This window comes from Scyliorhinus canicula, chromosome 12 (assembly GCF_902713615.1).
Source record: "Scyliorhinus canicula chromosome 12, sScyCan1.1, whole genome shotgun sequence".
Taxonomy (NCBI): Eukaryota; Metazoa; Chordata; class Chondrichthyes; order Carcharhiniformes; family Scyliorhinidae; genus Scyliorhinus; species Scyliorhinus canicula.
In genome coordinates, this window is record NC_052157.1 from 84,146,773 (window position 1) to 84,290,951 (window position 144,179).

The following is a 144,179-nucleotide window of genomic DNA, read 5'->3' on the forward strand; positions in this document are numbered from 1 at the left end:
TAACATTTTTGTCCCTTCCATTTGTAAAGAGAAAGCGTCCGACATTTTGCCTTCATTTTTTACCAGACAGAAGATTAGTTTATAGGTCAAGTTGCGGGCCTTGCAGGTTTACGCTTAGATGCTATTAATTCATGCTTAAATCTAATTTTTTCTGAACATTGTAACTGCTCCCAAATCGTGCGGCTTGGTAAATTTCTTGCATTTTTGTTTTCATCTTTCCTCTTTGGATTCCATGCTCGCAGTGTTCACATTTGCTGCCTATGTTTGGATCACTTACTTGTTCATATGCCGCCAGAAATATATTAGCAATTTTAACCTTACAGGCAATAGCTCCTTATATAATCGCCATTGCCTACCTATTGTTATAGTATTAAACGGATTTAGCCAATCAGCAATACATGACTGACACGCCCTAGTACAGTATGTAATCTTCTTTCTGTCGAAACAGAAAATTCGTTTCCGATGACACAGCGAAAACGCCGCCATGACACATAGGTCAGGAACAGAAACTGTCATCGGAGGCCTGGCTGCATTCGATGCTGGCCGCTAGCAAGCACATTCAAGTGAACGCATTAATACGTTACCACTTTATGGTTGTTATGATTACCACTCACGTTTGCACAAAAGAACACGTCCAAACTGTGAAGATGCAATGAACATCACCCGACACAGCTCATCAACTTTGCACAGGACGAAGAAAAGAGAAAATAAGCCATCTGTTCAATCCTGAAAACTGCTGTTTCACCCAAGTGCATCCGATTGAAGAACAGGCTGTTACATATGAGTATCGTGTCAGCTATAATTAAAGATTGGGAAAGGCAGATCTTGGTTTCCTTAGATAAGAATACGTTGAGTTGGGATATGATTGAGGTGAACACAATGATGAACAATGCAGATAGGGTAAAATAATCTGAACGTTTCCACTTGGTATTGAGTCCACAACCAAGATGTGTAGGTTCCTGATGAGGTGCAGGAGTTTTTGGGTGAATGCGACAGAACACCTTTTCAACCATGAGTGTTTGTGGAACTCGCTGTCAAATGGTGGTACATGAAATGACCGTCACTACATTTCAGAAGCATTTCGATGGGCACGTGAAACGCCACAGCATATAGACTATGGACTAAGTTAGATTATCATAGAATTTACAGTGCAGAAGGAGGCCATTCGGCCCATCGAGTCTGCAGCGGATCTTGGAAAGAGCACTCCACCCAAGGTCAACACCTTCACCCTATCCCCATAACCCAGTAACCCCACCCAACACTAAGGGCAATTTTGGACACTAAGGGCAATTTATCATGGCCAATCCACCTAACCTGCATATTTTTGGAATGTGGGAGGAAAGCCGAACACCCGGAGGAATCCCACGCAACATGGGTAGGATGTGCAGACTCCGCACAGACAGTGACCCACGCCGGAATCGAACTTCGGACCCTGCAGCTGTGAAGCAATTGTGCTATCCAGATCGCTACCGTGCTGCCCTTAAGAACAAATTATTCTACATTCCATCATTCTACCATAATCCATCGATCTATCCAATAGCCGTTTGACTGCCACCAATGTTTCCGACTCAACTACTTCCACAAGCAGTGCATTCCATGCACCCACTACTCTCTCGGTAAAGGACCTACCTCTGACATCCCCCCTGTATCTTCGACCATTCACCTTAAATTTATTTCCCCTTGTAATGGTTTGTTGCACTCGGGAAAAAGTCTCTGATTGTCTACTCTATCAGTTCCCCTGATCATCTTATACACCTCTATCAAGTCGCCCCTCATACTTCTCCGTTCTAATGAGAAAAGGCAAAGCACACTCAACCTATCTTCGCAAGACCTACTCTCCGTTCCAGGCAACATCCTGGTAAATCTCATTTGCACCTTTTCCAAAGCTTCCACATGCTTACTCAAATGAGTCGGCCAGAACTGCACACAGTACTCCACATGTGGCCTTACCAAGGTTTTGTACAGCTGCATCATCACCTCACGGCTCTTAAATGCAAACCCTCTGCTAAGGAACGCTAGCACACCACAAACCGTCTTACAGATGTATCCACTTCAGTGGCAACTTTCACAGATCTATGAACCTAGACACCATGTTCTCTCTGCTCCTCCACATTGCGACGAACCCTACTGCTAAACCTGTATTCCGTATTCATATTTGTCCTTCCGAAATGGACAAGCTCACACTTTGTCCTAATTGAAGTCATTGATGAAAATCACAAACAGCAGAGGACCCAGAACTAATCCCTGTGGTACGCCACTCGTAACTCGGCTCCAGGCTGAATATTTGCCATCCACCACAGCTTGGGAAGGTGGAACTTCTATTGGTTAGCCAGTGCGTTATCCAACTGGCCAAATTTCCCGCTATCCCATGCCTCCTTACTGTCTGCATACGCCTACCATGGGGAACCTTATCAAATGTCTTACTAAAATCCATGTACATTACATCCACTTCTTTAACTTAATTCACATGCTTGGTCATATCCTCAAAGAATTCAATAAGACTTGGAAGGCAAGATCTACCGCGCACAAATCCGTGCTGACTATCCCTAATCAAGCAGTGTCTTTCCAGATGTTCAGAATACCTATCACTCAGTACCCTTTCCATTACTTTGCCTACCACCGAATTAAGACTAACTGGCCTGTAATTCCCAGGGTTATCCCTATTCTCTTTTTTGAACAGGGGTACGACATTCGACACTCTCCAATCCCGTGGTACCAACCCTATTGACAGTGAGGCCGAAAAGTTAATTGCCAACGGCTCTACAATTTCATGTCTTACTTCGCATAGAATCCTTGGATGTATCCCGTCTGGCCCGGGGGTTTTGTCTATCTTCAAGCTTTTCAAAATGCCCAACACATCTTCCTTACTAACAAGTATCTCCTCGAGCTTACCATTCTGTTTCACACAGTCCTCTCCAACAATATGCCCCTCTCATTTGTAAATACTGAAGAAAAGTACTCGTTCAAGACCTCTCCTATCTCTTCAGACTCAATGAAATGAAAATGAAAAAATGAAAATTGCTTATTGTCATGAGTAGGCTTCAATGAAGTTACTGTGAAAAGCCCCTAGTCGCCACATTCCGGCGCCTGTCCGGGGAGGCTGGTACGGGAATCGAACCGTGCTGCTGGCCTGCTTGGTCTGCTTTAAAAGCCAGCGATTTAGCCAAGTGAGCTAAACCAGCCTCTTAATACACAATCTCCCGCTACTGTCCCTGATCGGACCTACCCTCTCTCTAGTCATTCTCATATTTCTCATATATGTATAAAAGGCCTTGGGGTTTTCCTTGATCATACCCGCCAATGATATTTCATGCCCTCCCTTAGCTCTCCTAATCCTTTTCTTCAGTTCCCTCCTGGCTATAATGTATCCCTCAAGCGCCCTGTCTGAACCTTGTTTCTTCAGCCTTTCATAACTCTCTTTCTTCCTCTTATCAAGACATTCAACCTCTCTTGTCAACCATGGGTCCCTCACTCGACCATCTCTTCCCTGTCTGACAGGGACAGACATATCAAGGACACGTCGTACCTGTTCCTTGAACAAGTTCCATATTTCAGTTTTGTCCTTCACTGAGAGCCTATGTTCCCAACTTATGCACTTCAATTCTTTTCAACAGCATCGTCTTTCCCTTCCCCCAATTGCAAACTTTGCCCTGTTTCACGCACCGATCCATCTGTATTAAGAAAGTGAAAGTCACAGAATTGTTGTCACTATCTCCAAAATGCTCTCCCACTAACAAGTCTATCAGGTGCCTTGGATCATTACCAAGTACAAAATCCAATATTGCCTCCCCTCTGGTCGGACAATCTGCATACTGTGTGAGAAAAACTTCCCGGACACACTGCACAAACACCACCCCCTTCAAACTATTTGATCGAAAGAGTTTCCACTCAATGTTTGGGAATTTAAGGCTACCGATTACTAATACCCTGTGACTTCTGCACCTTTACAAAATCTGTTTCCCAATCTGTTTCTCCAAATCGCTGCTGCTATTGGGGGCCTATATAAAACTCCCAACAAGGTGACTGCTCCTTTCCTATTTCTGACTTCAGCCCATTCTACCTCAGTAGGCAGATCGTCCTCGAACTGCCTTTCTGCAGCTCTTATACTACCTCTAATTAACAATGCCACACCCCATCCCTTTGACCACCCTCCGTAATCGCATTGAAACATCTATAACCAGGGACCTCCAACAACCATTTCTGCCCCTCTTCCATCCAAGTTCCCGTGATGGCCACCACATCGTAGTCCCAAGAACCGACCCATGCCTTAAGTTCACCCACCTTATTCTTGATGCTTCTTGCGTTGAAGTATACGCAGTTCAACCCATCTCCGCCCCTGCAAGTACTTTCCTTTTTCGGTGCTCCATTCCCCACTGCCTCACTACACGCTTTGACGTCCTGATCATCGGCTACCTTAATTGCTGGACTGCAAATCCGGTACACATTCCCCAGTCAAATTAGTATAAACCGTCCCGAAGAGTAGTAGAAAACCTCCATCCCAGGATATTGGTGCCCCTCTGGTTCAGATGCAACACGTCTTGCTTGTACAGATTCCACCTTCCCAAGAGTGCGCTCTAATTGGCCTAATACATGAAGCCCTCCCTCCTACACCATTCCTGCAGCGACGTGTTGAACTGCACATTCTACCTATTCCTAGCCTCGCTATCACGTGATACCGGCAACAAACCAGAGATGACAACTCTGTCTGCCCTGGCTTTAAAATTCCAGCCTAACTCGCTAAACTCGTTTCTTACCTCCACACCCCTTTTCCTACCTCCGTCGTTGGTACCAATGTGCACCACGACTTCTGGCTGCTGACACTCACCCTTGAGGATCCTGAAGACACAATCCGACACATCCCTGGCCCTGGCACCCAGGAGGCAACATACCTTCCAGCAATCTTGCTCGCGTCCACAGAATCTCCTCTCTATTCCCCTAACCATTGAATCTCCTAATGCTATTACTTCTCTATTCTTCCCCCTTCCCTTCTGAGGCCCAGGGCCAGTTCAGTGCCAGTGACCTGGACACTAGGGAATTCCCCCGGTAGGTCATCCCCCCAACAGCATCCAAAACTAGATACTTGTTTTGAAGGGGAACGGCCACGAGGGATCTCTGCACTGTCTGACTGTTTGTTTTCTTTCCCCTGACTGTAACACAGCTACTCTTGTCATGTGCCTAGGGTGTGGTTACGTCCCTGTAACTCTTCACTATAAAGCCCTCTGCCTCACGGATGATCCTAACTTTCATACATCTCCAGCTCCCGTTCCCTAACATGGTCTATGAGGAGCTGGAGTTGGATGCACTTCCCGCAGGTACAGTCGCCGGTACACCAGTGGTATCCCTCATCACCGCAAACCTAACAGAGGATCATGCAACTGCCGTAGCCTCCATCCCCACTTACCTTCCAGAATATAGCTGCCCAGTGGACCAACTGGAACTCCGCCGTCCGACCCCTCTCACAGTCAGCTGCACTCTCTGTAAACCCCTGGCTCCCTTCTGGCTCTTTCCGGAAATGAAATGAAAGGAGCACCTTGCTCCCTCCTCAACTAGCTCCCTCAGTCACCAAACTTTCACTACAGCACTCAAATGCACCAAATTCAGCACTCAGTGCAAACAGTGTCTGCACTGTGGCTGGATCACATTTCTACTGTGACTCTCGCCTCTGAAAACTCGCCGAATCCAATTAACTTATGAACAAGCTCCAGCTGCAAGTACCTACATCTTGAATCTTTGTTTAAAGCTGATTGAAAATTAAACTTCCTCTAAACCAAAGAGCAACTTTTAAGTGAATTAACAAAATAAACGAAAGACTAGACTTCAGATAAAAATAAACCCTCAGTCACCAAACTCTCACTGTCGCACTCAAATGCACCAAATCCAACACTCAGTGCAAACAAATTCTGCACTGTAGCTGGAACACATTTATATTGTGACTCTGATCTCTGAAAACTGGCCTCATCAAATTAACTAATTAACAAGTTCCAGCTGCAAGTACCTACATGTAGAACATTTGTTTAAAGCTAATTGATAATTCATATTCTTCGAAACCAAAAAGCAATTTTTAAGTAAATTAACCAAAGAAAAGAAAGACTAGACTTCGGATAAAAATGAATCTTATACTCCCTCAGTAACCAAACTCTCTCTGTAGCACTCAAATGTGCCAAATTCAGCACTCAGTGCAAACAAGAGGTTCTGCAAGTTGGCGATGGAACAGAGGGGTTTATCAAGGTGTTTCATGGGCGGGACAGAAGTGATCGATCAAAGGACCACTTTCCGTGCTGCACAAAGCTATGCGTCTTTGATGACCAAAATAGGATCTTACTGGAATATTGCACTAAACCAGTAATGTTGCTCTGAATGTATGGTGCTCTGATAGAAACAGTCTTGCCTATTCTCATTACTTCAATAAATTATCAGCTCCAACCTATCGTATTCCCCTTTGCATACACTGAAATGAATTAAAATAATTTCGCAACTATGTTTTCAGAACACAATGGAGTCACTGTTTGAAAACTGTACGTGTGTCAGCAAGCAAAGTGGCCATGCATCGTCTTGGATTACGCATCTTTTGCAACATTTCGGAAGTTGATGATTCGCATTTGCAATTCTTGGGCTTTTGCTTGATTCAGAATAGACCTGATGTGATGTTCATTGATACACAGGCACTGAGAGATAATTCAAAAATCCTTTTTTAAAAAAGTGCCATTGACCGCTGCAAATGGCAAGCTACATTTTTCCAAACAGAATGCCACAATTAGAGAAGTATTGTTTAATTTATTGTGTGCAACTTCGGACAATTGTTTTCAGCGTTAAAAGGTTCGAGGTTCTCCAGTCATCTACTGAAGTCAGGAATAAATCGAGCGTTCCCAACTGCTGAGTAGCCGGCAATTTCGAGGAGTCGAGTGATATTGTAATGCAGAAGAGTCACAACTGAAATATTATTTTTAAAAGTAAGTACGTATTCGATAGAACAGATGACAAGTAGCTCTTTAGATACGCAAACTTTTCGCACCCTGTAGTTTGTTCAACGCGACATTAGGCAGCTAGGCAGTCTTGCCAAGCGTCATTTGCTTTCGGGCCGATTAGCAGACCCTATCTGAGGAGTGTTTGGCCCTCCTGAACCAGACGGTGAATTGAACATAAGTATGCTTTACTGGGCCTCTAACGCTCTCCTGATAGGTGGAGATTTCTGGGACTGTACTACAGCCCGAAGAAAAAGTGTCATCGGCCGGTTAAACTGATGAAGAGGTTTGTTCCGACCAGAATCGAAGGAAAAATGGTCGAAGGACAGTAGGTGCTGCAGACCCCTGACAGGCAGTATTGAATAGGCAATGAAGGAACCAAATCACAAGGAGATGAGTGTGTGTGGCGGGGGATGGGGCTGGGGGTGGTAGGATGGGGTGCATATTGGTGCACAAACACTTGATTGAGCCTTGATCAATATCACCATATCTCATGAGAGAGTTTCAATGCTCTGACAAGTATCCTATTGTCGGTGCCATTTCGATGTTGGCAAATATGTGTCCAGTGGGAAACTTTGAATGTCAGAAGTTCCATTTTCAATTAGATACATTTAGAGTTCGACTGGAACACACTCGCCGCCCTTGAAATACAAGTTAATTCCTGACAGACAGGTAGTTAAAGAGTCATTCAGATAAAGAAGCTTGCCCTTGCTTCTCCACCGTGGGACCATCTCTTAACAGCCCAGAAAGCCGATAGCCCCCGCCTCACGCACGCTCATTACTACGCAGATGTTGCACGCACAGCTCGGTACAGATATTAAAGTGTGTTAACTGTGAATAGAGCGAGTGCTTCTGCACACCATATTTAGGAAATATATGTAAAACTTAGTCGAAGGGCGTCAATGTAACAGGAACATGAAAGATCTGTTCGAATTATTGGTCCATCATTTGAGACTACAGAAACGATTCTTGATTTCTGATTTCAATCTTGCAGTATTTCTCAGATGGCCGGCTAGTATATTAAGCCAAGTCGGAATGCTGAATGGAATTATGTTCTGTTGTTTGGGCACTTCCGTCAAAGGACCATCTTCTTTTTATTAATTCGATTGCCTGTTTATTTGTTTCGGGTTTTTTTCTCTTTGCAATACGCTTCACTAAGAAACAGGTTCGCATGGTCAATTCCACTGGGAAATGCACCAACTTCGGTCTCTCGTGTTTAGCTGCAATAATGAATGAGATTAACAACAGGCGTGATCCTGCAAATAACAAATAACCTACTGCTTTGCATTTATGAAGGCACATTCACATCCTCGAGAAGATGTAGCATGTGGGCTGGAATGACACAGGGCTAAATCGCTGGCTCTTGAAGCAGACCAAGACTTCACGGTTCAATTCCCGTCGTAGACTTCCCGACAAGACGCCGGAATGTGACTACCCGGAGCTTTTCACAGTAACTTCATTTGACGCCCACTTGTAACAATAAGCGATTTTCATTTCATTTCATATTGCCATTCCACCTGAAACCAAACAGAATTACGTGATAAAGATGAATAAAATAAGACAAATATTGTGCTGTATTATTTTCCTTAATTGTTTTGTTTCGCGGACCGTCATCCACCCGCGGCAACTTAAACAAATGCTCTTGGATACATATCCTCTAATCGGATGATCAAAATATGAAAATATATAGCAAATCTCATTGAATTTCAGGGCATCCGCAAACTACGTCCAAATAATGTCCATTAACGTGAAAAGCAAAGACATGCTTAAAATACCTGTCTCTGCAGCGAGGCATTTATTCACTGTAATTCAGTCACAACATAAACAAATCCGTCAGCAAACTGAGATTTACAAAATATGGCCACAAATACTGTTCTACATTATTTGCTCGTTTTTTCCCGACAGTTTTAGCCTTTGATGATATAATGCAACTGCTGGGTATGGTCCGTTGGTATTATTTGCATTCAAATTAAAATATGTCACGTCGAAGGCCCTATTACTACACGATTTCAATTGGACAAAGTCATCACAAAATTAGTTACCTATGTCCTTAATGAATTCTTCCTTATCTGTGCAGTGCAGATTCGTGAGAATGTATTTAACAGATATAATTTCAAATCACACGTTCAGAGGTGAAATGAAATGCTCAGGAGGATAATTAAAAGCGATATTTGAGAGTCACAACACGCCGGCTCATCAGTGAACATACGGATAGTTTTATCCATTGAATATCGGTATGGAGAACCTTCCGCGGTCTTTGTGATGATACATTAAGAAACAAAACATACTGAAGCATTATTGACATATCACTGTGCCTGATTTCAGTAACCAGAAATGCCGCGAAGAGGAGACCCACATACTCAATGCCAGTTGATGTCTGCATTCACATATAACACCTTTGGAGTATGCTAACGGTTTTATCAGTCGTTGGCTAAATTCAGTGTCGTTGAAGGTTGTTAAAACAGCGTGCGTAACATAGGAGAGATGAAGAGGCAGTGGCGTGAGGTTTCAGTGATTGTACTATCAATCCCGTCAACAAAGGTAATGCAAAAGCTTTATTAGGGAAATTACATTGGTGGGGAAAAGAAAATAAAGCACGTAAATGTAGATGAAAACCAACATAAATTGTGTGACGGAGCAGATAATATTCAAAAGTCACGGGCAATGGAAAGCTGACAATTTTCGCATTCATACACGATCACTTTTTTATTCACACACCCTCACTTCTCTGCATTCATAATACTTTCACTTGGTTCTGTTCACATTATCGTTTTCAGTCGCTGAAATGGATTAAATGCCATGAATTCCATAGCATTCGAGCACCTCTATGTGTCAGTTGATACGAGAAATTCGCTCGCTGGGGTGTCAACACACATTTAACTGATATTTTGCCTTTAACTGGATTACCTTTCTCGCAATCTTTAAGTTTTTTTTCTGTCGAAAATATGTAACGGAATTAGAAATGTATTGGCAATAATTTATGCCCATTATTCCTGGTGTAAATCTGCGGAGTACAATCTTTGGGGCCATTTGCAGTTACTCACATTCAAATTAATTAAAGAGTTAACAGCTGTTACCTTCCTTTGAAGCATGTCGGGGATTCAACAAATAATTGAACGATCTTCCGTCAGCTCGGAGATTATAGACGACCAATGAGGCACTGTCCAGCACATTCTAATGATTTACTGTGCTCGATCTGCTGACCGATCTTTATCTTTCCTATAACTGACATTATGCATAAGTATGTTTCATCGATATTAAATTACACGTGTTAAGGTAACATTTATGTTCGTTTAAATGCATTGGAACACTTTACCTGGCGTTGCCTATGTTTGACTACAGATGCAAAGCACTTCAATTCTGTGGAATTGCTTGAGAAGGACACTGCGCTCACATAGCTACTTAAGTTCCCTTCTTGAATTGTCTGCCTCAACTATATACCTGCGAACATTTATAAGTGATTCTTTACGACGTCCCTCGCCACGGGAACGCATTGTCTCCAAAGCTCCGGTCAAAAGATTTTTTTCCAAACATCCTCAGATTCGGTGAATTTACGATTGGTGCAAATTCTCGCAAAAATATCTAATTGTCCGAGCGAGCGAGCTGGGTTTGCTTGAGTTTCCTGTCGCTCAGTCCAGCAAGGCTGGTAAAGCTATTCTACGCCAATTGGTCCACTTAACGAGGCCTCACGGGCGTCTCACCTTAAATTCCGGCTCGCCAGCTGATTCGCCAGCACTGCCCTCGCCAGACGCCTCCTTGCAACCCCCCCCCCCCGCCCCCACGTCTTACGAGGTCGAGCACCATTAAAGTTGTACTTGCATGGTCAAACGCAGCCATCTCGATACGATGGCGCCGAGCAGACCAGGACCAGAAGTCGGGGATACTGACTTGGAGAAGCTCGCAGATGCGTTGGTGGACAAGACGGATGTCCTGTTCCCAAGGGCTCATGTAGGCTCAGTCATAAGGTAGCCAGATGTGCCCGGGGCGAGGTGGCAGCAGCAGTCAGCTCGGGGAATGTGACCAGGGGCATTGGCCTCCCGTATCAGAAGAAGGTCAACGACCGACATCGGGCATCTGAGTAAGTAGTCAAGAACGCCGCCTCGCCACCCCCTCCCCCACCGGGTGTGTATCCACTCTACCAAACCCCCACGCGACTCCAACCCTCCCTTCATCGCCTTCATCCCTCCCCACAGCTAGCCCTTCAAACATCCCTCCACCTCAACACTCACTTCACGCACACACCCAAACGTATGACTAACGATGCCCTCTCTATGTCACCTCTGCAAAAGCTCTCCCATGTTCGACGGGGGGGGGGGGGGGCACGCTGCCGGTGAGGTTTCTGACTACAGAATCCTCACCCGCATGGAGTTGGCGGACGGCACAGAGGGGAGGAAGCACCGGGCTCCACCCGGAGGACATGATAAATGTGAGCACGGATTGCATTACTTGTTGACCTATTCCTGCCACTGATCAGATGTGCATTCTCCTGCAGGTGCTCCCCCAGAAGGAGCTGGGCTATGCCGGGCGGCATCCGCTGATGTCTCCCATGTAACCGCTTGGAGGACGGATCCAAGGATGCGGCCGTTACAGTCGTATCACAGCTGTCACCCCACCGTCCACCAGCGTAGATAGACGCACCTCTTTGGACAAATTCGTTGACAGTCTTCTGTGGCACAACACTGGTGATGATGCATATCTGCTGAAGGCAGGAATGCTGTGAAAATCCAGCAGTCAAAAGGCTACTGGATCATTGGAGCCAGCCGGGTTCCAGCCTGTGGCAGACCCTCTGGAGCAGGGTTACGCAACGCTGATGGAGACGATCGGGAGCGACAAATACAGTCATAGGGAGATCTCATCGACACTCTAGCAGGTCCATGACCGACTGGAGGAAACCCTGACGTAACGGGCGCAGGATATGGCACTGTTAATAAATTACACTGAGGCCACAACTTTTGTGGTGGCGATCGAAGTCTGAAGCCTGTTTCACTTCGTGGGTGGCATTAATAAAGGTGTCCAAGGTATCACTCAGTCGGTGTACGCCATGGCCGGGGACCTCGACTGAATGACCTCCTCGCTGGGGATGTCATCTCCCACCATTCTGACGTTGATGAGATTCTGTGGGTGATGTTCCACACTCAGATGGGAATGGCCGAGGCGCTGTGGAGCTTGTCGCAGAGGCAAATGGGCATTGCCGAGGCACTACCCTGTTCCAGTCACTGAAGTACACTGCTGAGTGGGTCGACATCAGCGTAGACATACAGGGGAACCGCCAGGGCTGGCAGAGGCAGGTGACACATGGTCGGCAGGGAATCAAACCAGTTGTGCCTCTGTGCCAAGTTGGACCCCAGGCCCCTGTCTGCATCCAGAGCAAGGAGGGGAAAATGGGTGCCAACACGAACCCGTCCCATAGGCCTACGCCGGTGGCCAGCAGCTCCATCGAATTCCACCAGTCTGATGAAGCCGCTTCTCTGGGTCAGAACAAAGGACATGGTGGCACGGCTGTGGGTGTGCCGGCAATAGGTGAGAAGGCACCCTCCGGCACAAGAGCCCCAAGAAGATGCCCGCCAGGTGCAACAAATGCGACGGGACGAATGAGCAGGTTGCCTGCCTCTACTTCTGATGTCATGCTGAGACGACACCGAGACGTGCTGGTGGGAATTCGCAGTGTTGGGTCCGTATGGTTGCGATGATAGATGGTTGCGATGATAGGCCCGGCCACGCCCTCGGTGACAGGCGAGAATAGCCCCCTGTGGTTTCAGTACAATCAAAGCAGCTTACTGTACAGCAGCCTCCGGCCTTGCCTTAGGTTGTTCGCCATTATCGTCGTCCAGCCACCGCTGGTCCGGCGAGTCATCATCCTCCTCATCTTCGCACAAATCCTCCTCCTGGGAGCTGGCCAATGGTTCCTCGTCACCAACCTACAGTTCGTCGCCCCGCTGATGTACCAGGTTGTGGGGGACACAGCAGATCACAACATTGCGGTCGGTGTGCAGCAAGACAACACCAGAGCGGTCGAGGCGTCGGAACCGCATCTTGAGGGGACCAATGCACTGCTCAGTGCAGTGAGAGCCCGAAGTGTTGCATTGGTCTCGATATACCGGGTCTCCAATTCGATCCTCAGTCTCCCTAATGGCATCATTACACAGATCCTCAGCGGATACATCTTATTCCCCCACAGTCAGCCCCCTATCTTTGGGTGCGGCTGGAAGAGGCCAGGTAATACCTCCTGCCCCATGATGTTGCTTAATGCAGCATACTAAGGGATGTATTCACAAAAGTGAGTGTGGCCAGAATTCGCCGTTCTGCGGGGTTACGTTTTCATGCTTGCAGGCCAACTCGGCTGATAAAGAAATGAGCAAATCAGATTCAGGAGCTGACCACTGTTGCCACAACTGTATGTCCTTTACCGTAATCATGGAGATTGATTTGAGCAAACAGTATGGGAAGATATTTAATTGAGCGAGGACAAATTATATTGTTATTATACAGGAGCTGAGGAGCATACATTGGAAACATCTGTTCTGGGGGAAATGCACAATGGTGATATGGTTGTTGTTTATGGAGCATTTGCTGCAAGTTCTAATAGTCTTGTCCCACAGAGACAAGGAGACAATGGTAAGGTGAAGGAACTTTGGATGACAAGAGAAATTGAGCTTCTCGTCAAGAGGAAGAAGGAAGCTTATGGTAGGTTGAGGAAGCAAGGACCATGAACGGCTCTAGAGGGTTGCAAGATCGCCCGCAAGGAACTCACAAATGGTCTATGGTGAGCTTCATTGAGCATAACAAGTGCTGGCGGAAAAGTTTATGGAAAACCCCAAGGCGTTCTACACTTATGTGGGAAATAACAGGACGGTCAGAGTGTGAGTAGGGTCGATTAGGCATGATGGAGGGAACATGTGCCTCGATTTTGAGGAGGTATGGGCGGTCCGAAATGACTATTATGTATCAGTATTCACGACAGAGAGACCTTTTTGCTCATGAGCACAACGTGACCCAGGTTAATAGACTCGAAAAGGTTGATATTAAGAAGGAGTATGTGCTGGACATTTTGAAAAGCATGAGGACAGATAAGTCCTCTGGGCCATACGGCATATACCTTTGGTTGCTCCGGAAAGCAAGGGAGGGAATTGCAACGCCATTGACGATGATCTTTGTGTCCTCATTCTCCACTGGATTATTGCGAGCGAGGCGAATGTTATTCTCCTGTTCAAGACCGGAAATTGGAAAATCCCTGGGAATTATAGACCAGTATGTCTTACGTCTGTGACAAGCAACATAATGGAAAAGATTCTGACAGATGGGATGGATGAATATTCAGGAAAACATAGTTGGATCAAAGGTAGCATGGTTTTGTGAGGGGGAGGTCATACCTCACAAGCCTCATTCAATTATTTGAGGATCTGACGAGACACGTTGATTGAGGTCGTGCAGTGCATATGGTGTATATGGATTGCAGTAAGGCATTTCATAAGGCTCCACATGGTAGGCTCATTCAGAACGTCGAGGGGCCTCGTATACAGGGAAATGTGACTGGCTGGACACAGAATTAGCTCGCTGAAAAGTGGTAGTGGAAGTTAAATATTCCACCTCGGTGTCGGTGACCAGTGGTGTCCCGCAGAAATCTGTTTTGCACCTTTGCTCCTTGTGTTTTTTATAAATGACTTGTATGAGGAAGTCGAAGGGTGGGTTAGTAAATAAGACACGAAGGTTGGTGGAAATGTAGACAGTGTCGAGAGCTGTTGCAGTTTACAACAGGACATTGATAGCATGCCGAGCTGGGCTGAGAAGTGGTAGACAGAGCTCCACCTAGATTAATGTGAACTGTTTACTTTTGGAAGATCGATTTGAATGCTTAATACATGTTGAAAGGCGGGATTCTTGGAAGTGTGGAGGAGCAGAGCCATCTTGGGTTCCACGTGCATAGTCACTCAATGTACCCATTTCGGTTGATAGGGTTGTTAAGAAGGCGTATGGTGTGTTGACATTCGTTAAAAGGTGGATTGAGTTTAAGAGCCGCAGGGTTTTGCAGCAGCTTTTTATTACCCAGGTTAGACGTCACTTCGAATATTGTGTCCAGTTGTGGTCGCCTCATTATAGACAGGATGTGCAGAGGATGCAGAGGTGGTTCACCAGGACGCCCCCATGGCTGGAGGACATGTCTTATGAAGAAAGGTTGAGAGAGCAAGGATCTTTCTCACTTGTGCGAAGAAGGGTGAGACGTGGCATGATAGAAGTCTGCAAGGTGATGCAATGCATGGATAGAGTGGATAGCCAGAGACTTTTATCCATGGCGACAATGGCTGCAACGAGGGGACATAATTTTAAGGTGATTGGAGCAAGGTATAAGGGAGATGTCTGAGGAAGGTTCTGTATACATGTTAGAACATAGAGCATAGAACATTACAGCACAGTACGGGCCCTTCGGCCCTCGATGTTGCGCCGACCCGTGAAACCATCTGAAGCCAATCTGACCTACACTATTACATTTTCATCCATATGTCTATCCAGTGACCACTTAAATGCCCTTAAATTTGGGGAGTCTACTACTGTTGCAGGCAGGGCGTTCCACACCCCTACTACTCTCTGAGTAAAGAAACTGTCTCTGACATCTATCCTATATCTACCACCAATCAACTTAAAGCTATGTCCCCTCGTGTTGGTCATCACCATTCGAGGAAAAAGACTCTCACTGTCTACCCTATCTAACCCTCTGACTATCTTATATGTCTCTATAAAGTCAACTCACAGCCTTCTCCTCTCTAACGAAAACAAACTAAAGTCCCTAAGACTTTCCTCGTAAGACATTCCCTCCATACCAGGCAGCATCTTAGAAAATCTCCTCTGAACCCTTTGCAAAGCTTCCTCATCCTTCCTATAATGTGGTGACCAGAACTGCACGCAGTACTCCAGGGGTGGCCGCACCAGAGTATTCTACAGCTGCAGCATGACCTTGTGGCTCCAAAACTCAATCCCCCTACTGATAAAGGTTAGCACACCATATGCCTTCTTAACAGCCCTATTAACCTGGGTGGCAACGTTCAGGGATTCATGTACCTGGATGCCGAGATCTCTCTGTTTATCTACACTACCAAGAATCTTGCCATTAGCCCAGTATTCTGCATTCCTGTTTCTCCTTTCAAAGTGAACCACCTCACACTTTTCCGTATTAAACTCCATCTGCCACCTATCTGTCCAACTCTGCAGCTTATCTATGTCCCCCTTTAACCTATAACATCCTTCAGAACTATCCACAACTCCACCGACCTTCGTGTCATCTGCAAATTTACAAACCCATCATTCTATACCCTCTTCCAGGTCATTTATAAAAAATGACAAACAGCAGTGGCCCCAAAACAGATCCTTGCGGTACACCACTAGTAACTGAACTCCAAGATGAACATTTGGGATCAACCAAAACCCTCTCTCTTCTTTAAGCTAGCCAATTACTGATCCACGCCGATAAATCACTTTCAATCCCATACTTCCGTATTTTCTGCAATAGCCTACCATGGGGAACCTTATGAAACGCCTTATGAAATACATATACACAAAATCAACTGCTTTACCCTTTTCCACATATTTGGTCACCTTCTCAAAAAACTCAATAAGGTTTGTGAGGCATGACCGACCCTTCGCAAAACCGTGTTGCGTATCGGTAATCAACTTGTTCTCTTCAAGATGATTATCGATCCTATCTCTTATAGCCCTTTCCAACGTTTTACCCACAGCCGAAGTAAGGCTCACAGGTCTATAATTACCAGGGTTGTCTCTACTCCCCTTCTTGAACAAGGGGACAACATTTGCTATCCTCCAGTCTTCCGGCACTATTCCTGTCGACAAAGACGACATAAAGATGAAGGACAAAGGCTCTGCAATCTCTTCCCTGGCTTCCCAGAGAATGCTAGGATAAATCCCATCTGGCCCAGGGGACTTAGCTATTTTTACACTTTCCAAAATTGCTAACACGTCCTCCTTATGAACCTCAATCCCATCTAGCCTGGTCGACTGAACCTGAGTATTCTCCTCGACACCATTGTCTTTCTCCAGTGTAAACACTGTCGAAAAATATCCATTTAACGCTTCCCCTAGCTCCCCTGATTCCACACACAACTTTCCACTGCTATCCTTGGTTGGCCCTAATGTTACTCTAGTCATTATTTTGTTCCTGATATACCTATAGAAAGCTTTAGGGTTTTCCTTGATCCTATCCACCAACGACTTTTCGTGTCCTCCCCTCGCTCTTCATAACTCTCTCTTTAGGTCCTTCCTGGCTAACTTGTAACTCAAAAGTGCCCGAACTGAGCCTTCATGTCTCATTCTAACATAAGCCTTCTTCTTCCTCTTGACAATTGCTTCAACTTCCTCAGTAAATCACGGTTCCCTTGCTCGACAACTTCCTCCCTGCCTGGAAGGTGCATGCTTATCAAGGACACGCAGTAGCTGTTCCTTGAAAAAGCTCCACATTTCGATTGTACCCATCCCCTGCAGTTTCCTTCCCCATCCTATACATTCTAAATCTTGACGAATGGCATCATAATTGCCTTTCCCCCAGCTATAATTCTTGCCTTGCGGTATATACCTATCCCTGCCCATTGCTAAATTAACATAACCGAATTGTGATCGCTATCACCAAAGTGCTCACCTACATCTAAATCTAACACCTGGCCGGGTTCATTAACCAGTACCAAATCCAATGTGGCCTCGTCCCTTGTTGGCCTGTCTACATACTGTGTGAGAAAACCCTCCTGCACACATTTCACAAAAACTGACCCTTCTATAGTACTCGAACTATAGTATTTCCAGTCAATATTTGGAAAGTTAAAGTCCCCCATAACAACTACCCTGTTACTCTCGCTCCTGTCGAGAATCATCTTTGCAATCCTTTCCTCTACATCTCTGGAACTAATCTGAGGTCTATAGACAACTCCCAACAGGGTGACCTCTCCTGTCCGGTTCCTAACCTCGGCCCATACTACCTCAGTAGACGGGTCCTCAATCGTCCTTTCTACCGCCGTAATACCTTCCTTGATTAACAATGCCACACCCTCCCCCCCCCCCCCCCCCCTTTAACAATCTTCTCTGTTCTTACAGAAGCATCTAAATCCTGGAACATGCAACAACCATTTCTGTCCCTGCTCTACCCATGTCTCCGAAATCGACACAACATCGAGGTCCCAGGAACCAACCCATGCTGCAAGCTCACCCACCTTATTCCGGATGCTCCTGGCATTGAAGTAGACACACTTCAAACCAGTGTCTTGCTTGCCAGTGCCCTCTTTCGAACTTTTAACATTATCCCTGACCTCACTACTCTCGACATCCTGTACACTGGGACTGCAATTTACGTTCCCATATCCCTGCTGAATTAGTTTAACCCCCCCCCCCCCCCCGAAGAGCAGTAGAAAATCCCCCCCCCCCCTGGATATTGGTACCCCTCTGGTTCAGGTGACGGCCATTCTTTTTGTAGAGGTCCCACCTACCCCGGAATGAGCCCCAATTATCCAGGAAACCAAAACCCTCCCTCCTGCACCATCCCTGTAGCCACGTGTTCAGCTCCTCTCTCTCCTTATTTCTCACTTCGCTAGAACGTGGCACGGGTAACAACAAAGAGATAACAACTCTGTTTGTTCTAGCTCTCAGCTTCCACACTACCTCCCTGAATTTCTGTCTCAAATCCCCATCTCTCTTCCTACCTATGTCGTTGGTACCTACGTGGACCACGACTTGGGGCTGCTCCCCCTCCCCCTTAAGGATCCCAAAAACACGATCAGAGACATCACGAACCCTGGCACCTGGGAGTCAACTCACCAAACGTGAGTCTCTTTCGTTCCCACAGAACCTCCTGTCTGTTCCTCTAACTATGGAGTATCCAATGACATGTGCTCTGTTCCTCTTCTCCCTTCCCTTCTGAGCAGCAGGGACCGACTCTGTGCCAGAGACCTGTGTCCCATTGCTTACCCCTGGTAAGTCGTCCCCCGCAACAGTATCCAAAACGGTATACTTGTTATAGTGGGGAACGGGTCCCTGCACTGCCTGCCGGTTCCCTCTCTCTCCCCTGACGGTAACCCATCTACCTTCTTCTTTTACCTGAGGTGTGACTTCCTCCCTATAACCCCTCTCAATAACCCCCTCCGCCTCCCGAATGATCCGAAGTTCATCCAGCTCCAGCTCCAGGTCCCTAACGCGGTTCTCGAGGAGCTGGAGTTGGGTACACTTCCCGCAGGTGTAGTCAGCAGGGAGACTCGAGGTGACACTTTCCTCCCACGTTCTGCAGGAGGAACATTGAACTGCCCTAGCCTCCATTCCCACTGAAAACTTCCCAACTTCTGAAAACCAAAAACTAAAAAACTTTTTAAAAACTTGTTAGTTTAGACAATGTATACATACTATGAATAGCAAATGTTCCGGCATTGATGCAGGCGAAATATAACTTGTCACAGACCTCTAATCAAAAAAGCACCCTTACATTGCTACTCTGTGCCTTCCATGACGTAGACAGTTCTGAATCCATCTTACCAGCTCACCTCTGATCCCGTGTGACTTCCCCGTTTGTACCCGTCTGCCATGAGGCACCTTGTCAAAGGCCTTTCTAAGTCCATGTAGACAATATCCACGCCCTAACTGCATCATTCGTCTTTATGACGTCTTCGAAAAACTCTAAGTAAGTGAGGCCTGACCTCCCCTTGAAAAAACCGCTATGTCTCCCGCCAATACGTCCACTTGCTTCCAAATCGGAGTAGATCCTGTATCGAAGAATTTTCTCGAAGTAATTTCACTCCCACTGACGTAAGTCTCACAGGCCTGTAGTTCCGTAGATTATCCTTGCTATCCATCCTACGCAAAGGAACAAGATTGGCTATTCTTCAGACCTCCGGGACATCACCTGCATAGAGTGAGGGCCTCAGCAATTACCTTGCTTTCCTCATTCAGTATTCTGGGGTAGATCCCGTCACACCTGGTGACTTCTGCACCTTAAGATTTATCATGAGGTCCAACACATTTTCTTTTTTTATCTCAATGTGATGCGGGCTATGTACACATCCTTCCAGACTCAACATTCACTAATTAATTATCTTTGGTGAAAACTGATGCAAAGTATTCGTTTTGTTCCTCGCCAATTCTCTCTGGCTCCACACATATATTCCCTCCCCTGTCCTTCAGTGGTCAACCCTTTTGCTGACTACCCCGTTGCTTTTATGTACGTGTAGAATTCCTTGGAGTCTTCCTTAACCCTGTATTCGAATTACTTCTCGTGACCCCCTTTAGTGCTCCTGACTCCTTGCTGATGTTCTTTCCTAGTGTCATAGAACATAGAACAGTACAGCACAGAACAGGCCCTTCGGCCCTCGATGTTGTGCCGAGCAATGATCACCCTACTCAAACCCACGTATCCACCCTATACCCGTAACCCAACAACCCCCCCTTAACCTTACTTTTTAGGACACTACGGGCAATTTAGCATGGCCAATCCACCTAACCCGCACATCTTTGGACTGTGGGAGGAAACCGGAGCACCCGGAGGAAACCCACGCACACACGGGGAGGACGTGCAGACTCCACACAGACAGTGACCCAGCCGGGAATCGAACCTGGGACCCTGGAGCTGTGAAGCATTAATGTCCTTATATTCTATACAGGCTTCGGCTGTTCCCAGCCTTCTCTCCCTGACAAATGCCTTTTTTGACGAAGCCTACAATAACTCTCGTTCTCCAATGTTCATGAAAGTTTCCATATGTATCACACTTCCTGACAGTAGAGTGCCGTCCCTGAATTTATTTCCACTGACATTAGAATGCCTCCCACATGGTTGATGTTGATTTACACTGAAACATCCGCCCCCAATCTAGGTTTTGCAGTTCCCATCTAATATTGGTATAATTAATCATCCCACAAATTAGCACATTCACCCCAGGACGACTCTAATCCTTGTCAACCAGCACTTTAAAACTTACTGAATTGTGGTCACTGTTCCGACATGCTCCCCTACTAAAACTTCTACCACCTTGCCGGGCTCATTGTCCCCCCCCCCTCCCCTCCTCAATACCAGGTGCAGTCTCGCCCCTTCCTAATTTGGTGTATCTACATATTGGTTTTAGAAGCCGTCCTGGAGTCTCCTCACTAACTGTGACCCGTCAAAGCCCCTCGCACCAAGTGAGTCCCGGTAAATACTGGGGAAGTTAAAGTCTCCCATCACAAGAACTCTGCTGCTTTTACCCCATTGCAAAATCTGTCTACCTACATGCTCCTCTACCTCACGCTGAGTGGTAGGAGGCCTGCAGTAAACTCTGAACATTAATACCACTGCCTTTGCATTCCTGATTTATGCCTATATATCCTCGCTACCCTCTGAGGTGTCGTCACGCATAACAGCTGTGATATTCTGTCTCTCAAGTAGCTCAACTCCTCCACCAATGTTAGATCCACTCTATCCAGTTCTTAGCCTCCTTTCGAACATATCTTTTTCACAGTTGCCCTGGTCTCCTCCATCAGGAAGGATACCGTTATGTGTAGAGCCTCCTATTTTAATGATTTGTAAATTGTTCCACCACAATATATGCTGTGATGTGGCAGGACCTATAATTAGGAAATTTTGATTTTTTTTTTTACAAACTATCCTTTTCTATGTTTATGTTGAATTTTTGTTCTGGTAACTGAACTTATTAACTGAACAAGAAATAATCGGAACATTTGTGTGTATTACAAGAAATCTATAAGTTTAATAAAACATAGTGACATGTGTTCGAGTATTTCATTGACGCCATGTCTGATGGTTAACACCAATGCAAGCGGAAAGATTATATCATGATGAGAGCACATGCTTTGATAAAAATATTCTTTAAAATACTTCCTGAGCTAGAAGTAAAACAAATCGCATTCCTTGATCAGTTCTGCTGATGTTGATCATCTTCTGCTTAATCTAACTCATTTAGATCTTCATTTTCCTATCTTTTGGCAATGTGATCATTGTGCACTTGTGTCATAGTTCAAATGTTGCACATCAAAGTAAAAGCATTTTGTGCCGCACGTACCATCAATTGTCTCTGTGAGGTATGTTTAGCAAAATAAAATTAATCATAATTCATTCCACAAAAAATTGCTTCAATAATCAATTGTCTACAAGTTCTAAATCAGACCGCTGCATGAACGGTTGAGTGTGGCATTTCATAGCATGTGTCATATCCTGCAGATACATATCTTACGGGCATGTCGTCATGCTGCTTTTTTGTGACATCGTCAGAATTGGCAGAGAAAATTAGCACAGAAACATCACTGTTCGAATGTTTCAAAGAAGCAAGAGATACATCCAACATCCTAATTTTAGCGCAATGTGTATCCTCGTTGCTGCAGCATTAATGCGCTATTTGCAGTTTGGCAATTGTGGCATGGACGCGTAAAATAAAGGAAATATTGCCTGGATTGATAGACGGACAGAGAGTTCGGAACTAATCCCAAACCAAATGAAATGATCTTTTCTTAAATTAGAGCCACAATAAATCTGAAATACAAAGGAAGTAAAATGCAAATTAATGGTGAGGGGTAGATAATGTCTGAGACTTGTGAGTAGCGCAATTGCAAGTCTGTTTCATTGCTCAGGTCAGACTTGAGCTTGGGGGCAACAAGTAAGCAAACGTTATTTGAAGTATCCCGGTTGCGCTTTTTGAACCTGAGGAAAGCCTCAAAAATAAAGAAACCGGAGTTGTTGTCCATCTGATAATCATATCCTATGCGAGACACGGACACGCTTGTGATCAGACCCTTTTTTTTAAATCATTGTATTTTTATTTTCGAAATAGCTCTTCCATAAGGTGGAATGTGCAAGAACGTCTTGGAACGGAAAACTTATTAACAACCAAGTGATGGAGCTGAAACGCCCACATGTCAAGCCCATATCTGTTTTCTAGTCAGTATACAACAATATAGGTTTACAACATTCTCGGGCCTCAGAATATCTGATGTTTGACTTGCCGAAGTAGGAGGAAATTACCTCCCAGAATTTAAAACTTTGCACAGAATTCCGACGAAAAGTTCTACCTTGGAATAGTGCATGCGCAGGTAAAAACAAATCTGGCGCGAGTTGAATGGAGTCGAAATTCCGTTGACCAGGATGAGCCGTGCAGTGGACAATCAGGTGGCTTTCACACATACAACAGAAGAAAAGGTACATTTGGCCGAATTTACTCTGCAAAATTGGAGTTAAATATCTTTTCAAACAACAATACTACGAACAAAATGATGCCAGGGAGCAATAACTCGAAAGGCCGCACGGCCACCTGACTTTGCAGCAAGGTACAGGAGCGGCGAACAATCGGGTCAGCGGACCCACTAGGGGGGCTCCACAACCTCTCCCGAGAGAGGCAGACCGGCGGCACAGAAAAGGTCGGTCCCGTGTTCTCCCAGTAGGCGATGGATAGAGCATTACCCGAATCAATAAACTGAACGCAATTAAGGATGATGTGGAGATGCCGGCGTTGGACTGGGGTGAGCACAGTAAGAAATCTTACAACACCAGGTTAAAGTCCAACAGGTTTGTTTCAAACACGAGCTTTCGGAGCACGGCTCCTACTGAGCACGGCTCCTTCACCTGAAGAAGGAGCCGTGCTCCGAAAGCTCGTGTTTGAAACAAACCTGTTGGACTTTAACCTGGTGTTGTAAGACTTCTTACTGTGCAATTAAGGATGACATTCATGCTGAGGTAAAGGTAACCGTCAAGTGGCGGTTGCGGAGGCGGTGTCACAGCATGGGGAGGAAACAGGACGCCGAGGGAAACATTAGTTTTGAGCTGGAAACGGCGTTGACAGATGAGGGCGATCGATTCGTCCCATTTGGGGCCCAGATCAAAAGGGTGAAGGGACCCAGTGGAGCATGAAAGGACATGTCGTTCTCCAGGAGAGTCTGTCAAGGAGGTAGAACATTCGGATCGTGGGCGTTAGCTAGGTGCTCGAGGGCAGGGACCCTGCTAAATTTGTATGCCACATTCTGCGAAAACTGTTCAAGAGGGACAACTTACCCAAACTGCGAGAGATCGACAATGCTCTCAAGTCTTTTCGATCGACGGCCAGGTGCGGGAACGTCTACGGTGATGATGCTGCACAAATATTAGGACCGAGAAAAGATCAATCGCTGCACTCGACAGACGAAGGTGTGCAGCTGGGAGGGACATAAAATAAGAACTACCATGGCATTGGGCGGACATGGAAAAATGCAGAGCTAAATTTAACCACGCTAAGGTGACCCTGTGCAAGAGCAAGTTCAGATTCGTGAAATTGTTTCCAGCGAATTTCTAGATCACGTCCCAAGCCAAAGAACGTTATTTTAGACCTGGCAGAGGCGGACGAGTTCCACCGTAAAAAACGTTTTGGACAGGCAGCAAGAGAGGCAGCCGTGAGGAAGACACTGATGAGGCACAGGGAGAAAATGTAATCTATATTGTGCACGACCGCTTCGCCTAGTTATGAATGAGGGAAGTAAACATAGAATTGAGGTGGTGAGTGAATGAGAGGATGAGAAGGAGAAAGTTGTAATACGGGCATGAGAGGGAGCCAGATTGACCACGGGGGCTACCACACTGGCGGCAAATCTAGTGCCAGGAGGTATGAGAGAAAAACCACGGCACATCTGGCACATGGGAGAGAACGTCTGCCAGGCAGGGCGGGTGGAAGGTGTGTTACGTTGCTGCACAGTGGTGCGAGAAAACGGGTGGTAATCGTAAGAGGAGGAGTATGGAGGTGTGGTTTGTTCTGGGGTCAGCGAGCGAGGCATCAGTGGAAGTCAAAAGCACGGTTCGAAGGAAGCAGTAAGGGTCTGGACTAGCTTCAGCATGTCAATATCAGAAACGTGGCTCAAGACGCCACTTCAGGCAACCACTTCGGAGGTTTCGTGATAAAAGAGAACCGCCGGAGTAGAGGGGCTCAACACACTATGTACAAACAGTTCGTGGCCATATTGCCTGGCACCTATATAAAGGGAAATTACAGAGCACAGGGGCCCGGCTTCATTATGGGAACGGTAACCGCGGCTATATTGGATGCCCCGGTACAAAGGGAAGCGCCTAAGTGCTGGAACACAGCCATAAGGTCAGTATAGTTTAACTCATAGGAAGTTGGGGCATACCCCCCCCCTTTCCTATGAATGGTCACATTGAAAGTCAGGGGACAGACCGAAAGTATCATCTCATCTGAAATGTATGAAATGTCGAATATTCTTCCTCCACGAAATGCATCTGAGGGCGAAGGACAGAAGGCGGTACGGAACGCCTGGATTGGACAGACCTACCATTCCTGTTCTGGGTTGAGAGCCAGCGGATAACAATACAGGTAAATAAAAGGGTGGTTATGGACCAAGCCGGATGTTTCTCCATGGTCAACGGTGTCCTGGATGTGGTACCGTTAGATCTGCTGAATATGTATGCATCCAACTGGGATGACATTGCATTTTTGAAAAGTCCCTCGGAGGAAATCCCCGAAATGTACCAACTGATTATGGAGAAGGGGGAGCTCAATTGGGTCCAGGACCAAAAGATTGAAACCCTAGAATGGGGAACACGTCAGGCATGGATAAAGGACTGTCAACGTTCATGAAACAGATTGGGGCCGTGAAGGGGGGGAGGGGGGTGCGGAAGTTGACCGCTGGCAGTTCATTCACCCGGTGAGAAGGATTTTTCGTTTTTCTCTCCATTGCATTCGGTCTTTACTCGCATTGAATTCTTTGAAGTGTAGAAATCGCTGCTTCCAGAAATAGTAAGACCAGAATAATTCGCGATTTTAACTCCGACCATGCTCCGCGTTACATCGTTATCAGGTTGGAGACGGTTCAGGCACAAAGCCCCACATGGAGGTTGGACACGACCCTATTTGGCTTCGGGCCCTGGCAGGATCTCGTTGAGGATCTACAAAAAAATGTGCGACAGCATTGCCCTGCAGCTGCATGAAATGTTTGTAGACTCACGAGCGAGGCCACTCTGCTTCCAATGCGAGTGCAGGTCATCAAATCGCTGATACCCTATAGGAACAAGGACCCAATGGAGTGAAGATCATACAGGCATTTCGCTGTTCAATGTGGACGAAAAATGCACTCAAAGTTCCTGGCCAAGTGACTTGAGAGCGGAGTTCCAGGGGAGATCTGATTATCAAACGATCGTTTTTAAGTTTAGACAGATAACCACTGTCATCAGGCGCGTGCAGAATTTGATAATGACTCAATCTGGTGAGAGAAAACCAGAGATGTTAGTTACTGTAGACGTGGAAACGCCTTTGACACAGTTGAGGAGAAAAAAAGTATTGTGGTCTCAGGGCAAATTTGAATAGGTACAGCTTTCACCTCATGCGTGAAACTCCTAATTAAAGCCTCCAAGACTATACGATCAATGCTACCAGCTCTGAATGTTTCCAGCTAGACAGAGACAGAAGTCAGGGATTCACGCTGTTCATGTTCCTGTTCTCCATCGCAGTTGATCCACTGGTGTTCCCCCAGAGAGACGTAAGAGGTTGGAATTAATGCGATGTGGGGAATACAGAGATCGCAGAGTTAATCTATGCGAATGAGCTTCTCCACTACATCTCCTGCCTGCAACGTGACACGAAATACGTCATTGAGGACCTGGGAGTGTTCCGAGTCTTCTCGAATACAAACTCAACCTGGGCAACAGCCAAGTGTTTCCGCTGAATGCAAGAGTGGGAGGGAAAGAGCTGGAGGGTATGCCATTCAAAATACCCTGAAACAATTGCCACTAAATGAAGATCTAGATTGCCCACGACTGGAAACGGATCCACAAGTGAAACCTCACGAGGCAGGCAGAGGAAGGAAAAAAGGGACTACAGAAATGGAATACACTCCCGCTTTCATCGGCAGGGAGGGCGCAGCCGAGCAAGCTAAATGTACTGGACAGCTTGCTCTTCCTCTTTGGACCAATAATTATTTATATAGCCAAGATTTTTTCCCATTCAATAGATAAGATAATAATGGCTTGTGCATGTGTGTGGGTGGCGGGAGAAGAGGGGGGGGGGGAGAGGGTGGAACATGATTGTGACGTTTGGGTGTGATTATCTGTGAGTTGATTATTGTGTTGGAGCGAGTGAATGGGAGGGAAGAGTACAAACATCCCCAAAACAGTACTACAAATGTAGGAAATATGGGACGCCCGGCTCTCCAGGACTTTCAATATTCCCAGTGGTCAGCCTCAGCAGAAAGAATAAGGGGTGTGTACAGGACACAAACTCGGAGTAGATGAAGCTGGAGGAGTCCACAAATCCAGGTACGTCGCTGCGAGAACACGCCGTTGCAGTCCTCCCATCACATCCAGCAAACCGTTCCATGTGTCCATTAGTGGCATTTACCCTGAACACCTGGAAGCAGATCAGGCAACATTTTACGTTTCAATCCTATGTGTCGTTCAAGGTCTCGAACTGCGGCGGGCAGAGGTCTGCAGCAGCCAAGTTTGAAGCCACCTTCAAGAGTTGGACACTGGACTGTCAACGCTGTCGGTTTGGTACTCCTCCATCTGTGACAGACTAACAGCCTAATTGAAGCTGACAGAGGGACTGAACTTATCAAATGTGAACCAAATTCCGACGCCTGCAAGTGAAACAACGTTTAGTCCAAGGGTCCGACAGCATACACACGAACCTCGAAAAGCAGAATGCTGCAAGATTGACTGGACACATACAGTATCGTAAGGGGAAACGTTGGGAGAATTTGCTGATGCATTTTAGAAAAAATGCACTTCCTACTGAATGACACCGAGAACAATGAGGGAAAGAGATAGCGAGACAAAGAGCATTATGTCTCGCGAGAGAAACACTATTTAGAGTCACCTTTATCTCTTAATGCAGAGAACTAATCATCATACAGCTTGAAGTGGCGCACAGAGTGCACCTGACGAAGGCCCGAATGAGCCCGTTATTCCTGTAGTGAAGGACACATATTCACGGTGCCGAATTTGCGGGGCCAACCACGCCCACATGTTCTGGGCATCTCTCCGACTTGCCTGTCCTGGACAGCCTTCTTCGAGGCAATGTCCAAGGTTCTGGGGTGAGCGTGCTGCCATGTTCAAAAGTGTCAGTCATCTTGTAATGAACCAGCCAATGCTATTCATGGGAAGATTGCCGACGGCCTAGCATTGCTTCTCTAATCACCCGTGGAAATTCCTGCTCTATTTGCGAACAGCACAAATACCCACAGCTGCAGTCTGGCGATCAGAAGTACCGGACCTTCTCCACCTTGAGAAGCTCGAGTTCATGATGCGAAAATCATAGGACTGCTTCCACATCGAGCGAAGGACACTTACTAAATTGTCCATGGACCTGTCTGAAGCCAAAACCCTGGAGGAATGAGGGAGTTAATCACGGAATCACCGCATTCAGAGAGGGAATAGTGAGGCGGGGAAGGGGCTAACGTGAAAACGAGGCGGAGGCCAGAAAACAAGGGCATAAACTGCAGAGAACCAAGGCGAAGACCAGAATATAAGTAATTTCACAAGTTAAGATCCAATGCACGACAAGGAGGGTGGTGAGGGGAAAGTACAAAAATAAAAGGGGAAGCCGCCCAAGTCTGAGCAATGAATAATTGCCTGTGATATATTGAAGAGCCCATGAAAGGCCCCTGAAACAATGGGGGAAGGGGGCACCAACATAAAGGATATTAATATGTACACGGTAATCGGTACAGTTGCCCTTGATGCTTGTGCCATGAGTATGTAAAACTTTGAATACATTGTTAAAAAAATCCATACAGGCGTGACACCCATTACATTAATTACAGGAAAACGTAAACTCACAATCGCAGTGCAGAAACGTGAGTCATATCCAATGGCAACAACATTGATGCTGAATTTCACAACGGAGAAAAAACCCGACTTGATTTGTCTACGTTCAACTAAAAAATCGACGCCATCGCTATAAACGAACAGTGTTAATGCCCTGTCATTTCAGCAGTATGCAGTTTAGGGAATCATCATGACCCTCCGGCAGATGTTGTCACTCACGGTAACTCCAATTCAATAAGAAACTGTTCACCACTTGGATTTGCAATCTTTTTTCATCAACTCATGACTTGCAAAACAAAACTGAATCGATTCTTTTGTCATGTCGATGGCTCAAAAAAATGAAGCTTCGTCCCCAACACGACTGAAGAAGGTGCCGCATAACAAACATCGATGCAGTTCAAGAAAACAATTCATCACCACCTGATCGACTATAATACGAGCGGGGCAAAGGTGCTGGACGGGCCAGTGACATGCACATCATGCAAATGAATTCATTTTATAAATAAACTACTGTTGGCATGATATTGTTCATATTTCTCATGATGTATACCAAGGTACAGTCAAAAGTACTGTTCCGCGTGTCCAGTGCAGGCAGATTGTTCCATACATGTAAAACATTGGATACACGATAAATTTACAATGAAGAAACATAGACAACGGCAACGGATGAAACACACATAGCAGATACGTTGCGTGGAGAGATAAATTCAGTCCATAAGAAGGTCATTCGGGAATGTGGTACCAACGGAAAGAAGCTGTTTTCGAAACTGATATTGCATGTTCTCAGACTTTTGCTTGTCCTGCCGGATGGAAGAGGTTAGAAGAGAGAATAACCCTGATGTTAGGGGTCTTTTGCTTTTAACGCCAGCTTTCCCAAGGCAGCATGGGGGGCGTGCATTGTCAATAGATGGGACGTGGATTGCAATGTGTTCACGGCTGTCTGAAGTTTCCCAACGTCGTGGGCAACGCAGTTGCCATACCAGCTGTGATGCAACCAGAGAGGGGGGTTCCAATAATGCTTCTGTAAAACCCGAGAAGTGTAAATATGAACATGCCGTATTTCCTTCGTTTCCTGAGAACACATAGACGCTGTTCGGCGTTCTTGGCCGGAGCGTCGAGGTGGGTGGAAGTGTACAGGTTGTTTGTGACAGCCATACCTAGGTATTTGAAGCTGTTATCCATATATGCCTCTGCACAATTGATGCTAATCGGGGGGCGGGTGTATACAATACTTTGTTTACTGAATTCATGGTGCGGCCACTAAGTTGCGCTGCCACTGACGGACAGATTCTCGTCCTCACACCACACGACTGGATTCGCTTTCTTCCTCCTGAACTCTGGCTGATCTTTTTTGGAATTGCGATGGACTACGGTCGTGTCATCTGTTGGCGGCAAATGTTGTCACGTGGCGCTGTATTAATCTGAGTCGTGGCTGGTTTTGCAGAGGGCTAAATTGGTGGCTCTATTGCAGACCAAAGCAGGCCAATAGCGCAGGTTGAATTCCCGTACCAGCCTCCCCGAATACGCGCCGGAATGTGGCATCTCGGGGCTTTTCAAAGTAACTTCATTTGAAGCCTACTTGTGACAGCCCAAAGGTTGCGGGTTAGGTGCATTTGCGACGCTAACTTGTCCTTAGTGTACACAAATGTTAAGCGGGGGTGATTGGGGTATGAGGGATAGGGTAGATACGTGGGCTTCAGTCGGGTGCTCTTTGTAAGGGCAGCTGCAGACTCGATGAGCCAAATGACGGCCTTCTACATAGCAAATTCTATGACTCTGTGAGAATAAGCGATTTTCATTTCATTTTCATTTCATTTCAAGTATGGTATGTGATTGAGTACACAGACTTCAGGGCCCCCGGTACTGAGGGCTACGATGGAGCAGGAGATGCTGTTCATCAGTTTGCATTGTATTCTATGTGTCGGCAATTAGACCATCCAGTTGTAGAGGGAGGAACAAAGTCCTAATTTTTGGAGTTTTGATATGAGGTTGGCGGCGATAACAGTGTTGAAGGCAAAGTTGCTGTCAATGAATAAGACTATTTTTGTTGCCCAAATGCTTCAGGGATGAGTGTAGCGCCAGGGAGGTAGCGTCTCCTGTTGCCAGGTTTAGTGGTATGCGAATTGCAGTGGTTCAACGCATTCCGGGAGCATGCAGTTGATGTAGCATTTCGTAATGATAAATGTGAAGGCTACTGGACGGTGATCATTGTGGCACATTGCCTGTCTGACGTTTGGCAAAGGTATGATGTTGCTCTTCGTTGAAGCATGGGGAAACCTTCCAACGGTGTGGGGATATGTTGAAGATGTCAAAGAACACTCTGGGCATTGGTCCGTACAGGATGTGAGTGCACCACGAGGAACTCTGTCGCGATCGGTTCCTTTCCGAGCATTCTTTTTCATGGAAGCTGATCTGACCTCGGAGAATTTGGGTAGGTATGTTCAACGATGCGAGCGGAGTTGACAACGTACAGCGAGTGATAATGGATGAAAAGCTTTCCGCCTAGAGGTCTGTGACTAGTGGTCTGCCGCAGGGATCTGTTCTTGGACTTCTGCGATTTGTGTTTGTTGCAAATGACTCGGATAAGGAAGTGGAAGGCAGTGTTAGTAAATTTGCCGATGGCACGAAGAGTGGTGGAGCTCCAGTTAGCGTCGAGGGCTGTTGCAGGTTACAACAGGACAGTGACATGATGCATTGCTGGGCTGAAATGTGGCAGATGGAGATCAACCTAGATAAATACGATGTGATTCTTTTTGGCAGGTCGAATTTGAATGCTGAATGGAGCAGCATTCTTGGAAGTGACGAAGAAGAGAGAGTTCTCAAGAAGGCCTCTGGTGTGTTGTCTTTCGTCAATAGTGAGATTGAGTTTAGGATACGCGAGGTTTTGCTGCAGCTATTTTCAAACTTGGTTGAACCATACTTGGGATATTATGTCCAGTTCTGGTCGGCTCACTTCTGGGATGACGTGGATGCTTTGGAGAGGCTGCAGATGAGATTTAACAGGATTCTGCCTGGACTGGAGTGAATGCATTATGAAGAGAGGTTGGGGGGGGGGGGGGGGGGGAGTTAGTAATTTTCTCACTGCAGAGAAGAAGGAAGAGAGGTGACTTGATAGAAATGTACACGATACTGACAGTCATGGGTAGGTGGATAGCCAGACAGTTTTCCTCAGTGTGGAACTGGCTGCCATGACGTGACACAATTTGATGATGATTGGAGGAATGTATAGAGGAGATGTAAGAGTTTGTTCGGAGTGCTGGGTGCTTGGACTGCACTCCCAGCTGAGGTGATGGAGTCAGATTCATGAGGGACATTTAGGCGACTCTTGGACACGCACATGGACACCAGTAAATTGAGGTGTTGATCTTGTGTTAAGATAAGTGGTCGGCAGAACATCGTGGTCAAAGCACTTGTCCTGTACTGCACTCTTCTCTGATCTATGTGTTCTACATCACACCACTGTTTAAATTCAAATAAGTCCAAAATGACGTACATTTATTCTTCTAAATGCTTCAACAATTGACAATGTTTTAATCACATTTTCTCAACTGAGAACTATCGGTGCAATCAACGGAACTGCTCATTTAATGGTTTTTATGCAAATATCATGATTCTGCATGTAAAGCGCATTTGTCCGATTATTGAAAAGGATCAGTGTGTTTTCTTGCAAACAAATGTCTCCAATCACATTTGATAGCGCGACAACTGTCAGTATTGGCGCCCTACATTTTCGATCTGTTTCGGGACATGCCTGAAATTTCATCTCGTTCCTAAAATGGGATATTTCACAACGAAGTTTACAACAATCCATCACTGTTGCGCATTGATGCGTGTTACTTAATTTTCAAAACCACCCTTCACTACTTTTTCACAATTACACTTTTGGCAAGGAAGCCTAAAGCAACCGCCTGTTTTTTTGCAAATGACATCACCATTAAAAAAATTAATACTCGTTAATGAACTGGCCACAGATCTAAACCTGTCTAAGGTTTTGAATCAAAAAATATTGTGGACAGAGGAAAACAGCACTGAGCAGCATTGAGCAGCTGGAATTCTGATGCCAATGATTTGATTGGGTTTTGTTTATTGTCACGTGTGCCAAGGTACAGTGAAAATATTTTTTTCTGAGAGCAGCTCAACAGATCATTAAGTACAGGAAAAGAAAAGGAAATAAAATAAAATACATAATAGGGCCACACAAGATACACAATTGAATACGTAACACGGGCATCCGGTGAAACATACATCGGTATATTGCGAGTGAGGTCAGTCCATAAGTGATCGTTTAGGTGTCGGGGGAAGAAGCTGTTGTTCAGTCTGATCGTGCGTGTTCTCAGACGTTTATATCTCCTGCCGGTGGCAGAAGTTGGACGAGTGATTAACACGGAGGGAAATGTTTTTTATTATGCTGCCATCTTTCCCCAGGTAGTGTGGGGTTTAGTTGGAGTCAATGGATGGGAGGCAGGTTCGTGCCGTGGACTCTCTGTAGTTTCTTGCGGTCTCGCGCCAAGCAGTCTCCACAACAGGCTGTGAAGCAACCAGATATGATGCTTTCTATGGTGCATTTTTAAACGTCTGTGAAGACAGTGGACTAACAAAGGTACTTGGAAAATATTCAAGCCAAGCTGAGGAATGGACAGATGACACAGCTGTGTAGTGCAACCATTGCTCCGCCGCTATCAATAATGTAGATTCATGGCAACATGCTGTTAGGGCAACACACACGTGCTGGAGAACAGGGGTTGTGTACCACTACACAAATATTTTCGAAACAGTATGCTAATATAAAATTGTTTGCATACCTTGATGTCACAAGGTTGAACCGAGAAGTTTGTGTTCTTGGCGACTTCCGGAGGATCCTGTGTAGTACATTCACTAAGTATTTGCTGTATGACATTTTTTGAAAGTTGTTTGGCCTCATACTTTGCAAGGATTGAATTTCCTTCCATCATTGAGGATGCAAATCTGTGTGGACACACACTTTCACTGATTGGTTCAATATTCCACCGTATTCCACGAAATTGATATGCAAGACTGAAGAATTGCGAACTTTGGCAGTTAATTGCATACTGTACATTTTCATGTTGAATAATACCCCCTCCCTGGGCAATGGAGCATACTCAACTAAATCAGGAATTGTCGTTCCATTTTTAGCATTCACATAATTGTACTGATATACCGCTGGAAATTACCTTAACGTAATGCCGGATGGTTATCAACAAATTTACAACTGAATAGTAGTATTGTGTTGAATGCGGATCACATTTCAAAACACTTGTATAAATTAACTACATTCCTCAAAAAGAAAAACAGAACTGTGGTCCATCACCTATACTTTTAATTTGGTAATTAATAAATGCACAATTTATCTATCTTCGAGTTGCATATCCTTTTCTGTCGTCAACGTGTTCAGAACTGAATTTAATTGATGAAGCACCTTTCAAGTGACGATGCGTTCAAATAAACAAACAGACATGTATTTCGAACAGTTTTGGTTAAATAAGGAGCTGTGGCAAAAAAACTAATTCCTTGCAGCGGCAATCAAACAACAGGTATTTTAAGGCAGTGTTACGCTGACGCACGCCTGAATGGTGACAGAATTGTGCGCTGCATGATAATTGGAACTCCAAAGATTTTAATACGCTCTCAATGTTGCAGTACTTGTAACTGGCTGCCATCAATGGGAAATGTATTCAGAAGGCTAATTTGGTTGCCCAGGTGAGACGCTAGATCAAATGAGCAAATATCTTGAAAACAAAGAGTTGAAAAACAGTGGAATGTTTTTGCTGGCGAGCCACACTCTACGTATCATTGCAATTTAAGGAAGTTGTGTGTCACCAGTGTAACAAGCAGGGCAATTTGGTGAACAAATGCTTCTTGAACAGCATGTTTAATGTCCTCCGAGAAATGTTAACCTTAACGAATGCTCAAGGCACCAAGTAGGTTTTATGCAAGTTAGAGGTAGAAATGGAGGAACTTTACGGCTTGTTTATTGTACGTTGAGCCTCGACCACAGTGGTGGACCATGTTAAGAAATCACATCGGAGTTGGCACAGAAGTGACCGCGCTTGTATTTATTGAAGACAATTTAAAGATACGTTCGCTATTACGCCAGCAGAGCATAATATAAGGTTTACACAAAGAGTCCATGGTTTTGTTCGGAGTTTAGTAAGAATAGTAAGAATTCGGAGAAGAATAATCACAATACCTCCTTGTGGCAAAAGGCTCCGTCCTGCGTTTGCCAGGGTGTAACTAGTTCAGCAAAATTCCATTCAAGTAGAGTAAGGTGAAGCGCAAGGGCGTGACCGAGGATGGTCTCACGAAGTCTGCAGATTGTTTTCAAGGATAACATCCGTACATAAAATTGTACTAATTTAAATTGGCATGTTGATCGCCAAGCTAATCCTTCCGCTTTTTTAGCACTGGATATTGCGCTGTGCCAATGGACTGAAGTGTCCGTCAATTTAGAACGGCTGCAAAGGCTGCGCAATCATGAGTCGATTCTGTCTTCTCGATGGGAACCTCATTCACTGATGTCCTTGAGTGAGATAGTACAGTAAACGCGTCTCGTAACCACAAGCTTACTATTCGCCAGTTTACCAATCTGATGATTATGCATTGCATCAGGTCGGAGATATGTTTTTAACTTTTGCAGCAGGCAATACGGTTTCCATACTGGAAATGACCAAGGCTCATCAGCTATTCTTGCCAGGTGATTTTGAGCATTGTTTGAGCCACGTTTTTTTTCCTATGAAAGGCAACTGAGCGTGGACAATCGAGCAGTGGGTGAATATCACTACACGAAAATCCATGCCCAGGCACAACCCTTTGTTTGGTTTTTAACGTATCCTCCAGTTCTGTGATGTTGCGAAGGATTGTACAAAGGTTGCTCCACGATATTGCTGAGTTTTCGGTCTACTTCGATGGCATTCTAATTACAGTTCAGACTGAACATGAGCAACTCAATAATCTGAGTCAAATTGAAGAACCATGGCTTTGCGCCTCGGACGCGGAAAGAAGCTCAACGTGACCAGTGCAAACCAATGATCAGGGTTACATTCAGAACTTTAGCAGAAACCACAGCTGGTTTCCAGGAATACATTCAAGACGAAGTGGTCCAATATCTGTTGTCGGCAGAATGCAGCACTCTAGAGTTGTCCACAGACTAAAAAGATTTGATTTTTTTCAGATTATTACTCCGAGTGGGAAATAATTTGACATAGAAAACGTTGCAAATAACATAACAGAACGTAAAGCTGCTTTGGGCGTTCAGCACGTTAACCCTGCTGGGAGAGTGGGAGAGGAATATCATTATCGCTGTTGTAACATCACCAGTGCTTAACTGAATTGGCTAATGCCTGTGCCGAACCGACATCAAGAACTTGGCTCAATGCCAGGATGCGTTGACGAGTTTACTCATCACATTCTCGGTTTCACAAACCTATCCTTTTCTAGAGGTGTGGCAGCTGTCAAAGGGGATAGCAGACTTTGGCCCTCTGTGACTGTCTAAGCAATTATTTATTTATATTTGATTGTTTTCTTCTCTGCACCTTTTTGTTGTGACACTATCTTTGCAAAACCTTTTTCTTCCTCCTGGTATCCAAGCTTCCATATATCATATTTCAGGGACTAATTCATGTATTTTCTTTCTAACATCCGCCAACTCATTCATTTTTGCTTTAACTATAAATATATTTTTAGTTTTATTTTCATTGATTTGTTACTTTACGCTGCTTTTCAAAATAAAAGGAAACGGCATTATATGCACATTGCAACGTTCATATTGTTGTTTTCCGCCTCATAGAGAAGTATTTCCTCTGTTTAGACATGCAAATTCCAATGATTTACCTTTCTTTGCTAAATTCATATCAGCCACTGAGAAGCAAAACGACACATTCATGTTAGACAGCGTCGACAATTTACGTAAGAACTACAATAAACATAGCATAGCATAACAATAAATACTCGGTCCATGAAATGCAGCACAACGAAACAAGTTAGGACATAGTAATACGTTACCCCTAATTTTCATGGTCCTTTTGTGGAAAATACAACAATCGTAGACACTCTGAATTATGGGTGGGCAATCGCATATCAGAAGTCAAGAACGGTGACGAGTTCCTGCAGTCAGCATCACAGTGAATCAGTCTCTGAATAGTCTCTCACTTGCACCGTCAGAGTGTAGCAGGCCTAGAAGGGGGCCTGCATTTAGCATCAAAGCAACACTGCCTAAAAACTGTCCTCGACGGCAGTTCTAATTTTAAAAAAGAGCAGCGACGCAGGAGAGATGTTTTAATAAGGAAATAGTGCCAGCACAATAAAGGAAAATTATAAGTATTCGAACGTTAAGTATCTTAGTGTAGAAATTTAGCTCAGGAAATCAAAGGAACATAGTAAAGAATCATTATAACAGGCAGTGCAAACGACACTTGCCTGCATTGCAGTAGTCCCCTCGGATCCTGATGACAGCGACCCATTCTAAACCGTCCTGCAACTGTTGCATAGCCTTGTAACTGAAAATCGCATATTGCCAGAAGTCGGCTTCAAATTAAGTTACTGTGAAAAGCTCCGAGTCGCCACATTCCGCGGCCTGTTCGGGGAGGCTGGTCCAGGAATTCAAGCCTGCTGCTCGCCTGCCTTGGTCTGCTTTAAACGCCAGCTTTTCAGCCCAGTGTGCTAAACCAGCCCCACATCTCAGAGCACTTGATTTGCAGTTTGCAGCATTTAAGTAGTTAATCACATTGGAGTAATGGAGAGGAAGAACTAATGATGAGAGCTTCTGAAAGGTGTTTCAGAGTTTGGGAACAGACGGGGCTTCGGCGCCCGCAGAAATTACTCCAGGATTGTGTATTTCTGTGTGTTTTTCGGGGTGGTCACTGAATGGCTGCAGACCATTTGTCGCAAGCAGTCTGCACCAACACAAGATTACACCACCTGTGAGCCACTCTGCAGAATTGGTCCAGATCCCGTGGCTCTGTGATGCAGCAGTTTTAACCACTGTGCCACTGTGACCCCCAGATTCTTAATGGTGAGGATGATAAAATGAAGCCCGCAGGGCACGGTGTTGCCAAGGAAAAGTGTACAGTGAGCTGGGCAGTAGATTGATAAGCACGACCTCAAAGTTTGTAACCTCTGGATTAGTCCTGCTGCCACTTGCTGGCAGAAAATGAGTAGAAGGACAAATGAATGTGTGGCTCGAAAGTTGGAGCAGGAGGGACGCTGGTCGATTCGTTGATCACTGGGCCGTTTCTGTGGAAGAGGCGGCATATACAAGAGGTGTGCACCTGATCCAGAATGACAAATGCACTTGCTGGTCGAGATGCGGATAATTTTGGGATGCAGTCAACATATTGTAGCGGAGAGGATGGGCGGAGCAATGCTGCTGGAACGAAGATATTGAGAACTGTACTTGGCTGCAGAGTTTCGGATGAAATCGGCGACAGTGTCTTACTGGCAATGTGTGGTGGGCACTAATGCACCACAACAGTTAATGAACAAAAGACAAAGCAAACATGTAGACTATTCGATGTAATGTGTAATAACTTTAATGATTGGATTATCATATTAGGGTTTCGAAACTTCTTCAAAATAATGGATGGTCATAGCGAGCAAATGATCCTGATGTAAATGGCGTTCTTTGGAATGTATTCTGGAGACAGCTGATCTGCTTCAATTTTTCAAAAAGGACGGAGGACAGAGAGTTAACAAGGAATTCCTGAACAGTGAGTCTCACCTCAGTCATACAGAAATCAAAATAGAAAATTGTGAAACAGAAAAATAATCTTCTGTCTTTGACAGAGGGAGGTCAGACCGAAAAACTTAAATTAGCCAAGGTGAAAGAGTTTGGAGATCACGTTATTGCAGTCGATGTATTTCTCCTGGTTTTAAGCACATCATTTGACAAGGAACACACAGGACACATATAAAGAAGGTACGAACAAATGGGATGCACGCTAACTTGCCAATATGGATCAAGGGCTGGCATAGTGATCGGGGAGAGAGGGTCATGGGAGAAGATCAAGTTATGATTAGAGCCCTGCGTCTATTGGCAAAGCGCAGGTAGCACTGCAAAGCTCATTCTTGTTCCTGGTATGTACAAACAATATAGATAGCAATGTATGTTAGGCATAGGGGTGCGGATGGGAGAGAGAGCAGGATGAATAACTTTGCTGAAGACACGAAGATTGGAAGGCTGGTTAACAGTGAGAAAGAAGGCCTGTATTTGCAATAAGTTAAAGATGGATTGGCCCGATGGACAAATGAGCGGGAAATGAAATTTAAACTTTGTTTGGAGCGAGAAGATGAACGAGTGGTTAAATTATTTAGCAATACGGGGAAACAGGAAAATATGGACTTTTGGTATATTCCATAGATCTCTGAACAGGGTCGTAGAGGTTCTCTGGTGCTGAAGAAGACATACGGGACACTTGCCTTCCGCAGTATTTGCATAGATTATAACAGCATGCTTTTCATGTCATGTTATGTTATACTACGTTGAAGAGAGGCGGTAACATAGTGGGATTGTCACTAGATTAGTGCACCAGAGACCCAGCGTAATGGCCAGGTTCAAATTCTGCTGCTGCAGAGGGTGAAATCAGAATCTAACAAAATCTGCAATTTAAAAAGTCTATTGATGGCCATGAGACCATTCTTGACTGTCGTAAAGACAAGATCTGTTTCGCTGAATCCATTTCGGGAAGGAAATCGGCCAGCCTAACCTGGTATGGCCGACAAGGCACTCCAGACACCTTGGAATTTGATCTGGAAAACTCTTAGCTGCCCGCTCAAGAGCAATGAGGGATGAGCAATAAATGCTGTCACATGCTGCGCCACCCATGCGACTCTGCACAAAGCGTTGTTTAGGCCATAGTTGAAATACTTTTTGTAGTTGTCCCTACGTCCGGAATGGAAGGATGTACAGCGGCACAGGGGCCCAATGGCGCAGTGGTAACCAGTGCAGTCTCAGGGTGCCGACGAAGCAGGTTCGAACTCGTCACGCCAGTCACTGTCCAAGTGAAGTTTGCACATTAAATGGTGCCTGCGTGGTTCGCAACCCACAACCCAAACTGCGATGATTAGGTGGAGTGGCCACGATAACGTGTTCCCTTAATGGAAACATGAAAAAATGGGTTTCCTCCGGGTGCTCCGGTTTCCTCCCACAGTCCAAAGATGTGCGGGTTAGGTGGATTGGCCATGCTAAATTGCCCGTAGCGTCATAAAAGTAAGGTTAAGGGGGCGGTTGTTGGGTTTACGGGTATAGGGTGGATACGTGGGTTTGAGTAGGGTGATCATTGCTCGGCACAACATCGAGGGCCGAAGGGCCTGTTCTGTGCTGTACTGTTCTATGTAAAGTGATTGGATTGGGAAACATGGAGCTGAGATTCAGCAGGCTATTCCCTGTAGACGAGAATCTGTACCATGAAGGGAGAACGGCGAGGCTCTCATTGTTTCATTCCGTGCATATAATGATGAATGAAGGGAACGCGTTGTGGAAGAAATGAGTATGAAGCAACAGTTCTCCTCCTGTGTTTGTATACTTTGGAGGTTATGATAGGATCTTTTAATTAAAAAAAACACCCAAAAATCTACTGCCCTGGAGGGGTTATCTAGCAACATTTAAAAAGAACAGACTTACATATTCTCCCTTTATCGCACATATAAAGCGGTCAACACACCACAGTGCGGCATGGCAGCACAGTGGTTATCAATGCTGCTTCACAGTGCCAAGGACGCGGGATCGATTTCTGGATTAGGTCACTGCCTCTCCGGTGTCCTCAAATCGTGCTTGTTTGGTGAATTAGAAATTGTGAATCCAACCTCAGTGTGCCGGCACAGGCGATGTAGTGAAGCTTCTCGGGTTTTTTACAGTAACTTAATTGCAGTGTTATTACTAGTCTCCTCGTGACATAAACGCATATTATGATTATGACGGGACTTTTCCAACCCGTGTACATTGCGCTGCAATGAGATCGATATGCATTGAGCGGTGTCCTCTTGGAAAGCCAACTGACTCAGTTATACCATCTTGATTCCACCTGTCCTTGCCATCGAACACGAAGTCCTGCTTTGGCAGTGATTCCAACATATAACCCACGGACCACCACCTGAATCAAGTTTCCAGACGCAAATGCAGCCTTCAACCGTTACGATTAGTTTCCTATTACTTAGTCCCGTTTCAATGCAGTTCGCCACAACAATCTGCATCCACTGGACTTTAGGTTTTCTGCCATTTGCGATCTTACTAAAATCCATGGAGTCAAAATGCACTGGACTACCCTCATCAATCAAAAACGTCACTTCCTCAAATAATTCAATCAAATGTGTAATGCCTGACTTTCCCGTAACAAAGCAAAACAGACTTTCCTGATGAATCGATATCTTTCCAAGTGACAAGTTATCCGATCTGTAAGGATTGATTCTAAAAGACTTCCCACCACCAAATAAGACAAACTATTAGAAATTGTTTTGCATTTCCTTCCTATCGTTTTTAAAACAAGCTAACTACATTTGCATTTCACAAGTCTTCGAGAGTCACCCATATGTCTAGTGAGGTTTGGAAAATGATCCTCAGAGCATCTGCTGTTTCCTCCCGATCACGTCATGACGTCTGATCCAGTTTCAAAGATGCCAACACCCCTCACACTTCCTCTCTCGTTGTGATTATTTGATTCAATAATTTACATTGCTCCACTTGGATAACTGTATCCTGTTCATCGATTGACTTTTTGGATAAGAAGCCGAATATGATTTAAGTCTCTTCCGATATACCGTGCATCTTTGAACATAGAATATGCAGTGAAGAAGGAGGCCGTTCGACTTATTGAGTCTGCCCGGACCCACTCAAGCCCCCACCTCCCCCCTCTCCCAGTAACCTAAAACCCCTCCGAAACCTTTTGGTCATAAGGGCAATTTATCATGGCCACTCCACCTAACATGAACGTCATTGACTGTAGGAGAAAACTGGAGCACCCGGGGGGGGGGGGGGTAGCCACGAGACACGGGGAGAATGTGCAGACACCGCACAGTGACAGAGCGGGGAATCGAACCTGATACCCTGGCGCTGTGAAGCCACAGTGCTATCCACTTGCGCTAACGTGCTGTTCTTGTGCTAAAGGGCTGCCCTTCAGGATAATCTTCACACACGTTCCCTTCTATATCTCATTTTGGTCCCCTGTTCTCCTTGGCTATGTTATCCTTCTTTTCGGGCTGTAAGCTATCTTTGCAATGTCCTTTAATCTTGCTTGCTGGTATTTCTTCATGCCTTCTATGTAATTTTCTATTTTGTTCTTAATCCCTGTGCTTCTTGAAGTCCATCAACCTCACCGCAGTGTTGACTTTTGGTGACTACCTTATGCTTTCTCTGTCTTTCTTTAATCTTCCAAGTATTTTTCTGCACAACCATTGTAGACGAGATGTGCTGGCAACAATCTTGTTTTTGTAGGTGACCTATCTTCTTTGAACCCCCAGGGTTATACTTAACTGTGGTTCCAACTGCTTTCATGCGCGTTTATCACTGGGAGCTTGCCTTATCCTGAAAATGGAAATCAATTTTCAATATCTTATATTTAGCCCTTCACCATTTTAAAATATGTATTCCTGATTTATCCTGCCCTTCTTCAATTATCATACGAAATGTAGTTAAACTGACATCACCATCCTTGATATGGACGTCCACTGTCACTACATTCACTTCCCTCCCTTAATTTCACAAGACTAATACCAAAACTGCATGTCACTTACTGGACATACCATGCGTTGGAGAAAAACACGTGGAGAAGTATATTGTTTCACCCTCAATTTAGTTGTATTTTTGAAACCCAGTTCATATCCGCATAGTTAAATTCTCCCACAATTAATGCGCTATTGTACCTGCCGGAAGGAGTTTGTCTAGATATATCTTCTTCAACTCACTGTTTGGGGGTCTGTCGCACGCTCCTGATCGTGAGATGCCTTTTAAATTTCCAAATCTAAACACATAAAATACAATTTGTTCATCTGTTTACGATTGCATTCCTTCTCTGACCTGTTACTGCTTCTTTACTCAATAAAAAACCCTATAGTTGTTTTCACCCCCTCGACACTGTCAGTGAAATCAATATCGAGAAATTATTACCTGCCGTCGTGCTGCGATGAGTCTATCTGCGCGGTTCGTTCGTCTGCACTGAACATCGTCAATTTTCGAAACGGGGCGCGTTTCAACCTGTGTTTCTTTCGTACTTCCGAGTCGCTGACTACATGAATAAGTAATATTCCACTTCCTGTTTCCTCAACTGACCCTAGCCCATCTAAGCCTCAAATTGTGTTCGGAACCCACTTCCATTCTAGTTGAAAACGTCCCCAAAGTACCGACAAAATAACCCACGGTATATTAGTCTCAGCTCTCCCTGGCTTCAGTCAGACGTGTACATTCGCAACTTTCGCAATGATCTCAATGCCTGAAGAATCGAAAACTCACCGTCGAACAAAATTTCTCTAGCCACAGCTTTCTCAGGTCTATCCTGTTCGCCCTTCTATCGCTTCTTCGGTGTACCATGCTACAGCCTGGGAATATTGCAATTGAGAACTTATATTTTAATTTCTCTCTGTTTTAGCTATCTCTAATTTGCAGATCATCATCATTTTCTTTACTTATGTCCCCGGTACCTATTTGTACCCGAACTACATGCTACACTGGAGAATGCCTTGAAGCAGCTCTGTGACATGTCTGTCTCTGGCACCAGGGCACAGACATGCCATCATTGCTTAATGGCTGCGCCGCCGCTGCCCCTGTCTGCCCCCCTTACGATAAAATCGCCTCTATGTTTAGCCCCGCCGCACGTTTGTCTCCTTTTCTTTGCAGCAGAGCCATCCGTGTGGCATGAAGTTGGTTGTTGGTGCTTTCAACTGGGAGACCATTTTCTGTCACACTGTCCGAAGCGGAATAGCTAAGAGTACTGGATAGGGGAATGAACGCAGTGGACACCTGCTCCTCCTTGCAGCTCCTCTTATGTGTCCTGATGGTGACCAATACCGTTTCTACTTATGAAACCTCTCTTGCCCCCTCTAATAAAATATGAATCTCCAAGCAATGTACCATATAAAGGACGCTCATAATTGTGTACACTTCGATAAACTTTGCCCCTCGTCCCACTACAAATCCCAGCAGTTGCTGCTCGAAGTAAAACAAACCCAGCCGAACAAGGCTCTCTTCATAGCTAAAATGTTCAAGCCAAGGCAGCATCCTTTGCATACTTTCTCGTGCAATCAAATCCATCCTGAACTGTTTTGTACAGAAAATGACTAGCTGTTGACGACGGGGAGTTTTCGAAATCTCTCTCCCAACTGCTATCGTATTCCATGCGTCCGCGTCTAAAGGTAAATTGCTCTTCTGCCTTCCCAAGAAGCGTAATAAACTGTACTGCTGCCTTCAAGGAAATTTGAACATAAATCCGACGGTGTCTGGGGGAATGTATACGTCCAAGTGTTGATTGTCGAAATATCTGTGTGTTTCCTCAATCTTTCTGTCTATTCGTCTGACTCTCGCATGTTTTTTTTCATTTCGCTTTTAATTAACCAATTATTTTATTTCTCATATCGTCACAACTTTTGTTCTTTCATCTCTCGCGCACCATACACAATGACGAACTTTGCATTGCAACCACACATTTTGTCTTCCGTCTGTCATGCGTCTTTTAAACCATGCCCTCTTCAGTTTCATTAATGAGATGAAACCTAAAATGCGAACAATATTTCCGTCTCGGTATCGCATCCTGGATGCGTTGAGTCTTTAGTGCAATTTATTGTGTAAATTTCAGGAATGTGCAGTATTTTCCTTTGTTTTGTTAACATCTCTGTACCACTGAGGCTGGATTTTTGAATATTTACTTTTGTTTTCATGTTGCCAATTCTGCGCACATTTTGCATTGCGAAATTGTTCGTCACGACTGGTGTACAGATCCATCTAAGTGAATTTCTGAACATCCCTCAAGGACTAAAATAGCTCGACGTATGAACTGAAGCTATACGTGTTGTTAGATAATTACTTCCGCATTTTATTCCTCTGAAATGCATGTATGGCAAAATAGATATTAGATTAACTAGTTTATGTTGACTTTTTGTGTTGCAACATTATTAAAAGAGTTACTGAAACATATTTCAATGCTATATGTTTATGCATATGGAAGAAACTCACGAATCTTAGCATCGGTGACACAGCCTTAAAATTAATTATGGCAATGACATGTATTTATGGCTTGTGATTCAGAAAAAATAAACATTCTCGTCCAATTATCATTCAATCACTTGGGGAGGCACGATGGCCTAGTGGTTATCACAGCTGCCTCACGGCGCTGAGGTCCCAGGTTCGATCCCGGCTCTGGGTCACTGTCCGTGTTGAGTTTGCACATTCTCCCTGTGACTGCGTGGGTTTCGCCCCCACAACCCAAAAATGTGCAGATAGGTGGATTGGTCACACTAAATTGCCCCTTAATTGGAAAAAAATAATTGGGTAACCTAATTTGTTTTTAAAAATTCAATCACTTCTAACGACTGTTAATTTTTTTGTGAGCTTTACGATGCTGCAGAAGCCACGTGCCTCATTTTGCTCAGTTGCTAGGTTGTGAGGTTGTATTTGGAATTCTTCACAGTTATCGTTATGCTGCTCTGCTGAAATGCATCGGATTGCAACTGTTGTGCCGAGCGTTAGAAGGTTGGAGAGTTTGAGAGTGCTGGGAACTAAGGGAGAGAGGTCGGTGTCGGCTTATGCAAGGGGATATGAATTTACAAACATGAATGCTTCTGTACGTGGACATGAACATGTTATATATTTTCCAATTTCATGGTGCTAATATGTAATCTAAAGACGTGAGTCTTCAAAAAGTTATCTGCTTTAGATTCTCATGAAATGGCGCACATTTATTCCAACAGTTCCCATTCCACATTAAATACAAAATCTCTGGTTCATTGCAAAGAGCTTCAAATCAGCTTTCCCATTCTGCGCAAGAGAAGTTCAGTTGATGCAGTGTGTTGCTATGGAAACTCGTTTTTCCGTAATTGCATTGTTTCATGGAAGGACGAATTTGTGCCAAATTCGACATTTGCAAAACGCAGTTGGAATTTGAGCAGTGAACTCAACAGTCCAGTGAACGGACATTTTCTCACACTGAAGGATTTTCCAACATCCCAGTGGAGATAGATTACAGTTTGAAAATGGGAACCAATGGGGTTCTGCTACTGCTTGAGTTCAGTGTTATTACATCTAAATAGAAACACATTGCAGCTGCCGATAATTCGTCATGCCATGTGGATTGCCAACCTTGGGAATAAATGATCATGCTTCTGAGCCCGCTGTGGTAGCTGGACTGTGATATTCTCTCCTCGAATTGGACTTACATCCTATCACTGCTACCGTCTTACGTTGCACCTCGCAGTCTACCATCAGCAACGTATTTCTTCATGTATTTGGCTACCAACGTGTCGACAGATGTGCCTGCTGCGAAGGTCTGTCATTTTGATTGAAAAGCAATGTAGCATGATGAATGTCGGCAGGGAACTCTTTCAATTCCGATCTCATTTTTGCCAGCATGACGGTCTGACAAATTTGGGCAGCACGTCACTTCAGTACTCTCTGACATCATGTTAATTTATTTGAAAATCTTGAATTATATTCCTCATTACATCGTCGTGTCTCCGCGTATCACAGCATTGTGTTTATTGACGTAATTATTTTTGTGAACTCCGAATTGCATGAATACTCAACTGAATAAACGTGAAGTAAAAAACCGTTGTCACAAAACTCGCACACATTTACCAATATCATGAAAATCGATAAAATAGATAATGCACTCTTGATTACATTTTTCATCAAACGATTAACAGAACAATAAGTTATGCACGGAAAGGCAGTTTATTCTGGCTATTAGTGATTTTATGATTGAATCGATATGATGTTGAACGTTTTCACTGTGAGACAAATGGAATTTACATACTGATGACAAATGCGGATGTTTCTGCGGCGGTTGTATGTAATATCTTACAATGTTATGACCATGCTTCTTGTAGCCGTTCTGTGTTTCCGGAAAATATTATTAGGTGGTCTCCACGACACACAGAAATGCAAATATAGCACCTGTATTTGGTTTCCGAAGGTTTAACACTGAACAACGAGGTGTCATGGAAATCTGAGCACGACCGTTGAGAGTCGAAGGCACAGAGACTAACATCAAGAGTAATGCAATCGGCCCACATTTGGTAACTTTAAGATTACCTACGAGAAGGAACGGAGTTTCTGATTTCCCCGGACGGGGTGGCAGCAGAAATTGATAGGACGAAAATCATAAAATACATCCAGCTAAAAGAGACATCCATTCCATTGACTCATTCCAATTTCATGATCACGAACAAATCCAAACTGAACCTTGGTTCAGAAAATGTTTCCATCCATTCGTTATTTGCGCCATCACGAACGAGGACCTACCTCTGCAGTGAATATGGGAATGGGCAAACGTTTTCTTGTGATCTGCGGTCAACATCTGTACAAGTTTTTGTCGTTATTTGTTGCCGAATACCTTGTCATTGAAGTCTTTGCAATTATGTTCTCTTATCCTAAAGTTTGTTTTGCATATTTTCCAGCGATTGCATACGGCGAAATCTTTAGAAATGTTATGGGTCGTATGATTTGTGTGATAGAGTCAGAGAGTCAAAGATGTTTACAGCATGGAAACAGGCCCTTCGGCACAGCTTGTACGTGCCGCCCAGTGTCTATCACGTAGCAAGTCCCACTTGCCCACTGTTGCCCCATATCCCTCTGCACCCACCCTATCCATGGAACTAGCCAAATATTTTTTAAAGGAAAACAGAATACCCATTCCTACCACTGCCTCTGGCAGCTCGTTCCCGATGCCCACCACCCTCTGTGTGAAATAAATGCCCTTCTGGTCTCTTTTGAATCTCTCCCCTTTCACCTTAAACCTGTGCCTTCTCGTTCTAGGTTCTTCTATGTTGAGTCAAGATGTCCACTTTCTATCTGATCATAGCTCCTCATTATTTTAAGACCCAAATAAGAGTACACCTAAGCCTCCGACACTCCAAGGAAAACTGTCCCAGTCCGTCCAGCCTCTTCTTATAACTAGACAATCGCGTCCTGGCCGTGTTATGGGCCAGGGTTGATGAAAAGCCGAAGCGAATCATGGAGTTCACCTGACCCAGTACTTTTAACAGATTATGGTTATGGGGAGCACACTAGCCTACCCTGCAGGTGTGATACAACATAGATCTACAGTACTTTTTAAATTAAAACAATGTTTATTTATGAATCCACTTGACGCATTATAACCCAACAGTAAACATATTAACAACTATCATTGTTATCCTTACAACTATCATTATTAGTTAAAAAATAAATCAATAAATCCCCCAAAGAATACAGTACTGTACAAGTAACTCTTAATCTTTCCTTGAAACATCCGCTAGACAAAAATAACATTTTTTACAGAAAGACATAAGGTTTAACTTCTTTACTGAAACAGGTATAATTCTAAAATCACCAAAGCATTTGGGGAAATTCTTTAAATTGCAGAGAAAAATCCTTGCACAGCTGCTTGCTTTGCCTGCAACATCTCCAAATTTCAAAACGAAACTAAAACACACCCTCTAGCAGACAGCCCAAAGCAAAAGGAAAAGCAGAGAGACAGCCAAGCTCCACACCCTCTCTGACATCACTGCAACCATCCGATAAACACCCGTTTCTTTATGGTACACCGACTACAGCTATTTTATAGACAGACATTCCTTAAAGGTACTCCCAATGCAGCTGCCAGATAAACACTCATTTCGTAAAGGTAGTCTCACATGACACCTCCCTTTAGGAAAAAAAATCAACTTCGACATTGTTTCATTTTTGACCATTTTCACATTCCTTCAATAAATATTGACAGTAAATATCTGTTTGCTATTTAACAAACAAAACACGCAAACATTTATAATAACATAGTCCATTTTAGTTCTTCTTCCTTCAACTGAACTCCTTCTAGATTGGCAGTCTCGATGAAGAAGAAGGTCTCTGCACGATCCATCCATTTCTCTACGCCTCGGATATCTCTTCAAAGTTAGACACTTAATTAAATCTGATCACAGAGTAGCTTGTAATTCTCCAACATAGGAGCATTAGTTATCATAGCTTTCAGGCAGTCAGATATCTGTTGAAACTCCGCAGTCTACTGAACGTTTCTGGGTTTCTTCAGCAAATCCATCTGTGGAGCAACCAAAGTGCTAAAGATCGGCACAAACCTCCGGGAGAATCTGCTGATACCAAGAAATCGCATCATTTCCCTTCGTGTCGAGGTTATTGGAAACGACCCATTAATCTTTTTATTTCCACGTCCACTGGGGCCATTCGACTCTGTCTGCTTGTGTGGCGAAGGAAAGTGACGAGGGCTTTTCCAAATTAACTTTTTGTTCGGTCTACCACCAAACCCGTCTCCAGAAGTCGACAAATAACACCATCAGATGTTTAAACTATTATTTCCATGTCTGGCTAAAAATGACCAGATCGTCGATTGGGTAATCCTGAAATGGCTTTGTCCGTTAACCGTTTAAATGAAGCTGGACCGTTTGTCATGCCAAATGGCAGAACTTTGAATTGGTATATACCATCTGGAGTCACAAAAGCTGAAATTTCCTTCCCCCTTTCCGATAAAGGGACCTGCCAGTAACCTTTAAGTGAATCCAGTTTGGAAATAAAAGCTTATTGTCCCACTTTCTATTGCAATCCTCCAAACGTGGAATAGGTTAAGAGTCCGTTCTTGTAATTGCATTAACCTTTCTATAGTCCACACAGAACCGTTGGGTACCGTCTGATTTAGGTACCATCACTATGGTTGAGCCTCATATGCTGCAACCCACTTCAATTATGCCAGGTTTAAGCACACTTTCAATCTATTTGTTAACCCGTGCCAATTTTAAAGTCCATATGAATGTTGTTTCATTTGGGCTGCATTTCCCACTTCTGCAGCATGTATAACCATTTTAGTACTTCACAATTTGTCTCCACAAACTTGCCCATGCGATATCAAGGACTCTTTTAGGTCAGTTCGATTTTCCCTCTGGAATGTTACTCAACAATTTATCCCAATTTTTAAAAACATCCTTGTTTTCTTCATTTAACATGAGATATGTCAAATTCAAAATCATCTGAATTTGGTTCGTCACTTTGAGTTAGAATGATGAAAATCTCATTTTTCTCTCCTTCCGTTTGAGAAAACCATTTAATCGTATTCACATGATACACTCCGTGAGTTTTCCTTCTACCGGCGTTCGTACTACATCATTCACCACACTTAATTTCCGTTCACTCTGATCAGGTCCACAAAACCATGCTTTTAACGGTTCACCTACCATAGGTAACAATACTAAAACTCATCACCACGGTCAAAACTACGAACTTTGGATTTCTTGTCCGCTTCCCGTTTCATCACATGATGTGCATATTTTAAATGCAGTCCAAATAGCCAATTCACCTGCTCTATTCAATCCTTCCCTAAAATTTGACACGTAGTCCAATAATGTAAGCTCCAATTTCTCACGCACCGTTTTTTTCGGAATCAATGTAAGTTGTCCTATTACCTCATGCCCAAAAATTAGTTGAAAAGGACTGGATTCGATGCATCACTGCTTGCAAATAGGACGAATGGAATCCCATTATCCGAAACGACTGGATAACCTTGAAAATAATCCCTTAACGTTGTCTTTAATATATGATTCCACCTTTCTAGTGCTCCCTGCGATTCGGTGTTGTACGCAGTTTATTTAAATAGATTTACTCCGAAACTATCCATAACCTCTTTGAATAACCTCGAGGTAAATGTTGAGGCACAATCCGATTGTATTTCTGTGGGTAGTCCACATTCAGTAAATAATTTATGTCACTCCTCCGCAATTGTTTGAGCTCCAATATTGCGTACTTGAAAGGCCTTTGGAAAACTGGCATACATATCCATTGCAGTGAAAAGATATTGATTCCCACGTTTCTTTTTCGGAAGCTGTCCACCGCAATCAAATAAGACTTTGAAAAGGTTGCTTAAATGCTGAAATGGGTATTAAGTACACTGGTTTCATCACTGCTTGAGGTTTCCGTATCACTTGTCATGTGTGACACGATCGACAAAATGTAACTACATCTTCAAATGTTTTTGAATTTTAGCTTGAGTTTTTGTCACTCCCAAATGGCCTCCCATTGGTACCTCATGTGCTACTCTCAAAACCTCCATTTTATACCCGACCAGCAATTCCACTTGATGAACTTCTGCCCATTTTTAATCCGCGTGCTTATGTCAAGGTCTCCATTTTCTCATCATGACATCACTTTTACGGTAATAAAACTTCGGTATATACCCAGAATCCTCTTCCGTATATGCTTCCTGATACATCCGTTTTATTTATATATATGTCTGTGATAACTGCCCAAATTTTCCAGAACTAACAACATCCGCAGCATCCTCCACCTGTTCTTGTTCTTTTTCAAGCATCTGATCAAAACCCGTTACTGCAAATTGATCTTCAGGTTTATTTTCACTCTCTCAGTTCTCCTCTTGCCTTCACCTCTGACGTTGCGATCTTGTTACTACATAATCCGGAAAAATCCCAGGATCTTTGTCCTTCAACACTCCAGTTGTCTGATTTTCCACTGGCTTATCAACCACAGTATACGTCATTCCAGCGTGCGATCCAGCGAACTCATGACCCAAAATAAACTGTATTCCTGGACAAGATATTTTCTCTCTTACTCCGACGTTCAATTCACCACTCTACATAAGATTTTTCAACCTTACCTTATTTAATGGAATACGAATCTTCTCGCCCTGATTTCCACATATTACCACCTTTAATGGCAATATTATTCCCAAACTGCATAACTCCTCATCTCTTACCATTAAAGATCGACGAGCTCCTGTATCTCTTATAATTGTGGATGTTTTACTTGATCCTTTTTGACGAGACCTGATACCTTCTTCTCACTCACCGCTTGATCAGACTGTACAATCTTTTGCACCATCTTCGCTTCACTTGTGCTTTCCTTTGCCACTTTAACAATCCCCACTGTCTTATCATGTTTTACCACATCAGCCTTCCCAGTACTTTTCTTCAACCACCAATTCTGTGACTTTACACAATCTAGTTTATAACAGTGAAAACATTTGAAACTTTTCATTTTTCTTCCACCCTCCTGGATTTCCTTTTTAATCAGAGACGCTCTCCTACTTATCTCCCATTAGATCTCCTTTACCCCTGCCACCTGAGTGTTTCTTTCTTCCCCAGTTTCCATCCCGCCCAGGCGGAAAATGATGGCGGAAGCCAAACTTTCATTTATGACTAGTTCATAACCATCTGCCATTTCTGCTGATGATATCGCAGTTTTAACACTCTGCTCTTCCAAATGAATTATCAGTACATCAGCAATTGAATTTTTAAACTCCTCCAAAAGTAGAATTTATCTGAGAGCTTCATACGTTTGATCATTTACAATGCCCTTATCCACCTCTGAAAATTACTCTGTTTGGTCCTTTTAAATTCCATATATGTTTGACCAGGATTTTTCTTTAAAGTTCTAAACCTTTGTCTGTCGGCTTCAGGCACTTGTACATATGCATCCAAGATGGATATTTTCACCTTCTCATACGTCCCAGATATCTCCTCCAGCAATGATGTAAACACTACACTGGCCTTATCGACCAGCATTGTTTGAATCATTTACATCCACATGTTCGCTCGCCACTTCATATTTTTAACGACCTTCTCAAATGAAATGGAAAAGGCTTCTCCCTACTTCTCATCAAACCATGGCGATGCTTGTATATATTTAATTAGATCCCCACCAAGCGTTCGACCATGACGCTCTTTTCCACTATCCTCATCACTGTCCTCCAATCTGCGTTTCCCTTTACATAAGAACATAAGAACATAAGAACATAAGAACTAGGAGCAGGAGTAGGCCATCTGGCCCCTCGAGCCTGCTCCGCCATTCAATTAGATCATGGCTGATCTTTTGTGGACTCAGCTCCACTTTCCGGCCCGAACACCATAACCCTTAATCCCTTTATTCTTCAAAAAACTATCTATCTTTACCTTAAAAACATGTAATGAAGGAGCTTCAACTGCTTCACTGGGCAAGGAATTCCATAGATTCACAACCCTTTGGGTGAAGAAGTTCCTCCTAAACTCAGTTCTAAATCTACTTCCCCTTATTTTGAGGCTATGCCCCCTAGTTCTGCTGTCACCCGCCAGTGGAAACAACATGCCCGCATCTATCCGCGAATTTTAATTTACTATCATGTTTCATGACCATTTTCTAACGTTCAAACTCTCTCCCTCTTGTTCCATTTCCTTTCTCTATTTTTCCCTTTCTTCTCTCTCTTTTTATGTTTCCTCTCTGCATTTTTCTTTTTCCCTGATCTGTATCTCCCTTTCCCTTTCTATTTCTCTCATTGCGTATTCATGCTGCTTTAATTCTTTTTCATGTTTAAGTTGCTTGAGTTGTAACTGGATTTTTGACATTTCTAATGAGCCAGACTGTATGTAAGGCAATTCCAAATGCTCAGCTCGCACCGTAAGTACCTCTTCTTTTCGTATTCCGGCAGCTCATGTTAACTGCAATGTTTTGCCAAATATAAAAGCCTGCTTTTATTTTCATTTCGTAAGGTACAGCATCTGACTGGCTGCACCCCAAAAACCTCAGAGGCTCTGAAAAAGCCTTATCCACAACACACTCTCTACTTAAAATAGAATAGCACACCTGAAAAGCAACCACTATATGCTCACTCTCACTGTTTTTTAAGTTCACGAAGTCAACCCAATAGACTTTTATCCAGGACGAGCCCCCAATTTGTTATGGGCCGGGCTTTAGAGAACCACAAAGTGTATGATGAAGTTCACCTGACACACAACGTTTAATAAATTGTGGTTATGGAGAGCACACAGGTCTGCTCTGCAGGTGTTATGCAAGAGAGGTCTACAGAACTTTTAAATTTAAATAATGTTAATTTATGAAACCAGTTGACTCTCTATAAATGCACAGTAACAATTTTAACAGCTACCAACACAAATAACTCCCCCGAAGAATACAGTATTCTATAAGTAACTGTTAATCGTTCCTTGCAACGTCCAGAAGAAAATAAAACGTTTTGTCGAAAATCTTCAGGTTTAACTTCTCTCCAGAAAGAGGCATAATTTTAAAAATCACCAAAGTGTTTATATTGCGGAGAGAGATCCTTATACAGCTCCTTGCTTTGTCTGCATCTTCTCCAAATCTCAAAACGAAAATAAAAGGCACCCTGTCGCAGGCAGACCAAAGCGAAAGTAAAAGAAGACAGACAACCCCCCCCCCCCCCATGGTATCGCTGCAGCCATTCGATACACACCAAGTTTCTAACGGTGCACCTACTATAGCTATTTTATAAAAACAGATTTCTTAAAGGTACACCCACTACAGCGCTGTGATAAACAAAAGTTTCTTAAAGGTACTCTCACATGGCAGTAGCAGCCTCGTAAATCTCTTTTGCACTCTTTCCAGTTCAAAAATATCCTTCCTACAATAGGGTACGCAGAACTGAATGCAGTATCCCGTGTGTGGACTTGCCAATGTCTTGTGCAACTTCAACAAGATGCTCCAATTCCAGTATTCAATATTGTGATCAATAAAGCCTCGAGTGCTGAATGCCTTCTTCACCATCCTGTCCACCTGTGACTTTCTAGGAGCTATGAACCTGTACCGCTAGACCTCTTGTTCCTGAAACTCTCCCCAGCACCGTACGATTAATTGATTCGATCCTACCCTGGCTTGACCGACCAAAATGCATCTCCTCAAATTTTACCAATTTAAACTCCATCTGCTATTCATTGGCCCACTGGCCCAATTGGTCAATATCCTGTTGCAATGTGATATAAGTTCTTCAGGATCCACTGTGCTACGAATCTTGGTGTCATCTGCAAAGTTACTCACCATGCCTCCCACATTCTCATCCAAATCATTAATATATATATAACAAATAACAGTGAACACAGCACTGACTCCTGAGGCACACCGCTCGTCACTGGTCTCACGCTTAAAGAACAAGACTCCACAACCACCCTTTGGCTTCGGTGGCCAAGGCAATGTTGTATCAAATTGGCTACCTCACCCTGAATCCTGTGAGAATTAACCATTTGCAACAAACTACCATGCTGTACGTTGTCAAAAGCCTGGCTAAAGTCTATTTCGACAACGGCGACTGCACTGCCCTCGCCTACCAGCTTGGTTACCCCTTAATAATACACAATAAAATTCGTGAGACATGATGTTCCCCTTACAAAGCTATGATGACTATCCTTAATTAACCCTTGCCTGTACAAATGCCGATAGATGCTGTCACTCAGAATACGTTCTAATAATATACCCAATACAGAAATAAGGCTAACCGGTCTGTAGTTCCTAGGTTAATGCACACAACAATTCGTAAAACATTTGCTACCTACAATCTTCAGGTACCTCACCAGCGTCCATAATTAAAATATATCAGCAAGGGGGACGATAACTTTCTCCCGAGCCTCCTACAATGCCTTGGGATACATTTCCTCAGGTTCGGGGTTGTATCTAACTTGATGCGCTTTAATATCTCCAGCACCACATTCTCTCTATGCACACTCCCCTCCTTAAAACATCAATTTTTATTTCCACAATTTCCCTCGCACACGCTGATGAGATTTTTCTATTTAGGGCCTCTCCCACCCCTTGTGCTTCTGCACATAGATTACCTCTTTTGCATAAGAGGCCGTACCGTCTCCCCAGTCACAGATTTATCCTTTATGTATCTGTAAAATGTATTTTAATTTCCCTTTGCCTTATCTGCCAAGGCAATCTCATGTTCTCTTTGTGCCCTCCTGATTTCTCTCTTAATGCTACTCCGTCAAACACGATACTCTTCAAGGGATCCACTTCATCCCAACTGCATATGCATGTCATATACCTCCTTCCTTTTGACCATGGACTCGACATCCCGTTGGACATCCAGGGTTCCTCCTATTTATTTTTTTAAAATTTAGATTACCCAATTATTTTTTCCAATTAAGGGGTAATTTAGCGTGGCCAATCCACCTACTCTGCACATTTTTGTTTTGTGGGGGCGAAACCAACGCAGACAAGTGGATAATGTACAAACTCCACACGGACAGTGACCCAGAGCCGGGATCGAACCTGGGACCTCAGCGCCGTGAGGCGGTTGTGCTAACCACTAGGCCACCCTGCTGCCCTCAGAATTCCTCCTATAACCAGCGTTTCACTTCACTCTCGGAGCCATGTACTCACCCTGAACCTTAGTTCACACCTTTTTGAAAGACTCCCACTATCTTGCTGACCCCAGTCTGCAAATAAGTACCACCAATCAAGTGTTGAAAGTTCCTGGCCAATAGCTTCGAAATTGGGCTTGCCCGAAGCTAGACTGCTAATTTTTGGTTCAGAACTATCATTCTCCATAGGTATCTTAAAACTAACGGCAATATAGTCACTGGTCCCAAAGTGGTCCCTCACTAAAACTTCCGTCACTTGCCCTGTCTTATTCCCCAAGAGGAGGTCAAGCTTTACTCCCTCTCTCGTGAGGCCATCCACATATTGAATGAGGAATTCTTCCTGAATGCAATCGAAAAATATCCCTCCATCCAAACCCTTAGTGCTGTGGCTGTGCCGGTTAATATTGGATAAATTAAAGTCCAAAACTACTCACCACCCTATATTTCCAGCAGCTATATATAATTTATTTTCATATATGCTTCTCAATATCGCGCTGACTATCTGGGTGCCTATAGTGTCATCCAATCAAAGTTAAATCACCCTTCTAATCTTTCAGCTCTCCCCATTTAGACTCTGTGGGTGAACCCTCGGATATTTCCTCACACTCATCTGCCGTGATATTCTCCCGAATCAAAAATGCAACTCCTCCTCTTATATCTGCTGATCTATCTTTTCCATCGCACCTGTACACCGGAACATTGATCTGCCAGTCCTGTCCTTACTTTTGCCATTTTTCAGTAATGACATAATATCCTTGTACCAAGTATCTATCCATGCCTTGAGTTCATCTGCCCTGCCCGTTAGGCTTCTTGCATTGGAACAAATGCAGTTCAATATATTTCTCTGCCTTTCACTATTGTCCTCACTGAGTTTTGTTTCTATCCTCTCTTTAACACTCTCGAAATTTCTGCATTGGTCCCCAGTGTTCGAAGTAATCAAAGTAAATTAAATTGTATGCTGGGTCGGGCGCAAAGCTGGGCGCTGCAACATTCCGTCTTAGATTGCTCTGCCCACAGACATGACATTGCACATACACCGTGAACACAGTAAGAAAATAAGATCGTAATAAACAATTTCATCTCAAATTTGTATCTCCGATCTCTCCCACTATTGAAAATGAAAAGTCAACGAGATTGTGTCGATACTTACCTAGATGGCACTTTAAAAGCTCTGATGGACAAAACGAAATCCATAATACATACTGCAATTGGATGTATCGGTGTGAAATGACGAACGAACGGCACACCAGAAGTAAAACAATGATTTTCGATGGAATGTGTTGCTTATATCGCTTTATAATTTATATGGTGGAAATCTATTTCACCTGTCCCGTGATACTGGTGGATTGGATTCTTCAATAAAAAGGCAAGGAGACAACAATATTACATTGGGCCATTTAATTTAAATGCTGTCGTTAATGTGTAAAAACGTGCAACGTCGCTGGACATTTGAGTTCACAACACAAAGTTAACACGTAATCACATACATGGGTATTGCTTTGAAAAGCACGGGTGAGAAACAGAACGTCTAGAACTAAATGTCTTGGAAAGCAAGCACCACCAAAAGAAAATGTGGTTGACATTAAACTGAAAGTTCTGAAAATGGCAGAATATTTAAATCATATGGATATTAACAGTTTAGAAGGAGCAGTACTCGGCAGTATGCCAGCTTATATTATCAATTCGTAATACTTAATGCAGGAAAAGAGTTTGAGGCTGCTGAAATCAGTTCATAAATAATCGGAGTGTAATATGGACACAGACATCGTCACTAGCTCCAGCTGAAAGTCATGCAAGGACATTTGAGCTCCGCGATCAAAGATTGTTGTTGAACAAATTCGGTGCAACATCTGTCGAAATATCTCTGGAAGCCAGTCGCTGTCAGCAGCCCAATTGATGAATTTTACGTATTATTCGGTTTACTTTACGTACTCAATTTTTATTTATTTTCTAACACCAGAATTACATTTGATTCATTGATCTATTCGAACGAATAATATGACTGCTTGACATATGCAGCTAAAAACTACAGTACTGCTCTCAAACGGAAATGACAAGATCTAAATGTTACCGGAGTTTTATCGTCAGTTTTCTCATCTCAATCTGCCATCTTAGCTCTATTATCCTAATCATAAGATTACTTAGTTTGTCTTAAACCTCGCTACTGTTCAGCAGTTCTAAGGATTACTCTCAAAGCAAAGTGAACTTCCACACCATTTTCCGGAGAGAAATGTAATATCCTAATAATTAGATGCCTTCCAGGACATGCGCCGGAATGTGACGACGAGGGGCTTTTCACAGTGACGTCAACTGAAGCCTACTCATGACAATTGCGATCTTCATTTTCATTTTCATTTCAATATCAAATTGCGCTTCTTTTTGCAAGTGAAAATGTTTTCGCTAAAGTAACTCCGGAAACACGCTTCAAACGAGCAATAAAAACCCTGTCCGCAATCCACCTGCGCTTTGTGGAACCGAAAAACGAGATCCAGCATACTTATTTTCTGCCGATTTGTAATTGAGTCGCAGCAGCTTTCATGGGGACATTTGCAGTTAACGAAAATTATCCCGAACGTGGTTGCCAAAGAAATAATCACACGATGAATCGAGTGGAAGAGTAGACTGGAAAAATCAAGAACAAAGTAAAATGCTATGTTGTCAGACCAACCAAACATAGACATGCAAGAGTCCAGGAATTCAAAACAGTTTTCCGATCTCGGCGGGGAGGGTGCGAAACCGGGGGTGTTGGTCGGATGGGGGCGTTCTCTCCCAGTGGGCACAGTAAGAAGTCTCACAACATCAGGTTAAAGTCGAACAGGTTTATTTCGATTCACAGGCTTTCGGAGGACAGCTTGTTCCCCAGTTGTCTCACCAGGTGTTGTAGGACGTCTGACTGTGCCCCACCCCAGTCCAAAGCCGGCATCTCCACATCATGCGTCACAGTGAGATCAGCAGAGAATTATTTTTTTTTTGGCTCTTTGCTGAAATGTTCACTGTGTTGTCAGTGTTTACCTGTTGTCAAGAGGTAAACTCAGCATGTTGAAAATCCCATATGGATTAGAGAAGCGGTCGGAAACATTCAAATTTAGATAATCGAATTGCGATCTGGCAAAACCTCTCATATTAACATCAGGCAGCATGTGGCTGTGACCGATTTTGGTTAATAGATGCTGGTTTAGCTCACTGGGCTACATCGATGGCTTTGAAAGCAGACCAAGCAGGCCAGCAGCACGGTTGGATTCCCGTACCAGCCTCCACGGGCAGGCGCCGATTGTGGCGACTAGGGGATTTTCACAGTACCTTCATTGAAGCGTACTCGTGACAATAAGCGATTTTCATTTCATTTTCATTTCATTTTTCATTTTACAAAGTCGGAATTGTTTTGCTTCATGTAAGGGGACGCAGAATGTGTCAGGAAATGCTTGGCAATGGCACACAGAAAATCTGCCAGCAATGAAGATGCGGAGCAGAAATATCCACACGAACACGACTGATTGACAGTCGTGGTGAAAAATTTGGGTAACAGTTTTTTCGGAACTGGTGAAAATGAGATTGTTGACGTGATGAATTAGGACTTAATAAATCGACAAGGTGTAAGCTCGGGTGGAATTTCGATAACAATTTCCATTCCTGAGAAAAAAAACATCAAAAATGAAGAGAATCTATATCAATTTTCTTGTTGTTTGATTAGCTATTTAGTTCGAAGTTGTAGATTTTAAATAACCACCCATCAGACGGGAAATGTGAGCCATCTGTGCGGTCATCAGACGACCACTGCAATCTATTGGGAAATGTTCAGTTGGTACTAGTATACATGTTTTAACACCAGAGGATTCCTAATGAAATCCAAAAAATTATGTTTCATCCGTAATTTCGATTAATCAAAACCTGAAACCCTACGTTACGCGCCTCTTGCTGCTGCTTACTTTAATGTATGGTGCTTTCATGAATTCAGCGCATCCCCACTTGGTCTAGGTTAACTTGATTCTGGCAACTAATGCTGAATTAGTCAGCAACACCACACCTTGTAAAGAATGTATTAAAAAATACAAAATATTGTGAACCTAATTTCCATCAGCAGATAATTGGCGCATCTTCAAAATGCGTTTCTGAAATGCCAATAATCTCCGTCTCTAGTTGTCTCATGCAACTTTGCGAAGCGGTTAGCTCCCATTCCTTAAGGCATGGTCTGTATCTTTATTACGAAACCTGCCACTCTGTTGAAATGTTAGTGCACAAATTCATTTGTTTAAAAAATATATTGTTTTATTTATATTTTCAATTTCTACACTGTAACACTGTGACACAGTGGTTGCATTGCTGCCTCACTACGCCAATGTACCAGGTTCTATCCAAGGTCCGGGTCACTATTCCTCTGGAGTTTTGCACATTCTGTCTGTGTTCATTGTGGGGTTGGCACTCACAGCGCACAGATATGCAGGGCGAGTGAATTGGCCACGCGAAATTGCCCCGAATTGTAAAACAATTGAATTGGGTACTCTGAATTATATATTGTCTGTCTTGGTATGCCCTCCTCAGCTTCTGCCCGCCCTCCTTCCCTTTATATTTTTCTGATGCCTGCCGAACTCTGTAGTTCCCCCGAGCTCCCTCCTCGTTTTCTCCCCCCCTCCCCCCCCCCCCTTCCCCCAGAGATGTGTGTCTCCTCTGTCTCCTCGCATATCTCACTTTTCCGCCTACTCACTGTTTGGCTCGAACATGTCTTCGAAAGGCCGACGAATTGCCTCCGTGCTTTGAGGAAGCCTTCCTCGGACAGTGTTTTTATTCTTCTCCAAATTGAGAAATTCCTTCAGGCCTGCCAATCAGTCTGCAACCGTGGGGAGTGCTGCGGGTCGTTAGCCGAGCGGAATTATCAGGCTTTCGATTATGGAAGAGAAACCTCGGACTGGCAGTTCGGATATCCCTATTATTGCCACTCTCGGCACGGCTCCATCCTTACCCCCACAACCTTTGTCATTGCCTCGAAAAAGGCTGTCCAGTACCCTGTGCGTTTGGGACATGCCCAAAACACGTTGGGTACCGTTGGCGGGGACACTCTGACACCGATCAAATTCACCCTCCACCTCTAGAAAGAACCTGTTCATTCTTGTTCTGGTTAGGTGCGGTCTGTCCACCGCTTTGAACTGTGTGACGCTGAACTTTGCGCAGAAGGAGGTGGAGTTGGCCATGCTTAGTGCTTCGCTCCAGATTCCCCAGCCACTTCTGTCCCCTGCTCGTCCCTGCATTTTCGTCTGACTTTATCCAGTGTCACTCGTACCCTGTCCAATAGCTTGTATAGCTTTTTTCGCAGTTTCTCCCTTCCTTCCCGTCATATTTAGCAGGTCATCTAGTAATGTTGTCTCCGGGGCAATGGGGATTCCAACTGCCTACTTGCTCATAAAGTGCTATACCGGTAGGTGTGATAGTTCCCGTATTGTACGAATCTCCAGCTCGTCAGTCAGTTCACTCAGTGCCGTCAGTCTGTTCTGCATGTAAATTTACCTTGACAATCAGTGTCCCCCCCATCCTTGTCGCAAACCTGGTATTCACTCGGAAAGCAGTACACTAACTCTACCAGAGACGGGGTCCTTCTACTAACAAGTAAAAAAGGCAACCGCTACTGGCTCACCAGCGGATAAAGCAGGCACATACGAGAGAATTAGTGCCGATAAATGTAGAGCCAGCCTGTGGATAGAGCCAAAAGTGATCAAGCGAGCGTCTCACACCGTCCATCGTGGGCCGTGTACCTCAAAAAACTCCGATGGTGATCCTGGAATTAAAGAGAGTTCCTAAAAATATTTGACATGCCGATTTTGGGGGAGGATAGACGCGGTGCACTGGACATATAAATAAATCTGGGGAAATACATAGAGGCCACCAGCTCCATGGAGGCGGGAATGGCGCCAGAACGAATGGGTGGCCTGCGTACTACTTCACAAAATTTGCACCGGGCCTGGCTCGACATTTAAGGGAATTGTTTTGCCGATTCAATGGCGAGGGACACCCTGCCTCCAACGTTAGCACAGACCACGATGTCGCTTACACAGAAAAGATACAAAGACCCGAAGGAACACGGCTTTAAAGACCCATTACACTGCAAATTAGGACGCGAAGATACTCGCGAAGGTCCTGGCGAAAAGGCTGGAGTATTGTGTACGAGTGGTGGTCACATAGGACCAGACGGACATATCCAAGGGTAGACACCTTACTACGAACATCAGCCGGTTTACGAATATAATAAAACCACCCCCCACCGCCCGCCCTAGGATAGAACACCAAGGTGAACGTCTCCCATGACGCCAAAAAAGGCCGACTACAGAATCAAATGGACCTTCGTCCTCGAGGTGCTGGAGCGGTTTGGCCAATGGCAAGATTCACCTCTTGGGTAAAATCCTGTAAACCTCCGCTCGACGAGCGTATAAATCAATACCACCAGCTCTGAGTAACTCCAACTGCACAGGGGCACATCTGATGGATGTCCTCTCTGCCAGCCTCCAGTGTGCCCACGCAATTCAACAACTGGCGGTTGCTCTGAGAGACGCAAACAGCTGGTGGGTCATCTATTGGGGAGGGAGAGAGCCCAGAATGTCGCTGTATGCGGATGAACTCTGTGTCTCGGAGCCGCTGGACGTTCTGGGAGCAATCGTACAGCTCTGAAGAGTTCGGAACCTTCTAGTGTTATAAACTGATCATGTACAAGAGCGAGACATTACCGGTGCACCCAAATGGGGAGGGGCAAAGTTGATGGGACTCCCATTTCAAGGTAGACCAAAATAAATACAGCGACCTGGGGATCTAAACAGCCCTGGACTGGGTACACATCCATCAGGGCAATCTGCCAGCCTGGGTGAGGAAGTCAAAACGACCTCCAGAGACGGCACACGCCACCGGTCTACCTTGGGGGAGAGGGGTGCAGACTATCAAAATGATCGTTCTGACTAAATTCATCTTCCTGTTCAAATCAATACCGATTTTCATCCAATGGCCATTTGCAAACATAGATCATGGCACGTATGCGTGTGTGTGTGTGTGTTGGGGGGGGGGGGGGGTGCACAAGGGACACGATTGGTGTCCAAATATACACGGGAACTACCCAATGTACAATATTACCACTCGCCGGCCACGGCAGAGAGCGTGAGGGGATGGATACGTGAACCCACCACGGAATGCTTCCGTCTCCTGCACGGAACCCTCCGTCCATGCCCCCGCTACGTCAGCATACCCCCCACCCCCCCGCGTACGAAACACACATCCTGCCCAGTGGTGGTAGCCACACTAAGCAAATAGGTTCAGAGGTGGCAACATTGTGGTCTGACCAAGGTGTCCCTTTGACATCTTCTAGTAAAGGTTTACTTTTATTGGTTTCTTTCGCATTTACCTGCAGATAGGTGGGGGTTGCATAAGACATACTAGACGATATCAATATTGTGTGCCGAAAATGTATTTGCATGTGTTCATCAAATAAACTGCAGTTGTTTGCAAAGGATCGAGCTAGTCTTTCTCTGCTTTCGGGTCAAAAAGTCTGTATCTGTGCCGTGACATTTAGATGTGTTTCTACCCTTGCATTAATCTAATCTTTTTCGAAACAGGCGTTCCAAACAGTTGAATACCGCTAATAATCAAGAACAGCGTCACCCAAACGCATCTCTTTACGCCACCGATTTACTTCGGAACTTTTTTTTGCTCTTGCCCACGAAGTCCCAAATGTCAAATTTTCTGTGTGAAATGCCGATACCGAACAAAAAGTAATACATGTGATTAAAACAGCCTCAGATATGAAACTAGGAATGATTTTGAATCACTCGTTTATGCGGTTGGTGGAAAGCACCAGGTGTCGCTTGCATGAAATTAAGCCATCAGGATTCTGACGTTGAGCAACAGCAGTGGAGGAAGATTGATGTAACGGAAGTATTTCACCTGTGCAGCGACATTGAAAGGGAATACCACTGTACTAGTTGCAACATTGCCGGGTCGTTTATTGATGTTGTCACTGCACTGGACCAAAGTCTAATGATAATGGCCATGATATTCAACGTTTTTGACCGTCCCCAAGATACACCTTTGCGGAATCTAGCAAATGATGCTGTTCCTGAATGTGAACTGGTCTCAGGCAAATTCGCGGAACACTGACACCTGCAAGTATGTCGACCACGAGAGAAGAGGATCATCTACTCCGAATTGCATGCTAAAAGATTTGGTATTGCTTCAATTTTCGCATTTGCTGCTCTCGTCCATCAGCGAATATGGGAATTTCTGTCAAAACTCATTTCCATTGATTTGTTGATTTTTTTGTGAAACGCTGCTGCGCATTTTAGAATATTAGATGGTATGAACATTTTGGAGCATTAAAGAAATCCCAATATTTCTCAAAAGATGCTGATACATGTTTAAAAATCAGGTTGACAGACATTTGGATTGTTTATAACACTTAGGCAAGTGGAAGAATTTTGGCTTAGTCAATGTTCATCATTCGCATGAATGCTTCTGTAAAATATTTACTTTATCGCAAATAGAAACATCGCAATACATTATTAAAAGAGTTGATCCTGCCATCTCCCTATGGAGAAACTATCTCAATTGTAAGTTAATTTTCTTAGTGCATCGCAATATGTTGATAGGGAACTCGTGCCGTAGTCTAAAAGTTGCACAGCGTACGAAAAGCCGTCCTCACCATCATTTGCCTTTTTAAGTTCTGCCCGTAAAATTAAAATATAATTTAACGAATCCTGCAAATATAAAGCCATATAAACACAGCCAATTACATGCATATTAGTTATAAGAAAAGCACACCGATAGTTTGATGTGACATTTCAAATCCAGTGCATCATCATTAGCAGTTCGTGACCTTCCAGCCATTTTTTGGTCACGCTTCTTTCTTGTAACGTTATGAGGATTAACAAATCCATTTAACACTTTGAATGTTGTAAGCAACGAAAACACCCAGCAACCTCATTTTTTTCCGAATGTGTATCTCTGTTGCGCAGGCTATCATGTGGTTACTGATATACGACTTTCATGGCAATGGACGTATAGACGAAATGAAATAGCATATCAATTCAGAGACTGCCGGAGAGGTCTGGAGTACTCACAAAGTAACCCTGTTTTATTCCATTTGATTGCCAGAAATCAGAAGTGTGAACCGTCAACATTGCAAGAGATTTTATTGATTTGGACGGAGCCTTGGGTGAGGTGGGTATGTCTCTGCTGAGTTAGTGAATACATGCGGCCTTTCTGTTTTGTGGCTCAGATCTGTATGGTGTTTGAGGGCGCAGGTAAACAAAAATGATAGGGACGCTCCTTTGCATCTTCGAACCGAAGGATCACCATCAACGTGTAGATAATATGGTTGCTGTTGGTTGAAAATCAAAGCTTTAAGGCAAACTCTTTCAGGCATAGTTTATGATCGCATTTATGGCAAATGATTTTGTAAAATTTGGAAGAATAATAGCTCCGGGAAAAATGTGCCATAAGTCACAATTAGTCAGGCGCAGCTTGGAACAGGCAAGTACACAACCTGTGAGCAAACAATTTATGGGGCAGAAGTATCCGCAGGTAAAGATAGTTTCTGGTGGACATTCATTGCAGAAGTAATTGAGAAAAACATATTTCTTAGGTTTATGAAAATCAAACTGTTGGTTGACGTGATAAATGAGACTAAATAAATTGCCAAAATGAAATTTCTAGACACAATTCTGACGAGTAATTCCCCCTTGGAAAAGATATGAAAATGAAGACGTCTGAACGAATTACATGGAGTTGCAAAACTCAATTATTTGGAGACTGGGGAACTTACATTATCACACAGGAACTGGATCTCGAGCTATGCGCATTTGCAACAACATGAAGAGACTTTCCCAAATCCACGAAAGAAACACATCGCTTGCTTAGTATGTGTACCAGAAGCCAACAAGCGCTAAGGGACGCTGGCAGAATTGCGTATAATCAACAAAATGCACTGCTGGAAATAATGAAGGCCACTTCGCCTGATGCTTACATTCCACGCCGGAAGGCTGGAAAATATTTGCCATCCCGTCGACGTCCAGGAAGTTTCCAATTCGTTGGATAACTTTATTGCCTGTGCACCGAGGTACGATTTATCACATGAAAAGAATGGAAAAATACACAATACCGCAACACAAGGTATACAATTTAAATACATAGACACCGGCATCGAGTGAAGCATACAGGAGTGCAGGATTAATAATGTTAGTCCATAATAGATCGCTTAGGAGTCTGGTAACAGCGGGGAATAGCTATTCATGAATCTGTTATTGTGCGTTCCCACGCTTTGGTATCTCCTGCCAGATGAGGTTGGAAGGGTGAGGAAGTCCGGTGCAAGGGGTCTTTGAATATGTTTCCCACTTTCCCAAGGCAGCTGGATATGTAGATAGTGTCAATGGATGGGTGGTGGGTTCAATTGATGGAGCTAGCGTTGTTCATGACTCTCTAGTGTTTCCTGCAGTCTTTGGCCGAGCAGTTGTCATACCAGGCTGTGATGCAGCCAGATAGAATGTTTGCTATGATACATCTGGAACAGTTGCTGAGAATCAATGTGCACATCCCTAATTTTCGTCGTGTTCTTGAGAAAGGAAAGGTGCTGTTGTGCTTACTTGATGGCGGTATCGACGTGGGCGGACCAGGACAGATCTTTAGTGATGGGCATACCGAGGATTGTAAAACTGTAAACCTCTCCACCTGTAGACACAAATACGGGTGTGCACAGTACTTAACTTCCTGAAGTCAATGCCCATCTCTTAGGTTTTGCTTATATTGAGGGGTAGATTGCTTTCTTTACCCCACTCCGGAAGTATATCCCCCCTGTATTCTGACTCATAGTTCCGACCCATTATGGTGTTGCCATCAGCAAATAGGAGTTGGAACTTCGTTTTGCCACGGACTCGTGTGCGTATCGGTAGTGTAGTAGGGGACTGAGTATGCAGCCTTGTGGCGAACCGGTATTGTGGTCTAAAATTAAGGAGGTGTTTTTGTTTCTTCTTACTGTAGTCTGTGGGTCAGAAATTCGAGGATCCAATTGCAGATTGAGGTGTCAAGTCCGAGGTTGTGGAGCTTTCATACGTGCTTGGCTAAGATTGTGGTGCTGACTGCGGAGCTGTAGTCAATTAATAGGAGCATGATGTAGGAGTTTTGTATCGAAATACTCCTGAAATGAGTTTAGATCCAGGTAGATGGGCGTCCGCTGTGTATCGGTTGTGGTGGTTTGTATATTGCAGTGTATACAGGCATTCTGGGAGCATGGAGTTTTTGGCTTCATGACCAACCTCTCGAAGCACTTTATTACGATAGACGTCAGGGCCAAAGCACGGTAGTCATTGAGACATGCCGCCTCGTTCTTCTTTGGCACCGGTGTGTCTTGGAGCAGGTCGTGAACCTGGAGAGAAGGAGGGGCTAGTTGGCAATGTAGGGGAACCACGTTTCAACTGGAACACGCAGACTCTGAGTGCACGACGAGGGTCCCCGTGCAGGCCCGTCGCCTCCGACGGTTCACTTTCAGCAAGACCGATCTGAGTTCGGAAGCTGTGTTGGTGTGTATTGCTATGTCCAGTGCTGCTGCGGCACCCGTCAGCAGATAGACGGCTTCCTGATTGAGTTGAATCTGTCAGAGGTGTACTGCAGCCAGAGATACTGCTCGGCTTGCGTTTGTCGCCAGTTATGCCGCTTAGGGATTGCCAAAACCAGCAAAAGTCTGTAACGCTAGTCTGTGACTCTATCTTGGCCTGCTATTGTAACTTGGCGTCCCGACGTATTTGCAGTTATTATGGCTAGACTTCTTGCAGAGTTCAGGGTCGCCATGACTTGAACGCCTCATACCTGTCCTTCAGCAGGGATCATTCTCCATATTTAGCCATGATTTCCGGTTGGGAACGTAGGTACTGTTTTCTTTGGCGTGCAGTCGTCCACGCATTTTCTGAGTATGTCTGTGATGGTTGTGGCATACTCATTTACGTGGTCGCTGAATTCGTAAATATGGAAAAGTACACTATTTACAAGCAGTCACGTCGGAGCTCTTCTCTTTCCTAGGACCAGCACTGCACGACCTTCTTTGCCAGTTCTCCTGCTTGAGGCATCTGCTTGTATGTCAGGTGAAGGACCACAGTCTAATTCGTCTGGTTTTCCAAAGCACGGTCATGGGGTGGAACGGTATCCACCCTCAATGTTTGTGTCGCAGTGGTCAAGATTGTTGTCGCCCGTGATGGGACATGAGACGTGTTGGTGGAATTTATGCAGGAGACTCTTGAGGTAAGCCTCGTTGAAGAACCGGCCACGATGAAGAAGGCCAACGAGTGTTCCATTTTGTTGTTGTTTATAACTGTAAAGTTTGTTCCACCCCTTCTTCACTTCTGCCAGGGGTTGGGTGTATTCCCGTGTGACAATGGCGGAAGTGAACCCACAAGGATGGTAATAAGGGTGCACTTCACGGTCAGGTATTCCAGGTCTGCCGAGGAGTAGGTTGCCAACGTCGCCTCATCCAAGCACACGGGGGATTGAGGAGGGTGCAAACCCCTACACCCTTTGCTGTACCTACTAATGTGGGGTGATTCGCCCTTATTTAACAACATTGGGGATATCGGTTGCATTCTAATAATTGCTTCTTTTTCTGATGGCAACTCAACAAGGGATCAAGTGTGACTAGTGGTGGGCTTGATTGTTTGATATTTTACACATTCAGTAAATTATCTTTTTAAGAGATACACATTGCTAACATCCTTTTCGTTGACAGATGCTACGTAAGGTTTGCTCAATTTTTCTTAATGCAGTTTTGAAATTCCCAAGTATGTCAGTTTCTCTACGTTTATGCAAATTTGCGAACAAGCTTTTCATAGAACATAAACATTAAGTGCAGAAGGAGGCTATTCGGCCCATCGAATCTGTACCGCCCCACTTGAGCACTCACTTTCACCCGACCCCCCCATAACCCAATAATCCCTCGGAATTTTTTTTTCCCGTCACGAAGGGCAATTTCTAATGGCCAATCCGCCTAACCTTCAGGTCTTTGGACTGCGGGAGGAACCGGAGCACTTGGATGAAATTCACGCAGACACGGGAAAATCGTGCAGACTCCGCACAGACAGTGACCCAGCAAGTGAGTGAACCTGGACCCTGGCGCTGTGAAGTCCCAGTGCTATCCACTTATGCCACTGTACTTTGTGTCATTGATTGGAGTGGGAGAGCATTTAGAAATGGACATGCAACTGTGTTTAACGTCAGGCAATGGAGACCGAAATTACTTTTAAAACGTCTCGGAAAAGATTCAGGAAATGCTAATTATTCGATGATCCACATTTTCTGCAGTTGATAATTTTTCATAAAATTCAATGGAGAATCAAATGTGTGCTGGCTGGTATGAGACCTATCAATTGATATCATCAACTGCAGATGGAATGCTCTGTTTTTACCTTTACATAAAATGAGCGGTAGGTTTTAAAAACAAAAAAATCAGACGCCAATTTCTTTACGTATCCAGTCAAATTGTATACTCATCTGTCCAAAAACATCGATGTGCAATGGTGCTTAAGCTAGAAATTCCGAAAGGATGACCCATCACGTTCTATTTTAGCGTTCATAAGCAGATGCCGGTTTTTCAACCAATTCGGTTGAACTCTTGCACATTATTCACAGAATGTACATGCTCCAGGAGACCATACAGCCCATCGTTTCCGCACCAACTCTCGGAAAAAGCACCCTAACCAAGCCGACACCTACAGCCTCCCTGTAATTCACCCCAATTTTTTGATAATAAAGCGAATTTAGCATGCCCAGTCCACCTAAACTGCACATCTTTGAACTGTGGGAGGAATCCGGAGGACCCGGAGGAAATCAATGCAGACACGGGGACAATGTACAGACTCTGCACACAGAGTGACCCAAGTCACGAATCGAACTTGGGATCCTGGAGCTGTGCAGACACTGGGCTAACCACTATGCTAGCGTGCTTCCGTCTGTGAAGGAACTGCTGAAACCATGGAGACAGCAGCGCAAATGCAATCTGACAATAATCTAACAATTGTACTGAAGAACTCTGTTCCATAACTTGCAGCGCCTCCAGCCAACATGTTTAGGTACAGCTAAAATAAGATCATAGTATAGCTTGGGAATCTCCATTTTGAGGAACTCAGGAGCAGCCGAGAGTCGCGGTACCACTGCCCAGTAAGCGGAGCCATGCGACGGGTAAGTGCTTAAATTGAGCGCGGATCGGATTTCGGCCCATATGTCGTTCGTGAACTTACCTTTACAGGAAAACCAGGAACAACCGGATGCGCGGGAGCATGATAGGATGGCAGAGCCTAGCGAGCGGTTCACAGGGCAGAATATCAGCTCAATTCTGTAAGGTGATAGTTGTTGTTCTTTTTAAGGGAACGCCAAGCTCTATTTCCATTATTTAGCATATTCACCAATTTTAGAGGTTAACTTGATATACTGCACCCGCAATGATTTAACGGTCTGACGGGTGTTTATTTTTTTTTAACTTTTAAATTCTTCGGGAATTCAGATCAGAGGGGATCGAAATTAAGGCACTTCCATGCTCCTCCTGTACGGATGTGGGAAGTTAGGAACACCAGTGGTGTCCCCACTGACGTCACCTGCGGAAAGTGCACCTAACCCCAGTACCTCCCGAGACCGCGTTAGGGAACTGCAGCTGGAGCTGGTTGAACTTTGAATTACCGGCAGGCAGAGGGGGGGTGATAGGGAGGAGTTACAGTGAGGGAGCCACATACAAAGGTGATGGGCAAGAGTAGATGGGTTACAGACAGCGGCAGAAACGGGAGCAGGCAGATATTGCAGGGCCTCCTGTTGCCCTTCCCCTTCAAAACAAGTATACAGTTTCAAGGAAACTCCAAGCTCTATTTCATTATTTAGCAGAATCACCATTTTAGAGGATTAACTTGAGAGAGTACACCCACATTTATTTAGCAGCCTAACGGGTGATTATTTTTTAAAAACGTTTAAACCTCTCCGGGAATTCAGATCAGAGGGGTTGGAAATTAAGGCACTTCCATGGTCCTCCTGTAGGATGTGGGAAGTTAGGAACACCACTGGTGTCCCCACTGACGTCACCTGCAGGACGTGCACCTGACTCCAGAACCTCCGAGACCGCGTTAGGGAACTGGAGCTGGGGTATGTGTGTCAGTGTGTGTGTGTGTGTGTGGGGGGGGGGAGCATAGCAGGGCAATGCTATAATGGCCAGGACTGACACGCAGCCCGGCTCTGCGGCTTATAAGGGGAGGGGAGAATAGAAAAGCGATAGTGATGGGTGACGGGATGGTTAGGGAAATGGAGAGGAGATTATGTGGTAGCTAGCGAGACTCCCGGATTGTATTTTCTTTTCCGGTTGCCAGGGTCAGTGATGTCACTGATCGAGACATCATCACTCTTAATGGGGAAGGGGTGGGACAATCAGAAGTCCTGGTGCAAATTGGCACCATCGAAACAGCTACGAAAATAGACGAGGATCTGAAAAGTGATTTTAGGGAGTTACGTCGGAAGCTGAAGAGCAGGACGAGCAGAGTAGTAATCTCAGGACTGTTACTGGGACCCCATGCTAGTGACTCAAGGAACAAAGAGCAAGTGCAGCTCAACACGGGGTTCCTGGGCTGGTTCAGAAAGGAAGGCTTCAAATGTGTAGACCATTGGAATTCCCTTTTGGGGCAGGTGGAACTTGTACATGAAGGACGGATTGCACCTAATCTGAAGTGGCACCAATATCCTCAGTGGGAGGTTTGAATGGGTTCTCCAGGAGGGTTTAAGCTAGTTTGGTAGGGGTTTGGGAACCAGCGCTGTGTATTCGAGGATTGGGTAGCTGTTCAATGGCCAGAAATATTATGCAGCGAATCTGTGAAGAAGGATAGACAGTTGATAGGCAACGTAGCATTCAGTAACATGGGTTAAAAAGTGTCTGTTTCAATGCAAGGGGTGTTAGAAATGATGGAAACGAACTGACAGCAAGAATCAGTATTTGGAAATATGATGTTGTCGCTATTACGGAGACATTTGCAAGATTGGTTGTTAGATGTTCCAAAATTTCAATATTTTCAGAAGAATAAGAAGGGAGTTAACATAGAAGGGAGTGTTGTACTGTTAGAGAGAGCATGGCAGCTTCAGAACAGGAGATAAGCTACAAGGGTTTGTCTACTGAGTCAGTAAGGGTGGAAGTCAAAAACAAGAAATGATCAGTCACTTTATTTGGAATTTTCTGTCGAACCCCCTCCCCCCGATGTCAGCGGGAGATGGAAGAATAGATTGGGCGGCAGACCCTGAAAATAAGCAGAAGTGACATAATTATTGTCATGGGTGCCTTCAACTTCTGTAATATTGACTGGAACCTCCTTCATGCAAATGGTTTGGATGGAGCTGATTTTGTCAGGTCTGTAGAGGAAGTATTACTGACTCAATGTGTTGATAGTCTGACTAGAGGAATGTCATATAGGATTTGGAGCCTGGGAACGAACTAGGCAAGTTGTGAGATGTCTCGGTGGGATGCCATTTCTGTGACGGTGACCCCAACTACATGATTTTTAGCACAGTCATGGGGAGGAATAGGAACAGGCAATATGGGAAGGTATTTATTGAGGGAGGGGAAATCATACAGCTATTAGATAGGATCTGAGGAACATTATTTGGGAACAGATGTTGTCATGAAATCCGCAACAGTAATGCGGGGGTTGTTTATGGTCTACCTGATGCGAGTTCTGGGTAGTTTTATCCGACTGAGACAAGGATATAATGGTAGGTTGAAGGAGACTTGGATGAAAAGGTAAGTGGTGCTTCAAGTCAAGAGGAAAAAGGAAGCTGTGGTAAGGTTGAGAAACCAAGGAACTGTCACGGCTCTCGAGGGTTAAATGGTATCCAGGAAGGATTTCCAACATGGAATTTAGAGAGCTAGAATGGGCCTGAATAAATCCTGGACGGAAGCATTCGGGAAAACCCAAGGCGTTATATACTTCTGTGAGATATAAGTGAATTATCAGTGTGAGAGTTGGGGCGATCAGGGATAGTGGAGGGAACTCGTGCCTAGAGTCTGAGGAGGTAGCGGATTGCCGAAATGAATATTGTGGTTCAGTATTCACCAGAGAGAGGGACCATGCTCATACTCAGACCAGCGTGAACCAGGTTAATAGTCTCGCACGGGTTGAAATTATGAAGGAGGCCGTGCGGAAAATTTTGAAAACCATCAGGATGGATAAGTCTTCTGGGCCAGACGAGATAAACACAAATGTTCTACGTTAAGCGAGGGAGGACAGTGCTGCGCCATTCCGGGTGATCTTTACGTGCTCACTCTCCACTGGAGTAGTGCCGGATGACTGGAGGGAGGGAAATATTGTTCCGCTGTTCAAGAAAGAGAATAGAGAAATCGCTGTGAATTGTGAGCAAAATACTGGAAAGAAATCTGAGAGAAATGATTCATGCATCTTTGGAAAAAAAACATTGTTTGAATAAAGATAGTCAGCGTGGCTTTGTGAGGGGCAGGTCATGCCTCACGAGCCTCATTTAGTTCTTTGAGGATGTGACGAGACACATTGATGAACGTCGGACACTGGATGTGGTATATATGGATTTCAGTAAGGCAATTAATAATGTTCCCTATTGTACGAAATTCAAAAATGAGGGGGCGTGGGAAACATGGAAATGTGAAAGTCTGGAGAGAGAATTGGCTGGCCGAAAGGAGACAGTGAGTCCTAGAGAGTGGAAAGTATTCCACTTGGAGGTCGGTGACCAATGGTGTCCCGCAAGGATCTGTTCTGTGACCTCTGCTCCTTGTGGTTTTTATGACTGTCTTCGCGTGGAACTGGAAGGGTGGGTGAGTAATTATGCTGATGACAAGTAGTTTTGGGAGTTGGAGATGGTGTTGAAGGTTGTTGTATGTTACAACACAGCATTGGCAGGATGCAGAGTTCGGCTGACAAGTGGCAGATAGTGTACAAACGAGAGCAATGTGAAGTGATGCATTTTGGAAGGTTGAATTTGAATGCTGACTACAGGGTTAAAGGCATGAGCCATGGAAGTGTGGAGGAACAGAGGGATCTTGGGGTCCACGTACAGGGATCCCTCAAAGTTGCAAACCAGGTTGATATGGTTGTTGAGAAAGCGTATGATGTGTTGGCTTTCACATTCTGGGGGATTGAGTTTAAAAGCCGCGATGTTTTACTGCAGCTTTACAAAGCACGAGTTAAACCAAACATGGAATATAGTGTCCAGGTCTGGTCGTCTCACCTGTCCTGGTGAACGGACTGTCATGAGGGGCATAATTTTAAGGTGATTCGAGGAACGTAGAGCGGAGATGTCAGACGTAGGTTCTTTACACAGAGTGATGCGCGTGTGGAATGCACAGCCAGCAGAGTTAGTGGAGTCAGAGTCATTAGGGATATGTCAGCGACTCTTCGACAGGCATATGGACAGCAGGGAATTGAAGGGCTGTCGGTCAGCTTCGTCTAAGGTTTGAATAAATGGTCGGCAAAATATGGTGGGCATAAGGGCCTGTGCTGTGCTCTTTTATGTTCTATGGTGGCTTTGCCACCCCGACCCTAAATAATGGCGCTGGACAGCATGGCAGAAAGAAAGAGGGGATGTGTGAATAGGCCAGACGGGAAATAGGTGAGGATGACGGAGACCACCTGTACAGCATGGGCACATTGACGCTGCACGCAGGAGCGCTCAATTCCCCGCCAACAAAACACAGAACATGTCCAGTAATGTTAGCTGTCCTCAGAGCATGGAACAAGATGAGGCAATGCTTCCGTCTGACTGAAATAGCCACCATGGCTGGTCTACTGTACACATAGGTTGGCAACAGCCATGCTTGACGCCACATTTGCGACATGGAAGCAGGATGTGAGGGCACTGATGGTAAGAAACGTTGACACTGAGGGCAGAGCACTGAAGACAGAGTAAGCGAAGGATAGACTAGAATTGCCAAACAGATATGAACTCCGACATCTCGAGGTCAAGATATGATGACAACCTACCTCATAAGCACAATGCTAGAGGTTTGATGGACGTGGGCACTCTGGCGAATGGTGTCTATGGGGGACATGTACGGATGATTATTTCTAAGGTCACGCTCCCCACGAGATGAGACGTGGGAAAATTGGGAGTAAGTACTCGGATCGATAATAGGGTGGAGATTCTTGAGCGAAGCACTGAGCAGGAACAACACCATGTCCTGATGCAGTGCGCTCAGGGCCATGCAGCTGAAAGTGCTGAATATAGCACACCTGACAACAACTCGAGTGAACAGATTATTTGTGGAGTTGGTATATGATTTGAATGTTGAAATGGAGGTCCGGTCACCCAAGCCAACGTTTATGGGCAGGTCCTAAATATGTCAGGTTTTTGAAAGCCTTCTTCATGCCAATGTCCTAGGATTGGTGGGCTTGAGATTTGGAGCCGTGCCCAAGTGTATTGGTGTTTCGGACAAGCCAGAACGTTTCATGGGGAAAAAGGCCGACACCCTTGATTTTGCTTCGCTACTTGACATTTCGAAAATCCTGTTCAGCTCGGGAGATGCAGCGGCACCACAGCTACAGACTGGCTGGAAGACCTACTGGAAATTCTCCACCTGGAGAAGATCATATCACGATCCGAGGGTCAAAGGATGTTATCCGGAAAGCGTGGAGATCAATAAAACAACTTGGTCTAGGATCTATTCGAGCTCAAAGGACAATGGACAGGGGAGCAGTGGAGGGGGACGCACGGGAGCAATCATAACCGCAGGGAACAGGCAGGGAACGGAGGAACGTGGGTACAACAGAGTCAAAGAAGGGGAGGATCACCAAGGGGCCTGCAACAAGGACATCAGAAATGGTGCCGCAAAGAAGGAACAAAAACAGGATGGGGAGAGGCGGAGAGATGGTGGAGGTGAGGCCCGTCGGAAAAGGGGGGGGGGGGATGTGCAAGGACTGCATCGACTTAATTAGCAGATTTCTGCCGATTATACAGCAAGTGACCTAGGAAAGGTCGGGCAATTATGGGAGAGATGGCGCGGGACCGGTACTGTGACTGTGACTCTAAAATGACTTGTATATTGTAACCGATGCATATATATTTGCCGAATGTGCAGCCCATAAAGTGCAAAAACTTCAGTAACAGCATTAAAAAGAATATGAGATCACGAAAAAATGCTGTCAAGAATAGAATATGAAAGAATGTGGGTCCCTCCTCGTGTTTCTGATTACGTCGAAACAAAACGTGGGGGGGAGACGTAATGTCGTCCATTTGCAAACGTTTACTCCGCCTCTTTTCAAACGAGCAGGGCATTAACCCTTGCGTGTTAACTGCTGAACATGTATTTATGTTTTCAGAGGAATTTGGAATTTTAGTGTGCATTATCAGCAATGTTCTGACTTATTAACCCATTTCCAACACCGGGTTTGAATTCAAATTTATGTAGACATTGGCATCGTCATTATCACATGATAAAACGGCATTAATGTTATAACGTTCCTTTCTAAGATCTTTGTAATTCATCGTTATTAACACAACGGTGACTTATCACATGATAAAACGGCATTAGTGTTATAACGTTCCTTTCTAAGATCTTTGTAATTCATCGTTATTAACACAACGGTGACACGTTCCATAATCTTAATGTATGATTCATTTTATAATCTTGCACGAAGCATTTTAAAATAGTATGTGAATTAGCAGTGGTGACATTACATTATCGTTTGCATTTAAAGTAAAATGGAATTTAGCAGCTTCTTGGTTCGTCGTCAGAAGCTAGTGTGCGCTCATGGATAGACAGGTGATAAAATAGATCCTGACCCTTTTGTTATGGGAGGAGGTGTTGAGGGCAGAGGAAAATATTTGGCAGCCATACATCTGTCCCCTATAGGATGATGTAGGCTTCGGCTAGTAAACATGTAGGAACCTAATCTATTGTTAGTTCTATCATTTCCGCGAAACTCCTTGGCTATTATGGATAAAAGCCTCACCATGGAGATTTTGCGTGTCTTGAATGGACATTACTTGTTAGTAAATTGCAAAGCTATACGATAACTGGATGAGCAAAGGAATGTGATAAGACCATTTAAAAATGTACATTATCTGTGTGCTCGCGTCTGTAAACCTCGATCAGTTTGGTCAAACGTGTTACTCAGACGTCTGAGCAGACTTCTTCGCACGGCCGCCGCGAGTGTCTAAAAAAAGTCCATCAAAATAATTCGCAACGCCTGATCCCTGTTTTCTTTTTCGAGTCCAACAACGGTAATTTGAGCTCGGCAAACATGCTGGACAAGTTCGTGACACTCACATCATGCAAACGAATTTAATTTTTAAAAAACAATATAATGGGAATCTCTTTTTCAAGGTTATATGCAACCTGCGTTTTCATGGCGTCGGTCTAAATACATTGTGAAATTCACAAGCATTAGGGGCAATGCATTTTGTTGAAACATGGCGATCCGGAATGCACAATTCCGTATGGTGAGCTGTTCATTTTAGAAAATGGATCATGCCATTCTGTTCAACTTAAACATAGAGTCCGAAATTACGTTTTCATCGATACTAGAACATTTTGTTTTTGAAATGAGTTAATTCATGTCCCCATCTTTTCTCAATGGAGAATATATCACAAGCACTCTCCGTCAAGAGCCATACAAACTTTCAACGTGCCCTAACATTTCGATGTGTTTGGAGTCTCGCCTTAAATTGCATCATTTTCCCAAAGGGCACGTTTCACATAGAATGGTGTAATAATCCATTAGAGTTGCCCATAAATATGTTTTTTTAAATTATTGTTATTATCATGACCATAATTATTATTTATTGCATGCTTAGCTATTTTTGACCTATATTTTGGCGCTTTGGCCAGGAGGACAGAAGCAACCCTCTATATATTTTGGCGCTATTTAAACAAACCATGGAACTAATCCTTCTACAAATTTGCACAACACTACATTTTCTGTATGTTGGACAAAACCAGGATCCACTTGCTTAATTAGATTGGATTTATTTATTGGCACGTGTACTGAGGAAACGTGTAGCGTACATTTCTGCAGGCAGTTGAGACACAATATTCCATATATTGAAAAAAACAAAGAGCAAACATGAAGACACAATGTAAATACATTGAAGCAGGCATCGGGTGAAGCATACAGGACTGCAGTACTACGTATGGAGAAGATGCGTGAAATTATCTGATCACTCCATAAGAAGGTCGTTTTAGAATCCGGTTACAGCAGAGCAGTCTGTTTTTTGAATCTGCTACTGTGGGTTATCAGAATTCTGCTGTCCGATGGAAGGAGTTGGAAAAGTGAATACGCCGAGTGGATGGTTCAACTGACGGGTTCGGGTGATAGACTGATCCATTAACATGGCTTGATGCAGTTTTCATTGCCTTGTGCTGAGCCATTTCCAAACCAGGCTGTGATATGACGTTTTCGATGGTGCATTTGTAAAAGTTCGAACGAGCCAATGGGGACATGCGAAATTTACTTTCTTCCCAGGAAAAGCAGAGGGGCTGTTGCGCTTTCTTGGTGGCAGCATCGACGTGGATGGTGAAAGCTATCCACCTTGGAAGTTTGACCTGAACACAATCTGTACATATGATACTTTGCTTCCTGAAGTCAATAACCAACTGACATTGAAGGAGAGATTGTTGTCGTTACAGCACTCCACGAGGGTCTCTATCGCCCTCTTGTATTATGACTCAACGTTGTTCGAGGTCCGACCAGCTACCGTCGTGTCGTGACGCTGAGCAACCAGGTACTTCACATGAAGGAAGACAGTGGAGGACCAATTGGTGCTGGAAAAATATAACCCGAGCAGAGGAATGGCAAGAAGACCCAGCTGTACTTCGTTTCTATTGCTCCGCGAATATCACTTTCGCAGTTTCACTGCAGAAAATTGTGTAGGGAATAATCAAACCCAGGAGCACAGGGTATATGTACAATTACGGAATTATTGGCACAGAGAATATGCAATAGCAGAATAAATAGCTCTTGCTGAATCTGCACGGGACAAAAATGAATGGAATGAGAAGGAGATTGCCGAACCCGGATGAGGCTGACCAGATCATCAAGCAGCATTTCTGATTAAAGGCTCTTCGGAAGTTTTCGGCCTTATTGTTTGCAACGATGTGGTGTCATCAGACAGGTGCATATATATGTGGAGAATGGATTTCCATTGATTTGGTTAATTTTTCACCACAATTAAATACGTTGACTTGACAGGACCGAAGAGGTACGAACTTTCGAAATTTGTTGGAGACGATCCATTACTATGCAATATAATTTGTGTTTTTACCCTGTCCTCTCGACAATTTAATTTAACCACTGAATGAGGAATAGTTGGAGCATTTGCCAGAATTTACAAGAAAGTCCCTGTATCGAAGAATTATGTTGACACGTGGCTCTATGGTTAAAAACACTCTTGCAAGTGAAAATATTTCTATCTTGATGCATGCAGATCATACTTAAAACGCTTCTATGAATTATTTCCTTCCGTCGAGGTGGCAAAACTGCACTCCTTCATTAGTACTGTTCAGCTGCATATCATCATATGCACAACTTATGTGATGTCAGGCAGCATTTCCTTAAGTGGTGAGAACTTGTTAATAGCGCATTTGTGCCATATTCTAAACGTTGTTCATCAAAATAATACAATTTTCTGCCTCTCTCAGCTCCATGTGAATGTAACGTAAACACAAAGGAGTACCATTAATAATGCCGCCTATAACTGACACACGCACTGTACATTTTGTGTAGAAAAGATGACACATTCAAATCGCTTGGGATAAATATGTGTTTTTGTTATGTACAGTTAGAATACCCAATTCGTTTATTCAAATGAGAGGCAATTTACCGTGGCCAGTCCATGTATCCTGCGCATCTTTTGGGTTGTGGGGAAAAGGTCACGTAAACACGATGAGCATGTGCAAATTCGGCAGGGACTGAGGCCCAGAGCTGGGATCGAGCCTGTGATGTCTACGCTGTGAGGCCATAATGTTAACCACAGCGCGACGGTACTGCCCTTCTTCGGATAAATAATGGCAGATGGAAAAAATGTAGTTCCAGACAATCATGTACCGACGTTGGAGGACAACATTATTTCAAGAACTGAGACCACATCGTTGAGTATTCTGAAACAAATGAGTTCGTTAACCTAATGATTCAGAAGTAAGTGCTGAACCGAATGATAGAATCACGGAAAGGTACAGCACATAAGAAGTTCATTTCAGCCCATTGGATTCTGACATCCCGCGGACACCCAGTTTCCCTTTCTAATCACAACATTCGGCACCCAGCCCATAGTCCTGTAACTTCCAGCACTTAAGGTGCAGATCCAAGTACGTTTTAAACGCGTGTTTCGTGTCTCTGCTTCCAGCAGGAATCGATTGGTGACTTCCAGATTCCCACTATAGAATTTATAGTGCAGAATGAGGCGGTTTAGCAGTCCTGTCGGCACCGGTACTTGGAAAGATCACCCTACTTAATCCCACACCTACACCTTATCCCTACAACCTAGTAACTTCACCTAGCCTTTCTTTGGTGGATACGAAGGGAAATTAATCATGGCCAATCCACATCGTTGGACTGTCGAGCACTCGGAAGAAACACATGCACAAATGGAGACAATGTGCAGACTCCGCAAAGATAGTTACCAAGCTGCGAATCGAACATGGGACTCTGGAACTGTGAGGCAACTTTTCTAACCACTGTGCCACAGTGCTGCTAACTGAGTAAAGAAACCTCTTCCCCATGTCCCCTCTACACCTTCTGCTACTTATCTTAAATCCTTCCTCTCGAATTCTCCTCCAAGGCAAACAATTTTATCGTTTCCACTCTACCTCTTCCCCTCATAATTCTGTTCACTGACTTAAGTCACAACTCACCTTTCTTTGTTCCAAGGGAAACACCGCAACTCTCCAATCTATCATTACGGCTCCACTTTTCTTGCCCTAGCAACATTTTTGTCAATTCTGCTTCACATTTTCCAGAAAGGTTACGGAATTCCTTTAATGTTTTAAGCAGAACTGCAACAATGCTCAGTTTTGGCCTCACCAGTGTTTTATACAATTACTTTTATGTTCAATATCTCCTTCAAGGAAGGATGGTAATTACATGTGCTTTCCTTTGAGCCATATGCACGAGAGGTCTATGCGTTTTGGAACCTGGTACTTGTACACCAAGATTTACACGTCTAAAATACTTTTTAAAAATAATTACGAAATAATTTTCATAATGTCAGTATGAAAGGAACGCAAGACATGTTTTTTATTAATTGACTAAAAACAGCAATGTTTGGAAATTGTTTAATTGTTGAACATCAAAATTATATATTTGGTTTATAAATTTTCAGTACCCAGTTATTTTAATTTCAATTAAGGACAATTCAGCGTAACCAATTCACAGACCTTCCAATATTTGTGGTTTGCGGGGGTGAGACTGGAAACCGAACATGGCCAACTGGAGCATGGTGGGATATCTGACATAAATATTCAAAGTGTCCCATATAATGTGCTGCAGTTACCTCATGAATTCAGTCAGCAGACAAAGGGCCCCTTGTAAGTGATCACACTGTCGGGAATTTAATGGTTTCTGCCGAGATCATCTTCAACTTTAGTATTGTGCAACACGCACCTTTTGTCCATAACAATGTCATCGAAAGCACTGGCCGTCAATCGATTACCTCGGCCTTTTGTATTGCTATATACTGTCTCTGGTAGAATTACCGCAGAATGACTTTGACATCATCGAATCACCTATCCTTTGATTCGATATGACACCTTTGTTCTTAATCTCAGCCAACCGAACGGCTCAGTAACTATCGATGTTACTACCTGTGTGGGGATGGTTTCCTTTTACGTGCACAAAGTATCTGTCCTTTCCCTTTGTGCAGCAGAGTGTGCCTTGGTGACGCCACTTTGATTGCAGGGTCACTCTCCTTGTGATTGTAAAACTTACTTAACTTAACTGTGTTGTTCCCCGTTATATTTTCAGTCTAAAAGTTCCGAACTCGAATATCCATGTTTTGTATAGCTAACTGCACACCTTTGTGCGTTGTGCGGACTGAGATTAACCCAGATTATGTTGCAAATCTAGAGGGGCAACTGGGGACATTGAACAGTTCCTTCGGCGGTCGTGTTGCAACAGTGCAAAGTCGTAAGAACTGCGCCATCATTCCGCCCCTGAATAGCAAATTTGTAACGTGTCCGTGAGATTACCGTCTTCTGTCATTGGAGAGAACGGTAAAATTTCAAAACCTTGCGCTTCGTCATGATTTAACTGCGAGTGAAGCAAATGAAAAGATTTTGGATTTCTGCTTTTTAAATTATGTATTTTATGGATGTGTGACTGCAGCATTTCGGGGGGGGGGGTCACTGCTGTGCAGTCGTCACATTGTTCCTACACACAGTGCCCCCTCTGTAAGCACAATCACTTTAACAATATATCTTATTTGAGCTCCTCGTTTTCCAAGATCGCCCACAGCCTAAAATTCCACACCTGATATCTGAATGGCACCATATTTCACTGTGTGCAAATAAAACTCGGGCATCCATGTAAATATTTCATGGTACGTAGTTAGCAGATGTATATAGATATCTGATCCTTCTACTGAACATCAGATATCAGAAAATGTAATCATATTACAATAAATTTCCCACATAGGTACTGCATGTCATATCGTTTGTGGATACTATTGCAGGTTGTCATTTCTCCGAAAAGCTACGTCATGCGGAAGATGACAATCATTTACACAACATTAGCAGTTGCAGGTCAATATTCACCTGTAGACATTTTCAGCTGCTTTATCATATAGCATGCAAAAACGGAGAAAGGCAGACGTCTGAACATCCAAGAGTGTTGCTCACGGTGTCAGGCAAAACGTATGGTGGATTTTGCAAATACGAAAATATCACATAATCTACAGTGTAGAAGGAGTTTATTATTCCCATAGAGTCTGCACCGACTCTTGGAAAGAGCATCCTACCCAAGGTCCACACCTCCACCCTATTCCTCATTACCCAGTAACCATCCAAAACTAAGGGCAATTTTGGACACAAAGGGGAATTTAGCATGACTAATCTACCGAACCTGCACATCTCTGGACTGTGGGAGGAAGCGTAAGGAGGAAACCCAGGCACAAACGGGGAGAATGTGGCAGACACCGCAGCAGACACTGACCAATCCGGGAATCGAACCTAGAACCCCGGAGCCTGTGAAGCAATTCTGCTATCGACAATGCTATCGTGCTGCCTTGCATATCAGGCAAACACATGTGCTCACCGATAATGGTCAGCCTCACATAATCTCGTTATCACTTTCAACGAATTTCCAAATTGATATAGTCCTACACATATGGTGGCATTGAATGTATTTCCAGTCCGTATATTCCAGACTCTTCTTATGCTCTGTCAGGAACAAGAGAACACTATTAATGCTTCCATCTCCATTTTCAGATGGGAAAAATGTACAAGTCAGGGGACGGACAATCATTTCTTTTCAACTGATTTTATGCAATATATCGAACGTTTTTGTTAATCTGCGAATCAATTGGAATACAGGTGTATAGCAGGTCGGCAGCTACAGATGACAGACGAAAATTATGCTTCAGGATGAGGTTTCGCGCATTCGTACGGAAGAAAAGATCAGAAATACCAGTATTTGGAATTGATTGACGATTTATATTTCACAATATGATAGCTGACAATAAATTATACATTTGCCAATGTCGTTTCCCAACTTAGGCTGGGTTGTCAAGACATCCTGAATGAAATTCTGAGAGTTGGTTTTCATGAAGTTCTGGAATTTGATTAATGTTCTTTCATAGAATCATAGAATTTGCAGTGCAGAAGGAGGCCATTCGGCCCATCGAGTCTGCACCGGCTCTTGGAAAGAGCACCCGACTCAAGAACAAACACCTCCACCTAATCCCCATAACCAGTACATCCCACCAACAATAAGGGCAAGTTTTGGACACTAAGTGCAATTTATCATGGCCAATCCGCCTAACGTGCACATATTTGGACTGTGCGGGGAAACCGGAGCACCCGGAGGAAACCCACGAACACATGAGGAGGATGTGCAGACTCCACACAGACAGTAACCCAAGCTGGAATCGAACATGGGACCCTGGAGCTGTGAAGCAATTGTGCTATCTACAAGGCTGCCGTACGAAAATAGTGGCCTCAAAACTGGCTTAACAATTCACGCAATGGTCTCAATTCTCAAAAAGTCAATAAAAATGACTTGATAACACCCGCTTCACTTCACCTCCCAACCCCTAGTCGAACTATGCATTTTGAAAGCGCAGTCATCCTTATTTATACCTGGGGACGTGTGGAATATCTTCAAACAGACTCCTCAAACAACAGAATATTACCAGTACATCGATATGATGTGGAGATGCCAGTACTTTCATAGACAGAGGCATTAAGATTTAAGCTCCGCTGTCCAAACCATTGAATAGTACGGACAGTTAAACACGTGGGTTTTGGGAAAGCAGTTCGCAGAAATATCCCCCTCACCCTTTATATAGTGGAACAGAATATAATTCCAATATTTCTAGTCCAATGGCCAAAGCTTTCGCAATAATCTTCAGCCAGACATGTCGACTGGCTTATCTATCGCAGTCTCCTCTGGTGTTCAGACATATATGCCAGTCTTCTGCCAATTCATTTCACATTGCCTGTTATGAAGAATCAGCTGAAGGCAGTGTGCACATAAAAGCAGTCGGCAGCACGGTGGCAGAAATTCTAAGCACGGTGGCCTCACAGCCACAGGGTCCCATATTCTATTCCCTGCTGGATGACTGTCTGTGCAGAGTCTCCACGTTCTCCCAGTGTTTGCGTGGATTTCATCGGGGAGTTCTGGTTTTCTCCCACAATCCAAAGACGTGCTATTGAGGTGGATTTGCCATGCTAAATTTTCCTTCGTGTCCATAAGATAAGCAGGGGATATTGGTTGCGGGGATCGGGTGGAAGTGAGGGCTTAAGTGAGTCGGTGCAGAATCTATGTGCGGAATGGCCTCATTCTGCACTGTCTGTTCTATGTAAAAAAAAAGCCATTGGAACCAGACAATACTCTGCTAACTGCCCTGAAAATTGTGCTCCATAATTGCCGCGAATGTAACAAAGCAGTACCAGGACAGCCACAATATTGGCATCTGTCCGACAATGTTGAAAATTGCCTATGCCTGACGTGTACACAAAAAGCAGCACAAATCTAATGCTGCCAATTACCATTCATGTGTCTATCTTAATAATCAGTGAATTGATCAATAGTGCAAGAAAGTGGCACGTATTTCAAACAACCAACTCGTTGACTCTCACGTTTCGTTCTGCCCGTGTCACTCAGCTCCTGGTCACATTGCAAACTTGATTGCGGTATGGAACTCCAAATGTTAGCACGACTAAAACTGGAGATAAGGGGACATTACGAAAAAATGAACATCTCCATTATTAAGACGCAACCTAATACAAAGAAACATAGTTGTGCTTTTGATGGTCAGTCAACTCGAGCCCGTTATTTAACTGCAGGCAGTGGCGGACTGGGTCTAAAAATATTGGTTGCCAGGAGACAAAGGGGGCCCACCCACAACTACAATGCTATCATTTAATTTTCATAACGAATAAATAAAATTTTCAAAAAATACATATGGAAAAAAGGGTACAATTAATTATTTTGTGGAAAAAATGTGTATTTTTTTAGTAATTACAGTGTACATTTACTGTACATATTACTGGCAGTAGAAACCAAATGTAAATACAGAATGTTATGATTACATTTTTATTTATTATTTTTAATTTTAAGTAATTGTTTGATATTTTTTAATAGTTTACTGCACAATTTACACATTAACAGATAGTTCAAAAGCACAATAGAGCATTGCATGCAGTCCACTATATTAAGAGCAATCGTTTGTGTTCGCTAGATGATTGTGCGAATCTGCCAATAATTGCTTCTGCATCCAATTCATCTAACAATTCCTTTTCAATGCATAGCAACATGTATGATTCCAAATTCTCCTCAGACAGCGAATTTCTTAAACTTGTCTTTATGATCTTTAGCTTTGAAAATGTCCTCTCACATTGGACTTGAGAAACTGATAGTGTGCAGATGACTTTACAAAGTTCATAAATGTTATCATATGCCTTGTCATGAATTCTGTTGGATGCCAGAATTTTTAGTGCACTCGATGGGCAAGTGCTGCAAATTATACAATTGTTGCAGCAACTGGAATCCATATTCTCACCATCATTAAGCAATAGCTTTAATACATCAAAGTTTGAAGCAAAAGAAAACAATTCCAATATTATTTGATATTTGCTGATTTTTGAAAACAGCTTAATAATCCCTTCCAATGCTTCATCTTCAAGGCCCTTCTCTGCAATAGTTTTAAACGTTGCTGGGTCCAAGCAGGACAAATCTTTATACAACTGTTTGTGTTGGACAAAGCGTGATTCTAGTGACTGGACAATGCGATCCATTATTAGGTTAAACACATTTACTCGAAAATCAGCTGGAGGATCTGAGGAATTTCTTTCATCATCAATACGCTCATCTGCCATTCTTTTCTTCTTCCTCTGCCTCTTAACTGGCAATGCTGTTTCCAACGCATCAATTTCCAATGTTTGATTTTCATCCATATTCATCTGTGACATCCTGTCATTACATTTATTTACACATTCTAAAGCCTTGCTGTGAACGTTATCAAATGCTATTGTCTCTTCCTTCAACTTTGTTGTCGCTGAATCTACCAAACTCCATGCAGTAAACATATTTAAACCACTTGTCTGTAGATAACTTGATAACGGGGTTGTAGTTTCAAATATATACAAGTAAGTAAATGCTGTCAATATGGTTTCAAACTTTAGAAGACTTTGAAGTAAAACATTGCTTCATGTTTTGTTTTTGCATCAAACTTTTCTGAATCTTGTATCATTGATAAGCATGTCAATAGATTTACGAAAGTACTGGCAGCGGCATCATCAAAACGTCCAAATATAGTTGTTGTTGCATTGGATTTCCCTGACCATCTGGTTTCACCAATTAGCTTTAATCGTTTCATTTTTTCTTGTCCTAGATGTTTTCCAACAACTTCTATCCATACAGCCATTCTCTTGTATGATGCTTTCACAAATGTTGCTATATTCTGGAACAAATTGAAAAAATAAACTACAGGCACACATCATTTTGTTGTTTCAGTTATCACCAAATTCAAGACATGGGCATAGCACCATCTATGAACATGTTGATCAGCCACATCAGCAATTTTATTTTCTAAACCATTATACTGGCCATGGTAGCTTGCAGCGCCATCTGTGCTATCAGAGAAACATTTTTGGGGGTCAATTTTAAAATGCTGTAATGTTTCAATCAACAGATCAAAAAGTCCCTGTCCTGTACCATCATTACTTGGCACAACTGAAAGTAGTCGCTGACAGATGCTAAACTGATCGATGGATGAATTATCTTGTGTTGAATCAACCTGAATAGAATAATATTTTGATTGAGAAACGTCATGACTAATTCTTTCTTGTATCATGTTCTTCATAATTTTGATTAACATGTTTATAGTTGTTTTACTCAGGAATGTAACAAGTCCACCACGGCCTTTACTTTGAGCCTTTCCTTGTTGCTCTAATCGTTTGATTCTTTGTTTAGACTTGTTTTGCACTGCAGAAACATGAGCTGCCATAATGGGGTCATATTTTGCCATCAACTGCACTGTAGCTAAAACATTGCCTCATTATCTAGAGTGTAGGCCGATTCATTTCTGTGACCTCGAAAAGGACGTGCTTGCTTGCCTAACATCTTTATGATGTCTATAATCCTCATGACAATACATCTCTGGTTGAATACTTCTTCTTTCCTTTTAATTAGTGATGCTGCAAAAAATCATCTAAGGTGCCATCATTAACCAAACTGATATATTGCTGAGCATTTCTGACATGTGTTGTTTTCGATTCATGTAAAGTCAAGCTCTGGCTAATACGCCTGTAGCCACTGAAGCCACGTACAAAGAGTGATGGATTACATGTGTTGGGAAACTCAAAAGCTAAGCAGTATGAACAATATAAGCATCAATTTTCTTTGTTATATGTCAGCAATGTTCTTGGGACTGAGTCATTCATAATTTTCCTCTCAAACAGACGAGCATCAAATGGCAGATCATCAAGTGGCTGAAGTGGATGTTCAGCAAAAAAATGTTTTAGCTTTGCTCGTGGTGGACATTGGAAGATTCCAGTAATTGATCTTTCATTTTCTTGCGTAGGTTCATTTACAGGATGTGCTTCAGAAACAAAGTAATTTATGCTTGAAGGAATATCTGATTCCCTGTCACCAGTTGAATCTATGTGTTGAGATGTTGCAACTACAGGCAGTACAGATACCGGAACAAGGAAGAGAGAAGAAATATTTTGCCTGGGTTGATTAGTAATGGATGCACTTGTATATGTCTCTACATTCAAAATAGCTCTTCTCTGTTCTTGTAACTCGAATGTCATTGCATTATCACCATGAGCATTGTTTGTTACTTCTTGATTATTTGTTGTAGAACTGGATATTATTGTGGATTGTTCTTGTGGTATTATAAACTCTGTAATAGGCCTGCATCGCTTGGCTAATTCCTTCCTTTCTGTTTCTTTTTGTTCTTTGCATTTTAGTGACCCATATTATGCTTTTTCTTTTCCATGCTGGTAGGGGTAATATTCCTGAAATAAAAACTTAATTAAAATTTGCCCACATTGGGAAAAATGAATATTGATGATTGCAAGAATAACTTGAATAAACGCCAGATAATACTTGATAAAAAATATAATATAACTTACTTACACTTCAATCGGCTATGTTCATTAGTCAATACTACTGTGGCCTATGCAGCTTCAGAAGAGGAGACAATCCACTGTCCAATGTTCACACCAACAAGCAACTGAGACAACTGTAGAAACTTAGAAGTTTGGTCAGACTATAGTAAGACATTAAGAATGGTGCCACGACCAAAATTAACATGTCCAGTTTGATACCAGTGTAGTGTTACAAGTCGCAACCCTTTGAGTTTACCGATCATGGCTTATCACTTCAATATCTTTTCCCTCATGATTCACGGTCAAAGGTACCGCTTCTCCTTTTCGATGACCTCACGACCCTATGTACTGCTTGATATCCTTTCAAGTTGCCGACCATCTCAAATCAGGAACTGCAACTTTATCTTTAAATTCACACACTCTTACTGAAAACGTGGATTTCCAACTATGTCCGACCCGGGTGAACCATCCCCTCCACTCCTTTTCACATCCGTTTAACACTGCTTCGTTCCTTCATACACTGAGTGATTATTTATTTGTTTCTTTATTGCATTTTCATTCTGTATTGCTCTTTTTAAAAACAATTATATTTTATTAAGTTAGAATACAAATCTCAGGAAAGAAGTTGGAGATTTATTTATCTAATTAATTATAATTTGTAAGGGCCCTTCAGAGATTCACGGGCCCCTTCTTGACTCTCCGGGCCCAGGACTGATGTACCGGCTGAACCAAGACTGCTGCTTGATATCCTTTGAAGTGGCCGACCATCTCAAATCACGAATTGTAACTTTATCTTTAAATTCACATACTCTTGCTGAAAACAAGGAATTTCCTTAGTTATGCCCGACCCGGGCCCCCCTGTTCCACAGCCTTCCACTCCCTCTCCTGCTTCGTTCCTTTTCATGCACTGCTTATTTGTCTCCTGTTCTCTTTTTTAAATTCATTTTTATTACTAAAACAGTTGTCTGTGTTTGTTTCTTTATTGCATTTTTATTTGATATGGGGGGGGCACTTCATCAGGGGCCCACTTGCCATCGGGCAAGCTGACACCCTGGCCACTCCGCCATTGACTGCAGGAGTTACTCTGCGTGGAGTACGACTCCACTTCGCTTTCAACTGCTTTTTCAATTATCTTACTTGCAAAACACTGTCAGTTGTGGTGGTGCTCGCTGGTCGTTGTTCGCTGTTCGGCACAATGCTTTATTGCTCAGGCAGTGAAGCATTCCTCTTGCAATTGCGTAGACGCTGCTGATGTGAATCCTCCTGAAGCAACTTTCAATTCGAGTCATTAGTTTGTCGTCTGAAGTGACCATACAATTTTAAGCGGAGTAGAACACGACAGGAAACAGACGACGGCGTTCAATGTTTTGAGTGGCAACAAGACACTCCATGCAGTGCGTACCTCCTTATTCAAATGAATTTCGAGTTAGCAGCACCATTGAAAGATTTAGAAGACAGAGCGAGGACGTCGATATATTCGTGGAGGGCTTGCAGCAAATCCTTTTTTCGCTGATGATGTAGAACATGAGGCAAAACAGCGGGCGATTCGCCTCCGTACGTGAGGCGAAGATTAAAGTTGATTATATAGAAAACAAATGGCCTCGCAACAGAAGCCAGTGCCGATTTCATTTCTGATGTAATTCCTAAGCTCCGGAGTCACAATAACCAGAAGGTTTCAGTGATTGCTAAAAAAATCAGGTTCAGAGCCATTTTCGAAAATCGTCCCAAGGTTAACTAATGCATTAAGCGTTTGTTTGTTTCATTGATGTATCATTGCAGTTGGAGAAAACATGCTCAGATTTTGGCGAGCGTGTAGCATTTCCGGGGAGATCAGTGAGCGTCCGCTGTGGGCCGACACCGATTATTCGAGTCATAAACACTTTGCAGGAGACGTACATGACTGCCGGTAATGTGAAAGGTATTCCGAAGGCTAATTTGTTTGTAGAGGTGAGACGCTGCTTAGAATACAACAAGAGATTGGAAGCAAAGACTTTAAAACAATGGAATGTTTTATCTGTGGTGGACTCCTCTGTATATACCATTGCAAATTAACGGATGCAGTTTGTCGCAAGTGCAACAAAAAAGGGTATTGAGAGAACAGACTCAGGATTTTTAAAGGAATGTTGAAGGTTGTGCTACGATTGATCAATTTCACAATCCTCAATGAGCCACGCATCATTTAGACAGCTTATCGTAATAAACGAAGCAATGTTAGGGCTTGGTCAATATGGATGAAGCTACTTTTAGAATAGTCGTGGCCGATCTGAAAAAAAAAATGATGCAAGTGGGAGAAGGAGCGTCCGCGCTTGTAATTAATGAAGAAACATAGAAGTCGTTGTGTGAAACAAACGCAGCTTTAGCTAATATGCCGTTAGAGAACAGTCTTCGGAGACACTCAGAGATTCCATTCCGACTGTCTTGTTGTATGTAGATCCCCAGGCACAGCCACGCATTTTACAAGTTCAGGACATTGTCAATTCCCAATTGAAGAGAAGTGATCGAACAGTTGGAATAGCTGCAAAGCTTTTGAAACAATGGGCTTCTTCATCTCGTTTGCAGCTCAGTCGCTGTAGTGCTTGAAAATAGGGTACCTTGCATGCATGTGGTAACTAAAAGTTTACGATGTCGCAGGTTACCAAGTAAGATACGTATCGGGGTCCGAAGTTTTTGGAAATCGAACATTTCATGCAAGTTTGAAGAAGACAAGACGTTTTTGAAACTTGATAAGAGCCAAGAATATCTACAATTTTCGTAAGATTATTTCGCACAGTATGTGGTGATCAAAACTATAACGAGAGGTTCACGATGAATCGTTGTTTTTTGTCGCATGCTCCAGATTGGTGGTCTTTCAAACGAGCATGAACAAAATCATGAGGTTTTGATCGAATTGGATGACATCCCAATGTTAGTGAAGTCCGAGCTCCATCAACTCACCCATTTGGATATATTTTTTTAAAGTTCTTTTGGCGGCGGCACTGCCAAGTACCAAGTACATTTCCCATCCATAATGTACTGATTATCTCGGCTTCCGAACGATTGCACACGGCTTCCGTCTGTGGCGGAACATTCGATCTATTGACGAAGTTCTAGTGCCATGGAAATTACCACAGCACAGGTCAATTGTGTACTTGATATATTATTATCGAGACTTTTTGTACGACCAGTCGACACTTTTGTTTTCGCTCCACCTGCTTCTGCACAAAACAACAAATAGCATTCCAACAGAAACATATTTTGAAGGATGCGAAAGGACAGTAGCAATCGAACTTTTTCGCTAATGGAGACCTTATCGTCGCGTGAAGTGCCTTGTCTTATGGAGCCATTACTTACATATTCAATCGCAGATGGGTCTAAAAAAGCCATGGGGTTTCCATTTAGGACGTTGATAAAAGCTGAAAATGGTCAGTTCAAACCGAATTATCAGGTTTACATCAGGAACTTTCGTAGAAGCCATAGCTATTTACCAAAACTAATTTCGAGAGTATGTGGACCTGGTCTTGTGTCGTCAGGTTGTAACACTGAAAGGTTGTTGACAGAAAATAAAACAGATTCCTTGAGGTTTTGAGATAGTGCCGTGAAAGATGTCACAGTCAGCAACCGTTTCAGATACCTGAGGAGAATGCAGTCCAGCTTTGGGTTTTTAACAGAAAATGGCACCTCCGTTCCCATGTTTGTTATTTGACTCTTCTGGCTGATGGGAATAGCAACGCTAATGTTCGGCACTTCAATGTCAGTCTTCAGCTCCGAATCCAGATAATATGTTGCAAGCTTCACCAGCGCTTAGCTCAGTTCGCTTAATGGCGGGATCGTGATGCGAAGCAACACCAATTGGATGCCTGAATTCCGGCATCTGTTGATTAACTTCTTAATCAAAGTCCCAACATGGCCTTGAAAATTAACATTTTCCGTTTTCACCTTCAGTTGACTCATTGGTTTTTGCATAAACATTGATTTTAAAAAATAATTTCATTATTTGATTTTCATTTGGTTTATTTATTACAGGTGCTTTTTCAAAATGATGATAACGACACAATGTTTAGCACTGCAATGTTCATATTGTTGCAGATGTACATCTTCTTTTCATATCAAAGAGTTGAAATATATTACCTTCGTTTGCTATTTTCAGTTTATCCACTGAGAAAAAAGACGTTTTACCCAGGTTAAATAGTGTCCGAAGAATAGGCGAGCAATTTGGTACCAAAAGTCAGGTCTGGTGCCATGCTCAACAGTCAGTTTCGCAGGAAAGGGGTATTTGAACAGTCTCTTACGGACAGCATTGCAGTGCAACAATATAAAACTGTCTCACGCCAGCAGTTCTAACTTTACAAAATTTAAGAAGCACGGGAGCTAACTATAATACACAGCAAGCATTATAAAGAAAATTGTTACCAATCGCAATTAGCATCACATGAATATTAGATTGACAGAGGAAATAACACAGAAAAAAATTATGATAAGAGGACCATCTTTCAAGTGTAGTAATTTGAAAGTTACCAGTGTGTTCAATTTTAATACGTGGCATGTGTAATCTAACAAGAACAATGGGTGATTTGCCACATTTGGGAAGACATTGACCCGACCGGCATCCTAAATGAAGACATGAGAAGGGAAAACACAAATTACAGAAACTTGAGCTATGAGTTCCAGGGCTAGAACCACGGCTGTTAACACGCTCGAGGAATTTAAGAATATAAGGATTACCACAGGCAGTGAAGACGAAATTTCCCCTGCGATACTGATCACAAATGTGTGTTCCATGTTGGCAGCTAACGGGAGCGCCTATTCCTCAGGGGATTGCAGCGAGCGCCAGACATTATAATCTACAAGTAGCTTTACGCTACAGTTCGGGAGGAAGAGGAATGAAGAGTCAATATGATTTAAGGTAAATGGTGGACGATATAGCGGGGGGGGGGGGGTTAGAGGTAGGTTCATTACCCAGAGAGTAGTGGGGGCATGGAATGCACTGCCTGTCGAAGTAGTTGAGTCGGAAACGTTAGGGACCTTCAAGCGGCTATTGGATAGGTGCATGGATTATGGTAGAATAAGGGAGTGTAGTTTAATTTGTTCTTAAGTGCAGCACGGTAGCATGGTGGATAGCACAATTATTTCCCAGCTCCAGGGTCCCAGGTTCGATTCCGGCTTGGGTCACTGTCTGTGCGGAGTCTGCACATCCTCCCCGTGTGTTCGTGGGTTTCCTCCGGGTGCTCCGGTTTCGTCCAACAGTCCAAAGATGTGCAGGTTGGGTGGATTGGCTATGATAAATTGCCCTTTAGTGTCCAAAATTCTACGGTCTATGACTAACCTATGACACAAGTTCGGCATAACATCGTGGGCCGAAGGGCCTGTTCTGTCCTGTATTTCTCTATGTTCTATGTCCTATGTTAAGGTAATGTCCAAAGCACGAGAGGGTGGGGATGGGTAGGTAGAAATACCAAAATCAAAAGGGGATGCCGCCGAAGTCAAGATAATGAGTTCCGAACTATTCTACAGTGAAGTGCCCTGGAAAGGGCCTTCAAACAAAGAGAAAAGACGGCAAGGGGACGGAACACGGACAGCAAGGAATTTTATATGTAAATTGTAATCTGTACAGTTATCCTTTATGCTTGTCAAGTGCACAATGTGTAAAAACTTGAATAAAAACATTTCTAACAACGTATATTTGTGACACGAATTCATACTTACAGTAGAACATTAATGCCCATTCACCTTCCAGAAACCGGAAACGTATACAATGTCAACAACATTGTTGCTGATTTCTGCAACAGTGAAGAAAGCAACCGACTTGATTTTTTTTTTGAGAAATGCAGCACAGAACAGGCCCTTCGGCCCACGATGTTGTGTCGAAAATTTTGCCCTTGGTTAATCATAGATCATAGAATTTTGGGCACTAAGGACAATTATCATGGTCAATCCAACAAACCTGCACATCTTTGTACTGTGGGAGGAAACCGGAGCACCCGGAGGAAACCACGCACACACGGGGAGGATGTGCAGGACTTTACACAGACAATGACCCAGCCGAAATCGAACCTGGATACCTGGAGCTGTGAAGCAATTGTGCTATCCACAATGCTACCGTGCTGCCCTTAAGAACAAATTAATCTTCACTTCATTATTCTACCATAAGTATGTTACCTATCCAATATCCGCTTGAAGGTCCCCTAACGTTTCCGATTCAACTACTTCGAGAGTCAGTGCAGTCGATGCCCCCACTACTCTCGCATAAAGAATCTACCTCTGATATCCCCCCTATATCTTCCACCATTTAACTTCAATTTATGTTGCCTGGTAATGATTTGTTCCACCCGGGGAAACAGTATCTGGCTGTCTAGTCTATCTATTCCCCTGATACACCTTATAAACTTATATGAAGTCGCCCCTAATCCTTCTCCGTTCCTCGTAGAACATACTCTCCATTTCAGGCAACATCCTGGTAAATTTCCTTTGCACCTTTTCCAAGCTTCCACACTCCTTCCTAAAAGGAGGTGAACAGAACTGCACACAGTACTCCATGTGGCCCTTACCAAGGTTTGGTACAACTGCATCATCACCTCACGGCTCTTAAATTCAATCCTCTGCTAAGAACGCTAGCACACCACAGGCCTTCTTCACAGCTCTATTCCCTTGAGTGGCAACTTTCAAAGATTCAATAAACATAGACCCCAATATCCTCTGCTCCTCTACATTGCCAAGAACCCTACCGTTACCCTGTAGTCCGCATTCATATTTGTCCTTCCAAAATGGACCAACCTCTCAGTTGTCATCGTTACACCTAATCTTGCCACTTCTCAGCCCAGCTCTGCATCCTATCTATGTCTCTTTGCTGCCGACAACAGTCCGCCTCACTATCCACAACTCCACCAATCTCCGTATCATCTGCAAACTACTACTGACCCCACGCTTGAACTCCCTCATCCAAGTCATTAATGAAAATCACAAACAGCAGAGGACCCAGACTGATCCCTGCGGTACGCGACTGGTAAATGTGCTCCAGGCTGAATATTTGTGCACGTTCCAAAACCGGCTCCCTCGGCATGAATAAACATTGTCAGCAACATGTAACTTCAGAAGCATTCCCAAAGTGTGTCACAATGCCCTGCAACATAACCTTTCCTCCACGACACTACAATTCAGCAGGAAAACTGTCCACCACTTGGAATTACAATCGTATTCATTCTTCATGACTTGCAAAATAGAATTGAATAGATTTTCGCCGTAATGTCGATTGCTCATAAATCCGAATCAAAGTCCATAACATGACTGGTGCTGGTGCAACATTTAAAGATTGCTGCATTTCATGAAAGCAATTCACCACCACCGGATCGGGGTTACAAGAGCTGGGCACATATGCTGGACTGGTCAGTGGACATCCACATCATTCAAATCAATCCGTTTTGTAAGATAATATACATTTGATTTCTTTTAATTTGTATTTAGTTTTAGTATAGCCAGCAGAGTCAAATGTAAGTTCCACACGTACAGTCCAGGAAGATTATTCAACACATGAAAAGCATTGGACATACCGAAATTCATGATGCAGAAGAACAGGCATCCACATCAGGTAGCGCATACAGAGTGCAATGCTACTCAGTCGATACGTTGCGTGGAGAGAAGATTTCAATCCATAACCGGGCCATACAGGAATCTGATAACAACGGAAGACAAATCTGGTTTCGAAACTGATAGTGCGTTTTCTCAGACATTTGTACACCCTTCCCGATGGAAGAGATTGAAGAGAGGAAACCTTGTGTAAAAGGGGCCTTTGATTATGCTGTCCTATTATCAAGGCATCGTGAGGTGTAGTCATATTCAATAGATGGGACGTGGGTTCGCGTGCCGGATTACAATGTGTTCACGGCTGTCTATAGTTTCATCGGGCCTAGGGCAAAGTTGTTGCCTTACCAGCTGTGATGCAGCCAGAGAAAATGCGTTTGATAATGCTGTAGTGAAAATGCATTTCCTTCCTTTCCTGAGAACGTCTCGGCGCTGTTTTGCGTTATTAGTTGTAGCGTCGACGTCTGTGGAGCAGGACAGATTGTTGGTGATGTGCACACCTCGGAATTTAAAGCTGTTTTCCACATCCGCATCAGCAGCACTAATGCTGACAGGAGTGTGTACGATCCTTTGCTTACTTACTTCAGTAATCAGGTGCGTGGTTTTTCTGCCACTGAGGGACATATTGTGTCGTCACACCATGCCACGAAGTTATCTATCTATTTCCTGAACTCTAACTCACCATTGCTTGCTTTCTGACGAACTACGGTTGTGTCATTGCAAGCCATCTACATGGGGTTGGAGGCAAATGTTAGCACACGGCAGATGTGTATATGAAGTACAGCAGTGAATAAGCGCACAACCTTCAGGACCCCCATTTTGAGGACTATAGTGGAGAAGGTGATGCGGTATATCCCTACCGATTGTGGCCTATCTTTCAGGATGTCGAGGATCTAGCTGCAGAGGGATGAAGAAAGTCCTAGCTTTTGGAGTTTTTATCTAAGCTTTGCTGGGATTATGCTGTTGAAGGCAAAGCTGCATTCTATGGATAAGCGCCTGGTGATGGCCTTGTTGTTCTAAAAATCCTCCAAGGTTGAGTGTAGGACCCGGGTGAGCGTCTCCTGCTGACCGGTTTTGGTGGTATGAGAACTGCAGTCGATCAACGCTTTCCGGGAGTATGCAATTAATGTGTCTCATGAACAAATCTTCGAAGCACTTCAGAACGATAGATGTGAAGGCTAACAGACGGTATTCGTTGCGGCACGTTGCCTGGCTCTTGTGTGGCACAGATAGGATGATGGCCTTCTTTGCAGCAGGGTAAAACCTCCCAACCAAATAGGGGTATTCCGAAGATGGCCACGAACACCCTGGGCCGTTGGACCGTGCAAGATCTAAATGCACCACCAGGAAATCTGCCGGTACCAGTTGCCTTCCGATGGTTTGCGTTCATGAACGCTGATCCGACTTCGGAAGCTTTGTCGGTTGGAAGAGCTGTGTGCAAGTGTACTGGCACAGTTGACAACGGTGTTTTGGTCTCCTGATCGAAATGACCAGATGATGCATTTGGTTTATCGGGGAGGTTTGCACTTCTGCCAGCGATTCTCATTTATAGTCCGCTTCTTGTGAACTTCCTTTTGATCCCCACATATTGCCTATGCTTTGAGGCGGATTGCAGTGGTGAGGAATTCTTCATCACAGCGCCAGGGAGTTTTGTTCAACTCCATCGCTGAGTGGCTGGTTGTATGGGCCTCTCCATTCACCCCGTGTCTGCCTGGGTTTCCTCCTAGTTCTCCGGTTTCCTTTCATAGTCAGGCGATTTGAATTTCAAATGGATTTGCCATGATAAATTGCCCTGTAGCGTCCAAAATGTTTTGGGCAGGGTAGCGGAAGACTGCATGGATCCTGCACTGTCGGGATAAATCGTTCTAAATTCATTTCACAAGCACCTCAGTCACTCTATTTTCCTGAAACATGGTGAAATGATGTGAACAATTTCCTGAGGGTGAATTCTGCATTTCAGTTCATAGATCACTTTGTTTAAATAAAAAGAAAAGTCCAAAATGACGTTCATATTTTCTTTGAAAAGCTTTGTGAATTGAGTTAATTTTTTAAATCACACTTTCTTAGTTCAGAATTATCCATGCAAGTTAACCGAACTGCTAATTTATGGTGCATGTGCAAATGTCATCGATAGAGCATACATCCATATTTCAAATGATTTGTGGGTTTCCTGCAACAAAATGCCGCCACAATCATTTCATAGTCCGATAAACGGTCAGCAGTGAGGCTCTGAATTTTCGATGTGTTTCCAGGCTTACCTTCTAATTCTCATCGTTTCACATTTGGCATATTTCAAAAAGAATTCTACGAAAAATCATCACAGTTGCCCACAGTGGGGTGTTACTTATTTTTCCAACCATGCTTTGCTGTCTTTTCACCACCACACATTGGCGACGAAGGCGGAAGCTACCGACTTATTTTTTTCAAATTACATTTCCTACCACTAATTCCCCTGTTCCTGCACACCATTTCACCTCTGCAATCAATATTACATTTAATAATGTATCTTCCTTCGTCCCCTACCCAAACAGCTAATGATTTTCACATAGCCCAATTTCGCACCACTAATTTTTCACTGGCACAATATTTTCACTTTATTTCAATTAAAACTGGTGTTTCCATATAAATAATTAATATTCACTTTTTAAAAAGGCCACATATGTAAAACTATCTGAGGTTTTGAATCAATAGTTATTGTAGACCGTGGAAATGTAAAAAGTGCAACGTTCCTGCCCACGAGCAACTATATTTTTGACGCAAATGAAGGGAATGGAGTAACAATCCATATTTTGAAAAGATACAACCCCAGCAGAGGCATAGCTTGATGACACAGTTGTGCAATACAACCATTGCTCAGCGGATATCAACATCGTAGATCCACTGCAGAATTTTGTCTGGAGAAATAGACGTGTGCTGGAGAACAGTGTTTCTGCACCACAACATAAGTGTTGTCAGGAAAGATATGCAAATACACTATCTTTTGCCGCTTTCTGGTGTTATAAGGATGAACCGAGTTTTTTGAAGACTGGCATTTGTGTTCCTGGCGGTTTCCGAAAGAGAAACCGAGCAGCACATTCACTCAGCATTTCTTGCCTGAAATTTTGCGGAATTCGTTCGGCATCAGACTTTGCAAAGATGTGGAGTTCCCGTGCATCACTGAGGATGTAAGTACAGCTAGAGATCCCATTACTATTGATTTGTTCAACATTCCTCCGCAATTCACGACATTGATTTTGCAGGTCTGAAGGGTTTTGAACTTTCGCAGTTTTTACACACTGTTCATTTTGATGTTGCACGATTTTGCCCCTTGGGGCAATGGAGTGTACCCTACTAAATCAGGAAAATTCGGTACATTTTTCAGCATTCATCTAATTGTACTGATGTATGCTGAAAAGTAACTTCATGTATTTTTAGATGGTGAACAACAAATTTGCAAGTGAATAATTTTATGTAGATGAATGTACATCACATCTAAAAACGCTTCTAAAAATTAATTAACTCCCTCAAAGGAACAGAACGGCATCTGTACTTTTAATCTAGTCACCATCATGCGCACACATTATCTAACTTCGGGGTGCTTTTTCTTTTCTGTTGGCAAGGTGTTCAGAATGCGATCCTGCCACATTCGGATTGTGGTACATTTTCGCCGCACTTCCCTTCATTTTTTTTCAAAGTTCTGTTGAGCAAGTAAAAATACAACGTAATGAATCCTACAAAACATATTCACGCAATCAATTGATGGAATTGTCGAAATCATGTTGGCATATTGATGATGAATGTGGCATCTCAAATCCAATGTATCTTATCCCCAGATACAACATTTCCAGCCTTTTCTGCTGCTACAATTAGCTCCTGTTACGTCCTCAGCATTTCCAGATGAATCTCACTCTCTGATTGCATGAAGTGTGGACAGCAAAACAGAGTAATAATGAGGGTGCTTTATGACGTTCCCTATATTTGTACGATGCGTTTGGATCTCAATGTAGTTCGAATGTCTTGAGATTTGAAGATCAAAAAATAGTTTTTGCAATGACATTGATGAAAGGTATTGAAAAGCACATAAAACGCAGACGAAAGTAGTTTATAAGGCAGAATTCAAGTGACAAGTGCACTGCACGTTCAAGTAAACAATAAAACATGTATTTAGAATTGTTTCGGAATAATCAGAGGCTATGGAAAAAAAATATTGAAAAAATAATCATGTATCGACTTTGGAGGAAAAAGTCCATTCAATAATCGTGATTACATCTTCGAGACCTCGGAAATTAATTAGCTCTTCACCCAACGTTTCAACAAGTAAGGGCGAAATAGAAACGGAAACGAATTTTTAAAAATCGCAGAAACACATGTTTTTTAAATTATTCGTCGTCTATAATTAGCAATGTTAGTAAGAAAAATAATTATTGAACATCAAAGTTATAAGTTGACTGTAGGATGCCGTCTTCTGCCATTGGAAACAACGGTGCAATTGTAAAACCTTGTGTTGCGTCTTTACTGAACTGTGTGGGCAACAGGCACATTTGTATTTTATTTTTAAATTTTATTTTAACAGATTTGTGTTTGTAATAGGACTTCAATATTCTGTCTGCGGTAGATCTATCACACTTTCTATACAGTGTCACCTTGATCAATAGCTTTTAATAATTTATCTTACTTGGGCCCCTGACCCAAACAACTACTGGCTTTCACGGAGCCATTTCCCATACCTAATATCTGATTGGCACCATATTGTGATTCTGTGTGCATTCTATGTGAATTATAACTCGTGTTTCAATATTAATGTGTTATAGAACGTAGTGGGTATAGATTCCGCCATATTTTTTCTGAAACGTTCGATAACAAAAACACTAATCGTGTTTACATCAATATTTCAAGTGTTCTTTTCCCGCAACTCGTGCAAACTTTGAACGCTTTATGAGATCGTTTGAGGATCGTGCAAAATCTGAATGTTGTATCACATCGTTTGAGGATAAATATTGCACTTTACGCTTTTTCCTTACTGTAGATAATGCCGATCAGAACATTAATTTCCACCATTTAGCAGGCCTGAGAACATTGACAATATTGACCTGTGAACATTTCCAGCTTTTTTGTTATGCATAATGCATAATAGAAGAAGAAATACGTCTGATCATCCAAGATTGCTGCTTGCGATGGCATGTGAAAAGTACGGTAGATTTTGCAACAAATAAACACAAAGTCACATGTGTTGTTTAGGGAAAGGAAAACGTTACACTGATAATGGTCACCCTCAAATAACCGATGCATCCCTCTCGGTGTATTTTACATGGATTTCGCCCAGAAATGATCCCTTAAAAAATTATGGCGTTCAGTTTATTCCTATCCATACCGTCCAGGAACTCTTAAGTTCTGTTGGGGACAAGAGAACATTTTATTAATGCTGGGAACTCATTTATCAGATGTAAAAAATGTACACCTCGGAGATGGCAAAGCACAAATTGAAACCATTCGATGGAATATTTGGAAATGTTCTGTCATCCTGAGAATCAATTTCAGTACAGTGCTCAAACGGGGAAGTCACATATCGCACTGGAAATAAACAACGTTCTCAGGAATAAGGGTTCGAGCAATCGTGGGGGTCATCGAATGAAAACTAACATTATTGCAAATTGAATGACGTTTAAAATCTCCACTGTGTGATGTTTGTGATTGAAGTAAATATTTGCCAACACAAATTCCAAGCAACTACTGGGTTTTGGCGAAGAATGCCTGAATTATATTTGGAGATTTGTTTTCGAGAATGGTGTGGTATTTTATGCAGTTTTGTTCTGTGGCCGATATCATGGCGTGGTGTATTGACATGGACATGAATTCAGGAAACCAGGGTCCTAATCCGATCAACCTAATGGTAAGTGTCACTGAATGCCCTGTGAACGGGCATAACAAATCATTGGGTCGTTTCAACCGCTGCAAAGCCAAAAAACTGATCCACACAGGCTTGATCCTGTCTGTGTCCGAACCTGACTACACTTCCTGTGTCCCAACCTGACCACACTTCCCATCATACTATGCCCCCCCCCCCCCCACCTCCACTCCATTTCTTTCATCGCACTTGTTCTGAAAAAGCTCCATTTCTTCTTCCTAACATCTGGCGTCTTGTGCCAAAATAAGCTCAAACACTCGTTAAGCTATACAAAGAAGCCCAGGACATCCCCATCCCAGATTATCCATTATGGCAGGAAAGTAAGTCCATCGATCCCATTCAGTAGTAACGGACAAAACACTCATAATAATCTTCAAACAGAAATGCCGAGTGGGATGAGGCACCGCGGTCCCCTCTAACATTTTATAATCCGATGCCAGTCTTCAGCCAATGGAATTCACCTCGTGTGTTATAATGGAATGAGTCTTTGCGCTACACACTGAAACGCCTCTGGAATCTGGAAACATTCTCGACAATTGTGCTCTTCAGATTGCCCTGCTCCAAGCCCAGTCTTCCGGTACAATCGCACTACTATAATTAACCGGCGATGCAGTGAATGTCCTGTGCAGATAAAACAGGACAAATAAAAAGCAGGCAATTACACTTATCAATCACAGTCAATCATCAATAAAGTGATGACACGGTCAACAACAGTGTTATAAGTGGAACCTTCATGAAATAACCAGCCCACTGATTCTAATTTTTCTTTCCTCGCGTGTTACTCAGCATCTAACCTCTATAGACTACTTGTTGTAACGAGTACTCGATAGAATACTTGGGCAATAACAGACTCAAAAACAGCGTATGCCCCGCTGTTACCAGACTTTAAAACCGACGCTCTTTTTGGACTGTCCTGATTACACTACACCCCTGCATGGTTCTGCTGATGCCGGTGTCTATGTAGTTACATCGTTGTACCTTGCGTTGCCCTATTATGCTTTTATCATTTTTCCTTATTTTCATGCAATTAATGATCTGTTGAGCTACTCGCAGAAAAATACTTTTCAACTGTACCACGGTGCACGTGACAATAAACAAATCCAATCGGATCCAATCTCACGCAAAGATGTGTGAGTTTTGGAGCATTAATTGCTTACAATTTCAAGGACACGCAGTATTTTATTTGGTTGTTATCCACACTGTATACCAATGAGGCTGGACGTTTTGATTCGTTCATTTTTTCATATTTCCATTTCTGCCCGGAATTGCGTTGGTAAAATTGTATGGCGCGACTGTAATGCTGTGACATTAGTGATCATTTATTTTCGTCACTCAGGAGTGAAATTGCTCGACGTATGTGCATCCCCGACGCTATGTGCGTGTTAGTATTATTTCCGCCATTGCATTCCTCTTAAATGCATATATGGCAAAATAAATATTAGATTTACTGATTTATGTTGACTTTTCTGTGTTGCAACAGTATTAGTAGAGTTACTTAAACAACTTTCAATGCTATCTGTTTCTGCAAAATTATAGGAAACTCACGAATCTTGGCATCGGTTGAGCACAAACTTTAAAAAATCAATATGACAATGGCGTGTATTTCTGACTTATCATTCAGGAAACTTAAACATTCTCGTTCAAGTATCAGTAAATCACTTCGCAGTGAATGTTCACTTTTTTGAAAACGTTTGCAATGATGCAGATGCCACATGCCTCAGTTTGATCACTTGCTACGTTGTATGCGCAATTCGTTATCATTATCGTTATGCTGTTCTGCTGAGCATGCACGGAGTGGAACTGGAGTGCCGTGGATTCGTGGAGGGAAGGGTTTGAGAGTGTTGGGCACTAAGGGTGAGAGGTTGGTTAGGTTTTGCAAGAGAACATGAAGTTTTACAAATACATCATTCTGTCTGTGGACAATAAACAATTTATATTTCTTCCCAGTTGGGTGTTCGTAATATGAACTCTATATATCTGTGTCATTAGAACATGATCTGATTCAGTTATCAGGGGCGGGCTGTGGATATATTCCGATAGTTCCCATTCCACAATATATACAAACTCCGTTCACTGCGAAGAGCTTCGAATCAGATTTCCCACCATGCACAAGAGAAGTTCAGTTGAAGCGGTGCACTGCTATATAAAGTGTAGTCTTCACGTAATTGCATTGTTTTAGGCAAGCGCACATTCCTCCAAACTTTGACATTTGCAAACGAATTTGAATTTTGAGCAGTCAAGGCATCAGTTCAGTGTATGGAACATTCCTTCACACCGAAGTATTTTCACGCTACCAAATGGAGCGATATTAATGTTTGAAAATGCGAAACAGTGAGGTTGACCACCTGCTTGATTTCAGTGTTATTGCATCTAAGAAAAAAACATATGTGCACGGGCGATATTTCCTCAGATCATGTTGATTGCCACCCTGGGACGGCATGACCATTGTTCCGCTTGTGAGAGCGCTGTAATAGCTGAACTGTGCCATTCTCTCCTGGAATTGGATTTATGTCCGATTCCTGCTGAAAACATTAATTGCAGCTCACAGTTTACCACCTGCTCTGCCTTTCTTCATGTATTTGGCTACCAACCTGTCGACAGATGTGCCTACTGCGAATGTCGGCCATTTAGATTGAAACGCAATGTCGCAAAATAAATTTGAGCTGGGAGCACATTCATTTTCGACCACAATTTGAAAGTATGTGTCAGTTAATGATGGGAGGTGCTTGTTGTTTCTGCGTCATTATGGTATATCCCGGCTGCAGAACACTTTTTTGAAAACATTTTTTGTCTGCGTTCCAAGGCTAGGCCGACCTTCTGACCAATTTGGGGCAGCACTTCACTTCAGTTCTGTGTGACATTCTGTTAATTTCTCTGAAAATCTCTAATTAAATGCCTCATCATATCATCACGTGTTCGCGCTGCGTAGCATTGTATGTATTGACATAATTCATTTTGTGAATTCCGAATTGCAAGAATATTCACTTCAATAAAAGCGAAATAAATAACCGTTAGGACAAAGTAGAATACATTTACCAATATCATCATCGATATAGCAGCTAATGCACGCTTCATTACATTTTGCATCAAACAATTAATAGATCAATAATTTATCCAGGGAAAGGTAGTTCATTTTGGGTATTAGTGAACCCCTGATTGAATCAATGTGACATTGACCGAATTCATTCTTAGCCAAATGGAATTTAATTTCCGACGACACATGAAGATATTGCTGAGGCGGCTGTATACGATCTCTTACAATGTTCATTTCCACGTTTCTTTCAGCAGTCCAGTGTTATCGGGGAGCGTTCCTACATTATGGGATTGTTTCCACGACACACAAAATCGGAGCACTGGCGTTGCGACCCGAAGGTACAGATAGTAACATCAAGAGTAATGCAATTGTATCAGACTTGGCGACTTTCAGATCACCACGAGAATCTGGTATCCGTGGGTGGGGCGGTAGCAGAAATTGATAGGATGTGATATCATAAAATTCATCCAGCTTAAAGAGATAACCATTCCATTCACGCATTTCAATTCAATGATCACGTAACTAAAGTGCATTTCAAATCCATACTGAACCTTCGTCCAGAAAATATTTCCACCAATTCAGTAGTTTGTGCCGTCGCGGACTAGGACCTAACTCTGTGACGAACATGTGAATGGGCGAACGTTTTTTTCAGTGCTGCTGTCAACATCTCTTCAAGCTGTTGTCATTAAATCGTTACATTTTATTCTTTGCCTGATACATCTTCAGTGACATTTTCACGAAGGTGGTCTCTTATCCAAAAAATATGTTTTCCAGTGATTGCACTGAGCAAAAGCTTTCGATATATCATGGGTCGTAAGACTTATGTGATGTTCGAAGCAATCAAAGTAAATTAAGCCGTATGCATGGTGGGCCTCAAAGATGTGTGCTGCAACATTCCGCCTACGATTGTTATGCCCATAGTGACTAAAATGCAGATGCATCGTGTACATAATATGGCCTTAACATCGTAATAAACAATTTGCCCCTCAACTTGTATCCCCGATCTCATCCACAATTGGAAATCGAAATTCAGCGAGGTTGTGTCGATACTTACCTACTTGGCATTTTAAAAGCTCTGATGGACAAATAGAAATCCATAATACATACTGCATTTGATTTATCGACGGACGACATATCAGAAGCAAAACAATCATTTTCAATGGAATGCGATGCCTCATCGCCTTATAATTTAAATGGTAGAAATCTATTTCGCGCGTTCATATTGGTATTCTGGAAAGTTAGAATAAACCGGAAAAGTGAAAAAATTATTAACATGGGCCATTTAATTTGACTTCTGTCGTTACTGTGAAAAAACGTCCAACACCGCTAGACACCTGAGCTCACCAAACAAAGTTAACACCCAGTCACATGAGGAGCATAAACTGGTATTGATCTGAAGAGCACGGGTGAGAACCAGGACGTCAAGAACTAAACGTCTTGGAAACCTAACTATCAAACAAATGTGATTGACATTAAACAGTAAGTCCTGGTAATGTCATAATGGTTAAAAGCATGGTCAATCATATTCATTTTTATCGTTTACGAGTTACACTACTCGGCAATATGCCAGACTATTTTATTGATTCATAATACTCTATGCAGGTGAAATGCATTGAGGCTGCTCAAAACTATTCAGAACACGGAGGCATGCAGTAGCTACAGCGGAATTGAAGGTCCATGAAGAAGATTTGAGTTCTGCTATCAAAGATTGTTGTTAAACAATAAATATATTCACAGCAATATTAAAATGGAAAATCCGTTGCAAGATCTGTCGAAATATGTCTAAAAGCCAGTCGCTGTCTGCAGTCAGATTTATCAATTTAAATATGGCTCGATTCACATTACGTACTCATTTTTTTTACTTAATATCTAAAACCAGGATTATATTTGATTCGCTGATCAATTTGGACGAATAAGATGGCTGCTTGACATATACAGATAGAAACTACGGTACTGCTCTCAGACGGGCCACAGCCAGATTTATAATTGCAGGAGTTTTGGACGTGAGTTTCCTCATCTCAGTGTATCATGTCATCACTATGCCCCGTTTGCTTAGTCTCCCTTAAACCCCATGCTTCCCGTCGTTCCAAGAATCACTCATGCATTATGCATTTTGTACACCCAGTTTCCGGCGAGCAACTTGAATTCCTAGTAATTGTGATACCGTTTACCGATCTCAAATTGCGCATCTATTAAAAGATGGAAAATCTTTCTCTTAAGGACCTTTTCACCACCCTTCAAAATACAAAATACACCGTTTGCTCAGTCCTAAGCGCTTTGTAAAACCGATAAAACGACATCCAGCATTCTCATTTTTCTCACGATTTGTATTTCGGATTTCATGGGGCTATTTGCAGTTCACAAGCAATATTACGGAAAGACGTTGCCAAACAATAAATTACTCAATTATCGATGTGCAGCGAATACTGAAATGATTAGAACAAACTGAAAATGCTGTTTTTCAGAGCCATGAAAAATAGAAGTGAAATTCTTTAGAAACACAAACAGTTTCCCCTGTCTCTTGGGATGAGGTCTGTCTCAGAGGGATCTATTTGTTTTTGATTTATTGCTCAGATATTCACGGTGGTAGACAACAACAGGTAAACGAAAAATGATTGAAAACCACAGATGGATTTTAGAACCGGCCGAAAGGGCAGCACTTGTAGCACAGTGGTTATCACTGTTGCTTCAAAGCTCTAGGGTTCCAAGTTCGATTTGCCGGCTTGGTTCACCATCTGTGCGGAGTCTTGCGCTGTCTCCCCGCCTCTACATGGGTTTCCTCCGGGTTTTCAGGTTCCCTCGCACAGTGCAAAGATGTGCAGGATAGGTGGATTGGCTGAATTGCCCTTTGTGTCCAAAAAATGTTACCTGGTGTTACAATGGTACGGGGATAGGGTGGAGGCATGGGCATAAGTGAAGTGCTCCTTCCAAGGGCCGGTGCAGACTCGATGGACCAAATGGGCCCCCTTCTGCACTGTACCTACTATGAAATCCTATGACATTCTATAAAATTCTACGAAAGCATTCAAATTAAGATAATAGAATTGTGATCTATCGGAAGCCTTGTGTCAACATCAGGCAGCCATATGGGTGTGATCAATCTGCCAGCAATCAAGACACGGAGTAGAAATAACAACACGAATATGACTAAATAACAGTCCTTGTGGAAGAGTGTGAATAAAAGTGTTTCTGACGTTTGTGAAAATCAGATTGTTGACGTGATGCTATAGGATTTAATAAATCGACAACATTCAAGCTACGGTGGAATTTCGACAACAATTTCCACCTGATAACAGAACAACGAAAATTCAGAGAATCTGAGTGAATTCTGTTGCGTTTGGTCAGCAATTTAGTTAGACTATGTAGATTTCAAATGACTGGCCATGCTTCTGAAACGGAAATGTGTGTCATCCACGCGGCCATTCCACGACCGCCACAATCTAGTACAAAATGTGCAGTAGAGATTTGGAAACATATTCACCACCAGGCGATTCTAATGTTATTCGTTCATCTCATGACTTCAAAAAATGACCGCTTTTTCCATAATTTCGATGGGTCGAAACTCTAAACACCTCCCTGACACGACTCGTGCTGCAGCTGCTTTTCATAGTTCACGGAATTTGAAGAAGGCACAACACCGCCATTTCATCGAGGGTAACTTGAGTTTGGCGAAAGATGTTGGAATAGTAACCAACACCACGTCAGGTAAATTATTGTATTTTAAAAAGATAAAATATTGTGAACATCCTTTTCATCGCCTGATATTTCGTGCATTTTGGCAGCACCTTCGGAATGCATTTCTGAAATTGCCAAGCATCTCCGTCTCTCTTTAGTTCATGCAAATTTGCGAAAGGGCTTGCTCCCATTCCTTCAGGTGCGGTCTGAATGTTGAAATGAAACGTGTCACTTTATTGAAATTAAAACAGTTAGTGCCCTAATTTATTTTATATTATATATGATATATATATATATATATATATATATATATCTTTTTTGGTACTTTCAATATATTTCATCCCTGCAGCGGCATGCGAAGGGAACACAACGGTAAAAGTTCACCATTGCACCGTTGTTTAATGAAGTTGCCGTTGCACTGGAAGAAAGCGTTACGATAATGGCAAAGATGTACAACGTTATTCACCACTGCCGACGATACGCGTTTGCAGCATCTAGCAAATGTTGTCCTTCCTGGATGTAAACTTGACTCAGGCGAATTTGCGGAAGACTGACATCTGAGTATCTGGCGACCGCTATGGAAGCGGGTCATCTGCTCGGGATTTATGACTAAAATATATAGCGATTGCTTCAATTTAGACATTTATACGGATTTGCTGGGATCGGCTATCAGTGAAAATGAGAATATGTGTAGAGACTCACCTTCCGTTGATTTATTCAATTGCCGCCACAATTAATGACGTGATGAAACAGTACTGGAGATTTTTGCACATTACATGGTCTCAACATTTTACAGCATTAAAATAACTGCCTTTATTGAGATTACAAAAACATGCTGACACATTTTTGCCTGTCAGGTGAACAGACTTTGCATGGTTCAAAACAATTTGGCAAGCGGAATGATGTTGTCCTTATGAATGCCTATCAGGACAGCAAGGTGGCGCAGTGGTTATCCCTCCAGCCGCACGGCACGGAGGTCCCAACTTCGATCCCGGCTCTGGGTCACTGTTAGTGTGGAGTGTGCACATTCTCCCCCTGTTTGCGTGGGGATCGCCCCCACAACCCAATGATGTGCACGTTAGGTGGATTGCCTACACCAAATTTCCCCTTCATTGAAAAATATGAATTGGGTACTCCTACATTTATTTAAAAAATGAATGCTCATCAGTCGTATGAAAGTTTTTGTGAAATATTTACCTGATCAGAAGTAGAAGCATCGCAGTCCTTCATTAGAAGTGTTGATCGTGACATCAGTCCATGGAGAAACTATGTCAATCCTAACTTGATGTTCTTTTGTCTTCGTTATATGTTGATAGGCCACTCGTGCCATTGACTAAAAGTTGCGCATGGTAAGAAAAGCTGTCATTACCGTCATTTGTGTTTTTAAGTTCTGCCCGTAAAAAATAAATATTTTGCAATTAACCCACCAAAATTAAAACTATACTATCATAACTGATTCCAGCCATTATAGTAACAAGAAACACGGATAGCTCGATGTGGCATTTCAAATCCAGTGCAACATAACTAGCATATCGTGACCATCCGGGCATTTTGTCACCACGCTTCTTTCTTGTAACGTTATCAGGATTGACAAATCTTTCTTAAATTCGGAATACTAGTAGCTCCGAGAAACACCCTGGTGATCAGTAGAATGGTGGATGGTCTGGAGTGTAAGGCTGTGTATTTAAATTAGTTACCCTGAGGTTTGAAGTGCTTTTATTTCTTCTAAACGTTTGCGAATAAGTATTAATGCATTATTGTCATCACCATTCGGAGTTAGATGATTTAAATCACTTTGCCGGACGTTGCCGAGCGCAGTTTAGATATCCAGGGTAGATAGGACATCTGGACAACTGCTGCGGAACCTTTCCCTCGGAACTTCCTAGAGGGATTCTTCAGTGCATCATTGGAGCAACCCCAACATTCAACGCTTAAAACCCAGGGGATTATGGGCTGCGATTATGTATTGCTCAATTACAAACAACTAATCCCATCTGTAAAAATGAGGACAGAGCTTGCAATCTGAAATAATTAAACCCAATGCTGAACCTAAAAGGCAGTAAAGTGCCTGAATTAAATGTGTTGTTTCTTGACCTTACTTGACCTTTATTAAAGCGAGAAACGCCTTTGTCTGTACTCCTTGTGTTCTTCTGCATTTTCTGTGCTGTATAAAGCATGAAATATCTGATGGGCAGGATACATAGTCCATTTCGGAACCTCCTTGAGTTTATTTCCATTGAAATTAATAGAAGAATCCTGTGAGAGTCATGCAATCTCCCCAAAAGATTCCCTTACATCCCTCCGTCGGAAGGATTCTTAGAACCAGACAGGCGGAGAACCTTTCAGCAACTAAGTGATGGGACAAAAATATAAGCAGGAAAAGGAATCCTCTGGTTGACATTTAATGGAGAAGAATGTGATAAAAAATATCATTCTGACGTTAGTGAAAATCAAATTATTGGTTGACGTGATGGATCAGACTAAATTAATTGCCACGATGAAAGCTATGGAAACGATTCCGACCAATAATTACACCTTAGAACAGAATGCTGAAAATGAAGACAATCTTGCGAATTCCGTGGGGTTGCGCAACTCTATTGTTTAGAAACAGTATCGAGAGCTAAGGGCAGATCAACTGCACTGAAGGAACTTTAAAACATCCATAAAAAACACACTATGGTACGTTTACCACAAACCATCAAGCCCTCCATAATCAAAATGTTTACAACCAACAACATGCACTGCAGGAAATCATCAAGGAAAATTCGCCTGCCGATTGCATCCAAACAATCCGGTTCAAGACCGGAAAAGTATTTAGCAACTCATCGACCAGAAGGAAGTTTCCAATTTGTTGGAACTTTTTATTGGCACATGTACCGAGGAACAGCGAAAAGTGTTTTTCTGCGAGCAGCTCAAACAGACCATTTAGCACATGAAAAGAAAAGAAACTACATTTTAGGGTAACACAAGTTACACAATGTAAATACGTAGACAGCGGCATCGGGTGATGCCTATAGGAGTGTAGTATTAATCAGGTCACTACACAAGAGCGTCATTCGGGAGTCATTTGAATGCGGGGAAGACGCTGTTTTTGAATCTGTTCGCTTGTGTTCTCAGACTTTTGTATCTCCTGCCCGATGGAAGAAGTTGAAAGAGTGAGTTAGACGGGTGCGAGGTGCCTTTCATTATGCTGCCAGCGTGGAAGATGTAGATAGAGTGAATGGAAGGCAGGCTGGTTTGTGTGATATACTGTGCTGCGTTCACAACACTCTGAAGTTTCTTGCGTTCCTTGGCAAAACAGTTACGATACTAGGCGCTGATTAAGCTATATAAGATGCTTTCTATCGTGCATCAATTAACGTTGGTAAGAGTCGGTGTGGACAACCTGAAATTCATTAATTTTCTGAGGACGTAAAGGCGCAGCTATGATTACGTAGCGGTAGCATAACTTGGGTGGATAAGGGCAGCTTTTTGGTGATGTGCAGAACTAGAAATTTGAAGGTGTCAACGATCTAAACGTCAGCCCCGTTCACGGAGACAGCGGTGTGTTCAGTACTTTGCATCGTGAAGTCAAAAAACAGTTCTTTATTTGTGCTGCCATTTAGGGATAGATTGTTGTCGTTACACCACTCCAGTAGGTTATCTATCGCCCTACTGTATTCGGACACGTCGTGGATCGATATCCTACCCAATATTGTCGTGACGTCTGCAGACTTGTAGATGGAAGTCGAACCAAATTTTGCCACGCAGTCATATGTGAAGAGGAAGTATAGTAGTGGGCGTCGTACGCAGTCTTTCGTGGACCCTGTATTGAGGAATATCGTGAAGGAGGTGTTGTTGTTCATTCTTACTGTGGTATGTGTGCCAGCACGTCGATGATCCAGTTGCAGGGTAAGGGGCCAAGTCCAGGTTTTGCATCTTTGATATGTGCATGTCTGGGATTATGGTGTTGAAGATGGAGATTTGTGATGAAATCAGAGTTTGATGTGCGATTCTATGTTGCCCTGGTGCTCCAGGGATGAGTGTGGATCCAGGGAGAAGGTACCTGCTGTGCAACAGTTTTGCCTGTATGCGAGTTGCAATGGATCTAGGCATCCTGGGAGTATGAAGTCGATGTGCTTCATGACTAATCTCTCGAAGCATTTCATTACAATTGGTGTCACGGCCACGGGGTGGCAGTCATTGAGACATGTTGCCTGGTACTTCTTTGGCACTGGTATGATGGTGCTCTTCGTGAAGGAGGTGGGGACCTTAGAGCGGATCACTTACAGGTTGATACAGCTGCTTTGCGCAGACTCCGATTGTACGATCAGTACGGGCATGTCGCCTTCCGAGGGTACACTTTCAGGAAGTCAAATCTGATTTTTGAAGCTTTGACGGTGGGTGTTGCTGTGTCCGAGGCTGCTGGGGCACTCGACAGCGAATTGATGAATTGATGTCATGGGGAAGGTACGCAATTCATTTTTTCCACTTAAGGGACAATTTACGATTCACATCTTTGTGTTGTCGTGGCGAAACCCACAAAAATGCTGGGGAAAAGTGCACACTCCACACGGACAGTGAACCAGAGCCGCCATCCACCCTGGGACTTCGGCGTCATGTTATAGCAATGCTAACAACTGTGCCACCATGCTGCCATCTGGTAGCATTTTTCTAAATGCAGTTTTTTAATTGGCAAAAATATCAGTTTCTCCATGTTTATGCAAATTGAAGAACAGATTTTCTACCATTGTTTAGAGAGGGGACTGCATTTTCGAAAATGGAACATACCATTTTGCTTCAATTTCAAACAATGGACAGCGAAATTCTTCTTATATCTTCTTGAAAATGGTTGAATATGATAATAATTCGGTGATCCACATTTTCTGCAGTTGACCATTCTTCATGTAATTCAATGAAGAATCAAATGTATGATTTCTCGTGTGAGACATATCAAAGGATATCATTAACTGAGCCTGGAAATATCTATTTGCACGTTTGTATAAAATGAGCAGTCGGTTTTCGTTGAAAAAAACAAATTACAATTTATTTATGTTGCCAGTGAAATAGTCTGCATATATGTCCTAAAAAGTCAACGTGCAATATGCTTTTTAAAAAATAAATTTAGAGTACCCAATTTTTTCCAATTAAGGGCCAATTTAGCATCTTCAATCCACCTACCCTTGCACATCTTTTGGGTTGTGGGGGCGAAACCCACGCAAACACGGGGAGAATGTGCAAACTCCACACGGACAGTGACCCCGAGCCGTGATCGAACCTGGGACCTCAGCGCCGTGAGACTACAATGCTACCACTGCGCAATATGCTTTTGCCAGAAATGCAGAAAGGATGATCTATCGCGGTCTACCTCAGTGTTCATAAACAGATGCTGGTTTTCTGACAATTCTGTTTACTTTGGTACTCGATCGACACTGCTGTAGACATAGATACTGCAAAGCATATGGAACCTGAAAATAATCTGACAATTGTCCTGAAGACGTGTGCTCCATAAATTCCCGCGCCTCCAACCAAAATGTTTCAGTACCGCTAAAATCCTGGAATATATCCTGCATTTCGGAATATTGCCCACGTATGAAAAGCACAGAGACATCAGAACAAATCCAACGTAGCGAATTACCACGAATAAGTCTACTCTCAATCATCAGTAAAGTGATGGCAGAGTTCAGGAAACATTGATCTTAAATAGCACTTGCAATAACCATTCCGCTGAATCTCAGTTTGCATTCTGCCAGTTCTAGTCAGCCCTTGACCTCATTACAATCTTGCTCCAAACATGAACAATAGAGCTGAACCCCAAAGGAGATCCCTGTAAAAACGTTCCAAAAACTGGGTACCATAGTATGAAAAAAAATATTTAAAGGCATACCTGACAGAAATGAAATTGATTGTGGTGTTTCTCCTCCTACAAATTCCATTAGAAAAATGCCCTTCTGCTTCTACCATTTTCATCTGTGACTGAGCCAGTTCTGGATCCAGATTCCCACCTCACGCCTGATCCCGCATGACTTCATATGTTTTCCCTGTGTGCCATGAAGCACATTGTCAAAGGTACACGACATCCACAGCCCTCTTCACATTAATCATATTTGTCACCTCCTCAAAAGACTCAATCAAGAAGTGAGGCATGACTTCCCCTTCACCAAACCATGCTGTCGACCGCGAATCGGTCCATTTATTTATAAATGGGTTTAAATTATGACCCTGAGAATTCGATGCAATAGTTTACCTGCTGTCGACTTGAGGCTCAACGGCGTACAGTTACCTGTATTATCCGTGCTACCTTTCTTAAACAGCGGCAGCACATTAGATTTTTGCCAATCCTCTGGGATCTCAACTGTAGCCAGTGTGGATGCAACGACGTCAGTCTAGGCGCCCGCAATTACAACCTTGCTTCACTCTGCATTCTGGGATAAATTCCATTCGGCCCAGGAGAATTATAGAACATAGAACAATACAGCACAGAACAGGCCCTTCGGCCCTCTATGTTGTGCCGAGCAATGATCACCCTACTCAACCCCACGTATCCACCCTCCACCCGTAACCCAACAACCCCCCACCCCCTTAACCTTACTTTTAAGGACACTACGGGCAATTTAGCATGGCCAATCCACCTAATCCGCACATCTTTGGACTGTAGGAAAATTATTGGACTGTAGGAAAATTATCTACTTTTATATATTTTAAAAGAACAAATGCCTCCTCCTTTTCGATGTCAACATGACCAGACTTTCCACACACCCTACTGAAGAATCATCTTCCTCAAAGTTCCATTTGTTGAACACTGATGAAAATGTCTCCCTTTGCACAACAACCATTTCCTCCAGCTCAACACATAGAGCCACACCCCACTGTCGTTAACTGACCCAATGCTTTCCTTGGCCACCCTCTTGCACTTTAAACATGAATACAAAGTTTTTGAATTCATCTTAAGCCTACTTACCAAGCACTTTCCATGACAGCTCCGAGACCTCCTAATTTCCCGCTTAAGTAGCTTCCTTCTTTCTAAAAACGCAACGCTTTCAACTGTCCGATCCTTCAGAAAAGCCTCCTTTTAAATGGCCTCCTTCTGCACGGCAAATTCTGTGAATTCTTACTTTTAGCGAGGTTCACGAAATCCATTGTTATCCAAGGCTCCCGTAACTTCCCCAACTTATCCTTCCTTTGCTCGGGAACCTGACTTTCCTGTATCCTAATCAACTGTCGTTTGAGATTCTCCCTCATGTCAGATGTTAATCTATCCAAATTCCTCAATTTCGGTCCAATGTTATTGTAATTTGCCTTTCCCCAATTTAGCAGCTTAACGCCACGGTTGCACTCATCCCTACTCAAAAGTATCCTAAAATGTACGGAGTTGTGGAAAACTACTTCCAAAGTACTCCCCACCCCCCGAAACACGAACCACATGTCCATGCTCATTCACAATACCAGATCCAGTAATGCACCTTCCCTCGTTGAACTATCTACATATATCATCAAGAGGCCTTCCTTGAGACACCTTACAAACTCTGCCCCATCCACGCCCCCAGCACTAAATGTTCCCACGACACAGTAGGTGAAATAAAAATCCGCTACCACAGCAACCATGTTAATCTGGCACCTATCCAATACATCTGGCTGTTGGGGCCTGTCATAAACTCCCAGAATGGTAATGTCCCCCTTTCTGCCCCTAAGTTCTACCCAGATTGTCTAATTGTAAGGGATCTCTCAGGTGTCCTCCCAAAGTACTGCCATATATTTCCTGAACCAGTAATGCTACTCCTTCATCGCTATCACATCTCCCTCTGTCTCTCCCGAAGCATCTATATCCTTCAACTGGCAATTCTGCCGTTCATTTGGCAAAGTTTCTGTGATAGTCACGAAATCATAATTCCAAGTAATATGTGCTCCCAGTTAATTTGGCATAGCTGGCATACTTCTGTCGTTGAAACAAATACATTTCAAACGACTGTGTTTGCGCAGACAGGGTGATGTTCTTCACTTATTTTTGGTGTTTATTTCCCCTTCAGTTATAAATCCTTCTGAGTTAGCTCACTGGTTATCACCGCTTCCACACTAGTTTAAATCCTTCCGAAATAAAATGAATGAAATGAAAATCGCTTATTGTCAAAAAAAGGCTTCAAATGAAGTTACTGTGAAAAACTCCACGTCGTTGCATTCCGGCGCCTATTTGGGGAAGCTGGTAACTGAATCCAGCAAAAACCCCAGGTAGGGTATTGGTGCCCCTTTAGTACAGACAGAACCCATTTTTCTTGCACAGGTCACAACCTCCTCGGAACAGATCCCATTGGTCGAGAAATTGGAAAAGCTTCATCCTACACCATCAATTTAGCCACGCACTTATCTGCACTATCATATTTCTATCCTCACTGGCACGTGGCACAGGGATTAATCAATAGATTACATCCCGAACGGTCCTGCTTTTTATCTTATTGTCCAACTGTTTGAACCCCTTCTACCGAATTCATCACTCTTCCGACCTATGTAGTTAGTACCTATGTTCCTATGTTCGCCCTCCCACTTCAGGATGTCCTGTATTCTTTCAGAAACATCCTTGACCCTTGGACCAAGGAAGTACAGTACCATCCTGAATTCTCTATCACGTCCGCAGAAGCGCCTACCTGGACCCCTGACTGCAGAGTCCCTTATAACTAACGCTCCCCTGCAGTTTGCACTCCCCTGCCAAGCAATATAGCAAGTTGTGGAGTCCCTTTTGTGGTTGCTGTTGTTTTCCCCTTATAGGATTTCCCACCAACAGCATCCAAAACGGCATACCTGAGAAAGAGAGGGAGAGCCACAAGGAATTCTTGCGCTGTCTACCAGCTTTTTCGAGCGGCCACCCAACTGTCTGCCTGCAACTTGGGTGTGACCACATCTCTCTGACTATGACACTTTCAGCAACCTGCATGCCCCTAAGTGCTTCTAACTGGTACTCTAACTGAACCACGCTGCCTGTGAAGAGATCCCTTTGATTGCATTTACTGCAGCCGTAGTCGACCGGAACGCTGGAAGAGTCACCAATCCCCCACATCTCTCAATTAGACCACTGCACCCCGCTGAGTGGCATTTGAACACTAGTTACTTAATTGAAAATATATACCTAAATCGGTACTAGATGAAGTTAAATTTCATTATATGGTCGTGGGGCATCGCCTCAATATCAGGGGAAGTAGATTTCGGACTGTGCATCGGAGGAATTTGTTCACGGAAAGCATTGTAAATCTATGGAATTCTATGCGCAGTGAAGCAATTGCGTCTCCTTCATTAAATGTTTTCAAATAAAAATAGATAGTTTTTTGAAGAATAATAAGAATGAAGGATTATGGTGTCAGGGCGCGAAATTGGAGTTGAGTCCGCAAAATATCAGCCCATGATATCCTGGAATAGCGGAGCGGTCTCGAGGGGGCTATTTAGCACAGGGTTAAATCGCTGGCTTTGATAGCAGGCCAGCAGCACCGTTCGATTCCCGTTACAGCCTTCCCGAACAGGCGCCGGAATGTGGTGACTGGGGGCTTTTCACAGTAACTTAACATAGCACAGAACAGGCCCTTCGGCCCTCGATGTTGTGCCGAGCAATGATCACCCTACTCAAACCCACGTATGCACCCTATACTCGTAACCCAACAACTCCCCCTTAACCTTACTTTGAAAGGACACTACGGGCAATTTAGCATGGCCAATCCACCTAATTTGAAGCCTACGTGTGACAATAAGCATTTTTCATTTCAAGTGCAAATGGCATACTTCTGCTCACAGTTCTCATGTTCTTATGATACGGTTTCGCAAGCTTATTATTTTCTATTCAATTCCACCTTCGTTAGAATCCCTAGAGTGGAGAAGGAGTCCATTCATCCCGTTGAAACTGAACCGGCCTCTAGATAGCGCACCCTACCCATGCCTTCCCCGCCCCCAACGAACCCCCGGTCCATCCAACCCAATCCCGTAACTCAAACCGCACATGCCTGCATACTAATGCGAAATTTATCATGGCCCATCCACAGACGCCGCACATTTTTGGACTGCGGGAAATAATCAGAGCTCCTACGTGAAAGCCACTCAGACATGGGGAGAACATACACCTCCGCATAGACAGTGAACTCAGGTCTCTGGCTATGCACTGTTCCACTGTGCTGCCCTTCAATCGATACGTTAATTCATGGTTTATGTTATAAGACACAGCATAATTTATCATATATTGTGTGTGGAAGGTTTTACTTGTACCTTTGCAAAAAGGTTTTTCGCAAGAAGTGTATCGCCCTTGTCTCACTATTTCCGGACATAGTCTCTGTTTAGCACAGTGTTAAATTGCTGGCATTGATAGCAGACCAGGCAGGCCAGCAGCACGGTTCGATTTCCATTACAACCTTCCGGAACGGGCGCCGGAATACGGTGACTGGGGACTTTTCACAGTAACTTTATTTGAAGCCTACTTTTGACAATAAGTGATTTTCATTTTTTCATCTGTGTCCTGACATTTCGATGTTTTTTAAGCATTTCATTGAACGCAATATTTTTCTATGCTGGCATTCCTCACAATGATCAGTATAATAATCAAGCATAGCTGCATGTAGATGCGTGCTTTTTGTTTCTCTCCGCATATTTACCTTTGACATCTTTATGAAGCCGGAAGGCAGATTTTCTTTTAATTGTCCTTGCCAAACAGAAAATGACTCACGCAATAAAAGCCGGGCCAGTGACTCAACATATGCTTTCATTTAATATTACTAGATCATGCGGACACTGGAAATTACCAGGCGTCACTTGCATGACTATGAGCCAGCTGTTATACGACTTTGAGCACGAACAGTGGATGGATACAGATAATGCTGAAATAAATTAGCCTGAACCAATATGGTGTTGTAACCATCGCAAGGCATGGATTTTAGGCCTGATAAAATTGGACATTTTAAATGAAATTGGTCATTTTGCATTCAAGTGGATATCTAGCGTGGCCAATCAACTTACCCTGCATATCTTTGTTTTGTGGGGGTGAGACACACTCAGCAATGAGGGGAATGTGTGGACTCGACACAAGCAGTGTCCCGGGGCTGGAATCTAACCCACGTCATCAGCTCCGTGAGGCAGCAGTATTTACCACTGTGCCACTGAGTTAAAATTAAAACGTAACTGCAATCAACCTCAGGCAGGCTGATGGCAATTTAGTATTGACCGAAGTAAAATACATAACACACAGACAAAGCAGCAGGAGATATCTGGACCGGGCCTGTCAATCACACGTGAGGACATCGATTCTATTGACACGTACCAATTTTTTTTGGGTGGCGCATTCAAGCCGGACTTTTTGTTTCAATATAACTTTAGAATACCCAATTATTATTATTATTTTCAAATTGAGGGCCATTTTAGCCAATGGCCAATCCGCCTAACCTGCACATCTTTGGATTGTGGGGATGAAAACGACGCAGACACGGGGAGAATGTGCAAACTACACACGGACAGTAACACGGGGTCCGAATTCGATCCCGGATCCGCAGCGTCACAGCCCCAGTGAAGCCACATGTTTTGACACCCAGAGTCTCCGTAATTACCTTAAATGGCATCAGGTTATTATCAAGTAAGGACACGATATAGGGAGGGTCCAGGTGTCCTGTCAAAGGGCAACTAATGGATTGTGTGTTGCGAGCCATTCCCGAGGCCCCATTTGCCGAAATCTAGACAGGTTTCTGGAAAGATGCAAAGGGAAGTAATAAATGTCGATAACTACAACACATCCCAGTGAACACATACGTGCTGGGGAAGTTGACTGTGCGAACACTGACAAGTGAATCACGGAATCAATCAGCGAGATGCGTCTTCACAACGACGGACGTGAGAGACCTAGAGAATTGGGACCCATACCTCAGATGAGCCCATCAATGCGGGTGGTTTAACAAATCATGGAATTCTTTAGTGTATGTATTTGGATTAATTTAAGTGTAAATATTAGTGTTGAATACAATTGGTTTGACTTCATACTTCTGTTCTTATTGTTTTCCTGGCCAATGAAATATATCTTGGAAAGCATTTGAATAATAAACTGATCTAATTTGGGCCAGAAACCCATCTGTAACATGAAGTCAACAAACTACATATTCAGAGCTAGGATACGCATGAGACCAGGGAAAATTCTCTGGGAGGAATTTTAATGGAACGCAGACCCGATCTTGACAATTACCACACGGCCAGGACAAAGCGATCGAAAGAAAATAATCAATGCCAAGAGCAGTGGATGGAGTAGGACAATGAGGAATTGGTCCAAAACTGTGGAGTGGGGTGAAAATCTCGTATCGGGTCTGGGATCTGAAGGGAAATATTTCTGCAGCCACGATTTTAAAGTTTGAAAATATAGAATCATGAACATTAGGATCAGGAGGAGGGAATTCGGTCCTTCGAGCTTGCGGCAACAATCATTATTGTCATGCATGGCCATCCAACTCAATAGCCTAATTCCACCTTCTGCCCATATCCTTCACCCCAAATTGCGAGATCTTTTAAACAATTAATTTAGCGTATCCAATTATTTTTTCCGATTATGGGACAATTCAGCGTGGCCGATCCACCTACCCTGCATATCTTTTGGGTTGTAGGAGCCATACCCAGACAGACACGGGGAGAATGTGCAGACTTCAAATGGACAGTGAACCTTCGCCTGGATTAAGCGCCGGGATTTGGGTAGCACGGAAGTGCAGGTGGCTGGCACTGTGGCTTTACAGCGCCCAGTCCCAGGTTCGATTGCCCGCTGGGACACTGTCTGTGCGTGGTCTGGACATTCTCCCCGTGTCTGCGTGGTTGTCTTCCGGGTAGTCCGTTTTCCTCCCACAATCCAAGACGTGCAGGTTAGGTGGATTCGCTATGTTAAATTGCCCTTCGTGTCCAAATGGTATAAGAGGGTTTATTGGGTCACGGGGATAGGGTGGAACTGAAGGCTTAAGTGGTTCGGTGAAGTCTCTATAGGCCGAATGGCCTCCTTCTGCACTGAACGTTCTCTGTTCTATCTATGTTCTGGGTCATCGGCCCCGGCCATTTGTTCTACCTAACTTTTTTTTAAACATATGATGCTTTGGCCACAGAAACTTTCAGTGGTATTGAATTCTGCATGCAGATCGCTCTCTGAATGAAACATTTCTCGTGATCTCTGTCGAAAAGTTTCTACCCGCACCATCAGATTATGACTCCCTCAGTATCGACGCATCCACCACAGAGGACATTCTTCCTGCATCTACGCTGTGTACTCCGGTTAGTTTTGGATAAATAGGTTCCCATTCTCAGCAACTCGGTAATGAATGTCGATTGCCTGGAGGAGCTGCGTAGAGGACAGGCAGAGATAAAACTTTTAAATGTACGTCCAACATAATAAAGTAAGATGTCATTGGCGCTAATTGTGCATAGAGGAAACTGGAAACGAATTAGCGATGGGGGAAAAGAACTAACTAACCCAGCATAATACACATGAGCCAGTGCCAAGCTGAGTATGATTACGCATACCAACAGGCAAAATGCGCTGTCAGAACGATGGTTACCGTGCGGCAACTATTCGATGAATATACAAACGAAAAGAATCAACCTACAGGCTGAAGGGAAAGTCATGCACCAGAAAAAAAGAACAATAGAACCCGTGCAACAGATCACTCCAAGTGCCAACGCAATATTTGGGAGTTAAAGTCTCAGATCATTATCAAACGAAGTGTAATGCTCCCTTTTACGAGAAAACGCGGGGTCAGATACCACGGTGTAGACTGGGCGGTTGGTGCCTGCCCATATGTGGCATCTGATGCCGATAATGACGGGTGAACCCCCCCCCGTTTTCGAAGCAGCAGAATCGACCGCATGGACCGACCCTACACCCGTCCCTACGAAACACGTTACGAACAGGGATGCACAGACAGAATCCAACGTGACACCCCTCAAAAAAAAAACTGTCGGTACTGCTGTTTATGTTCAGGCAGCCGTTCTACCTGTCATGGGGTGCGACAGAGAAGATCCAGTGAACATCCTCAATAACTACCAGCAGAAAAATGGGGAACATACGACGCCATATGACAGTCAGATCTACATACAACTTCGGTTATTTTTCGGTCAAGTGAATCGAGTCCACATAGACCCACGCCACTGATCAACGTGGATCTATACCTTGATCGCGCATAATACTAATTGAAATTGCAATGCATGCGATAGCACCCAGAATGATGCATGGGTCTTCGGGATAATGACATCTACCTGGGAACGGGATGTGAAGTAGTTATTAACACAAACCTAAAAAACCAGTAAAAATGTGACCCGTCTGCCAAAACCGGAACCAGAGCGCGGTGCCGCAATACGAAGGGGGCACGAACAGGGGATACGGGAGTGCCGTATACCCACTTCCATTTTCTCCGCCGACAAGAGGACCAGGAACACCACGCCGAATCGACCACCGATACATCTACGCTGGACACCGAGGACATCCTACAGTTCAGTGCATATACTCCTCTAGCAGCTGGGTTGTTGTGCAGAACAAGGCCAGCAGTGCATGTTCAATTCCCGTACAGGCCCTCCCCAAACAGGCGCCGCCAAATGGCGAGACGGGCTTTTCACAGTATCTTGATTGAAGCTACTTGTGACAATAAGCGATTATATTTGTGTAATGTTACAATTGGGACCAGTCTGCCCAAATCTTGAGGGAAAGCAGGGCGCCACACAGCCAACAACCACAGTCAACGAACAGTTTCCGGGCGGGGAACGCGGACCAATACCACTGGGGGAAGCTGCCCGACAGGGCACAGTAACCGCGGTGAACTAATTAAAAACGCCTACCCGACTTGGGTGTGGAACACCAATTGCGATAGTGCAGGCTGACCCCTGCTGTAAAGCGAGGGAGGATGTCACAGCACCGTGTCCCATGGGTATAGAGGTTCATCCCACATTATCCTCAAGACATACTGATACCTGAACCGTACATGGCACTGTGGGAAATCAAATAGTATCAACACAGAAACCTCAGATTGAGGTGGGTACCGGGAGATCGGTGTACAGAACTTCTACCTTTGGCACCTTATGGACCAAGACCATCGAAATCACTCATGATCTGGGAGCAGTCGGAATATTAACAAGACTCACAAATGCTTTCACAAACCACAAACAGGATTGTGGTCAAATGAAAGGGGACTTTACCATAGAAGGACCCGTTCCAAAACGCCAAAGAAAGTACGGCCTCCTAAGCAAACTGAGGCGTAATTTCAAAGTAATTAATAGTTTGATACAATAGGGAGTCCTGCACAGCATAGCTTCCACCAATAATTCCCCGTTATGCCCTATAAGAAACCCGAATTGGTCATGGAGGCTAACTATGAACTACCGAGCTCTCAACTCAACGACACAAGTCACAGCAGCGCAGTAGCGACCAGTCTGAAGCTATGATGAGACTAGCCTCCCATGTCGATTATTTAACAGTACTGGAACTCAGCAACGACTTTTGATCTCTCGCTTATACCGCCAGTGCCAGCCCCAAATTTGCCTTTACATCTGAGGGCAGCAGGGTACTTCGAGTGTCGCCTGTATGCTTACGCAACTCCACCTCCATATTTCACACCGAATACGCAAGTGGTTTGAAGCATTTTCTACACCGAAATGGCTAATGCAGTGTGCAGGCAACCTCTTCCTACTGACAGAACAATATGGAAACATCTTAATTATTGGAAGAACAGCTGAACCCTCCTCACTATGTAAGACTATAAGGAAATCCCAAGAAAATAAATTAATAAACGATTCACAGTTCTCTTACTTGGTTAGTGTGCCGAGGGGCGAACGAGATTGACAGGAATCCAATGGAGTCTGTAAACAGCTTCCCATACCATGAAGTTGAGCTCGTTACACTTCTTTCCACGCTTGGTGGGGACTACCAGAAACCAATACATTTTTAATAGTCCACCGCGGTTACTGTGCCCTGTCGTGCAGCTTCCCCCAATGGTATTGGTCCGCGTTCCCCGCCCGGAAAACTGTTTTGGTTTTGTCACCAAAGCTGCCCAATTCCGATCTTTTCTGCAAAAATCCCCATGGAACATTCAACAAAAACTAGCACACACAAGCTGTCTCAGATCTAAACAGGTCCCAGACCAACAAAATAATTAACCCTAATCCTCACTTATGCATTTGAGGAGCGGCCACTGTGCCAGACACTGGCAAGACATGCTCTTCCCCGAATGTCGCGAGGCGACTCGGGCAACCGTCGCCGACCATCTTGCATTCTGATTCAAAAGGAAACATTTCTTCACTGTCAAAAACCATCAATTTTCGCTTGTTGGTCAGCACGGCGTTCTATCTGTATATTAGAAGTAAACATCCTCTGCATCCTCTCAATTAACAGTCCCATTGAACTAACGACGAGTGGGCCGACCATAGATGGTCCAGTTAGCCCAAAACACTTAATGCCTGGACGCTCGTGCTTCAGGCGGCAACCTCGCCATAAAGCACACCGGAGCCAAACCTTCCGAGTGAACAATGTGCTGAGAGGGAAAAGGACCCGAATGCCAGCTTCTGGCAAACAATTATGTTATTTCTCCTGAAACAAATGGCTGATGGCCAAGCAAGTTTACCAGTTCGAAGAATGACGGCATAAGATCCTGTCGAACTATCCTCTGTGGTGGAGGATGGGAACAGGAAAACAATGTGTGTCATTAACATTGAAGACCAGCGCAACAAGCACAGAGGGCGAGAGACTTTAAAAATTTCAACCATTTGACTGCGCATGCTACAGAACTAGTAGCCTGCTTGACCAGTTCTCACACCAGCAGCTTTATAATAAGAAAGTTTGTTACGTGAGAAATCATTTTCGAGAAGTCCTGCCACTCTGATAAGCGAGAAATTCCATTCTCATTTGGGCAACTTCTGTCATAACACCTGCCCTAGGGTTTATTTCCCAAACTGCCTAAATCTATGAGTACGGCATCATCAATTTCAAGGCCCATTGCCGCACCTCCCCACTTGGGAACGTAAAAGGAGGATGAAATATCTAAACAAGTCGTCCGGGAGGGAGAAACGTGGCAACGTCACATTACCAAACGCATTCAGGCTATGGCAGTCAAACCGACGATTGTTGAAGACCGTAAGCAGGCCCAAACTACGACCAGACCTGAAACAAATTCAGAACGTTACACGACCCCGCCTGCCTTGATCAATGGCGAACATCCATCACGACACAGCACCGGCTAGTTATCAACAGCCGCCAGTAAGTGGTCCAGTGCCGGTTCAACAATCAAGGAATTCGCAAAACCACTATTTTGAGAGCCTCCAAGAGACAGTGACCGAAGGTGAATGCATTAAGCGATTCTGCTGGTTGCAGAACCAAGAGCAGGATCTACGTCACTACTTTAAGAATTGTATCATCTATGCACATAACAATACAGACACATTTGCTCACAAGGGAGAATATTGACTCAATAAAGGCACAGATAAAAACATCGACTTCATTGGTCACCGACTGCCTGACACTGGAGTTTACAAAATGCCCTGGTCATTGCAGACTGTTTTAGTAAATTAGTGGAAGTATTTTTAACTCGTATAAATACGGACGACGTTACGGCTGACATCCTCCTGCAGCAAATGGTAAATAGGTGTCGTCTCCCCTGCAGCATCGATTGAAACCAGAAATCCCACTTCAATGCACAGACACTGACTGGCTAACGCTGTTTTCTGGGATAAAACAAAATTTACACATGGCTTACCACGTCTATTCAGGGGAAATGTGAAGAGGATGATCAAACGAACATAGAAGTTAGGAGCAAAATTAGGAAATGTGGCCCTTCGATACTGCTCCTGCATTCAACCGAGCATGACTGATCTCTTCCTCGTCTCAAATCCACCTCTCCACCTGTTGACTATTTCCCTTTATCCATTTATTATATGCGAAATCAATCAATCTTCTCATCGTGCGGATGAGCCGCATATTAGAACATAGAACATAGAACATTACAGCGTAGTACGGACCCTTCGGCCCTCGATGTTGCGCCGACCTGTGGAACCATCTGAAGCCTATCTGACCTACACTGTTCCATTTCCATCCATATGTCTGTAAAGGGACCACTTAAATGCCCTTAAAGTTGGCGAGTCTACTACTGTTGCAGGCAGGGTGTTCCACACCCTTACTACTCTCTGAGTAAAGAAACTACCTCTGACATCTGTCCTATATCTACTACCTCTCAATTTAAAGCTATGTCCCCTCGTGTTGGTCATCACCACCCGATGAAAGAGACTCTCACTGTCCACCCTATCTAACCCTCTGACAAACTTATATGTCTCTATTAAGTCACATCGCAGCCTTCTCCTCTCTAACGAAATCAACCTCAAGTCCCTGAGCCTTTCCTCGTCAGACCGTCCCTCCATACCAGGCAACATCCTAGTAAATCTCCTCTGAACCCCATTCAATGCTTCCACATCCTTCCTATAATGTGGTGACCAGAATACACGCAGTACTTCAGGTGTGGCCGCACCAGAGTTTTGTACAGCTGCAGCATGACCTCGTGGCTCCCAAAATCAATCCCCCTACTGATAAAGGCTTTGTCTTCATATGTCTTCATAACAGCCTTATTAACCTGGGTGGCAACTTTCAGGGATTTATGTACCTGGATGCCGAGATCTCTCTGTTCATCGACACTACCAAGAATCATGCCATTAGCCCAGTAATCTGCATTCCTGTTACTTCTTCCAAGTGAACCACCTCACACTTTTCCGCATTAAACTCCATCTGCCACCTCTCAGCCCAGCTCTGCAGCTTATCTATGTCCCTCTGCAACCTATAACATCCTTCAGCACTATCCACAACTCCACCGACCTTCGTGTCATCAGCAAATTTACTAACCCATCATACTACACCCTCTTCCAGGTAATTTATTAAAATGATAAACAGCAGAGGCCCCAAAACAGATCCTTGCGGTACACCAATATTAACTGAACACCAGGATGAACGTTTGCCATCAACCACCACCCTCTGTCTTCTTTCAGCTAGCCAATTACTGATCCAAACTGCTAAATCCCCTTCAATCCCATACTTCCTATTCATACTATTTTCTGCCATAGCCTACAGTGGGGAACCTTATCAAACGCCTTACTGAAATCCATATCACATCAACTGCTTTACCCTCATCCACCTGTTTGGTCACCTTCTCAAAAAACTCAATAAGGTTTGTGAGCCATGACCTACCCTTCACAAAACCGTGTTGACTATCGCTAATCAACTTGTTCTTTTCAAGATGATTATAAGCCCTATCTCTTATAAACTTTTCCAACATTTTACCCACAACCGAAGTAAGGTTCACTGCTCTATAATTACCATGGTTGTCTCTACTCCCCTTCTTGAACAAGATAACAACATTTGCTATCCTCCAGTCTTCCGGTACTATTCCTGTCGACAAAGACGACATAAAGATCAAGGACAAAGGCTCTGCAATCTCCTCCCTGGCTTCCCATAGAATCCTAGGATAAATCCTATCTGGTCCAGGGGACTTACTTATATTTTCCAAAATTGCTAACGCCTCCTCCTTGTGAACCTCAATCCCATCTAGCCTGGTCGACTGTACCTGAGTATTCACCTCGACAACACTGTCTTTCTCCAGTGTAAACACTGACGAAAAATATCCATTTAAAGCTTCCAATATCTCCTCTGATTCCACACACAACTTTCCACTACTAACCTTGATTGGCCCTAATGTTGCTCAAGTCATTCTTTTGTTCCTGATATACCTATAGAAAGCCTTAGGGTTTTCCTTGATCCTATCCGCCAATGACTTTTCCTGTCCTCTCCTGGCTCTTCTTAACTCTCCCTTTAGGTCCTTCCTGGCTAACTTATAACTCTCATGTGCCCTAACTGAGCCTTCATATCTCATCCTAACATAAGCCCTCTTCTTCCTCTTGACAAGTGTTTAAACGTGCTTAGTAAACCACGATTCCCTTGCTCGACAACTTCCTCCCTGCCTGACAGGTACATAATTATCAAGGACACGCAGCAGCTGTTCCTTGAAAAAGCTCCACATTTCGATTGTACCCATCCCCTGCAATGTCCTTCCCCATCCTTTACATCCTAAATCTTGCCGAATAGCACCATAATTGCCTTTCCCCCAGCGCTAATTCTTGCCTTGCGGTACATACCTATCCCTGCCCATCGCTAAAGTAAACGTAACCGAATTGTGATCACTATCACCAAAGTCCGCGCCTACATCTAAATCTAACACCTTGCCGGATTCATTACCCAGTACCAAATCCAATGTGGCATCGCCCCTTGTTGGCCTGTCTGCATACTGTGTCAGAAAACCCTCCTGCACACACTGCACAAAAACTGACCCATCTATAGTACTCGAACTATAGTACATCCAGTCAATATTTGGAAAGTTAAAGTCCCCCATAACAACGACCCTGTTACTCTCGCTCCTGTCGAGAATCATCTTTGCAATCCTTTTCTCTCCATCTCTGGAACTATTCGGAGGTTTATGGACAACACCCAACAGGGTGACCTCTCCTCCCCTGTTCCTAACCTCGGCCCACACTACCTCAGTAGACGCGTCCTCAAACGTCCTTTCTACCGCCGTAATACTTTCCTTGATTAACAATGCAACACCCCTCCCGCCTTTTACCATCTTCTCTGTTCTTATAGAAACATCTATATCCTGGAACCTGCAACAATCATTCCTGTCCCTGCTCTACCCATGCCTCTGACATCGCCACAACATCGAGATCCCAGGTACCAACCCATGCTGCAAGCTCACCCACATTATTTCGGATGCTCCTGGCGTTGAAGTAGACACATTTCAAACCAGCATCTTGCTTGCCGGTGCCCACATTTGAACTTTTAACCCTATCCCTGACCTTACTAATCTCAACATCCTGTACACTGTGACTAAAATTTAGGTTCCCATCCTCCTGCTTAATTAGTTTAAACACCCCGGAAGAGCACTAGCAAATCTCCCTCCAAGGATATTAGTACCCCTCTGGTTCAGGTGAAGACTATCCTGTTTGTAGAGGTCCCACCTACTCCAGAATTGGCTCCAATTATCCAGGAAACCAAAACCCTCCCCCCTGCACCATCCCTGTTGCCACATGTTCAACTCCTCTCTCTCCTTATTTCTCACTTCGCCAGCACGTGGCACGGGTAACAACCCAGACATAACAACTCTGTTTGTTCTAGCTCTCAGCTTCCACCCGAGCTCCCTGAATTTATGTCTCAAATTCCCATCTCTCTTCCTACCTATATCGTTGGTACTTATGTGGACCAAGATTTGGGACTGCTCCCCCTCCCCCTTACGTATCCCAAAAATACGCTCAGAAACATCACGACCCCTGGCACCTGGGAGTCAACACACCAACCGTGAGTCTCTTTCGTTCCCACAGAACCTTCTGTCTGTTCCTCTAACTATGGAGTCCCCAATGACAAGTACTCTGTTCCTCTTCTCCCTTCCTTCTGAGCAACAGGGACAGGCTCTATGCCAGAGACCTGTGCCCCATTGCTTCCCCCTGGTAAGTTGTCCCCCGCAACAGTATCCAAAACGGTATACTTGTTATTGAGGGGAACGACCACAGGGGATCCCTGCACTGCCTGCCGGTTCCCTCTCCCTCCCCTGACGGTAACCCTTCATAGTCATAATTCCTCAAACTGTTTAGCAGAACAAACATTCATGGTACAAAGTCCTGCCCTTCGTTTTGAAGATGATATGGAATTCCGCATCCATTTGCACCGATTTTATTGACCATGTACAAATGGCAGGACGACCAATGCTGGGTACTGAGGCTCAACTCGTGCTCGACGTAACCGAAAAATTGTTTGCTCGCTTCCCTTACACCGGAGAGGTTATATACCCACTTTATTGTTGATCTTCCAAGTTGGGCAACAAGCCTTAAAATAGGAAAACGCAAACAGTAGCGCAAGGCCTATTTCGGTGGCAAGTAAAACCATTCGGATTCAATGTTCGGGAAACATTATGCACTCGATTTTCCCGCCCACTAGTTTCTTCTCCTTCAAATATGCCGGACCATATAGAATGTTGCCCCATGCCAAACCCTCTATCTACAAGGTCCTGTGGAAACCAGGAAAATCGGATGGTACCATGGAAACCAAATGAAGACATTTGTTTCCCAACAGGTCTGGTCTGCCATCATTTTCAAGCCTCTCTAGTGCGAAATGATGTTACCTTACCGCTACCACCATACCTCAGGATCCGGGAAAAACCTTGCCGCATAATCCACCTGGTGCAGCCAACTCCAGATTCTGGACCCAATCCTTTCAGCTCAGCCAAGTCCCCAAGTGAGCCAGATGTATAATCCTGACTGTGAATACTCAGGTGGAGACAACGTGCGATTAATAATTCAATCAACCTCAGAGATACCTGCCACTGGTTTCCTGGAGCTGCTGAATCCCGCGCTTGAAAGATCATCCAGTTGAAGAACTAATACCCGGTAACAATAGAACACCCAAGTAGAAATGCAGGGTTGGTATCAGGACTACTCTTTCCAAATTTAAATAGCTGTTTTCCTACCACTCCACGAACCTCTTTGTTTAAAGGGATTGCCAACGTTCCACATCAGTCAGTTCTGTCCGCTTCTGCTGTCTCAGACGGCTGTCTTATAGAGCAGCATGCAATGTAGCCTGAAACTGCACGTTCCGTTAGAATCAAGTGGGTGAACTCGATCTCAGAGGACATGCGCAGTTCTACTGTTTAAATTGCCAACCCAGACACATATAGTTTGGGATTTACTTTCAACCTGCGGATGATAACCATCCCTCACAAAGTTCCTCATGGTGTCAATCGTGAGACTCACTCTCCCTTTCGATACGCCTCTGTTCCCTTAATTTCACAGTACCGGGAATTTATTATTCTCCTTCAGTATGCTTCAACGATCCAATGAACAGGTTCCCCTCACCCAATATTATTACGCGAACCAATGTTGACTTCACTGCACAGCAGGCCCTAGCCGTGCAGCTCTGCCTCCCCATAATACTTGGTATCTATCACAATCATATCTGCATGCCTAGCTCGTTTCTGTCAAATTCTGCGCTCCATGCACACTCTCTGGCATGGTTCTCTTAAAACTCAACTTCGAGTTGTGGCAATCTGCAATCCACACATGCCGTATCGTATGCGACTCTTTCCCTTATGTTCCTCACATACAGCTTCTAGCCGTGTGACTCTGCATCCAACGCATTCCGTATAGCACTGGACTTGTCCCTTTCTTTTGTTCAGATAGAGCTTGTCGCTGTAAAACCCGATGCCCCACTTAGGCTTCCCTTAATTGTATAATTTGAAACTCTCCGCATGTCCTGTGGTATGCAAATCATCCGGATAACGGAAAACCAAGCCCTCAAAGAGGAGGAAATTATAGTTAAGAATGGAGGTTCTCGCCAACAGCAACGGAAAAGAACTCACTGAAACAAGGTTTTCTTCACAAACTTTAGTGGTGGCACTACCCACATCAAATGAAGTCGCTCCCCTGAACAGAGATTTTCATTTTCTTGTGGTGCTAGCCGGAACCCTGGGCAAAAAAGTCACTTAAATACGCGTTCAAAGAGAACTGCTCCTCGTAGCAGCAACCGCCGATCCATCTTCACAACAAACGGGGCGCGGCTCGAGTGCAGGAGGTAACATGAGTCATTAGGAGGAATGGGTGAGGGAAACAGGCTCAGATATTAGCGCATCATAACAATTGCTATCTTGATGTATTCCATAAATTTCTTTTCAGGCTACTATGCTTGTTTGTGTCCTCAATCTAGGATGATCGCAGGAGAATATCTGAAGATGGGCTTTATCTTGCTCGGTTACATGAGGTTTACCCCAGCCGATGCAGGAGAATTTATAATGGTATGCTTTGGCGCCATCCAATGTGCATGTCACTTGTGGGTGCAAGAACCAGAAAAAGTTTGCGGCATTTTGCCCTGTGGGAGCTGCTTCCGAAGGAAGACTTTCATTAGTGAGTGGTGGGGAAGATTAACCATGAGTGAACGAAGTAGAATGTCGTGGCCATGACACTGAGAAGGGACTAGAATGAGTGCACACGTGCCCAATAACGTGAGAAAACATAAATCATGAAATTTCATGCCTGAAAAGCGCTACAATAGAGTCGAACCCAATTGTCTACTGTGAAAAAGAACGTTGTCAAAGTCATGAACAAACAGGTGGAAACAGGAGAAGCATTCTTGCAATAAGGGACAGTACATGGCGGTAGGATGTCGCGGAATAGGGCTTCAGCCATGCACGCTCATCTTGTCACACTTGTCTTTAATAGGCATCCCACTTCTGGCTGTGAACATAACTATGCTGTCTGTCAAATTTGCCCGATGAAAAAAAGAGGTAAGCAGCATTGGACGCTGAAAATACGATCCGTGCAGGAAAATAATGCAGCAAGAACTTTGGTAATCGTGTAACTTCATTTGGTTCGCATACATCATTTTAAACGTTCGTTTCGTTTATCAATGTACTGGCTTGAGGCATCTACTTTGGTCTTGTCGCTCTTTATGTACTTGTTTTCTAAGTTTGTATTTCATTTATCCAAGTGTTATTATTAATTTCTGATATTGGTATGATATGTATCTCGGGTTGAGAGATTTGTATTGTTCGTCCACGTTTTGGATACTTGGCCTACCGATGGCTTCAACAGGTTTTCAGAACGGCTCGCTGAGGGTCTCTGAATCAAGAGAACGGATAGTGGGAAAGCTGGAAGAACCAGGATTTCAGGCCAGATCAAATTGGACATTTTAGTTCAAACTGCAGTCAACCTCAGACAGGCTTATGGGAATTCAAACTGAAGTACACCACACACAGAAAAGGTACAGTGACATGTCTGAACATGCTCTGTCAATCACTCATTGAAACTGTTAATATGCATGGATTTGTTTGGGGCTGTCCAGATCACGCCAGGTTTGCTGGGAAGAACAAAGAGCAAGGAAAATAGAACAAAGAACAAAGATCAAAAACAAAGAACAGCGAACAAAGAACAATACGGCACAGGAACTGGCCTATCGGCCTCCCAAGCCTGCGAGGGACATGATCCCAAACTTGTCCAAAACCCTCAGTACTTATTTGTGCCGTATCCCTCTATACCCATCCTACCATGCATCGGTCAAGAAATCTTTTGAATGTCCTTAATATATCTCGTTCCACACCCTCCCTGGAAACGCGTTGCACGCACTCACCACCTTCTGAAAAAAGACCTGGCCAACATATCTCCTCTGAACTTTTCCGCACGGACCACAAACGTATTTCATCTAGTGACGAATCGAACCACCCTGGGGAAGAGTACCTGTCCGTCAAATCTACGCACGTCGTTCATAATCTTGTAGAGGTCTATCAGGTCAACACTCAACCTCCGTCGTTCTGATGAATGTGGTCCTCGTCGATTCAGCCACTACGTATAGCTGACATACTCCAGACTAGATAACCTCCTGATAAAATTCCTCTGTATTCTCGCAAAAGCGTCCACATACTTCTAGTAGTGAGACGACGAGAATTCTGCGCAACGTTCCAAGTGCCGCTTTACCAATGTTCGAAACAATTGCAGCTTCACTTGCCAGTTTTTATACCTGATGCCCCGTCCAATGAAGGAAAGCATTGCTTATGCCTGCTTGACGACATTGTCCAGTTCTGTTGCTAGTTTGAAATATTTGTGGACGTGCATGCTCAGATCCCTCTGACTTTCAATGTTCCTCAGATTTGTGTAATTAATGGTACATTTCCCCTCGAAGTTGGACCTCACGAAATGTATTCCCTCCGAATAAAACTCCGTTTGGCCTCCAACTACGACTACAACATATGTAAGTCCTGCTGCATTCTCTTACGATCCCCAACACTATCTGCCATTCCATCAACTTTGATGGCATTAGCAAACTTTACAATACGACCACCTTCATTTTCGTCCAAATACTTTATGTATGCCACAATCAATACAGGCCCCAGCACAGATCCCTGAGAAACATCACTAGTTACTTAGAGTTCCTGCTGTTCCCGTGTATTTCAATAGGTGAAATATAAGCAACACCACCAGAGTTGGACATTTGGAAACGTGAAACAATATCCTTTCGCAAGTTCAGCTTCCAATCAACGGACTGTTGTGACGGCCCGCGCCCTCCCCACAACCCCCGTGGTTTCACAGAAAAGATGATGCATCCGAAGAGGCGCAAAGGGATGGGGTTAAATCAAGTTGTCTGTGTGAAACATATGATTAATACACATACCGAAGTGTCTCAGATTATACAGAAATAACGAAGATAAGAGAACGCAGCTGTTCAAGTTCCTTCAGTGTTAAAAAAATAAATATTGTCACTGCAGTGCAATAAGTTGTTAATGTAATGGCCACGTCCAGTGGTACAATGATTGAGGATCTCTGCCTAAATATTTCCAGAAATGATAGACTTTGCGGAAGCTAGCAACTAATGTATTTTGGATATGGGAAGAGTCATGCGAATCAGTTGAAAACTGGGACCTCACAATCTGGCGACCACTGGAGAAGTCTGAACGTATCATGCGCACGGAATTTCTGGCGAAATGTTATCTGGGTTGCGTCGGGCTTGTTATTTACACGGATGTGCTGGTTTCCCCAAACTTTGCAAATGAGGTTATGTGGCGCCTAATATTATCTCGATTTGTTCAATTTACACCACTAGTCACCGCGTGATGTACCAGGATTGAAGAATGTACAACATTCGAAGATGTTTAAAAACATTCCATTGCTTCTTTTGATGGTTTTCTTTTCTTGGGAACGTAATATAATCCGCTGAACGGGAAATGGTGGCAGCGTCGGGCATCTCTGAAATGCAGCCAGGAAGTGGAGATGCCGGCGTTGGACTGGCGTGAGCACAGAAATACGTCCTACAACACCAGATTAAAGTCCAACAGGTTTGCTTGAAACACTAGCTTTCGTAGCACTGCTCCTCATTCACCCGAGGAAGGAACAGTGCTCCGAAAGCTAGAGTTTGAAACAAACCTGTTGGACTTTAACCTGGTGTTGTAAGACTTCTTACAGTGAAATGTAGAGCGACGTTAAACGGAACAACACTGACACGTGTTTGAAAAGTAAGTTGACGGCTTGTTGGATGCTTAACAACAACATAACACGCGGATGGATTTTACGATGATGTGTGCATATTATTGATATGAAAATGTTTGCAAAATGTTAATTTACAATTATTGGAAACATGGCAGTCCTTTTCAGTCGTGTTGATCAAGGCAGAATTTGGTACAGAAGCTATCTGCTTCTTCATTACGGGCTTAATTTCCTTATCTGCTGGTAAAATTTTGAATGTGCACTTGTGGCAAGCCGTAAATATTGTGCATTGCAATAAAAACAGCCCTTACCATCCTTTGTCCTTTTAAGTTATGTCAGTCAAATTAAATTAATAAAATTTATTTTACGAAAAAATATGGAGAAAACAATTACCTGGAAAATCAAAATCAAACCGATACACTGAAAAATCAATGTGCCATTTCACATCTTGTACCGTCTCCAAAGATAGAAAGCGTCTAGCCATTGTGGCAAGCGTCTCCCTTGTGACGTTACCAGGATTGGCAGATCAGTTCAACACGTTGTATGTTTTCCGTAAAAAGCACACACAGCATCCACATTTTCGCCCAACTTGTATCTCGGTCGATGAGGCTTTTACAGGATGAAACTTATGACATGGCCGCGTGGAATAAAATGAATAAGGCTTGGATTAATAGACTGGAAGAGAGGTCTGAATTTATTGCAAAACAATTGGAAATGTTATTCTGTTCGAGAGAGAGAAATCATCAATGTTAAAGTTACAAAATTCAAGACACGTTGACGTGGGGCTGGGGTTTACGATGCGGTACACCTCAGATGGGTGAGCAAAGCATTCAGCCACTTTATTTTATTGTGAAGAACTGAACAATGCTTCAAGCCAACAGATAATCAAAATGATTGGATATATTTCTGTGGCTGGCAGAACCGTAGAATTGTTAGACAATCGACGGCAACAGTCTTTACCTACCTTATAACGAATGTTTATGCCACATCCTTTCATGTATACATTACGAACGCATTGATGACAATACATGGTTCTTGAAAGGCTTGGTAATAATAGCTCCGAAATAATTTTGCCATAAATCACAATCTGTTCGGGACGGTTGATAACCTACAGAAGGAGAAGCCGACAACAACCAAGTCATGGAGCAGTATTGTCCACAAAATTATCATTTCTGGTTGACTTTAATTTCGAATGAATGTGAGTAAAAATCTGTTTTACCGGAAATTAAATTGTAACTGTGATGGATGACGACTGAACAAATCGTCAGAAGAAAAGATAGATATAAAATCTGACGCGTAATTCCACTTCGGAACTGAGTGTCGAAAATGAAGTGAATCTGAGCAATTTCCCTAAAATTGCGGCATTCAGTTCTTTTGTCACAAGGGAAATTAAATGATTACTGGCGGAACTGAAACGTGATATATGTGGCATGTCAACAATAATGAAGAAGCGTTACACCATCCAGACTCAAGCGTTGATCAGTATCCGTTCGCAGAAACAATGAAGCCCTCCATTAACAAGGAACTGTGATCCTTCATAGAGAAATCAATGCATTTCCAATAACTGTACTTCATAAAATTTACAGTGTAGAAGGAGGCCATTCGGCCATCGAATCTGCACCTCTCTTGGAAAGGGCATCACATTTAATCCCATGCTGCACCATATTCCCGGAATCAAATAACCCGACACAACCACTTTGTACACCATGGCCACTTGACCTTTATCCATCCATGCAGCTATGCATAGCTGGTCTCAATGTCCTATCACTACCGTGCAACACCATGCTACCAGGCTGCAGCAATGTGAATGATCAGAAACAAGCATTACAGGGCATCATCAATCCCGTTTCGACAGATTATTTGATCCCTCAACCGGTAGAATATAGATGGGCAAGGCACGTAGATATTTGGCAGCACGTCGGCCACCAGGAGATTATATTTTTTGTCGTTCATGTTATGATTTGCAAACAAAAATCGACATGCATCTACTTCCGCTGGGTCAGAAAAATTTGAACTCCCTTTGAAACGCCTCTCATTATGGACCTGTACTTCAAAGATTGTTGCGCATAACAATGTCAATGCACCAGACGATCAACGGCAAAAGGAGTTGCGCAGGATGTGGGATTAGTTCTTTCTGTAAATGAACGGATTTTGAAAAAATGAAATATTGCTACCCTCCTTTTCATTGACAGATTCATCATACGTTCCGACTGCATTATAATAAATCCGCTTCTGAAATACCCATGCATTAATCCATCGATATTTCGGCAAGTGTGCGAACCGACGCTCTGGTAGTCATTGGACTGAGCATGCGTTTTAGAAAATAAAACATGAAAACTTAATTTAATTTTAGACTACTAAACCCTCTTTTTAATATATCCTCACAAAAAAAAGCTCTTGAATTGATTTTATTCAGTTTCCCACACTTTTGGCAGTTGATCATTTTCTATGTGATTCCATTGAGATGCTAATTTACGAGTTCTCTTTTAGACATGTCAACGGACATTTACGCATGGAATCTTATACATCTTCGTTTACATCACATTAATCGTGGGGGATCACAATAATATAAAGGCAGTCTCTTTCTGTATACGGACAAACTGTCTGCAAATTAATTGTGCAATTTCGATGTGTTTCGAGTGTTGCCTTAAAGTGCATATATATTTTTTCTGAGATCGTACTCTTCGCAACAAATTCTAAAAATACCCATTACTGTTGTATATACAAACATGTTATCTTTTCCTTCCTTTTTAGTTTTTTTCCCACCTGTTCGAGAATGCCTGTCCGGAATGACGAAAATCAATTTCTTTTTACGTTTGTCTCAGCGAGTGTGCGGTCAATGCTAGAGCCAGAGGCCTCTGAGTACCAATGGAGGCAACTTAACCAATAGTTTCGTTATTTTCCTGAGATCGTTGGGCGCTGGTTTAGCTCACTGAGCTAAATCGCTGGCTTTTAAAGTGGACCAAGCAGGCCAGCAGCATTCTCGTTCGATTCTCGTACCAGCCTCCCAGGAGAGGCGCCGGAATGTGGCGACTAGGGGCTTTTCACAGTAACTTCATTGAAGCCTACTCGTGACAATAAGTGGTTTTCATTTCATTTCATTTCAATAATGTACGGGCGCCAATTACTCGCTTAACATCTAGGCCCCCTGAACCTTCATACCAAAAAAAGACTAGGGACGCGGAACGACCAAACGAAGATGAGTTACATTGGACAAGAGATGAGAATCTTCCCAGCTGACCTTTTTCTCTTTGCAGACGGTGATCTTCTCAGAAGACAACCATCGGTTCGTTTGGGTGTTTCTGTATAAGTCTTCTCGTAGACCTCGTGGGCTACGGGAATTCCTCTGGAGACTCACCTTCACCTGTACAGAGAGAACTTGAAGCCTTTTTCAACTCTGTCCCCAAAATGAAACTGGATCCTGAGAGCCAACGCCAGTGGTAGGAATCTGCTGCTGCGTCTGCTTTCACAGAACCGGCTGAAGATTGCTGGCAGCATGTTAAACAGGGTTAACCTTCAACAGCCTAGCTCGATAGAGAGAGTATTTTAAGCATGCTTCTGGATGCTGGCGAGAGCTAAGCAGAATGGAAATAAAATGGAGAGTGCTCTCTTCTTACAGAATCTCCAGCAGGGCCACACCGATCACATTCGGAAGCAGAATTTTTCCCGGAACTTCAAAGAAGACGACAGGCCGTTAGCGAACACCATCAAAGCGAGATCTCTAGATTAGTCCACACAGCACAATGCACGAAGGGAAATCCCATTGGGACAGTTCAAGTAGCAGCTCGATGCGGGGATGGGCGGTACATAACTCTAAAGTTTACAAGCAGCCAGCCGAAAACATCCAGCAAGACAAGGATTTAAAGGGACACAAGGATAAACGAGGAATTAAAAGAGTTTTCTGTCATACCTCCCCTCCTAAAATAATGAAACGTTAGCACACCGAGGTTTCATTATGAGGTATGCAAGAAAATCAACACCCATACGTAACTGTCCGAGCTCGCTCCCATGCGTTGTTTTGATACGAGTAAATATTTAACTTTTGAACAAATTACAAATATTTGCAATCACATTGCCATTTCAAGGAAATATATTCAGTCTGTCGATCAAACAAATGGACTAATAACACTGACGGAAATAAAGATCTTGCGTTCCAGGTTTTAGGTATCTCCATAAATTCAAGTAGATAACATTTCGGAAAAGTCCGGAGCTTCCAGCACAGATTCGTGCTCCCGACCTCTCAGACTCTCCTCAGCGTTCCGTTGACATCAATGGGTTTGCTTGTTTCTTCAAGGTCCAACATGCATTCATCCTCAGTCTATTACTGAGCCAGAATCAGTAATTTTATGCGAGACTGATGTAGCATTCGAAGTGCAACATTTTCGAGTTCCACAGCAGTAGTAGTTGACCTAGTGCCCCTCCTTCAATTCAACATCGAACAAAACTGTGAATGCTGAAAGAAGCACTGGATTCTCTCGTAGAAAACATGCTCTCTTCAATGCCACGAGGCTGAAAACCTTCAGAAACACGCATTTCTGAAGGTTCGGGCCTCACAGCATAGGTAAACTTGACAGGGACTGGTCTTGTGAATGTTTCCCTCCCTTCGTAACTGCTGCCTCCTCTCCACTTTCAGAATCAGAATATGGTACTGACCCTGTGCACGGTTTGCCTTTTGCCAGCCTCTGATGTTGCAGAGTAGTCTGCTCCATAAGGCATGCAATGGATTTATTGCCAACTGCCCACCTTCCTCGCTAACTGCGTGGAAACCTCGGAGAGGCGGTGTTCACTGTCAACCGGATGTAGGTCAACTAGCTGCTTGCTTGATGGGCTTCATTCTTTTGCTGTCGTCACCTGCCTAACTGATGCCGAGCAGACAGCTGCACATTATTTCAAACCAAGGCAACTGGGAACCTGTCTTCACACGGAGGTAAAGACCGTAGATTTATAACAAGTGGCTTTAACACATTACTTTTAGACAAGTCTAATTCAGCATCTTCTTCCCTGCTACCACATTCACTGGCTTTGGAAAATTGATTGCCAATTGTCAAAGTTCAATCTGTGATGAGTCTTCTCGGGCACCAATTGTATAATTGCATCACAGTGAGACCCGCAATCAAAGGCAACTCTGCGTCTGACGCCCTCCTACAATAACTCTTGTAACAACTATTTAAGATTACTTCGTAATCAGGAACTAGGTCGAAGTCAAAACTTTCATCTTACTCCTCCTACTTAGCAACACCCTTGCAGCAATTGTTTACTGGAACCTCATAACCAGATCCGAAGTCTGACTCCTCTTTCTAACGGACACTTTCTGTTTGAGAAGGCTCAGGAACTGGTTCACGATCACTGACACAGGAAATGTGACCATCAGTTACAACCACCTCTTCCCCTAAGTCATCGAATGCCCAATGCGTATTGGTGGCTGCGGATTGCCCGACAATAGTCGGCAGCACTTCGGTCGTTCTTTCTGTAATTATGAGTGGAGCTGCAGCGTTCACCCGCGCTAAATGCTTTCTCAAAACGAAGGCTCTTCTGTTCACGGGAATTATCTCAGTAATTCCGACACAAATGGACTTGACAAAAAATCACAACTGCAACTACACTTTATACAATGGCATTAGGATAATTCCTACATACAATCATTCACGAAATCTCATCATTCACTGAGCTACCTGGAGGAAAAAACTATTCCTCTTCCAACACACAATTTTTAGTAGTCCCTTTTACACATAACATTGTGATGTGTTTGGCTATAAATGTTGAGGGAAATGGGTGACTGACCCCCAGACATAAATCCAACACATCTCTCATCTGCCTCATTCGTCAGAAGGCGTTCATCTTTGGTCTCCAAAGACTAGTTAATTATAACGTATGAAGCGTAGTATTCTCCTAGTTCGCTCCCTTTGCACACCGGCAACTCAAACGGGACTTCATTGCAACTTCCAACAGGCTGAGCGAACTTTCCCCACCCACCTTTGCTACAATGTTGACACCTCAGACTGACTTCCACACCCATTGCATGTCTTTCTAGTCTCAGGCGGAGATTTCAGCTATCTAGTGTCGAGCTAAGTTACCTGCATTCCTCGCAATTTCCCACGTCCTGTCTTTATCAACGTTTGACGGTGAAGTAACAGAGACTGAAGTCTATGGATTATCAAATAAATGGAAGCCCTATTTTTCATTTCGTTACATTTCATTTCATTTTGATTCATTCCTAGGATGCGGGCGTCGCACGCTTGTCTGTTTAGCTGTTTCTACACTTTAGACTTCAACATGGGTTATTATTATCGAATGTAAGGAATTGTTCAACTCTAATAGAAGGACACCTCTCAGAGCTTCGTGCATACCCAATAATTGAACCGTCTATCAAAGGTGTTCTGCTTACCAGTTTAAAAATCTACATAAGTGTGTCCTGTCTGTCTACTCAAACTCCGAATTGTTTTGCCGAAATTCTTCGGGAACCACTTCATATAAAACTAGATTAGCCTTTTGACCGTGTCAAAATCCCGAGACTCCTGTTCCAACAATGTCGCTAAAACATCCAGTGATCGCTCCCGCAAGGCTAATCTCCACTTCTATTTTTACCACTCTATTCTTTGCGATTTCCTCAAAAGCCTTAAAGAGCGTTTCCACAAACATTTCTACAATTTATGAGAATCGCACACCACCTTTGCCTTATTGGATTAGCTGATACGACGTTACACAAGGCACTTGCCAAATCAACAACTTAGTATTTCTGGCGACCTGATAGGTAAACCGAGTCAGGCCATCAACATGGAGGAAAATCTCAGCAGCTCACATCTCAAGCCTTCAAACCTATTCTATATTTTAATTCACACTTGACCTCAAATGCGCCGTCTAACACTGTAGATCCCGGCTAGCCTTAAATTTATGGTTCAACATTCTGGGTATTAGCCACGTAATTTCCACCTGACAAACCGTGAACCCAGAGCATAAGTGAACTAATCAATAATTCGGTAGTATTCCAGGCATACGTGATCTCTAATCACTTAAATACATCAGATGGGAAGTAATACATAGGAAAAATACTGTTTCTTTATAACAAGGGAGAGATAAACATTTAATGTTGCTGCTGGAGCAACGGTCCGCTCCTCAATTATTCCCCTAAACATCACACCCTGCACACTCACAGAAGACCGGTTTACTGTTGCGAATGATAGAAATCACAATAACGAGAAATAAACGGGACGATAAGTGGTTTTTAGAGGTGCTGATCTTCTCAGAAAGTGAAGTGCAGAAAACCATCAGTTGGTTTGGCTTTCCCGGTATCTATCTTCAAGCAGGATGCAGGAATTCATCTGGAGAATCGTATTCCCATGTGTAGGCCTTAACCAGAAATAACTAATGACTGTGTAATTCAAACTTGCATGCATCAGATCTGCGACCATCCTCACTGAGTTAAAATGAAGTTCCAAACACGGAAATTTCAAAGAGGGGTTTTCAACCATTGGCCTTGCCAGCAGCTGCTGCTGGACTAAATGTCCTTGCGTCAATCTCACTGTAGAGAGAGATTTTATTTTTCACCTTCAGTCAGTGAAATGTCAGAGCAGAGATATCAGGGCTTATACTCGCCAGCTTCATGATCCATCAGAAAACAAAATCTGTGGTTTGAGAAAGATCCACCACTTTCTGGGAGTAAAATCTTGAAGCCTTCTTCAGCTCTGCCCGAGAAAGTAAACTAAAACCTGCGAACCAGCTACAATATAATCTGCTGCTATAACCAGGTTTTCTCTGAACTGGAGCAGTCAGCTTTAAGCCCTTGTAGCAACGGTTATCTTCACATGTCAGGTTGGAGAGAGGAAGTGTTTTAAACCTGATTTGGCCTATTCTCGAAATGTAAACAGAAAATAAAATTAAATGGACTTGATCGCTTCTTCCAAAGTCTTCCAAATGATTCCACCAATTGCAGTCTAAATCAGCAAATGCCCCTAAATAACAAAAGAGACGACATAGTGCTCGCTAACACCATCAAATCGACATCACGACACGACACCAAGCAGCACACTGCATGGTTTGGATCCCCTTGGAGCAGTACAAGTAGCAGTTTGCAGATGAGCGATTTCAAACGTCTAAAGATTAAAAACAGGCAGCAGAATACATCCAACAAAAAGCATGCAGCAAGAGAAGAATTAAAAAGGACACAAAGATTAGACAAAGATTTTAAAGTAGATCCTTACACGCCTAAGAATAAGCAACACACGCTTTTGAAGCCGCCATATATCCAAACTTTCCCATATTTAGAA